This window comes from Neolamprologus multifasciatus, chromosome 7, assembly GCF_963576455.1.
Source record: "Neolamprologus multifasciatus chromosome 7, fNeoMul1.2, whole genome shotgun sequence".
Lineage (NCBI taxonomy): Eukaryota > Metazoa > Chordata > Actinopteri > Cichliformes > Cichlidae > Neolamprologus > Neolamprologus multifasciatus.
The window spans coordinates 52,139,482-52,279,453 of NC_140445.1; the positions used below are offsets into that span (position 1 = coordinate 52,139,482).

At 41.3% G+C, this 139,972-nt stretch overlaps 7 protein-coding genes and 1 pseudogene across 17 annotated transcripts; 2 read left to right on the plus strand and 6 right to left on the minus strand.

Moving 5' to 3' along the window:
* Positions 1–2,096: 2,096 nt before the first annotated feature.
* LOC146515331 (neuroplastin-like) lies at positions 2,097–22,418 on the minus strand. 5 transcript variants are annotated; one of them, XR_014874894.1, is made up of 10 exons: positions 21,793–22,418; positions 14,299–14,652; positions 12,800–12,968; positions 12,622–12,716; positions 11,759–11,880; positions 9,150–9,420; positions 7,564–7,585; positions 7,412–7,489; positions 4,261–4,337; positions 2,097–3,981 (listed from the first exon to the last, which is right to left on the minus strand). XR_014874894.1 is itself a non-coding variant. In XM_085165001.1 (9 exons), exons 1-8 carry the CDS (start codon positions 21,881–21,883, stop codon positions 4,277–4,279), a joined length of 1,173 nt encoding a protein of 390 aa, XP_085021127.1. In that variant the 5' UTR covers positions 21,884–22,413; the 3' UTR covers positions 2,097–3,981; positions 4,261–4,276. The 5 variants fall into 5 exon arrangements, 4 of the variants coding, with proteins under 4 accessions (XP_085021127.1, XP_085021124.1, XP_085021125.1 ...); XM_085165001.1 differs by lacking the exon at positions 7,412–7,489 and having other exon boundaries at positions 7,564–7,573; positions 21,793–22,413; XM_085164998.1 differs by lacking the exon at positions 7,412–7,489 and having other exon boundaries at positions 21,793–22,411.
* Positions 22,419–27,135: 4,717 nt separating this feature from the next.
* LOC146515332 (UDP-glucuronosyltransferase 2C1 pseudogene) lies at positions 27,136–35,472 on the minus strand (annotated as a pseudogene). Its single transcript, XR_014874893.1, has 2 exons — positions 31,121–35,472; positions 27,136–28,822 (listed from the first exon to the last, which is right to left on the minus strand). The product of XR_014874893.1 is annotated as a UDP-glucuronosyltransferase 2C1 pseudogene (transcript).
* Positions 35,473–35,561: 89 nt separating this feature from the next.
* On the plus strand, positions 35,562–51,046 carry LOC146515333 (ubiquitin-conjugating enzyme E2 Q2-like). 2 transcript variants are annotated; one of them, XM_085165003.1, is made up of 13 exons: positions 35,562–35,832; positions 40,634–40,738; positions 40,846–40,968; positions 41,054–41,110; positions 41,204–41,356; positions 41,722–41,806; positions 41,919–41,979; positions 42,076–42,166; positions 42,264–42,322; positions 44,026–44,074; positions 44,151–44,246; positions 44,405–44,471; positions 45,681–51,046. In XM_085165003.1, the coding sequence occupies exons 1-13, from the start codon at positions 35,674–35,676 to the stop codon at positions 45,710–45,712; spliced, it is 1,137 nt and encodes a 378-aa protein (XP_085021129.1). In that variant the 5' UTR covers positions 35,562–35,673; the 3' UTR covers positions 45,713–51,046. The 2 variants fall into 2 exon arrangements, with proteins under 2 accessions (XP_085021129.1, XP_085021130.1); XM_085165004.1 differs by having other exon boundaries at positions 35,563–35,832; positions 41,207–41,356.
* On the minus strand, positions 46,142–60,058 carry scamp5a (secretory carrier membrane protein 5a). 2 transcript variants are annotated; one of them, XM_085165011.1, is made up of 7 exons: positions 60,037–60,058; positions 58,914–58,992; positions 58,691–58,810; positions 57,398–57,554; positions 57,212–57,313; positions 55,678–55,795; positions 46,142–53,719 (listed from the first exon to the last, which is right to left on the minus strand). In XM_085165011.1, exons 2-7 carry the CDS (start codon positions 58,918–58,920, stop codon positions 53,531–53,533), a joined length of 693 nt encoding a protein of 230 aa, XP_085021137.1. In that variant the 5' UTR covers positions 58,921–58,992; positions 60,037–60,058; the 3' UTR covers positions 46,142–53,530. The 2 variants fall into 2 exon arrangements, with proteins under 2 accessions (XP_085021137.1, XP_085021136.1); XM_085165010.1 differs by lacking the exon at positions 60,037–60,058 and adding an exon at positions 59,836–60,022.
* Positions 60,059–62,223: 2,165 nt separating this feature from the next.
* On the plus strand, positions 62,224–70,672 carry parp16 (poly (ADP-ribose) polymerase family, member 16). Of its 2 annotated transcripts, none has more exons than XM_085165005.1 (7): positions 62,224–62,354; positions 63,053–63,249; positions 63,991–64,128; positions 64,212–64,418; positions 64,556–64,727; positions 66,560–66,704; positions 67,557–70,672. In XM_085165005.1, the coding sequence occupies exons 2-7, from the start codon at positions 63,061–63,063 to the stop codon at positions 67,690–67,692; spliced, it is 987 nt and encodes a 328-aa protein (XP_085021131.1). In that variant the 5' UTR covers positions 62,224–62,354; positions 63,053–63,060; the 3' UTR covers positions 67,693–70,672. The 2 variants fall into 2 exon arrangements, with proteins under 2 accessions (XP_085021131.1, XP_085021132.1); XM_085165006.1 differs by lacking the exon at positions 62,224–62,354 and adding an exon at positions 62,366–62,584.
* Positions 70,673–70,915: 243 nt separating this feature from the next.
* LOC146515336 (uncharacterized) lies at positions 70,916–74,832 on the minus strand. 2 transcript variants are annotated; one of them, XM_085165008.1, is made up of 4 exons: positions 72,756–74,832; positions 72,087–72,174; positions 71,813–72,008; positions 70,916–71,703 (listed from the first exon to the last, which is right to left on the minus strand). In XM_085165008.1, exons 1-4 carry the CDS (start codon positions 73,168–73,170, stop codon positions 71,644–71,646), a joined length of 759 nt encoding a protein of 252 aa, XP_085021134.1. In that variant the 5' UTR covers positions 73,171–74,832; the 3' UTR covers positions 70,916–71,643. The 2 variants fall into 2 exon arrangements, with proteins under 2 accessions (XP_085021134.1, XP_085021133.1); XM_085165007.1 differs by having other exon boundaries at positions 70,916–72,008.
* A 114-nt stretch (positions 74,833–74,946) lies between these two features.
* On the minus strand, positions 74,947–95,395 carry ctdspl2a (CTD (carboxy-terminal domain, RNA polymerase II, polypeptide A) small phosphatase like 2a). Of its 2 annotated transcripts, none has more exons than XM_085164994.1 (13): positions 94,854–95,395; positions 86,044–86,255; positions 82,746–82,881; positions 82,438–82,584; positions 82,008–82,247; positions 81,772–81,865; positions 81,123–81,234; positions 80,921–81,007; positions 80,753–80,815; positions 80,573–80,652; positions 78,653–78,779; positions 78,417–78,512; positions 74,947–76,198 (listed from the first exon to the last, which is right to left on the minus strand). In XM_085164994.1, the coding sequence occupies exons 2-13, from the start codon at positions 86,230–86,232 to the stop codon at positions 76,133–76,135; spliced, it is 1,437 nt and encodes a 478-aa protein (XP_085021120.1). In that variant the 5' UTR covers positions 86,233–86,255; positions 94,854–95,395; the 3' UTR covers positions 74,947–76,132. The 2 variants fall into 2 exon arrangements, with proteins under 2 accessions (XP_085021120.1, XP_085021121.1); XM_085164995.1 differs by lacking the exon at positions 94,854–95,395 and adding an exon at positions 87,607–87,700.
* A 125-nt stretch (positions 95,396–95,520) lies between these two features.
* sqor (sulfide quinone oxidoreductase) lies at positions 95,521–101,923 on the minus strand. The gene is made up of 9 exons (XM_085164996.1): positions 101,726–101,923; positions 101,384–101,554; positions 101,194–101,247; positions 100,894–101,088; positions 100,565–100,774; positions 100,188–100,371; positions 96,805–96,872; positions 96,506–96,684; positions 95,521–96,419 (listed from the first exon to the last, which is right to left on the minus strand). Exons 1-9 carry the CDS (start codon positions 101,921–101,923, stop codon positions 96,362–96,364), a joined length of 1,317 nt encoding a protein of 438 aa, XP_085021122.1. The 3' UTR covers positions 95,521–96,361.
* Positions 101,924–139,972: the final 38,049 nt, after the last annotated feature.

A 139,972-nucleotide genomic window follows, 5' to 3' on the forward strand; every position in this document is an offset into this window, starting at 1 on the left:
CTCATCCGCTGGGATTTTCCCACACAAGCATCTTCAGGGTTTACAAAGAATGGTCCAAAAGAGAGAAAATATCCACTCACTGGCAGATCTCTAAGTGAAAATGATTTGTTGATAGCAGAGGTCAGAAGAGAATTGTTAGACTACTGTGAGCTGATGGAGAAGTAACTCAAATAACCACCCAAGGTATGCAGAAAAGCATCTATGAGCATGCAGCGTGTCGTCTTGAAGCAGATGGTAAATGGACTGGTTCTTGCATAGCACTTTTCTACACTACTTGGACACTCAGGGCGCTTTATACCTCATGCCTCTTTCACTCATTCATACATTCATACGTTTTCTACACCTAAGTGCTCTCTATCTAATATTCACATACATTTATACTCTGACGAACACACCCAAGAGCAACTTGGGGTTCAGTATCTTGCCAAGGTGTAGGCATGTAAACTGAAGACTTGGGCAGCCGGAGATCAAACCACCAGCCTTCCCATTAGTAGACCTGCTCTACCTCCTGAGCACCCCATCAGATGGGCTACAGCAGCAGAAGACGGTCAGGTGCCGCTCCTGTCAGCCAAGAACAGCTCCAAACCCAAAAAGGGGTCCAACCCGTTATCAGTGAGGTATAATTAATTAAGTATCTGATGAAAAATAAAATAAATAAATAAATAAATAAAATAAATAAATAAATATATATGAAGAGATACTTTTTTATATAGATTATATACACAGTTAGCACGCAATGAGCTCAAAATTCCCAGAACAGACATGCTCTGTTGTAATTGTTGTTGCTTAAGATGTTTGTGCTGGCCATGGATTCTGGTGCTAACACATGCAGATGGAGGTGTGGCGCTGCCATTTCCGATCAAGAACAACAAATGATAGGTTTACTGGGGGGGTTTTCTGAACCTCTGAACTGGCAAGCAGAGGACGTGAGGCTCACAAACTCTAGGTTCTTTTTGCAAAAGCCAGGCAAGACGGACATAAATTGAAGAAAATGGGAGAGGGGTTTTAAAGAGACAGAAGCCAAAGTAGCTTGTATCAGTGTTGTTACATAAGTCTAGGGTGCTGAGACTAGTTTGCCATAAGAATAGAGAGATTTAAACAACCCCTGAAATACTGAAAGTTACCACCATGAGTTAACGCTTCCACATTTGAGTAACATCAAGTATCTTTTCACATTGGAAACATTTTTTGTTTAAGTAAAAAAAAACAACGATTCAGTTTGACAAAATACCATTTCATTTAGGTGTCAAACAATTAATAAAATCATGTATTACCCAAAACCTGCATTTAAATGGTACGTCACACTGTATGATGCTATTTTGCACTAATCACTGCTTTGTTTCACTTACCACAAAAAGTCTTTATTTAAGACAACTAATTATATGCCATTTGTGACACATGATGTTGACAACTGTGGCAGCAGATGTAAATAAAGTCCAATAAATAAATAAATAAAACATTAATCTCTCCATTAAGTTTGGAGAACTCTTTAGATTTGCTATTAAAACAATCCGCTGGCTTGTTTAAGAAGTAGTCCATCACACCGGTTTAAAGTTCACCTGACATCCGAGAGATTAATCCGCCCAGAGGGAACAACAACTCATTTTTGTCAGGAGTTGTGTTCCCTCCTTTTTTTTCCGGGTTCACAAAGTCACAGATGTCTCTCTGCTCTAGAAATGGACTCATTTTATTACTGTTTGAATCCTGCTGACATATTAATCCAGGGTGCAGCATTACATCACAGGAATTAGACCCAAACAATTAATAGAACAGTTAAAAAAAAGACAAAAAAAAAAAGTCAAAGAACAATAGTTTATTATTCTCCAGCTGGTAATATTTTTTTTTTAAATATTCCTGATAGTCCATCAGGGAAGAAACCGATGCTACCTTCCAGGAGGAATGACAAAATAGTGCCCGCCTTTGTTGTGCTGCAGCAGTTTCCCACATTTTGTGATGAAAGTGCTTCCCACTACAGCTCGAGGATAACACAGGAGAAAAAAAATATATGCTGTATTTATTTTAAATCTAGTGTGATATCATACTTCTTTTTTTTTTAAAGCTTTACAAGATAAATTGATCTCCCTTTTTTAAAGAAGAAGAAGAAGAAGAAGAAGGAGCAGCAGAAGACAGTGTTTAAGAGGAACAGTTTCAAGTCCAGATATGGACTGATGTGAAAGTAGAGTAATCTTTTTTGGGATTACATACATGTCTGTGACTGCTCTGTTATCTGTTATGTTTGCAGTTTCGTACTATGCAAAGTGTTGAATAAAGTTTAACAGAAAGAAAAGGCTTCAAAGACTAAGGACGTCTCATGTGACTCAGGTTAAATTTGCACATTGATTTTTTATACTAAGCAAAAGAACTGGTATCTAATGTACAACAAGAACACAGATCGGTCTCAGTAAGTGAACTGAGATGTATGTATGCATGCATATTCCAATGATGTGCACTATAATCATGAATGAAAAGCTTTTAATGGCTGACTTGACATGTAGGTTTGCCTGTTTCACTACCTGACAACTTATAAAAAGCTCCTTCCACAGTGGCAGAACTACAAAGTCAAACTATTTGACATTGCACCATAAAACAGAACTCTAAACATCGGGCCCTCTGAATATTTGAATCTGCTGTTTAAAACTCATTTCCTTTCCTTCATTTCAAGACGTGACCTCAGTGGCATCCTCCATTAATCCTAAAAAGAAAGGCAGCTTCATCCCTCGGCTGTCACTCAAAGTCCTTTCACCGTGTACTATTTTCTGTCTTTTCATATCTAATCTGATCCTTGATTTTCACAGCGTAAGACTTAAACGTACCCCCGAACACTTTCCTCGCGGTTTGCAGGTCTTTATTGCTCTGATGTTCATCACTGCATTCCCCACTTCGACCTCCTGAAATCTCACTAGATGGAGCTGTTCTCCACTTTTGAGAGTCCATGTGACTAAGAGTACAACTCTGTGTTTTGCAAAGAAACTGATATACCAGACACGTCAGATTTTTTAAGATATTTATTTTTAAAAATGACTCGGGATCTTGGAAATGCTTCACATGTGTCAGCTCGGACGCGGGCTTTCCTTTCTGCCCCACGTAAGCTGTCGAGAATTCATGCAGCTGTGTTGTGTGCCATCGACGCTCTACGGTGATCCTACTAGATTAAAGCTTTGTCACAGAGAAATCAAAAGCTGCAATGATTTGCAATATACTGATATGGATGATAATTGCATAGGATAATAGCCATGCTGTACAATACACATAATTATAAAATAATACGTTAGAATGATTAGTACAGATTTCCTAAAGTAGGCTTTTATACAGGTTTTTTTTCATACTTTTCAACATTTAAGTGCATCATATAATATGGATAGTCTTTATATTAACGGTGATCTGATACATAGTTATTATGATTTAATACATACAGTACATACATACAGTAGATCTTAATCAAATTTAGAGGGACATTGCAAAGCCCTTAAATGTAATAGATACTGTTGGATAAAATGAACCAATGGTATGCAGCAGGATGATAAAACTGTACACATCTGTCATACCAGATTACGGTGGTATTTTCTTTTGCTGAGTGTCGTTTTTCCTCTAAAACACACAGTACAGATTATTAAAATGAAGCCACTCTCAGAGAAAAAACAAAACAAAACCAAAAAAAAAGCCATTTCTGTAGCAAACAGAAGGTCAACGTCTTGCATGCATTATTTTTAGAAGTAGCAAAAATGTTAAATTAGTGGTTAAGAGCGTGGGGAAAAATAATAAACGTCAACAACCGCATGCAGTCACAATGGTTATAATGTTAACAATTCTATAATGGTTTGGGTACCTCTTGACCTCACACCCTCACACAATAAAATCATAAGGCATGCCTCATTTAATTCCTCCACAACCATACTTTTAATGGCAGATGCGTCCTATAAACAACGGGTATGGAGTCCATTCTTGTTTACCTTCATATGGTCAATACATGTGTAATGAGACCTGCAGAAAAGAAGATTCAGCTTGTTAGCCCAGTGTATATGCGATCTATTAGTATATATGAGTTATCCTGCGTGACAAAAGCATTCAGTTATTGTTTCGTATAGTCAATTTGTATTCTTGGAGGGTCTTTACCTTTTAATATAAAGCACCTTGAGGCAACTGTTGTTCTCATTTGGTTCTATGTAATTACACTTAATTAAATGAAATTAAATCAGTCATCTTGGGTTTGTGGCCACGGGTCTTTATTATCAGGGCTTCTCTTAATAATTTAATACTTACTCAGCAGACAGGCTGCTCAGTTTGTATTCCTCTGACGGAGATTCTTGTCTTTGTGGTTGTTGGTCGAGTTAGTTTTCCTTTACAAAGAAGTAAAACACACAATCAGCTCTCATCTCAAACGAAGCGTAGATGAGGTGTTATCAAGCAGTTCTGTGATCAAATCCCTAAAAAAACCTCCAAAAAACGCCTTGTGGTGTAAATGGCAAATCTCAAATTCAAGGTTATCTTCTCATGCACCTTTATAGTTTATTCAGCGAGGCTGCTGCTTTTTGTCTTAAAACACCTGATTGGACACTTCAAATATCAAACATCAACCGGTCTGGGTGGTGACCCATCATTTTTCATGAAGCTACCTACGCTCACAATGACACAAGATGGCACTCTGGCACAATTCCTTCGTAGGGGGAAAAATATAAATCAGCTCGCTTGATATTTGGTCTCTTGGCAAAAATTGTTTGGACATGATCAAGAAGCTGATCTTGAACAGAGATGAGCCTAATTTAAATAAAGCTTTTGAACACATGTCATACACAGAAACTAGTGATCTCAGTCCTAACAACTGTAAAATGATTGTTGTCGTGTGTGAAATAAAAACAGCTAATGCTCGGCTTTCTGTTTCATGACATAAAATAAACGCTGCAGGCTGCTAATTAACCAATTTTAACATCTGCAAGCTTGTGGTAGAAATTTACCATCATTTTATTTATAGATGAAACTGACTGATGTTGACAGTTGACTGATGCCTTGATGATGGCCTCAGGGTTATTAATGCAACCACTGACGAAAACATCTACTACTACTGTTTGCAGCCATAAACTGTATATCAAAGATGGACATAGCCAGAGGATTGTCATTTAGTCCTTTTGTCATGTCTAGTCTCTAAACTTTTAAGCCTATAGAGATTGAAAATGTGATGTCATTCAGGGGTAAAACCGCAAATAATTCTGGGAACTCGTGGCAAGAGGTACTAGCGCAAGCAGGCTTTCAATTGAAATCAGTTATACAGCGATAAAAAGAAACACAAAAAATGGCAAGAAGCTGTTGTATTATTAACTGCAATAGCCGGTCGGATGACAGCCACGGAAAGCCGACGGGTAAAGAGATCGGTTGTTATCGGATTACGTCGTTGAAGAGAAATTGTTCGAGCCATGTTTCCGAAGTAACAAACAGGCGACGGATGGCCTGGATTGCAGCCATTCAAAGACAAAATATAACGTCCCAGAACACTCCAGCTCACACGTTAGTCTGCTCCAAGCATTTCCACAAAGGTCAGTCTTCTGTTGTAGTTAATACATCATTTTTCATAACATAATTGGTGATATAGGTTACAAGCAAGTCTGGCGCTGAACAGAAATTGTCACACTATGCTCCTTTGTTTATTGTGCATAAATAGTGAATTGTCCTGACACAATATTGTGTTTCACTTCTGTTATTACCATGGTACATTGACAAAAACATATACTTTTATTCACAGGGTAAAACAGATTTTTTGTATCACTAATTGTCCAGTATGATTACAGCATACAATATTATTGTCACTGCTACATTTCTGTAATGCGAACCAGAAATTATTTCCACTACTAATTAATTACCGTTGAGCTCAAAGGTCCTATTAATAAACGGTTAACGAATGTGTATTTATGAAGACGATTTGTGAGACTGGTAAACTTATGATACATACGATGGTCTTTCGTTCTACACGGTGCATTTCAAGGTCCTGTACCCATCCGTCGGTAAACTGTACCTGGGCTTGTTGCAGTGACCTGAAGTTACTAAACTTCATGAGTGTATGCACTCACTCCAAGAACCGTATAATTATAAATATGAGCGTGGTGAAAGTTGGGCAGCACACTAACGTATTTTGTCCACTCTGTGTGCTCGTAAGGGTCTAACCCTTTCACTCCTTTGATTTTTTTCCTCGTATCTTTTCTTTGACTTTTCATCAAGTCTGTCTTTGTACGGACCGGCATTGTTCTCCTTCGTTTTGTACATAACTTTTTTTGGGGGGCAAAGAAAAAGCAAGAATTTATTGGAACCGAAGAATGAACGTTTTGCGGTGCTGCAAATGCTTGCATTTGATGCGGTACTTGGATTGTTTTGCCACGAGTTCCCGGCATGCAATGCGCGAAAGTCACGTGGTCTGTCAATCTCTATATAATGCTGGGATGTCAAACTAATTTTACACCGAGGGCCAAGTTTGGCCCAGTTATGTGGGCCAAATGAGTGAAACTCCAATTTCTGTCAGTCTAAAGACATTTAACTACACATTTAATCCCCAAGATATCTTAATATAATATAAAGAAGTACAATTTCAACAGCACATGTCAGTTTTTTACATTAGAAATGTAAAATTACAGAAAAGTCTTGTAGATCACTGCTTAGCCTTTCCTATATATATTTTGCTGGGTCACTTCTGGCCCCCTAGCATATGTTTGACACCCATGCTATAATGTATTTTATACTAAATGGGACAATAAGTTATAAAATTAACATCACATTTTCTTTAACACGACTTAAAACTAGTGACTGAGCCCATAAACACATGAGGAAAATGTTTACTGAGGTATTAAGTCATGTAAGAAGCATATTAGTTTTTTCTTCTATAGACATTTTGTTGCCCCCTGCTGGCCATTAAAGAGAATGCAGGTATATAGCACTCTCGCATTAGAGTTTTTAGATCTGAGGCTACCTCCATCTTTTACATTCAGTCTTTGACTGCAGCAAGGACAAAACCAGACCCAGGACCAGTTATGTAAATATTTTTTAAACATAATTTTTACCTGCTGAGAGTTTTTTCTGTTCTTGTTTTGTGTGCATTTCAGTGAGCTAAGTTTTTTTCCTCTCAAAAAAGATACTAGGTAACTAAAATTTAGGTTACCAGGACACCTGTCAATAGATTACTGAAGCCAGGAGGGGAAACAGGAAGAACAAAACTATGCCTTAAATCACACATCTGCCTAAAACTATGTTGTAGCGTGTTAAAGAAAGACATTTAATAAAACAATGCATACTGCTTCTCACTGCCAAACATGGGCGGCTTAAGCAGGACTTTCCTAATCCTGACAACTTGTCAGTCACAGCAACAGTGGCCAAACTTGACCTTAAAATACCATCCGGTGATTTATCTGAAATACTAGGACATGATGCTCACCGTTATTTGTGACCCAGTTTTAGGAACTACTTCACAGTGAGCTCTACAGACTGTCTGGAGTAGATACATCATGATAATCTACAACAAAACACACATTACTTTACCAAGCTAAACAGAGATAAGGTGGGAAGAGGTGAAATGTTTATACTTACATTGGTCCAGCTAGATCATCATCTGTGGCAGCAAGAGGAAAATATGGAGAAATGAACACCAAAAAAAAATAAAATAATTGCAAAGAAGCTGCACACGCTGATGAGGTGCTTTGCTTAAAGCTGACATTTAGTGCCCTAAAAATCTCTATGTCTGTGGTTTCAGAGTTCAGACTGTTACCAAATAAAAACAGAAAAAAAAAGCAGAATGAAAATGCAGAATGAAAAGTAGCTCATGAGAACACTCACAAAACACAGAGTGTAATTAAACATCACAATAAAATGCACGAGCAACTGAGAACAACAGGCAGAATTCAAACTGGGGAAAAAAAATACTGTAGTCATGCACAGACAAGCAGCGCTCACAAAGAACATCTGTTCACTCAAGGAGATTAGCGAGAAGCAGGTCCATGAATATCAGCCCTGCGGTGATAACTCAGCGCAGCATTTTCAAACAGTGACGAAACACTTCAAATTCCTTACAGTGCTACATGCCATTTCTCTGCTGCGGTGATTATGTTTATGAGTGTGATGCAAAGACATGGCATAATCATTTTATCAAAACAAATAAAAACCTAAAGTTTGGAACTGAAACGTTTAAAAGTGCTGATTATAATGTGCCGCAGACGGGAGGATGACGAGGCTGAATGCTTATTGAAATTCACGAGGCATGCAAAGTCTCTCACTTACCACAAACACAGTTTACGTTAGGCAATTTGGGAAAAGGGAAGGATGGGAGATATTAAAACAATCTTTTAAAATATATGCAACAAGCGGAGAGAAGAGAAACCAGGTCCGAGAGTTTCAAGTAAAACAATTCACAAAAGCAAGCAATCTGCATCTGTCGTGATTTGCTGCTTAAAGGCTGTACGGATTCTCGTGGTGACTATATCGCTCCCATATTCTGCAATCTATTCTGTTAAAATAATAAACCGTACTGAGAAAACATTCAAGTGCAATGACTGTAGGCGTTAGTGAATACCACCGACAGCTCTTAGGTGTCAGTCATTCCCTCGGTGCTACAGCTAATCAGCAGGTGACAACATCAAAATTCTGTTTGAGAGGAAAAGGTTGCCCAAATACCATTAATGCATAATATATGACGTAGCTAGACTCTCAAATGAAGTGCTCAGCGCTATCAGAAAATCGCAGGATGGCATACCCACATTTCACAGCTAAATTACGAGTATCCTTGTTAAGTTTGCATTAGGGACATTGCATTGAGGACACTACAAGGTCCCTGGAAAGGTATTAATAATTGAAAGCGCCCACCTCCTCAACACTGCAGTATCATATTTCTCATGAATATTAAATCCATGATATTGTCCTGACAAGGTGCAACAGTGTCTGCGTTCTGGGTCAGCCTCGCTGCCTGAATTATTGAATGCGGGCACAGCGATGGGCACAGTGTCAGGCAACTCTGCCGGTGCACCTGGGGAAGAAATGCCTTCAAGCTCACACCAGAGCCTTTTCACACGACAGACCCATTAGGTATTTCATTTGTATGCTGAACGCAGCTAATCTATCCCCAGTTATATTTAAACAATGGACTAATAAAACATTCCTAAGCATCATCAGCGGTGACTCACCGTCTTGTAAATCTTCTGGCTTCTTGCGCTTCTCATAAACAACGATGATGATGACCAGGATGATGATCTCAGCCAAAACCCCCAGGAGAGGCCATAAGGGGGCCAAGTGGCTGCGAACCCTCAGCACAGATTTCTCAGTAGTGTGGCCAATCATGTTGGTGGCGTTGCAGACGTACACCCCTGGATCTTCATTAATGTCCAGATTCAGAATGTGGAGCTCTGTGTAGTTGTCTTTGCTGACGATGTAGATGCGTGTTGAGTTTTCAAAGTCCTACGAAGAGGGAATGAAGAGAATCATCCTGGTGATTTGGCAGTGAGAGTTTTTCTTACATGGACAATTTTTTGTGCCTTAGTTTAGATCATGGGGTATTATAAATTCACCAGACATGTTATTAGGTACACTTGTTCAGCTGCTTATTAACACAAATGTCTAATAAGCCAATCACATTGCAGCAACTCAGTGCATTTAGGCTTGTAGACATGGTCAAAACGACCTGAAGTTCAAATTGAGTATCAGAACAGAAAAGAAAGGTGATTTAAGCCACTTGCATTTCAGAAACTGCTGATTTACTGGGTTTTCCCACACAACCATCTCTGAATCATCTGAAAAGGATGAGCTGCAGTTGTCTGGGTGACAATGCAGTGTTGATGTCAGAGGTCAGAGAAGAATGCCCAGACTGCTTAGAGTTGATAAAAAGTAACTCAGATAACCACTTATTACAATCAAGGTATGCAAAAGAGCATCTCTGAACGCACAGCACGTCCAACCTTGAAGCAGATGGACGACAGCAGCAGAAGATCAGGTGCTGCTTTTTGTCATCTAAGAACAGGAAACGGAGGCTCCAGTTCGCATGGGCTCACCAAAATTGGATGATAGAGGGTTGAAAAAATGTTGCTTGGTCTGATGAGACTAAATGTCTACCTGAATATTTGGATGGTAGGATTTGGCATAAACAACATTAAGGCTTGGGTCCATGCTGCCCTTTATCAACATTTCAGGCTGTTGTGGTGGTCTATGGTGTGGGGGATATTTTCTTGGCCCAGAGCATCACTGACTCACCACCCACCTATGTGAGTATTGTTGCCGATCCACACAGTGTATGCGTCTTCTGATGGCTCCTTACAGCAGGATAATATACCATGTTATAAAGCTAAGATATTTTCAAACTGGTTTCTTGAACATGTCAATGAGTACACTGTTTCTAAAATGACCTACACATTCACCAGATCTCAATCCAATGGAGCACCTTTGAGATGAGGATTGTTTCAAGCACCTTGTTTAATCTATGCTATCACTGATGGGGACGACAAGGAGTACAGAAAACTGACCCAAGGCTTTGTGGACAGGTGCCAGCAGAACTACCTCCAGATCAACACTAGTTAAACCAAGGAGCTGCAGAGTAAAAACATCCATTTTTCTACTTCACTTTGGAGTTCAATAGCGTCTTTTAAATAGATCTTTTACCAATAAAACTTTAACTACAGGGTGGGCCATTTATATGGATACACCGTAATAACATGGGAATGGTTGGTGATATTAAAGTCCTGTTTGTGGCACATTAGTATATGTGAGGGGGCAAGCAGTTTGCTAACTGTAGCATGGGAGATGGGTGGTCTTGTAGGGTGTCTTGCATTGAAATCTGCTGCAATGATCCGGTTACTGCGTTCACCAAATATCAACACAATTTCGATCCGCTCCTCACGTGTTAACCTCTTCGACATGTCAATGGCTGTGAACAAAGAGAAACTTATAAATAACTCATGAAAGAATAAAGTTATGTTGAAACAAAGCACACCACTGTTTTTCTTGTGACATTACCAATAAGTTTGATGTGTCACATGGCCCTCTTCCTATTGAAAAAACAAAAGTTGTATCCAAGATGGCTGACTTCTAAATGGCCACCATGGTCACCACCCATCTGGAGGAGTTTGCCCCCTCACATATACTAATGTGCCACAAACAGGACTTTAATATCACCAACCATTCCCATGTTATTACGCTGTATCCATATAAATGCCCCACCCTGTATATGAATGTAGTTATACTAAAGTAAAAATAAACTCAAAAAAAGAGTATTTTCACTTTTATTTTGAAAGGTTAGCTATTGTTTTTTAATCAACTTTCTATGACCATGGGCTTTTTTTTTTAAAAACATAAAATCAGACTGAAAAACAACAGTCATGCCTGAGTGTGATACTTTTCAGGTGAAACTGTTATATCGGTGGGTGTTGTGTTTATATTTATTCTGGATACGTTTTCATTTTTCCATTTATTGTAGATCAATTAAAGAATCGATCTACAATATTTTCCATTTGTTGTTTCTGTTAATCGTAAATGTTCTTGTTGAGCTTTAATATTTAGAGTAAGTCAAACACATAAAATCCTTACTGTGTTAGACTGCAGCTGTGGGATTTGTGGACCTCTTAACCTTAAGTGTTCTTAATGGTGACCTTCTGCTTAGGTAGCTAGTCTGAATTACTAGCAGGAGATTTACTTTACCACTGAAACCAGTTGCTGTACATATGAGACTTAGAATCTTTTTAAAATCATAAAATCTAAACATCACAAATGATATCTAAGCAGTATCATTTAAATTCATATGACATACCTTGTCGTTCCTGCGCCAGGACCACACAGGGTGAGGATAGCCCACAGACTTACAGTGGAGTATAGCGTGATCGCCCTCGTTCTTATTCTCACTACGTTTGTGGCCTACAATCTCAGGAGCAGCTAAAACACAAAACACATTTGAGAAATTAATTTTTTTAAAATAACAATAATAATATAATTTTTGTTATTTTTCCAAGGTGAAACTGATAGTAATGCTCTCACTGTTCGCTGTATTGTTTTTAACCACATTGCACATTTATGAAGTAATCTGAGTAAAAGCTAAATATAACTTGCACTAAAACAGTCACGAGGTAAATCACACACAGCAGATTGTTTTCTTTTTTAAGAATAAAGCACTGAAGCGCAAAGCAGGGGTCATTCCAATAGTCTTTTTACACTGCAGAGACAAACACTTGTGTGTATGAAAGTGAACTTCAAACATAAAGCATTACATTTAATCTAGCAAGAGTATTTGAGCCAGTGTAACCATAAACTGTGTGCATTACTCAGTATATTATAAAACGGACTGCAATAATAGAAATGCCCCATATAATATCAAGAAAACTGCCCCTGAAATCCAATTTACCTCCATTGCAATGCAACAGCAGAAAAGGCTGACCAGATTTTACATAATCCCTTTCCATCAGACAAACAAGACACCATCTGCTGCCACTGAGCCGGGCACTGGCTTGATGGAGGTGTCAAGGGCACCGGCTGCCCCTGAGCAGCCAGCAGAGCCGTTTGAGATCACAGGTCCTCACATGACAGCGATACAAGTGCTCAAGGCCATTTTTATTGGTGGCATCTCTAATGTGGCCTCAAAATTGCAAAGATGGCTTTAGCTCGCCAGTCAACACCTACATTTAACTTCGATGGTGGCGTTGGCCGAAGGAGTCGTGCTGAAGTTGTAGACACACATGTACACTCCAGCGTCATCTGCTCTTGGTCTTTTCAGCCTGCGGAGCAGAAATACATCTCACGTGAACGCACGCCAGGCTGCTAAACACCTCTTCCTCGCACACTCGTGAAAAAAGCTGACCTGTACTCAGTGTTCTTGCTTGAGTCACGCGTTTCTGGGATCTCCTCGCCGTTCTTCATCCAGAAGCTTTCCTGGACGGTGCTGAGGGGGCTGGTCAGGTTGCACTGCAGTGTGAGGCTTTCTCCTTCCACTGGAAGCGTGACGTGTTCAGAGGCAGCAATGGACGGCTCTGCAAGAGAGGCATAGCTCAGCCACAACAGAAGTAGTGGGTGAAGGCGCGCTGGAAGATGTAGAGTTCAGACACTACAGACGACTGGTCATTTTTCAATAACGCTCAGGAATAGTTTAAAGTGGGAGGAATTATTCTGGGCATCCCAGCCTGCTGAAGTAAAGGTCCATTCACTTTCTGGGTAGCTGGACATGAAATACACCCATTCGAGCGACTACATTACCAAATATAACTTTACAGAACAAAATGCAGCTTTTGGATTACAGGCTAGTCTTTTTAAGAAGCACTTGGTTTAATTATAGCAGGTGGATGTGTTTTGTGTGAGGCATGATGATAAGTATACATCTGTTACAATGCCGGTGGATAAAAGCAGGCTTCACATTACAGTGACTCCAGAACATTTTTATGAGCACACTAATGTTATTTATACCAATTGTTTGCACTTACCACAACTGATTTAGCTTTCCATGAAAATATCCCTCCACTTAATTTAGAGATTCGATTTATTATCTTAAAATGAACCCCTTACAACAATTAAAATCTGCCTCCTCATCCCGTAGAAATGTAACCTGCCGAAGCTGCTCGCTTCAGTTGGCTTTTAAACAATGAAGATCTTAATTGGAGAGTTAGTATTCTGCTTAATCCTGATTATCTATGTCTTGTTTGCACAGTTAGACACCAGTGAAGCTCTTAATCTTTAGTCATGGCCTAAAACACCGTCTGCACACAAAGCACCTGCAGGTTTGTGCTGGCAGGTACTCAGCCCCCCTCCCCACCCCCAAAAAAAAGAAAAAAAAAACTGTATGGAGATTTGGCCCTCATTTTGTCCTTTTATAAGGCAGTCTGCTGAAGAAGATACACGTCTCTAGAAAAAGCACTGTGATTCTGGTGAGCAAACAAGGAACTACTGTTAGCGCTAATATGAGTCAGAAATGAGACGTGCTATCACTCTCCAAATAAAAGATGGCTGTGATGAAGGTGATACCAAATGCCAAATAACAAGCAGGTTACAACAATGAGAGAAAAATCACAATTATAATTAATCATTCTGGGAAATTAGAAGAAAAGAGGAGGAAAGGGAGGAAAAGAAGGAAAAAACTGGGCTCTGTGAGCTCTAGTTTGAAGTAAGAGTTGAGCATTAAAAAAAATAGTACTCAGCTCTGCTTATTAAAGATAACAAGAAGATGAGAGGATGGTGTTTTTTCCTCATTTCTCAGGCCTGTGGGGGAGGGTGGCACCTACTTAGGAAGCTACTGCTCCTCTGGAGAGGTATGATGGAGGCTGAATCACACAGGAACTGGGGGAGGATTGCTCTACACTGACCACTCACTCTGCAGCACTGTTATAGTGGCCTGAGCACGGATCCAGGTGGTGGCTGGATTTTGGTGGAGGTCATTACGCCGTGGGTCATTGCTGGCTCTGCACTCGTATGTCCCAGAATCGTCTAGTGTGAGATGCGATACGCCCAACACGCTCACAGCATTGATGCCGTAGGCGGTGCTGATGGACACCCGCCGCTTCCGGGCACCATCCCACAGCTGCCTGAAAGAGTCGGCTCGGTTGATCTCAGAGTACCACCACTGGATTTCGGGGGTGGGGTTACCTACCACGTCACAGTACAGCTCAAAGGTGTCACCTGTGAGCTTAGTCTCAGAAAGAGGTGATTTCACAAAGCCCGCCGGTGCTGGTGGTGGTTGTTTACGGGGGCAGCGTGTCCAGAGGCAAAACAAAAGAGGAGAAACAGGTGCAGGTGAGAAAATAACAGGTATAAATTAAAACAGGAGCCAGACAAGGGACATGACAAAATGAAAAGAACAGCAACAAATGCAAAATAATGAACAGAACAGACAAATTATGTTAAAATTAGAAATAAATAAATGAATAAATGACAGCTGCTTAACTCCCCAATTAATCTAATCATTTCCTGGTTTATAAAATTTCTAGCCATGTTGATAAATTCAAATTAAAGTTGCAAATATCATCATTTCCCTTCATTAATTAATCTGGCACTCATTAGTTTTTCCCAATTGAAAAGGGACTTGTTATCAGAGGATCCTTGAAGCTAGTCTCACCACTTGTAGCCACCTCAAGGCACAACTTTAATTTCAGTGGTCCCAGGGATGAATAAGGACACCAGTCAAATCTGACTAAAGAAAGGTTCCTGGTTTGTAAGTAATTCTTCTACTACCAACTTTGCTGTTACACAATCACCCCACAGATTTCCGTTAAGCATTATTTTTATCCACAGTGCGCTCTGAATCTAAATCAAAGAAGAAAGAAATTGAGATTTTGGGTTCATCCTATTCTAACTAGAAAGCAACATCAGGAAGTTGGTTTGATCGAGAAGTTGAATCTGTATTACGGTCTCTTTTGTACATATTTCAACAAATCGGTGAAAAATCGAGTTTTTAGTACAAAAAATAAATGCTGAAAATTTCTCCTGCAAAATTTAGCGGTTGGTGTGAACCGCTACAAAAAACATTTTTGCACAAATTTTACACCAAATTTAAAATAATCCTTTTATATATCTCATCTTGGGTCTGTCAGCTCAAGACGTTTTAAGTCCTCTCACCTTAAGCCAACTTCACCATGTTCACAACAAGCACCCACTGTATATATACAGTATATATTACACAAAATATGAAAAAACAAATCAGATGCGACCATTCGCTCTCAAACAGAGCCCAGCGCAATGTGATGGCGTCTGATGCAAAGTAGGGGTGGGGGAAAAAATCGATACTGTGTAGTATCGTGATATTTTGTTTGCTAATAATGTATCGATACAGGGACAGCAAAAATCGATATTTTGTTACAAAAAAAGTTTTTGTGGACTGGAACATACTCTGACTTCAGAGCATGTTGATCAGCTCCTTTTTCTGAGCAAGAATCCTGACATTCCTTCACTGTCCAAATGTGTTTAACCTTTTTTTTGGCAGCAATAAACATGACAGTTTACTTATTTTTAATTTAAGACATGTTTTATTTTAATTAAGTTTAAAACTTTTTTATTTAATGTAAAATTATATTTGGTTTTAATTTACTTTCAAATTCTTCAGTTGCTGAATGGGCTGCATAGTTTTCATAAACTGCATAGTTCAGAATAGCTATAATTCTGTACCAGATGGTTGCATTCAGTTAAGTTGGACTAGACTGTAATACAAACCGTTCAAGTTTGTCAACAATAAAACTGAAATGAGAGAAAGACTGAGTGTGAGACTTTGATATTAGATAAAATGAATATTGATAAAGTTTACCTTTATGTACAGAATCTGAATATCGCAAAATATTTTTAAAAATTGCAATAATATCGTATCGTGCGTTAAGTATTGTGATAATATCGTATCGTGGGATGTATGGTGATTCCCACAAATCAGTTCATTGACAAACAGTTACACCTCTGATGAGCCATCAGTCATCACACTGACAATTTTTGCTCTGGGAAAAAGAGACAACCCCAGATCTGTCTAAACTATTATTGCTGCTATTCCTGGGAAGCTTTAATTCAGTTCTTCTGGGACGGCCCTGCAGGGCTGCTCTCACTTGGTTCTGTGCAATTAATGGCATCATATAAAACTGCGCCTGGCTCGCACAGCGCTCACATCAAGAAGTCCTCCACACGACCTTGTCATTTTCTTGGCTGTATAATAAAAATATCTCAGTGCTCAGAAAATCGTGTTTATGTAATTACTGAATAACAAGGACACTGATACAACAAGCTGTTTATAATTTGACTGGATTGAAATGTCTCCCTTTTAAATGTAAATGCTTTTAATCATGGAGGTGGAAGTTATAAGCACGGTCTATAGGCTCTGCAGAGAGACAAGAGATTTATAGAAGCCTCAGCTCTGGGTCTCTGGGGAGTGTGTGGGCACATGGTGATAGACCCCCTGCGTTTCCATAGAAGCACTCTACGGCAACAAAGTAGGAAGAAGAGACAGCCAATCAGATGAGACAGACCATCACAAGACAGATGATCACCTGGTTTCTGTGTCAAGCTGCTGACATCACAAGACTCTGCTGCACAGCCTGCAACGGGTTCCTGAAGACCAGCCCATATACAGTGTGCACATAAAGATTCCTTCGTACATGCAAACCAGCAAATAACATGACTGAAACCTAAAGCCAGCCCCTCAGCTCTTATTGCAGAAATGCTGAGAGACAGACCCTGTCAACTCCGACAGAGTAGACATGTTAAAAGTGCTGAGCCAGTAGCCACGTCCTCGCACACTACTGTACAGCACATGTCAGAATGACGCCACTCGCGTCAGGAGGATTTCGGTTTAGTTTTGTGTGCGTCTAATGTGTGGAATGTTTTTTTCCATTAGTGAATAATAAGCTAGCTTAATATCTTAAATTAAACATGATGTCCAAAGACAAAGTTCTCACATAGCACTTCAAAGTTTGAATGCAACTTAAGGTCACATTCCTGGTGCAACTCAGCGAGAACGTTCATGACTGACGCGGGCCCGGGATTTCGAGGGGTGGAAAACTATGCTACTCCAGCTGGATTTCAAAATGTGCTTCTTTTCACATGAGCTGGGCGAGGACAGCTCACCAAACTGTGGAGAATTGTAATGTTTGTCCTTTTCATTAAGGCCTAAATTATCTACACAGTCCCTATTTGAGCCACAAATCAAAGCTCCTTCTGTTAGCAATGAATCTTTTTTTACTCACAGTGAGATGTGTTTCCTGTACTGCTGTCACAAAGACTGAGGTTCACTTTTATTTTTTCACCTCCTTTATCCCCTCCAATGATTTTTTTCTTTAATTTGTTACTTTCCACAGTTGCTGCTCCGCTATTTCCATCGCTTAGGGAACGCCACTGATGAATGCCAGGGAAAATAAAATTGCTATCGTCTTCTCATTTTTTAGTGATTTTCCTGGGAGATTTTGTATCTGGTGCAAGACAGAATTACATCATAAACCTTTGATGATGGGAAGCAACCAATCTAAAAACAAATGGTGCTAAACTCAACAGCCATAACATTGTACAAAGAACATTTAGTTCATATTGACATGTTAAAGGAAATAATTTGCCTATTTCGCACTTAAACTTATAAAAACCCAATGCAACATCGTAAAATTGTTCTTGTTGTAGCAAATCACATCACATTTATTATCAAGAGATCTATTCATATATGCTATATCAGCGTGACAGTCCAACAATCTGTTATCGCCATCTAACGTTTTCATTGTCTGTGTTCCCAATTTGCTTCTAAATTCGTTCTGAATTTTAATGTGCATAAAGCATCTGTGTGTGTGTCTTTTGTTCTCTCAATGAAATAATTGTTTGGTCTTTAGATGTCGTGTTTATATTCTTTTTCTGTTAATACTGCAGATCTGTGCATTATTGGTCCTTGTATTTTTTTTTATTTTTGCACTTTTTGACTCGTGTTTTTTTTTGTTGTTGTTGCTGTTGTTGTTATTTTTAAAACCTTTAGCCTTTCAGTTCGGTTTCAGTTCAAGTTCAGGTGTTTATTTTTATTCTTTGCAGCAGTTTTAGTTTCCTCTGTTTTTCCCCATCTGTTCCTCTTTCTTGTCTTTCTACTAGCATCTGTTCCACTGTTTGTTATTGTTGTTAGCCGCTGCATTTACCCTTTGTCTTCTGAGCTGTTCCCTCTTTTGCTTTGAAGGTTACCTTTCTGCCGTGCCTCGCTCTAGTTTTACTTTCGGTTTTTCGGTTTGTAACAAACTGTGTTGATTAGGTTAAGCTGTGTCTCGTTCCTCACCTGTTTCCACCTGCCCATCAGTCCAGTATATAAATAGTCCTAACTTTCTTTTGTCCTTTATCAAAGTGTTTGTTCCTGTCCGGATCCACACTATGACACTGTGTGCCAATTTCAGGTTTATTATTCAAACTGCAAATCCAAGAGCACAAACTGACAGCAGACGACCTCGAATCGTCTGACGAATCCAATTTAAATGTGTCTAAAATGAAGAAATTATGGCCACAGTCCCAGTTTATGTTCCAACACATACTGAAGAAAACAGCAATTACATACATTCACATGCTGGACGGTGTTAACTGCACAGTGAAAATGGTTCTAATATATATGTCTTAAATGTTTTGATATAGTTTAATAAACATTTCGTAGCACTGAAATGCAACATAAGGGAGCTGATGTGTTATAGTAACAATAATTATACTTACATGCAATCAGATTAAACTGAATTTGACAACTGTGTTGTTCAAGCATGTTAATGTTTTATATGCATCGTGGGGCTTCAGAAAACGGCACTACTTCTCTTACATTTCCCTGTAGGGATTGCCTTTGATGTTAGATATAGCAGAAATGCACATTAGAGAGGAAACAATGCATCCATCAAATAATTATCAGAAAAAAAAGAATAAATGTGGGCAATTGTGGTTAGTCGTGATCAGTAATGGTTTATGTCATTTACCAGTCCAAAATACAAACCATTCACTGGTTCCAACCTTTTAATTGCAGGATTTCGCTTTTTTTTCTCTCCTGTGTGCTCCTCAGCTGCTCGGGGTTTAATTTTCATGAGAAACATGTCAGCATCGTCTTATGTTTCGGAAAACTGTGATGAGATTTTTTCCCTTCTTCGTCCATATGTTGACCAAATAATTTCTTAGCCAAGTGAGAGTAATAATCGATGGATTGCTGGGCAATGAAAACAACTGATATTTAATATCCCTGGCAATTATCGTGCTTTATATGCTTTTGTTAATTTGCTCTATTATAATACAATACATTGTTACATCTTTTAGTTTTACATGTTTAAATCGTTTCCTTAAACACAATCATTTTCAGTCTCTGGAAACATCTACAAATGTAATGCAAATTATTTGTAATTTGGCCAATTCATCAGGTACTGAAACAATAAAATCTACAACTCAAACTGAAATAGCTCACAAAATATTATTTTTTTAGCTTCTGAAAATAAAACATTACTTTGTTTTTCAGACTGTTTAAACAGTCTATTATGTTAACTTCTCTTTAGACTCATACGTCCACAGAGAGTAGGGCTGGGAATCACAAGATACGATCTTGATACATTGGAGAAAGAATCATTTATTTCATCTCTGCACTGTTGTGCTACAGATTACTATTGCATTAAATACCAATTCAATGAACTGGCAGTCTGGTTTTTCCCCCATGTGAGTCAGTTTCTTCTCCTTCTTCACTTCATTTAAAACATTAGCTCAAAGAGAAATGAAGAAGTGAGTCTGGTAAATCAAACTGGATTGATCTCTATTTAGAGCAGGGGTGTCGAACTCCAGGCCTCGGTGTCCTGCAGGGTTTAGATAACACCCTGGGTCAACACATCTGAATCAAATGATCAGTTCATTACCAGGCTTCGTAACTTCGTAACTGGAGAACTTTAGGACATGTTGAGGAGGTAATTTAGCCATTTAAATCAGCTGTGTTGGATCAAGGACACATCTAAAACCTGCAGGACACCGACCTTCGAGGCCTGGAGTTCAACACCTGTGATTTAGAGCATCTGTATGTTGTGAAAAAACATTGATATTTGGTGTCTGAGGGGGGATAACGCATCTCGACAGGAAGCAACAAGATATACTGTTATATTAATCGTTTGAGATATAGCTTCACATATAAGCAGCCAAATGGATTCTGGGACGTGACTGGCAGCAGTGTTTGTTAATATTCTGTGTGACCACAATCTGAAGAAAGGAAAAAGAAAAAGAAGAAGAGAGAAAACTACAATATTTAAAAGGCAATAAATAAGATTGATCTCTACCTCCTCCTGTCGGATGTAAAGCCAGTATTTCTAATCAGAAGTCTGAGCTTTGTCAGCTCTGATTGGAGAAGAGATGTTATGAGTGGGCGCACAGTATAGGAGGAGATGTGTAATGCAATCCTACACATGGACCGCTCCTGGGAAGGCCGGAGCTCAATCCATTCTCACTCGTCCGCACACAGAGCTCGCAAAGGGATGCAAGAAGCACTGCACGCTTACAGTATACACAAACAGATAGTGGGCTGAGCGGGGGGTTACACTGCCCTAATCAGTTTGGGGAGGGATGAGGTTTACGAGCCGAGGGTGAATTGGGCAAGTGGAGCTGCGCTGGGAAATCAATGCCATTCTGCAGTGCAGCACGTCTCAGCAAAGAGTTAACAGATTCACTGTTGCAAGAGGACATTAAAGCCATAGTTCCCAGTGCAGCATCTCTGCTCTAAAAATAGGAACATGCAGCAAAATGGACTGATGCTATTTACAGAGCTGGGCTTCTAAGGTCCTACATAATTACACAGGCCTACATGTTACAAGGCTGATGCATACAATTATTTCACTCTGTAGCAGAGGATTTTATTTTTTCAGAATTCCTGATCCCTATCCTGCCATTTCTGAGCAGACCCAAGCGTGACAGCATGTTGACTGGACGCGTGAGAGAGTGTTTGTGTGCTGGCATCACAGGTTTTAAACTTCAGTGTGGCACGAGCCTACCCGTGGACAGAACTTGTCCTTGCTGCCGGAACCGCTCATGTATCGGCTCAGTATTCAGCTCCACACTTCAAAGGACATTTTAGGGACACTGCACAGGCCTCCTTATGGCTCACTACAGCAGTACAGATTGTAGCCCATTAATGATTTATTCACCCTTCTTTTCTAACGCTGGGCCAACAAGACGCCAATCGATCCGCTCTGGTGTGTGTTTCTATCAGAGTAACGTTAAAGGATTATCTAATGAGGCTGGAGGAATCTTGCAGTGATTCATTTAAAGTAACATTTTTTTAATGCATCAAAGTCAGCCAATGCCAGTGCCTCCCTTAAAACCGCATTCTCACCATGATGTGTAACACGCTGCGTTTTTCTATAGGGAGAGCTTTCCTACCGTTCTGAGATGAGACGGACTGCAGCATCAGAGCTCCAAATATCGCCACCGAGAAGATCATGACTGCAGCTCTGCGTTTGCCAGGTATCATCTTCGGAGACGGTGGACGGAAAATGCCGGTAGGAGAGCGCTAAGGTGACCTGCGCCGGTTATGATGGAGCGGGCTGGGTTCGCCGAGGCTCGCACCTCCAGATACTCCCCAGTCGTGTCACGTACAGAGTCAAGCGTCGCTAGGTAGACGAGCGTGAGCCCACAGAGGTGCAGCTGGCTACCTGTGCCGCTCTGCTGACAACCCGGTGCAGATACCGAACCACCTTTTTTTCCTTTTTTTTTTTTCTTAACCACCCGTTACATCTTTAATCCCGCGAGATCTTGGAGGAGCGCAGAGACAAGACGGTGCGTGGCAAAGTGAAGCACAAATCGATTTTGTTGAAATAAGATAATAACCATGGTATTTATATGTATATTGCTAAACCTGTTTTGTACGAAGCCCCTTAAGAATTAGAATATAGTTGCGATTGTTTCTTTCTTGTAGTCAAATTAAGCCGTTGTCGCCTACAGTGTCTGCAAACCAATCAGAAGCGAGTGTTTCTTTGACACTTCATCCTCCAGTAGCTACTCGCTGAGCAGCCGTGTCCTGTGTCAAGCAAGTTCTCACTCGGGCTGACTAAGCCTTGAACCCAACAGCACCTGTGGCTTTACGCAAACTTTTAATCCAATTTCTCTTTGAGCAAATATAGGTTAATGGCAGGCTGACACCTACAGCACAGAAGCACAAGTCACTTGGTCTTCTACATCATGAATTTGGGGCAAAGAGTATGGTGTCTTTTGCGTGCGGAACATTATTTTTGATCCACGCTGACAGCATCACACAGTTGCTGCAGATTTATCACCTGTACATCCATGATGCCAATGTTCCGTAGCACTACACCTCAAAGGTGCGCTGTTGGATTGAGATCTTGTGACTGTGGGCGCCATGTGAGTACAGTTAACTCATTTTCATGTTCAAGAAACCAGTTCGAGGGGATCTGAGCTTCGTGACATGGTGTGTTATCCTACTGGAAGCATCCATTAGAAAATGAGTATTCTGTGGTTTTAAAGGGACGGACAAAGGGATGCAAATACGTCACTTTACCACCAGCAACCGCCTGAACAACTGATACAAGTCAAGAAGAATGAATGCGTTTATGTTGTTAACACTCAATTCTGTCACTACCAGACCAGGCATTATTGTAGTATCAGTTTCCTGTTATCACCTGACAGGAGTGGCATTTGGTGTGGTCTTCTGCTGTTGTAGTCCATCTTCCTTCTCCGTTCTGATGCTCAGTTTGAACTTCAGCAGGTTGTCCTGATCGTGCCTAAATGCACTGAGATGCTGCCATTTGATTGGCTGATCACATATTTGCATTAATGTGAGATTGAACCAGTGTATTGAACAACGTACTAACCAAGAGTTTGTACTCATATCACCATACTTGCATCGTTTGCATAATTATATGTAAGTGAAAAAAAAGCATCTACATATCAAATAAAAAGAAACAATTCAATTCAGTTTTATTTATATCGCAACCAATCACAACAACTGTTGCTAACACTCTATATTGTAAATTAAAGATTTGTTTCACCACTTCTTCAGTCAGTAATTAAATTCCTGTATTAATAAAAGAGAAAAGTAAAACCTAAGAGTTATTTCAGCAGCTTTTCTTTGTGATAATCGCCTTTGGTATTCATGAGGTATGCCTGTTTAGATCAGTACATCTCTTTTTGAATTCATATCTGTCATTTTGCCTTCATCGGCATTTCAGTGTGGGATGAGGAGACAGGAAAAACGGTGCACAGTCCCACATAAAGTGGGTCATCTGGACTCCCAGATATCACAGATGGATAACAGATTTAAAAACCTGAATATATAGGTCAAGAAATACAAGGAACGCACTAGCACAATAATCAGTTTATATCCAGGTTTTCTCAGCCTGCTGTATAAAACTGCTGAGCTGGTTCAGTTGGTTCTGACTTTTAAAAAATGGACGATTTCTCGCAGCGACTTCAAAACAGGGTTCATTGTTGGGGCATAAGTGGCAGGATCATCAGTCAGAAAGCCTGAGTATGAAAATAGTGTGACTCATTTTGGCCAGTAAGTGAAGAGATGACCCAAAAGCAGCATGCAAAGGTAGGCAAAATACAAAACCCAGATAACAGAAAGTTCACAGGAACAGCAGCAAATATACAGGAGGGAAAGTAAACAGACAAAGGTGAGGGCAAAGGCAGGTATTTATATAAACACATAGGCACGGACAACTATCCTTAGACTACACTGATTAACGCGAACACATAAAAAACAACTATAAATTCAAAACAAGAACCAAAACTTATGAAACCCTGGAACCTGTAAGACCGCAACAGTACAATTTGTCAGTCAACTGAGCTGAAAATCTATGGGAGATTTTAGGCTGATGTTATACACAGCACTCTCCACCATCACCATCAAAATACCAAAACAGAAGACATCTGTTAAAATAATAATGTTCCATTCCTCCAGTAAAGTTTCAGACGTCTGGAGAATCACTGCAGAGAGACAGTGATGCTGTTCTGGTGGTCCAACACTTTGCTTAAGCTGTTTTCAAGCATGCACTGAAACACTGAATATTGATAGACATCCCTAAACAGAGGCGCATGTGAGAATGTAATAATTGTCATAATTGTAATATATATTGGACAGGACATCTGGAGTGTTACCTTACCCCATCAGATGTTAGTATAATATACTAAACACGATACTGTTTCTCATTTTCTTTCATCCTTATAACATGATGTAATCAGTTGTTTGGACTCTTGCTATTATTTACTATGCAATAAGAACACTTCCTATCAGCCAAGACTAGCAGAAAAATCTAATGTTAATCAGTATAATGTCATTTTGAGCTGAAACTGTATTTTCAGAAATTACTGTTTTGCAAAAGAAAGTTACTACTTGCCTCGAGTGATTCTTCTCTTTTCTTTTTATTAAAAAAACCAAATTTGTGTTTGTTCATCATCATAACTACCGGTATTCCCACATTCAGTGCCCGACACGCTTATGGGTGTATTTAACCACTATCTTTGTTATGCTTTATCAAAGTCCGCTTTCATTCACGGTGATTGCGGGGGTGGCGCTGACAATGTTAGTATTTTTTGGGGAAGCCTCAGAAGATAAGAAGTATGCAGTAAAAAAGATGATCCACTGTTTCATGATACAATAATTATCACCATTCTTTTTACATTAGGGCATGTCTTGTCAATTTTCTAATATGCTTAACTGATTTAAAATTTTTATTTATATTTTTAAGAAAAAAATCACTTTTTTGTGGAGCTGGAAACTAGATAGAGAAAATGTGACAATCCCCCACACTCAGACCAGGATTTGTTGTTGTTTATCAATGGGCTGAAACCGAGCAACAGAATGGGGATAAAAGGTGATTTAAGTGACTTTGAATGTGGCGTGATTGTTGATACCAGATTAGCTGGTCTGAGTATTTCAGAAACTGCTGAACTGTAGCAGATTTTCCCAGAGTTATAGAGAACGGTCAAAAAAAGAGAAAATATCCACATCAACACATGATTGGTGTTTAGGGGTATTACACGCAAGTGCATCACAGCAAAAGAGGTAAACAAATGGGCACACATACATGACATTTAATTAAGTTTCCCTGTGGCTTTCTGTGAAGGGATGATTTGCAAAAAACAACCCAAAAGGCTGAAAAATAAAGCAACAGCTGAATTGCAAGAAAACCTTCAGTTGCATTTAGGAATGGCTCGAAGCTCATTTCCTCCCTTTTGTAACAACGCAGTATGGGGTCACTGAACTGGACCCTGTTATACAATCACTGGTCTTTGTCAGTTCCTTTTTCTTCAGTTATTTGTCAAACAATGTGACTCATGTGCAGTTAATTGTACTAACAGACCGTACAAATAGTTTGTGCTCCAGTTTTGGTGAATGAAATTTCAGCTGCAGTAATTAGCAGGCATCTGTGAATGTACAATACAAATCTGAGTGGTTGTTAACCTTCAATGAGAGGTGAGTAATAGTTAAGCAAATACATAATGTAGTTTGAGTCCTGTGTCAGACTAGCAATCTCTCCAGGGTGTACCCTGCCTCTTGCCCCAAGGTAGCGAGGATAGGCTCCAGCCTCCCTGCGACCCTGATCGGGAGAAAGCGGAAGAGAACGGATGGATAAACTGATGATGTAGTTTGCACCTCACAGTGCTAAGAGGACATCTGCTTTCATTTAAGTGTAGGCTAGGAGAAAATAAATGTCTCACCATAATTAACCCACTGCTACTGAATCTGTCCCTCATCCCGAGTCCACCTGGAAAATCACTGACTATGAGAGCCACAAACAAAAAAAGTAAGACATGACATCTGTTGTCAATGTGCAGTAGCATGCACACAGGACATGCAATTACATCTGTTTGCTGACTGTGAGCGTTTTTAAATCATTTTTGTCTTCATAAAGCCCACGGATCTGACAAACAGAGTAAATAAATAGTAAATGAACTGGTAGAGTGCTTTTCTACTCTATTTGAACACTCAAAGCAGTTTATATAAGCCTCATTCACACACATAGTCCTAAAAACTGTTTTTGTTTTTGAATGTGTAAATGCTTTTTGTCTAACCTTCACATACATTCACTGTCTGACAAAACGCATCAGGAGAAACTCTGAGTTCAGTATCTTGCCTGAGGATACTTTGACATGCAGACTGGAGCAGCCAGAGATTGAGCCACCAACCTTCTGTAGCAGATGACCTGCTCTACTTCCTGAGCCCAGGGGCTGTCATTAAAATCCTGCAGAATCCATTTTCTTCATTTTTAAAACACAAAAGGACATAAATTGAATTTCTTACAAATTGTTACAGAATGGCACGTCTACTAATGCAGGACTGGACTGAGCCATTATACATAAAAATCAGCTTAACTTAGATAGGTGCAGTGTGTCTTGTATTGCCATCTAGTGCCTGGTCAGTAAATGGCTTAAGAGCAGTACACATCACCGACATAATTCTTTAAAAATGTAAGCAGGAAACAATGAAAATACAAGAGAAATTATTAAATAGAAAATACTAGAATCATCTTTATTCACAAAGCACTTTTCAAAAAAACAATTTGGTGAAAAACAAGGTGGGGCTTGCCCAGCTTTAAAGTGATTCGCTTCTAGAGTTGATCCATGTGTGGATTGATTTTTTTTTTAATGATTCTTCACCATTCGAAGATATCATAGCTTCACAAATAAAAACCTCGACTGAAATCAGAAACATCCAGAGTTATGCTCTTGATGTTCTCAAGATAAATATGGCAAAGTAAAATGCTTTCACGCAATTAGCACATGGCTGGTGCAGAGGAAGTTTTTTAGATTGGATTGCTTTTGTTTTTCTGATCATTCACGTTTAACTTTTTTTCTAGAAAAGATCATTCTCCACACTAGCCTTAGACATGACACACAAATGAGCATCATAAGCAAAACGACGGTCAACAAAAAAGCAATGACATCAAGAGACTTGTACACAAACCACGACATTTTGTACGACTGTGTCTGCAGATGACGGGTCCCTTTATGTCTTATAACATATTCTATCCAAAACACTGCCTGATCCAGAGGTTTCATGGGCTGATCTCTGTGCAGCCTGGAGAGCATCTGCATGTTTTCCCTGTAAGTGGAATTGTAAAGAGCTGTCATCAGTGCCTCTGCAAAGCTATCTCTTTCGAGCATAGCGATATCCACAATCACAGCTCCTCCTTTTGCTTTGATCCTGGAGAGATTATCGGGCTGATCAAAGAATAAGGGCAGTCCAACTATAGGCACCCCGTGGTAAATTGCTTCCTGAACTCCATTGGTGCCTCCATGGGTCACGAACACTCTAGTTTTGGGATGTCCTAAGAGATCATTTTGTGGCAGCCAGTTGACTAGTAACGTGTTGTTTCCCAGGTTGGTTGGCCTTTGTCCTATATACCTCCATATAACCTTCTGAGGAAGTTGGGCAAAGGCTGCAGCAATTTCCTCAGTAACATGTTGAGGAAGCTTTGCAACTAAAGTCCCGAGGGTCATCACAATGACTCCGTGGTCTCCAGAGCTCTGGACAAATGTCTCCAGGTCATCAGGAAGCGCTTTTGAGGGTTTACATTGAAATCCACCCATGTAGACAATATTTGGCAATGTTGGACGTGGGAATTCAAAGACAAAATCATTTCTCATAAGCCATATATCAGCGTCCAGGAAAAACGTTGAGTAATCCACATCAGGCCCAAAGTACTTCATAACAACCGGTTTGTAGTTTGTTTCTGCCATGTAAAACAATGTGTACATGCCAATAATGTAACTCAACATATTCGTTATTCTCTCAGAGAAGGTCATCTTATCTGTTAGCTCTGTTCCAGTAAAAGGAATGTATGCCAGAGGTGAGGGAGCAATAAGGAAGTGAGCCTCGCCTTGAATGGTCCATCTTACATTGAAAACCAGAGGAAGCTGAAGTCGGCGTGCCAGCATGGCCCCGCAACCGATGCCAGGGTCAGTCAAAAGCACATCGTATTTAGCAGCATGTAAAGACTGCATCAGCTCTTTGTCTTCAAACATCTGAACGATTGTTTCTCTCATCCCTTTGTGAAACTGAGTGAACTGTTCTACAACCACATTCCGGATCTGAATTTGAGTCCAGATGCGGGACCAAGAAGACGTAGGTTTTCCCTGAAGCAGGATTTCCAGCTGTTGAAACAAATATGTTTCAAAGTTTTCCTCAAATCCACTAGAGTAGGGAAGTGTGACAGAGGTATAGAGTGGAGATTTCTCACTGATGTACCAGCTATCAGATGGCCGAATGACAGTGATCTCATGACCGTTGGCATGCAGTTCCTCTATGAGCACTTTCATGTTTATCCAATGGCTTCCATCCAGTGGGAACACCAGAATTTTGCCCCCAAATGAACCGGGTGGTTGAAATGAGAGTAGCGTAAAGAGGATCAAAGGTAAATAAAACATCTTCATGACGGCCCTCGGATACCTTAAAAATACACAAAAACAAGTCGGTAACACAGTACTGCCTGATCATTTTTGTATAATTTGATATTTCCACTTGATATCTTGACTATATATATGTCTACTCCACTGCAATAAAGAGACAAATAGTGTTTACTTCATTGCAATATTTGAAACCCAAGGTTTCTTTTTATCTATCAGAGATTATAGAAGCATGCTGTGCCCTAGAATTGGGGCTCCCTGTAGTGTTTCTGATGTTTAAGAGCTGTGTGGGGATTCCTCTACTAATCTTCTCACAGGGATTCACTAAAATAATTTATGTAGATCAGAAGAGTTCAAATTATTTAGTACTTCACAAAACTCAAACGTCCTCTAAAAGACTAAAGAAACATGGCAAATATGGCAAAAATAAACATATGCATATTGTCTTTTTTTGTTTTTGTTTTTTTTATTTATTGTTGGAGCACCCAAACCTTAGAAATCTATGGATTAAGATATTTTGTTGTATTTAAAGCGGTTTTTAAAAAGCAGCTCAGTTTAAACTCATAAAACAGGGCTTCTTATACCTCACTGCATCAGTACTAACAGTATTATAACATCAGACATTAAAATAAGTTTTATGTAGGCATTTTAACTTTGGATACTTTGAATATATTTGCTGATAGTCTTTGGGTTCTGTGAGAAGCTGGACACATATGTCCATGTTATGGACCACGCCAGGGTTTGGGAAACTCTGTGCTGTGGAGATGTGCAGCTCAGACAGGCAACTGGGCATTAACTGGTCATTCCCCACAGCTGGACCCACAGCTTCCATGTGGGGATGTGCCACACAACCAGCGCTGGACTGCTAGTCCACATTCCCACTCCCTTACAGTGAAAAATAAAAAAAACTTTTATACCAGCCTGAAAAATCAAGGAAGTGGTCATGGACTTCCGCAAAACAAGAACTGATCCCCCTCCCCTATCCATAAAAGGTGACTATGTGGAGAGGGTGTCCACCCACATATCTGAGGACCTATCCTGGTCCACAAGCACATCAGCCCTAGTAAAGAAAGCCCAGCAGCGCCTCCATTTCTTGAGGGTTCTGAGATGGAACAGGCTGCAGACTGAACTCCTAGTGTCCTTCTACCGTGCCACTATCGAGAGTGTGCTGGTGCACGCTATCCCTGTGTGGTACGCTGGTTGCACAACAGCTGACAAGAAGAGACTACAGAGGGTCACCAGAACTGCAGAGAAGGTGATCGTCTGTCCACTCCCCTCCCTGGACTTAATTGCCAGCTCAAGATGTCTCTCCAGAGCCAGGGCAATTATAAAGGACCACCTCCATCCTAACCACCACCTCTTCAACATCCTGCCCTCTGGAAAAGGCTCAGATCCATCAGGTGCAAAACCAACAGACTAAAGAACAGCTTCTTCCCATGGGCTGTCAGAACTCTTAATGCAAGCTAAGAGTGTGTAAAGACTTCCCCAACACATCCACCCTGACACTGCTGTTGATCATCTATGTGCAATATTTCAGTCTTTCCATGTTCTGTGCAATATTTTTGGCTCATGTGCAATTATTTTGGTCCCAGTCTGTTTCAATGTTTCCTACACATACACCATGTATATAGTTCCACTCACATATGTATACATATACACTGTTTTTAATTTTATTCTATTTATTTAATTATTTATTTATTTTCCGCCATCGTTGTATATTGGTTTCTCTTCTTCTTACTTTAGCACCTTTGTGGTTCAGCTACCCAATTTTGCTGTGCAAGAAACTGCACAATGACAATAAAAAGCTCTAAGTCTAAGTCTCTAAGTCTTCATAGTTCTCAGAGATTTAAAAAATAAAGAAAGGGATCCAGACAGAAAACTCAAATCAAACAGTATAATTGTAATTATCCACACCCACGCTCAATTTCACAAATAAAAATCTTGCACCAGCCTCACTCTTCATAGCCACAGGAGGGAAAAAACATTCTAGAAATTTAAACTGTAATAATTGAATTAAGTTCTAATGAAAAACCGGCTCTGCGTCATTTTGGTCCACAGCCTATATATAATACAACTCCAACTGCAGTTTGCTTGCGAAAGACCACACTGTTTAATAAAATCAAATCCAACAAAGCTAGTTCTGACAGTTAAATCTGCCTTTAAGATCACAAGAAAACAAGTAGGCGTACCACTCCATAATATCTAATTATAGACGTTTAATCATCCAAAATTAAAATAGTAAGACTCACATTGTCAGTTATATACTACTAGTGATATTTTATCATAAAGTGCGGGATGTTTCTCCAAACATATTTACATTTTAAGCTATAGTAATACTTACCCAAATGCTTCGAGCAGGGAACCCCAGGTTCAAGTTCGCTATCACGGTTATGCAATGTTTGGTGCTGTGTTAAATCCACCTTCTACACGGTGTACTTATTTGTGTTATACAAGGCGTGTACTGGGCTTTGAACTACTACTGCCAGAGTTCATGTTAGCTTGTAAACAGAACAGATGCATGTTTTCTGCCATCTAGTGTCCAATCAGTGCATTACTCTGTACTGCTCGATTGTTTACCTAGGCCAGAGCATTAAACTGCATGGGTGCATGCAAAAAAGTGTTTCCACAGCCTAAAATTACCAGAAACGCGACCCGATTATCTCTATGAGATCAGTTAGAAATGTGCTTATTAATGCAGTCATATTATCATTGAGATGGTTTATAGGTGTATAGAAGTAAAAGTTCTGAATGTTTAAACAGCAGCTGTGACTCATATAAATGGAATAACTTGGTTTATATGCACTTATAACTTAGTCCTGCTTCTGAGTTCTGTATTTTAGGTCCTGATCCTTCCTGGCTCACACACGGCATTATGACAGAATGAAAATAGCCAAATGCTCCAAACTGGACAGTGCTTCGTATTGATAATGGGTGATGACCCAAAGCAAACTGCAAGTGTTTCCCAAAGGCAAAGAAATGGGATATTCTCCAGTGACCACATCAGTCACCTGATCAAAGCTCTTGAGCTTAAATCGGGTGTTTTTCCACTATTAAATACAAGACTGAATGCAGAAACACCCATAAACAAGCAGCAACTGTAAGTGGCTGCAGAGCATCTAATTGGAAATGCTAAAATGTCACTATAGCAACTCAGAATGATAATCAGTAGTTTGTATAGCTTCTGACTATGAATGTCTGACATCATTGGTGCACACTCCTAATGAGAACACATGATGTCCTGGGTGATCTCTTTCCATATCTAGACCAGGGAACCACTTAGATCCTGCACAGGCTGACGTGCAACTCGGTGGACCAAAATGTAATGTCCCAGAGGTGCTCTATAGGGTTTAGCGTAGGGTCCAGTCTATGGTTCAGTTTCTTATTCCTCCAGGAAATGCCTGCAGACTCTCACCACATGGGGCCAAGCATTGTTGCGCATCAGGAGGAACCCAGCACCCACTCCACCAGCATAGGGTAGTAGTTAATGGCAGCCACAGTGCAGTTGGCTAGCCTGTAGAGGTCTGTCCCTCCCTACGTTATTATATGCCTTCAATGTAACAATGTTAAAGGCAGCAAAACATTCTTTTTCACGTGCGTCTGTCACATATGCACAGGGTGAACTTGCTCTCATCTGTGAAAAGTGCAGGGTGCCAATGCTGGACCTGTAATTCTATGACAAATTCCAATCTGGTTCCACGGTGCTGAGCCGTGAGCACGGTGCCCACTTGAGGATGCCAGGCCCTTGTGAAGTCACTGTCTGATTGCTTGGTCAGAGACACTCACACCAGTGTCCTGCTGCTGGAAGTCATTTTGTAGGGCTCTGCCAGTGCTTATCCTGTCCTTGGTGGCTGATGGGCCCAGCTCTCCAAGTGTAACTGCTTGTCTCCCGGAATCTCCTCCATGCTCTTGAGACTTTACTGGAAGACAGAACAAACTCCAGTGGCACATATGCCATACTGGAGGAGTGGGACTACCTGTGAAACCTCTGTAGGGTCCAGGTATTGCCTTGGGCTACCAGTAGTGACACTGACCCTATAGTTAAATGCAAAAGTAGTGAAAAAACAGTCTAAAAATATGAGGAGGAAAAAATGTCACCGGCCTCCACCTGTAAAACCATTCATGTCTTGTCATTTGTCTCATTGATGCCCCTCTAGTGCACCATTGTTATTTTCATTAACACCAAACATTGTTATCATCCAGCATTGGCTATTTTAACTGATATCAGCTTATCAGCCAATGAGATAACATTTACAATAAGTAGTGGTTTATCAACGGTGTCACATAAGTTACACTAGCTACATGTTTAAAGACAGTGTGATGATATTCAAGACCTAGAAGACTTTACTAAAATATATTTACTTTCACTGAAGATTTATATGTTTTTTAGGAAATAAAGAAGCGAATAAATAATGACAAAAACAAAAGTAATAAAAATATATGGGCCAAACTGTTGACACAGTGACTATAGGCTCAAAATTTGCTAATCAGTTCTTTTAATCTGTTTGACACAGGACAGATACAGAAAATCTTTACCACTTCATTCGACAATACGTTTTATGTATTGGCTTTTGTGCATTTCTATACTTTGTTTTGTCATATTGTTGTTCTTTTATTTAACTATTCTACATTAAACTATGTAGTCGTGTTTTCTCTTATATTATCTTATCTTGTAGAAGCCAGGCAACACTCATAAGACCACAGGCTTGAGTATGTAAATTAGTTTGTGGTTTTTTAATGATTCACAGGTTTGCTTTGCGTGACAGTTAATATGTGCTGTTGTGCCACAAATATTCACAATTCCCAAACAGCTGATGTAGCTACATGTCTGACTGGTATTATACACTGACTAATTATACATCTGATTGATAAATAGTATCAATACATGTATATGCATATCAGGACAAAATTATTACCCCCCATGAAATTTAAAGTTTTTGTCAAAATTGACCTGTGCTTTTTTAATAGCGCAAGAGACTGTCAACATAGCACTTCCTGAACATACTATTTTTCATTAGACTGCACAAATTATTTCTGTTTGAACACAATAACAGTATTAATTCAGAAAAACAAAATTGACCAGGGTCAATATTATTATTCTCTTGAGAAACAGACTGTTTTATTTAGCCATGGTACAAACCACTGCTGTACGATGATGTTTTAACTTTGTGATGCTCAAAACTTGAAAGATTTAGATAAATTTAGATAAAACTGCAGTTTATCTTTCAATTTACACACAATATAAAAACTTCAGAAATATCACCAGACATTCAAAGAGTATAGCACAAAACAAGATTGGCAGAGGTAGAAAGTAAAACTGGGGAAACATGTGTCTAAAGGCCCCAAACCAACTGCTAAGATTCTAGTAAATACCTTAGCTGAGCCTGCAATTGTAATTCAGTTCAATTCAATTTTATTTATACAGCACCAAATCAGAACATCAGTCACCTCAAGGTGCTTTATATTGTAAGGTAGACCCTACAATAATACATACACAGAAAAACCCAACTGTCAAACGATCCCCTGTGAGCAAGCACTTTGGCAATGGTGGGAAGGAAAAACTCCGTTTTAACAGGAAGAAACCTCCAGCAGAACCAGGCTCAGGGAGGGGCAGCCATCTGCTGCCACTAGTTGGGATATGAGAAGGAAGACAATTGTAGTCTTAAAGAAGAAAATAACTAAATCACTGCTCAGGAATGGACCCCAAGGTTTCAGACCAAGAAAAACTCTGCTTTTGCAAAACAGACACCTTCATGCTAGACTGGAGTATTCCCAGGACAACCTGGAGAAAGATTATACTGGCAGTGTGCCTAAAACTAGAGCTCTTTGGCCACAGAGATGTTGCTTATGTTTACAGAATAAAGTGAGAGGCCTACAACCCAAAGAACATCATCCCCAGGGTAAACACGGTGGTAGGAGTATTATGCTATGGGGAGACTTCAGTGCGTCAAGAACTGGAAATCTTATCAAAGCAGAAGCAATAATTAAGAAAGAATGGTGTGTGAAGATTTTTATTTAAAAAAAAACCTCAAACAGGAAAATGTCCGCGTCATAACTTTACCTTCCAACACAACAACGACCTTGAGCATAGGTCGCTGATGGTGGAAAAACTACAGAAGACCAAAGTGAACGTTGCTGACTGGCCCACACAAAGCCCTGAATTGTATCCCACTGAAAATCTGTGGGGTGAACTGAAGACCAGAGTCCCTGCCAGACAGCAGACCATCACATCTGAAGGAGCTTGAGAGATTTGCCAAAAAAGAATTGATTGCTCAAGTTTTGCTTGTGAGACCTGGTGAAAACTACAACAAATGACTCCAGGGTGTTATCCAGCAAAAAGAATACACAACTGCCTGTTGGCAATAGGGAAGCTAATAATTTTGACCATGGTAGTTTCGTTTTTTCCTAAATAATTTTATTTCTATGTGTGAAGTAGTAACCATCCAAAATAAAACTAGGTTGTCTGTGTTTAAGATTCTTTGCTTTGTTTAACAGCATATAGGAAATACTCTTTAAAAAACAACAACAACAACAACAAAACAAACAAAAAAAACATGGGGATGGGGGGCACTAATTATCTTGTATAACACTAAACCTTTTCATGCTGTTAAATGGTTCGTTTAAGCAAAAGTCACAACTATGACTCCATCTGTACTGGTGCGAAAATAAATATAAAATAATGTAAAAATATTTATGTACGTATGTGGTGTCACAGCTGTCAAAACGCTGCTAAGAGTCTTTGTGCGCTACACAGGTTTATATAAAGCTAACTCTCCAGCCCTTTGTTGTTGTTCTCACGCTAATATGCGAGATCCGTACAGCCGATTCGACTGCGCGGTCGCATTCCGCCCCGACTTCCCCTCTGCCAGCGGCCTGGTGGTTTGAGATGAGTAGAAGATGTCGGTTTCGGGGCTGAAGGCCGAACTGAAGTTTTTGGAGTCAATCTTTGACCCAAACCACGAACGATTCAGAATAATAGACTGGAAACCCGATGAACTCAGTTGCCAATTCAACGTAACAGGGGAGAAGCTGCTGATCATCCACTGCAACATCACGGTGAGTCCAGGCCAGCTCTGCGCACAAGCTAACCCAGCGTCTGACTATCGACTGAAACCAAATCGGTCCGCGGAAGGCACCGTGTTTACAAATTAACTACGAATAAAGTGTTCGCTTTCATTTATAAACGGTGTCAGGCCATTAAAATCCGAGTAACCCCGTGGATTAAAGTGGACGACACACGAACAGTGTTATGTTCACTTTGAAAAATTATACAATAAAACGTCGATTAGTAACGACGCTGCTTTTGCTAGCTTGTTAACTGAAACTAACATTAATGCTAGCTTGTTTTTGTTTGCCAAATTAACTGCGTTACTGTTGAAAGTAGTACAACGGCTAACTTTATCACTTATGGCCTATATCTAGTTCAATTTAAACTTAATTTAGTTCGGTCATACGAGGGCTTTCACTACACCCCAGCTGCTTTCAAGCAGTATTTTACTGTGTACGTGTGTTTTTAAACAGACATAGCGTCGAGGTCCCGTACATGGCTTTAATTGACGTGAAATAGAAGCGGTTTAATGGAATGCTGTTCGGTCGTCCTTTCTGCCTTTTTCAGTAAGTAGACTGATCCCTCTGACGAACTTACTGGCATACATTAAAGCGGTTACGTTAGTGGCTTCTTTATCTCGACACTAAAACCTGACGAAAGCGACGCAATGCACATATAAAATGTACGTGACAATATTGCTTTTTTGACCAGCTGTTCACGTCAGCGGAACTGTATATTTTTTAGTAACGCAGCCCCCCCCCCCCCCCCCCCCCACCCAAAAAAAAAAAAAAAAGAAAAAGAAACGAAACAGGGGCCTAGTATTTATACGCGTTTCACAGCCCGCTCCAATACATTAGCGATTAAAATCAAATTCAAACTTGCGCAAAGCAGACATTCCCAGCCATCACAAAATGTAGATGAATGTAGGTGTAATCTATTAACAACTGAGGCTCTTTCTTTTCGATTGGCACTTGTTTTGCTTGGTTCAGGTAAGCAGATGATGAATCTTCCTGACAACCTGACCACATCCTCCTCCTCTCAGCAGAAGCATGCACACACACAGTTACACTTATGCGCATTTTGAGGACGCGCGAGTGCTTGTTGAAACGTTCCGAATACCTTGCCATATTGAGATTAAACCTCACTGTCTGTGTCCTTTTGAGTCAGCCCATGCTAAAGGAAAACTAGATTACACTCAGGTATATTGCATTCTTCCTGTTCAGAGGGGTAGCTGTGAGTTAAATGTGGCCCCATGCTGTGAACATGGTCATGTTTGATATCATTGGGTATGATTTGAAGCAGATTGCCACGAAGAGATCAGAGCTATGGAGTGATTTTTTTTTTTAAACATTATTATTATTTTTTATTTTTACATACCTAGGATTATGCCAAAGCCCATTAGGTTTACTGCATTGATCATGTTGTGCACAAACAGTAATGTCACTTCAAACTGGTCAGCATTTATACCAGTGCTCCATTCTTCTCCTGAACTGCATTCTCCTCTGCTCAGACAGAAACCTCCACATTAGTGCTGGTTTAGGAGTATAAGAAATCAGAACTGGAGGCATCTCCCTCTGTATAATTTGTGAATCTCTGAGCTCCTATACTGCTATATCATTGAAAAGGTGGTACAAGTTGTCACAGCCATACATTCATGTCTACCAGCTTTGCTACCAATGTAGATGTACAAGCAGCCTAAATGACAAAGCATGGCTTGAGGCACCACTGTTTGCAACGGTGACAATACCAATTATAAGACTGCAGTCTAGGGCCCAGTTTTCACCACTTAAGTTTGCTTCAGAAAGATGAAACTTTGAAGGAAAATAACATAACAAAACTGCTTCCTTTGCATCCTCCTTCTATGCAAGCATTGATGCAGAGGTTTTGTCTGAGTGGTGACCTCCATCATTCAGGAGAAGATTTCTAGTCTGATGTACTGCAATGACATCACAGTAGGTGCGCACGGTTACCAATGTGGTGAGCACAAATAAAGCTTAAGGCTACGTAAGCAGCACATTCACAGTGTTATGCTAGCATCTAAGTTGGCAGACAGCCACAAAATATCTGATTAAAATAGTTGGAAAAACTGGCACGGCTGATACTTAAGAGATATTTAAGCCAAGTCTTCCAAGGATTAGAAAAGCAAAGAGACATTTAATTCAAATCACGACAACAGTCGCCTCAAGGGGCTGTATATTTTAAGGTAGACCCTACAATAATACATACACCGAGAAACCCAACAATCGTATGACTTCCTATGAGAAAGTGTTTTGGCGACAGTGGGAAGGGAAAAGTTTGTCTTAACAGGAAGAAACTTCCAGCTGAACCAGGTTCAGGGAGGGGTGGCCATCTTCCACGACTGGTTGGTATGAAGGGAGGAAGACGGGCCGAAGCATAAACCAAATGTTCTGTCTTGTGAAACATAGGAGAGCACCCACTGATGCTGCTATTCTCGCTGGTATTATTTAAAGACAAGTGCACATTATTTACCATGTACACGTAGAGTCATCATGTGAACGTAACAGATTTAGGCAAATAGACTTCACTTTTCAGACCCAAATCACATGCCTGGACATCTTTTGTACTGTCTATAGTTCCAGCCCTCTCCTGTTGTCATGAGTTTTGGGTTGCGACTGGGAGAACAAGGTCACAAATAAAAGGGGTTGATCGGTTTCCATCATATGGTGGCTGAGCTCAGTGTTATAGACTGGGTAAGAACGTCAGATATCCAGTGGGAGCACAGAGTAGAGTCCCTCTTGATTCACTTTTAAAGGAGCCAACTGAGATGGTTCTGGTATCTGGCCAGAATACCTCCTTAACACCTACCTTTGGAGGTTTCCTGGGCACTAGCAACTAGGAGGAGACCCTGGGTCAAAACCAGAACACTCAGGTTATTTATCCCTGGGTACTGGGATGGAGTGGGTGTCCTCAAGGAGTAACTGGAGTAAAAAGATGTTTGAAATATAATGTTAAGGGTTACAGCTTCTGTGACTTGACCTTAGATAAGCTTGAAATTAGATGGATGAAATTATAGATGGCTTTATCCTAGACAGTCACACATACTGGTACACTTGACTGTTGGAGTTGTAGGCAATGATTTATAGGAAGTAGGAAGTGTCTTACAAACACAAAGGTGTTTTTTCTAGACTTCTCTGCAAAAAGTCTTTTATATTCCACTTGTTTCAGCAGTCTTTCTCCAAAAATTCCTTGCCATTGTACTCTGTCCTTGATAAATTGTTTAAATACCTGCAGAGACTGACCCTCTAGCTTGCCCATTATGTACCACACACTCCAGCTTTCAAAAAGGGGGCCACTGTGTGCAAGTATAAAATAAACTTTACAGCATTTTTCTAGAATGAGAGTCAGAGTTCACGGTTAGACAGAAGAATAAATGTAAAAATGTGTAACAACAGCCCAAATCTCATGACACTTAGTTATCGAAGGCGTAAAATAGGAGCAGGAACTCGGAAATTGATGACATTTTGTGTAAAAGATCAGTTTATCAGATGAACTGTAGTATGGAGATTACTAAGAAGTTGAAAGGCACGTATTATTGAGTTACACTAACACAACACTGTGCTGATAATAAAGGCATCGTAATTACCAGTTCACCAGTTTCTGACTTGTAAAGAGCATTCACGTCAGCATCCAAGTCATGGTTACAATTAGATGCCCAGTTTATGCAGTGTAGTTTACAGTTTGTGGCACCGTGTGTTTAACTCCTCCCCACAGTGAATGAGAGATCTTATGCCAGGTTTGATTGGAGGTTGTAAATACTATAATATTTTTCATCTGTGGCGCATGCATGTATCAGGCACTCAGTCAGATCCTATTTTAAACACGAGTTTGGCTTTTTGGCCATCACCATCTCTGTTGTTTGAAAGCAGGCATTTTGATTGAGGGATGTTTCTGACTCAGTTAATCAGCATGATTACTCACAGACTCTGGAAAACCAGCAGATTTATTAACCTTTAAAACGAGAAGAAAAATTGGTCTTTAACTTTAATTATCGTGTATTTGATTATATTGCCTTATTAATCATTGAAATAATAAAATAAACATAACCTTTTTCTTTTTTTTTATAATCTGACATAATCTGACACGGAACTAAAACTACCAATCGAGACAATTTTTTTTTTAAATTGGGATCTTGAATCAGTTGAAAAGTAGGGAAGTTTTCTCAGACTTCAGTGCAGTCATTTTAACATGAATACTGCACAGTCATTGCTGTATACAATATACAGTATGTTTTCTCTCAACATCTTTCTTAACTTTCTAAAAAACCCAATCAAAAATAAAACATCTCTTATTAATATATACGTGGTTCTCTCTTCTTCTGTGTGCAGTATTTTTTTCTCTTGGTCTTTTTACATTACCAAATCTTTACATAGTACTACCATATGTGTCTAAATGCTTGTTTGAATACGTTTGCTGCTAAGCACAGCAGTTGAAAACTAGATTTTTACTCATGACTTTAAAAGCTGTATTAAGACCTAATTGAAATGTCCAAGGAGCACTTAACCACTTTTCTCTCGTGCTTGAGTTGCTTTCGCTCTTCAGCTTGTAGGAGGCTAATTTTGTGCAGTGGGTGGCTGTGTGGGCTAAGGCTTTTGGTTTGAAGTCACTAACTCTGAAACAAACTTTATTACCCTTTATGTTAATCAGATTTCTAACCCAGGGTGACATTTTTGTTTCTTAAAAGCAGTGGTTTTCTCTGTACAATTCAAGTGCATTCTGTTGACTGTAAAGCCATCAGCACTTGAGTGTGATCAGCTAAATTTGTATGTGTTCTTATTGCTGCTGTTGCAGGAATCCTATCCCTCAACGCCACCAATATGGTTTGTCGACTCGGATGATCCCAGTTTGGCTGAAGTGTTGGAGCGCCTAGAAGATGTGAGGAAAGGCAGCACATTGGTAAGATGGTTAATATGGCTCTTGCTCCACATAGGATGCTTTGCTACATTAGGAAAATGTCATTTAATATTATTATTGACAGTTTATCTTCTCGATGTTTCTTACAGCTTCTACAGCAGTTGAAGCGCCTTATTTGTGATCTCTGTCGTCTTTACAACCTGCCACAACATCCAGATGTGGAAATGCTGGACCAGCCTCTGCCAGCTGGCCCGATCACCCAAGACAGAAAAGTAAGCTCAGGAAATAAGAGTAAAGCTCAAGAGTCTTTCGTTGACCTTAGCTACTCACTGTTTTTCAATTTCCAACCTTTCACAGCACGGGTTATCAGGTGACGTGACATCTGAAGAGGAAGAAGAAGACGAAATGGGAGAGGTATCCAAATATGATCCATTGATTGATCGTCAATTTGTTTAATATCTTTGGGTTTTTTTTCTCTTTTATGAACAAATGTATGTGTTCTGCCAGCAGGATATTGATCTGGACCAAGACCTGGACCATTACGAAATGAAAGAAGAGGAGCCGGTGGATGGAAAAAAGTCAGAAGATGAAGGGATAGAAAAAGAAAATCTGGCCATCTTGGAGAAAATCCGTAAAAATCAGAGACAAGATCACTTGAATGTAAGATTTCCATCTGTCACATTTTTAATCAAACCTTAATCTCAGTTAATATTTTTGGCTTTTGGAGATTATGAATGCACAATCACGATGAGATAATTAGTCTTTTGTATGAATTTCTACTAGAAAATAATTTTAATTATGATTTGTTTATTTTTTGGGCGCGGCATAATTGACAGACTCAATATGAGTCTGTCAATTATAAAGGGAAGAAGTTGTACATTCTCATGCAACCTACCAGTTTAACAGCAACCTCCAACACTCAGTGCAAAAATGCAGCAGTCCAAGAAAATTGTGCAAAATCTGAAAACCTCTGGTATGCTTCCTGTTTGCCCAGTTGTTTAACCGTCAGTTGTTTTATGTTGCAGGGTGCAGTCTCGGGCTCAGTGCAAGCCTCAGACCGCCTAATGAAGGAACTCAGGGAGATCTACAGGTCACAGAGTTACAAGACAGGTGAATACAAGGAACCATTACTCAATGCTTGTGGCTTGCATTGTATTTAATGGTTTTTTTTTTTCAGAAGCTTTAAGTGAAGCTCTTTGTGCGTTTGTGACTCATTTCACAGGTATTTATTCAGTCGAACTAGTCAATGACAGCCTTTATGAATGGCATGTGAAGTTAAGGACGTAAGTTCTTATTCTGAGTGTATTTTTATTCTATTTATATTTCCAACTTTGAAAATTATGCTTTTATTTGACCTTTTTTGTTGCTGTTTGTTACAGGGTAGACCCAGATAGTCCATTACATAGTGACTTGCAGGTCTTAAAAGAAAAGGAAGGAGTGGATTACATTCTGCTCAATTTCTCTTATAAAGTGAGTCCTATGGAAGTAATTGTCAACAGCTTTATTTATATTTTTTTTTGTAGTATAGGGCTGTCTTAAGGCAGTTTTTTCTTCTTCTCTACAACAGGATAATTTTCCCTTTGACCCACCTTTTGTACGGGTTGTCTCGCCTGTGCTGTCTGGAGGGTGAGTGTGCAGTAGTGTTCCCAGCCCAAATTACATACAACATCACATGCATCTTAGGAATGTTACTGCCCAGAATATGCTTTATGATTTGCTTGACAACTTCAAATGGTTTCTTCTGTTATTAAAAATTAACACCCCACTGTTTAGACTAAACAAATATGTAAATTCCTGCTGTACTGCAGCCTTAAGATTGTTTAAGCCATTTTATAGGTGGTGTTTAAAGAAATAACTTTTTAAAAAAACTAATAATAATACATTTTATTTATCGTGCCTTTAAAGACGCTCAAGGTCACTTTACATTAGTACAAAAAAACAAAACATAAAACATAAGGTAAATGAAAAATAAAGTATAAAAGCTAAACAAGGTACAAATGGACTATGACGGAATCATGATGAAGGATATGAAATTTTGAATAGATGGGTTTTAAGACGCGATTTAAAAGTGGAGAGAGACTTTGGAATGCACTTCCACCACATCTCTGAACTGTGAAGTCTCTGGGCAAAACAACTAAAGGGTCTGAGTCCCATGAAAGTCAGACGAGCAGGTGGAACAGACAGAAGGGAAACTGAAGAAGAGCAAGGTGTACTAGGGGGTGAGTACGTATGGAAAGGATCAAATAAATATGGGGGAGCAAGGTTAAGAAGCGCTTGGAAAGTAAGAAGCAGGATCTTGAAATGGACACGGAGGTGAACTGGAAACCAACGGAGCGGTTTAAGAACAGGTGTTCTATGTTCAGTAGATCTAATTCGGAATATAATATGAGCGGCTTTATTTTGAACCAACTGTAATTTATGGAGAGATTTGAGGTAGACCATAGAGAAGAGAATTACAAAAATCTAAACGAGATGTGACAAGAGCATTGACAAGTATGGTGGTACTGCTTGGAGTGAGTGACAGGTGAAGGCAGTTAATATTACGAAGATGAAAACGGGAAGATCGAGTGATATTATTTATATGTTCTGTGAAGGAAAGAGTGCTGAGGATGACACCAAGGCTCTTAACCTGAGGGGAAGGTGTGACAACAGTTATCAATGGATAATGAAAGACTTCTGGTATGAAAATAATTTGGTAAAAACCTGAACAAAAGAACAGAACTTAAACAGGATAAAACAAAGGAAGTCGGAAGTAAAAATTGAAAACAAAAGTTGAATTACAGGTGCTTAATAAGGAGTTTGATAATATAATATATATAATACTCTAAAGGTTAGAGTTAAGTAAAAATAAAAATAAAAAGTGTGTGTGTCAAGTCAAGTGGTTCAATAAAGCAAATGTTACATGAAATTAAGTGGTTTAGGATTTTGTTTTTGTTTTTTAAGATGCAGTGGCTTAGGTTGCATTGTGTTAGGTACAGGGTAGAAATAACCTATTATCATAGAGAGAGATTCTCTGCTAGAGGGAAGTCCTGTTGTAAATAAGTATGGTATGACTTGTGAAGATTCACTGTATCTATGCTTAAGGTAGTGGAGATGAAGCAGCTAAAATTTAATTTAAAAGGAATTATAAAGCACACGCCATTGCCATACATCACTGTATCACTGTACTATACTTACTTTCAAGGCTTCTGATAATTTTAGCAAATTAAAAAAGAAAATTCTGGAGAGCAAGAAAAATACTTTTTTTTTTTCTTTTCTTTTTTTTTTTTTGAAAAGATTAATACGTTCTCGCTCAATGACACATTTGTGAATCTTTTTTTTTTTTTCAGTTATGTTTTAGGGGGAGGAGCATTGTGCATGGAACTTCTCACAAAACAGGTATGCAAATGGGATAAATAAAATAATAATTATGACTAACAACAGGAACTGATTCATTTCCATTTGCGTTTGTTAGGGCTGGAGCAGTGCCTATTCCATAGAATCTGTCATCATGCAGATAAATGCAACTCTGGTTAAAGGAAAAGCCAGGGTGCAGTTTGGAGCCAATAAGGTAACACATTTCATGAATTGGTGTGATGTTTGTTTGTTTGTTTGGTTTTGTTTTGTTTTGTTTTGTTTTTAAATGAACTTTGTTTCAGTAATGAAAACAAGTAAAATAAATGGATCATCCTGCTTCTGCATATTAACATGTTGCCTTTTGTCTTTCAGAACCAGTACAATCTTGCCAGAGCACAACAGTCATACAAATCCCTGGTTCAGATTCATGAAAAGAACGGTAAGGAAAGAGTTATGAATTACTGACGCTCAATAAACACACAATGGGAACATCATGATCCATAGCTAACGGTCCCCATACACTGATGCATGTATACAGTCTACTTTCATATAAATGTAAACATGAGCAAGCTTTTCTTACTGGGAAATCAAAATTTATAGGCAAAAGCGTTAAAAAAAATTAACCTTTTTACAAACAAAATTCATACTAGTCCCACTGTTTTTCACACAAATTACAATTTGAGTATTATGTTTTTACTAATGTCATTTCCATTAGCTTTAAGCATACTTCCACATATGTAAAATACCACTGCATTTTTGTACTGTACTTCCTTAAAGGTTATAAGTGCACGTTTCATTTGCATGTAGCACATATACACCCTGTTTCTCTTGGTTGAAAATCGCCTTTTTTGTGTGTGTGTGTGTGGGGGGGGGGGGGTACTGCAGTCATTTGTGGGTCATCAATGTGACGTAGTATTTAGTATTCATGCATGAACGCATTTATGTATGAATATTTTATAAATTTGTGTCACGTATCTGAATCATATTTTGTGCCTAAATAATTTCTCTATAAAACAATTTATTCAGTTCATGACAAAAGTTGAGTCTCTAAAATATTTAAAGTAAAACAATTAAATAATAAAAGCTATTAGGTAAGAGAGATCTGAGATTGCACCACAACTATTACCAGTTTAAATAGGGTTTTACTTGGACACCAATGTTGACCTTTGTTCTTGGTAGCAATAGCATAAACATCACTTTTTTATGACATACACTGGTCATACCACCTGCCATGAAAAGTGTACCAGCCAAGCTGTATTTTATTTTAAATATTTTACCATTTAAAGAGATGGTCTTCTGTTCATTTAAACCAACAGTTGGACCATGTGACATTTACAGGTTTTAGATAACTTTTAAAAATTTATATTTGAAGGCACTACAAATGTATTCAAACTAAAAGTTTTATAAAAAAAAAACTAATTCATTTAAAAGAAATGATGCGCTCATGCACAGAAATAGGTCACATCAATGACCCACATGCAGGATGAACTGTGCACTCTTCTTTCACCACATCTGTGTTACAGTTCTAGTTGTTTGAAACTGCATTTATATCAGGCTTTTGTGTGTTCGTGTACAATATGCACTGTTAATGAATTCCACTTTAACATGGCTTCTTTAAATAACTGCGTTTGTCTTTCTGTTCCTTCAGGTTGGTACACACCACCTAAAGAGGATGGATAAGGAGCTACTACCACTATGCACCGGGAACATGTCTTTGAGTCGTCTTGCTTTCTTTGGAATATTTTCCCTCTCTGACTTACTGGGAATATATCATCGTTCTCACGGAAACCATCTCGTGGCTCATTTGACAAGTATTCCCGTCACCTCGCTCCAGGAAAGACTTTATTCCGGTCTCACTTTGCTTCTCCCCCTCAGTGTTTTAGTGAGGAGGATTATGTGAGGTTATCACTAGTTCTGTTTTCTAAATATGCTCATTTGTCTTTTGAAAACAAACAAAAAAAACAAAAAAAAAACTTTTCTCCCTAGAAATTTGGGGGAATGCTTTTTCTTCAGCTGCTTTGACAAAGCGGGCTTCACAGTCCATTACCCCTCATTTAGTGGGAATTTTAAAGGAAGATTGATACAGAAGCAGAACCTCCTCAAAACTGCTTTTGTTTCTTTTCTTTTTTTCTTTTTTTTTTTTGGAAATTAACTGGTACATAAATGCAAACATTGTTTTAGAAATATTATTTGGCATTTTTTTTAAATTATTATTTGGGTATCCTAGACAACAAATGATACGATTCCATATTTTGTAAGCTTATCTTAAATTTGAGATTACCTACTACTCACGTTTTTTTTTGTTTGTTTGTTTTTTTGCACTTGCTTTTTATAATGTGTGAAGAACATCGGGTCAAGCAGAAACAAAATGCTGCAGTGTTGTGAACAAGTCAACTTGCAGTTAATTAGAAAATAAGGCCAATAGGTATGAAATACATCAGAATTTCCATATTGTATATCTTATAGTGAGAGGATACATAAGATTGGAAGTTCTAACCCCTCTTGGGTCCTCTTGCCTTATTTATGTTAAAGGCTGCAAGTGCTTTTTTTTTTTTTTTTTTTAATAGCTGTAGAGGTTGATGGCTAGTTGGATGCTGACAATGAAGCCCTCTGTGTGTAAAGTTAACAGCACGTTGTACAGAAGCCCCCTATTCAGCCGCTGATCTAAAAAGCTGGGTTTGATTTGATTGCAGTCATTTCATCCAGCAGATCTGCTGGAGTGGACTTTATTAAGGAAATAAATTAAGGTTTTCTGGATGTTTCTTTGTTCTTCTTTTTTGTTTTTTTAATTTAATTTTAAAGCAAACTTGTCATATCATCCTCGCATAAATTTGTTGTAGTGTTTTTTTTGTTTGTTTTTGTTTTGTTTTTTGTTCCCCTCCCTGCCCATTTAAAATTTGCCGCCCTGTCACTCGACATGACTTGGAGCTAAATGTCCATTATCTGTAGGGCTTCCTCTGCCATTACAATATAGCACAGGTGTGTTTCAGTGTTGCTTGTGGAAAAGGATGATTTAGTAGTGTGATTATAAAACTGTACATTCGAACTTTGACCTTGCAATATCCTGTAGTACACACAGAGTGCTGCTGTTCCCCAAATTACAGGACACACGTTGTATCTATCAATCTGTTGGCTCTTTTGCAGTTTATTTGCTAACACTGTCTGCAAAAGTACATTTGAATGGCAACTCAGGTAACAAACAATACTTAGGAGGGGGATCTGTACATGTCCATGTTGAGCTGCAGGTGACTTTCTGGGTTTAATTAGTGCTCAGTTTCAGTAATGTTTTGACATACTTGCCCACTGATGAACTGAACTTTAAAACACAGGTCGCATGACTTTGTAATAAAGCAATTTATATAGCGAGTGCTGGATTGCAAGGAGCATGTTGACCAGTCTGTGTAATTGCTCTCACTGATTTTTTTTTTTTTTTTTTTTTTTCCCCACCCCCCTTCTCCCCAGAGAGGTGTCATATCGTGAATAATTTCTGATCAGAATTTCTTTTTTGTTCTCAGCACACTGCTTACATCAGACCTGTGACAACAGGATGTATCTGAGGGTGGAGGTTATTAATATCTTTTATCAAGACACTTTCACCAATGATGGGGACCCATGTGGTCAGGTGTAGAGAGGAGGTGCACATTAAACCCTCTGTTACAGACCCTTTATCCACATGTGTGACTGCCTCCCTTCAAAATGCAAAAGCTCGGGTCACAGCAGATACTGAGATTCAAGTTTGACGGTCATGCAATGGTAATAGCGCGCTTCTCTAACTGGACTGTGTGTCATTTATCTCAATTCATTTTCTGGCACCAACAAGTCTGACACTCTTGGCTCATTTTGGGTTTCTTGTTTTTTGTTTTTGTTTTTTTTCCATTTGAAGAAATTTTGACCATGTACAGTAATTTGTAAACTTGCATCAAGTTTATGAATAAAGAATTTTAAGATTATCACTGGTATTCGTGTGTAGCATTGGAGTTGTAAAGTTTTTTTTAATTGTTTTAATTTACATTTTATTCAGTAGCAATTTTTTTTTAGTTTTTGTTTCTCTTGAATATCAAATATATTTCTCCATAATTTAAAGTTGATGATTAGGTGGCAGTTGTAATGTGTATTATTAAGTAATTTACATAATTTTATTATGTAGTTACATATTTGCAATGTAGTGTAATAATTTATGTACTTAAAAGAAAAATATTTAAAATGAGGTAAAATCTACCTGCACATTCAGAGTAAGGTAACTCTTTTATCTGGTTTTATCCCAAGTGCAATAATTAGTAGTGATGTCAAAGTTTAGTTTCAGAGTTCCCTGCGTGGAAGCGTGGAAAATGTATTCAAATACTTAAATATAACTAAAATTGTACAAATTGAATATTTGACTCAAAATTTGGCAAAGGTGTAAATAACTGCATAAATACAAAACCTTTGGGAATTTGTTTCTGTTGCTTATTTGGTAAATATTTGTACTCAAGTGAGTTTAAAAACATTACTACAAAGGATTGATATTCTTTAAGGCTGTAGTTCATTGGAATAATTGGGCAAATACTTAATCTCTTAGAGCCGTGTGTAGGAATCCATAAATTATTTTTACACCTCCAGAAAATTAAGGAAACACTTAAAATATACATTGGCTCTTAATGAATGAAATATTCAAGATGAAAATCTTTACTGGTAAGCATGGATGCAGTATAAATTGTTGAGAATGAAATGATATAACGGTCAGTGTAAACCCTTTCAGCAGCTTGTTGAGGGCTGGATTCAAAACCACAACAAAAAGCAGAGTTAAAAATTCAAATTACAGGCTGATGCAGCTCATTTAGTACTTATTACTGTTTACAGCCCCCACTTGCATGTGCACTCCCAACATCTGGGAACACTTGTGAAGTGATGGTGGATGGTGTGCTGGGAATCTTCCCCCAGACTTGGATAAAGTCATGGATGGGCCTGGGGAACGTGATGGGTGAGGCCACCATCAGATCCGAGGGTTTTAGCCTGGTACTGCTGGCTGGAACATGGAGGTTTATGGTATGATTCAAGAATATGCCTTGAAGGATCATGCTGGATGATGTTGCTGGTAGCGTAATTTTGACCACGCTGTGTCCAGACCCTTTCACATCTGTCACATGTGCTCAGGGCTCACATGGCGCTTCACTGGCAGATCTCATTGTTTCTGACAAAACATTTACACGAGTAGCCTGCTGCAGGTCACTTTGGAGAGCTCCTCCTGTTCCTCCTCGCACAAAGGAGCAGTTGCTGGTCCTGCTGCCTGGTTGATGCCCTTCTCCATTTCTGTGCTGGACTGTGCAGAAAGACCCAGTAAATTTTGTGACAGCATGTATGGATATGCAACCTGAATAGGCTGCAAGTACCATCTCATGCTACCAGCAGGGACGATGGCACTAGCAAAGAGCAAAGCTACAGAAATATGAGTCAGGAGGGATATGGAGAAAGCAATGGGCTTCCTCTTGTGTTTTTCTTTTATTGCCACCCTCATTACCCTGCTCTATTCCCTCTCTGATTTAATCTTAGTTGCTGATTGGCTGCTGATGGCAGGTTGAACAAATATAACAAATATAAACTGGGAGATTGTCTAGCATAGTGATCAGCATCTGGAATATTTATAATTAGAGCTATTTGTATCTATTAGAACCATTTTGTTATATTTTATAACTCTGTAATTTATTATAGGTTACTTAGTTACTACTCCACTACCACATCATTTCCAGTTGTAATAATTGGATACAATGTGCTGAGGTATGAAATGAATGATATATACAAATGCCCCTGATTCATTTGGAGTATTCAAATCATCAACCTTCCTTAAAAGTAAAGCATCCATAAAAGTGTTTATGAATTGTAATGTATGATGTAAAAAGAAACCACATCACTGTTCATCACCATGTTTAGGCTAAATTGGATTTTTTTTTAGCGAGTTTTAACCTAGAAAAGAATCAAAATTCACTTGTGTCGGAGGGGAGATGAATATTAGAATATTTAAGGTTTGTATTTGGACAGAAGAAATTGAAGGTCAGCTACTCAAGACAGCTATTTACACCTAAAAGTCAATAGTTCATTAAAAAAAAAGTTACATTTTCCATATCTACAACTGTATAGTACCCGTATGCAAACTCATCACATAACAAAACAGGATGCAACAAGAACTATTTAATATCTATTAGGGTAAGACCAAATAATACAAAAGTAATACACAAAATGTTTTCCTTGTTCACTCGTGGAGACGCAGCCCCCTCAAACGACTTATTCGACTATTTAGGGCCTACTGAATTTGTTGATCCATGGCAAATATTTACTGCACCTCAAGTAATTATATATTCATATATACTTATGATATAGTACATGTTAATACATTTTACACAACATACAGCACATGTGGGAATAAGATGGGAAATGGCTTTCAGAAGCTTTGATACAGTGGCATTAAGTGTATAAGCGGCTCCTGCTACACAATAACTACACAGCTGCAATTTCCATAAACACATGAATTGTGCCGTATGTACATATGGCGGAAAGTTTGGACTGATCCAAAGTTCACCAACTTACTACATACACAGGGAAAGTAGCTTATTTGTTCAACTTTGTGCAAAAAAATTCACATTTACGTTATAGAAATGGCCAGCTGTGCATTTACTAACAGATGAGCGGACGTATGGTACTTTTTACAGGGTTACACCTCCTTACTTCTGTGTGTGCATGTGCTGGTGAAAATGCTATGATACTGTAAAATCATACAAGTGGTGTCCAACTCAAAAACAGGCTAGCTATTCATTTTATGACACTTTAGGTTGGGGTTGGTAACATTTTTCTTCCTGTATTTAAAGGCTGCACAACAGGACCCCAGCTGATTGTAATAACTCTACTGTTAGTATTGCTCCACTCTGAATGAAGTTTTCACTGATGCCAAGAGGAAAACCAGCGCAAATATTACTTACTTTTTTTTTCAAAAACAAAAAGTATAGTAAAAAAAACAAAAACAAAACAGAAAGACACAACAAATCATGTGCTTCACAAGCATCCACACGTCATTCAAATACACAGGAAAAAAAAAAAGAGAGATAAACAAAACAACTAAAAGGTAGCACAAAAAACAGCCTACTGGATACCACGTCATCACAATCAGACAAGACGACTCACAGATTTTAAAGTAACGAGGATTCAGATAACTTCACTGTTTTAAATCTAATAGTGTTCGACTGTACGAACCACCTACTGTATGCTGAAGCTTTCAAAGACTCGAAGAAACCAGAACGACACCGTCTCTGACGGAACACATCAGGCCTCACCGGGGCTACGCACGAATGTCCTTTTGTGATATTTCACTCCATAAAGAAATAACTGGATTGAATTTAATATTCTTTTTTTTCTTTTATGTAGATTTCTTATTACACCAACTCATGGAATAACACCAACATCCACGAAATAACACACTAAGGCCTGAAATCCCGAATTTCAGAAACAAGGAGTCACTGAAGCATTTACACGTAGGAGTAAGCGGGAGAATTTGCCAAAGGGAGAGTAAACATCCATCACTCCATACAATGTTATGACCACCTTACAACAATTACTACTATTACTTACCATAACCTGCAAGTGTTTTGGTTTTCTTTCACTTTGACCTTTATACTAACATCGATTTGGAATGTCTGACCAATAAACTCCAATCTTTAAATACTGCGTGTGCTTCACTTTAACATGAAAAAAAAGAAGAAATATTTGAACTAAACTCAACATAAAACTAGTATGTAACGACAAAACCAAACATGGTCAATAAAACTAGTATGTAACGACAAAACCAAACATGGTCAATAGGGGCGATATAAGGAGACAAAAGCCCAACATGTTGAAGCTCTACAGGCTTTACAGGTAGAATTTAAAAACAGCTATTAGACTTTTCCTGAGAATGTAAATAAATCGACTTATACTGTCAAAAAGATCACCAAAACAAAAACTCCATATTTCTGTTTTTAAAATATTAATTTTAGTCGGTTTAACTTTCTTTTTCAATCAAAAAAAAGGAAAGAAAAAAAGCAGAGAAAGATGATGAGCTTCTTTACTGGTATTTAAGCATAATTTAAAAAAAAAAAAACCCAAAAGGTTACTTAAAATGTACCATAACCTTTAGGAAATAGGTAGTTTGATCTAATTAATTTCTTGCTGTAAGTTAAAAAGCAACCCCTGTCACATCTGTATGTAAATATGAAATAGCTTTGGTCGCTAACAGATTGCTGCGGTTGCCAGTAGTTTGCAAGGAAGATGCTAACTTGTCTACAAAAACTGTCTAACTGCTATCTGAGCTGTGGTGAAACGGAAAACGTTAGCCTTTAAAATAAAAGTTGTGCCTCAGCGGTGCAGCCAACATGTTTCAAAAGGCAGAACATTCCTGGTTAAGTTGCACTTTTTCAAGTTTTACTGCTGCTAGGTCAATAGTTAGCCAGCATTTGCATACAAGTCAGCATCTTCAATGCAAACTAAATTTGACCTGCTAGCAACCAAAGCAACCACAAGGGAGGTTTTTGGTGTTGCACCCTTTTTTTTTTTTGAGTGATTTCACCTGGTGACTACTGGCAATATCCAGGAACCACTTGCTAGCCCGTTGGAGAGTACATATTTTCCCCTTGCGATCTGTGGATCTTTCAGATCTGTGAGAAACAGCTAACATGACTTTGTCAAAATGAAATAAAATCTGCCTCTAAGAGCTCTTAAGTGACATATAACGAGCTAGTCAGATCATTAGAGCTATACTGCTAGCTATAATTGCTAAGAAGATTTTAATATCCTTGGATAAAGCCAAGCTATCTGTTTCAGCTTCAGTATCTGGTCTTTTTGCTAATTCAAGCTAACTGGCTGCTAGCAAAGATTAATTTTATAATACCCTATATATAACCCTGAAGCAAGAGAGTGAATTAAGGTGTTTCCCAAGATGGTCAAACTATTCCTTTAATGGGAAATAAAAAATTCTTGACATTTGTATATAAGAATTTAGCTGTTAGCCAAACAGCTAGTCCATTACATCAGCTGAGAAATAACTGTTTCAGCATTGGTGATCTTCAAGGCTAATAAAAGTAAAGACCCTTAACAATATAGCTGTTTCAGTCCCTTAAATATCACATTAAAGATCATTAGAAAATTTACAGAGTGACATTGGAGACCACCTACTCGAATAAACTGAAGATGCTCAGGGGACTGGGTCTACCTATTGTAGGCTATGTGTCTCTGTTGGAAAGCAACACCGACCAGCTACAACTGAGCAGCATAAAACAACAGCAACATTTTTTGTTTTTTAAAATAACTGTTGATTTAAATGTGAACCGAGTAAAATAATGAAATCCCAGTACATTTGCACCAAAAACATGACTTTTACATTGTTCTGTTTGAGTTCAGCATTACAGTGTTATAATGACGGGCACCTAATTCTGAATTGTGTTCTTAATTGATCCCTTTTTAGTTCTCCCACTCAGCCGCCTGGCCTACTCCTCTGTCCTACATGGGTTCGTCGTAGTTGTAGGTGGGAGCTGCTGAGTACTGATTCTGCTGCATGGCGCCTTGAGCAGCCCCCATGGCGGCCTGCTGGGCTGCCTGCTGGACATGGGGGTTCTTCCAGGCACCCGTAGCCCACTCCTCCTGGGCTTTACCCAGACTGCCACCACTGCCGCGGTAGAAGTTATGCACCTAAAAAAAGACAGAAAGGAGAAATGGGATTCAACATGAATTTTACTCTCTATCAAGTATGACTTTTATTTTTTTCAATTTGTAAAATTGACCAAATTACCATAAAGAAAAGGTGAATTTTATTATTTGTCTGTAGTAGATCGGAACACAAGGAAAACTGATGTATTTCTCTGAAAAATGTATTAAAAACATAAACAACACAGGCTGTTGGCTATTCATTGCTAATCCTACCCAGTCTTAAGCAAAGTGTTAAGGCCAATCTGTGACCCACCTGCCTGGGACACAAACTTTAATACAGGAGCGGTAAATTCAGGTCAGAGTAATGAGCACTATCACAACATAACCAACTGTTATTACCATTTTTACTTCACTTTTTATATGAATAATACATTTATATAAATATGTAATGGTACATACTTGCAAGTAATTTCAAACTGAATTTCTGTTGTTCCTGAGGCCCCTCTTGTAATATCTTTGCTGCCCACCAGGGGGGCCAGGCCCACACTTTGTGAATCACTGTATTAGCATATTTACACCTACTTTGAAACAGGGTTTCTATAAAGCTCTGCAGTTACTTTGAGTTCTTCTGGAATTTGTGTGAATGAATCAAATTAAAAGGAGGTTACCTGGATAATACATGAAAAGAATAGCAGCCTAATGGCTTTAAATATAGCAAAACAAAACAAAAAATAGATAACTTTCAATTTTATTTTGACAAAAATCTGCCAACAATTTATGCTTACTGGTAAAATATCAGTGCTGGAAGTGAAATAAAAGATTTGTCCATGCACAGTTAAATTTTTTTTTCCCCATTACTTTTCCAAAAAATATAGACTCCATAGATATGCAAGGTACTCAATACTAGCCATTTATCTGTGCTTTACTAAAATCAAAAAGATAGTTTTCACAGTCATCTAGTTTTTTGTCACAGTTTATTGGACAAAAGAGCTGAGTGCAGATCCAGAGCTGTGTGTTTATGCCACCTAGTCATGACTACCGATTGATTTATGTAATGTCCATGTGGGCAGGCACAGCCAAAGGGGCATCGGACCCTCAATGACAATAAGTGACATCAAGACAAAATAACTCCTGGTGTTGCTATTTTGGGACCCGTTAACTTGGGATCCGCAAAGTGAAGCAACTACCAATGAGAGCAAAGAATACCGCTGATTGATATATGAGGGTGTGGTGATAGATGGACAGCATTCCCATGGTTAGAATTTGCCACAATGACTTAGCAGGTATAGTTAAAAAACTAGAATTATAGCCTTAAAGAAACAACAGATTCTAAAAGGTGGATGCTTCACACACATCTTTAATCATGCAGCACAAAACAGTCACACCTTGACCAAAGCTTTAACGTAAGAACTCGGGATTAGCATCATCAACTTAGATGCCACCAATCATGAAATATGGTCACAATCCCCTCTTCTTTTCAAGAGTTGTGGCTTCAAATGTTTTTGCAGAACACTCTGATGTCACAGTGAAGTCAACCTTTGACATTTTGTATAGTAAACGTCATAATGCTATCCTATTAAACCTCACTGTAATATGTTGTCAAACACAGCATATGAACTATAGAGTTAACCCCCCCCCCCCAAAAAAAAAACAAACAAAACAAAACAAAACAAAACAAAACAAAAAAACAGCCACAATAACCTCTGATCACCAAGTTCTAATAAGTACTTGGGCCCCTCATGGATTCCTTGCATTCACCAAAAAGGGATTTAAAAACAGCCGGAAATAAATAAATATCATCTCCAAAAATTTCTGTTGCTAGTGCAAATGAATCAAATGTCATGTTATCACTGCTTCCCTTTAAGTGGGAAACAGCGCTGGCATTATAATACAAGCTAATTATTCAATGCTACTTGGACTGGATTGCTATCTTTCACTTGATAATACCAGCACTAATTGATCTAATCATTTCTGTGACCAGGTAGAAATCAGTCACTCACCTTTGAGAGGGCGATGAAGGATAAAACAGCCACTGCAGTGAACATGATGGTGGGAATCAGCATGACCACAGCTGAGCCAATGTTGGTGCTGAAGAAGGTGATGGTGGCCAGCCAACCGCTGAAGAAGAAGCACAGAAGAATCATCATATGCTCATAATACGGTATATTTAAATAATACATTAAGCTTGATAATTCTAGATAATTCTGATATTGGATTTTTAAGATTGATACCAAAATATTTAGAGACTATTGTTACAAGCTGTGAATTACTAATCTATGCTGTGCCTAAAGCCTGATGTAGACTTCTGCAGAAAATCTACATCCTAACTTTACAACCTGAAACCCCTCTTAACCCTACATCGCAACCTTCCATGCCATTGAGCCAGCATATAGATACATTTCTTAAAAGCTGAATGTCAGGTTACAGTGTAGAGTTAAAAAGAGTTTTTAGTTACATCGAAAGCTACAGCATAGATTTCCTGCCGAAGAATAATTCAGGCATGATTCTGTTCGGATCAGCTGGTTGTTGTGTTCAAAACAGCCTGATCAAAATGGAATTGCAGAGAGCCTTGTGCCGGACAAACTCTGTGTTTGCCTAAAGGGTGTGTCTCCTGGGGTTGCTGTAGCTCAGGAGGTATAGCAGGCCGTCTGCTAATGGTGGTTCGAACCCTGGCTACTCCAGTCTGGATGCCAAATGTCCTTGGGCATCCAATGCATCCATTGTAGTATGAATGTTAAATAGAAAGAACCTTTACACAGAAAAAGCTTAGAAAAAAAGTGCTTGTATGAATGGGTGAATGAGGGAAGTTGTTTAAAGCCCTTTGAGTATTCAGATAGAGTAGAAAAGGGCTATGGAAGAATCAGTCCATTTACCATCTGTCTCTTCTTAGAAATATATATACAAATATATTGGTCATTTGCTCATGCCAGCGTATGGGCTGTATTCTTGTTTTCACACTGCACATATTTAATAATCATTTTGTTGTTAATATTATTATTAGTGTGAAACAAAAAGGACTTTCAAGGGGTAAAAAACTGCTTGTATACCTGCTTTTTAATATTTCCCATTTCTCTTCAGTACATTAATGTTAAAGAGAGGTTGAGTATATTACAGTATACTTATGTGGTGGTGGAAAACCCGAACACTAACTCTAAACCTAGGCGATGGGAATATAGTTATTTCATTTATTAAATTATTTTCCCATATCTTGGCAATCAGGGAACAAAGGAAACAACCATGCATCAAAGTTAATCATATTTTATCACCAAAAAAATGATTTAAGAATTAGGAGTTAAAGTTGGCTTAGACCTCAGAAGGATAATGAACCTCTTTAAAGCCTCATTGGTTTAGAAATAAATTATTTTTTGAATCAAAGTGTATGCTTTAGGTTAGATTACAAAGTATACCCCTTGATTCAGGTGCTTCTAGAATCATCTTTAGCAACAATGAGACAAGAAAAAAACTCTATAAATGCCAGTTAATTTCCATTTCATCTGTACACATTACTTTTAATAAACCAGTACAAACTCTTACCACACTCCCCAGCCTGGAATGCCAACAGTCTGGATAATACTGATCACCACCTGGGCCATGAAGACGAAGAAGAAAGCCATGAAGTTGAATGAGCTGTCTGTCCTGCGTGGAGAGACTAATCGTCAGAAATGATCTGATTCAGCGGAACAGCAGGAAGAAGTGTAACTCAGAGGGAAACACGCTTACTTCAAGGCCTTGTAGATGGGCCTGAACCAGCACACGTAGGAACAAGGGGTGAAGAGGATGAGCCACAGGATAGCCATGCCAAAGTTGGTAGCTCCACCCCCTCCACACATCCATGCCAGGCAACCAATCAGATTAACAGCTAGCGTGGCACTATGCACTATCAGCGTCACAGAGAGGAAGAATGACAAAAACATAAAAGAGTGAGGAAACAAACAAAAAAAAACGCTACAGCAAACACACCGCAGGCTCCATCATTACTCATAACTCAGCAGGATTTAATCACTATGAAGACCAACAACTACGCACTGCCATATTTCCAGTTCTACATTCAAGACTTAAACTACAATAATAAAATATGATATAAAGGTACATTTTATTCAGCACACCATTTCCACCAAACATAAACATATACTCTAAACTATCTTTTCACCAGACTTCCATTTTTGCTTTAAATAGCAGCACCTATGTGATAATGAAAAACATACCATAATACTCATGTGACTGTAATAACTTGACACTACTACCTACTTTTACAATTTATGTACAAATTATGTTCTTCATTAATGAGTTAAGAGTTAGTGGATCTCAGATAATAGTGGGGAATAAATAAAGAGCATAAATTTTTTTTGGAAATTATTCCTATCGTTCACTATAAAACTGTACAATAACTCCTCTTTCTGTGACAGGCGAGCACACCTGTCAAGCCTAAGATTGCACACACATACTTCTGTATTATATTCTAAGAGTTATAGCATACATTAGAGGTGAATGGAACAATCCAAGTATCAATAGTATCAAATATTGGTATTGGATTGATACAAGCATGATAACTTTGTTTCACAATGTACCATTTTTCATTTTGTACCCCACTGATTTGTGTAAATACATTATTTTCTTGGGAAATTAAAAAATATAGCTGAAGTCCTCATTTTTTGCCCGTGGGACCTCAATTGGGCTTCAGATTTGTGAACAGTTTGTCAGTCAAATCACAAACCACTAAGTAAATGTGTGAGCTAAATCATTTTCAAACTTTACCCCTCAAAATAAAATCAGTAAAATGAAAACGGTAGTTATCTGGCTCTGTGACATATTGTGAGACCGGCCAATCTAGTTTCCCAGCTGCACGGAGTGTTTGCACTCTTTAGTTCTCATAATATTTTGGGTAAAACAAAGTAGCCCAGCATGAGGAGGAAGAGACGTAGACAGGTTAACAGGTTACAGCTAGATGCATGCAAATACCGACTGCTTCCAAATGCAAAGCAAATAAAAAGCACTTCCTGCAGGTACACTCACAGATCCAGAGGTAGTAGAGCCTCTTGCACATAGTGCGGTGTTGGTCTGGGATCTCGTTGAAGTCTTGGTAAAAACATGGCTTAAGGGGGATGAAGCGAGGAAGGGGAGGGAAGTTGTTTTCTAGGACACAGAGACGTGATTCAGTGCTTCACATCAAGAAGAAATCAAGTCAAGAGAGGTGCACGAGCTTTTATTCAACCTTTATAAATGGGGGGAAGCTCACCTGCCATGATTCACTGCTTTCTGCCACTTGTAAACCAGGCACACAGACTTCTTCAATCTCAGCTGCCTTGAAAAGCAAACTGCAGAAAAGGAGAGCAGTGCATGATTAAGTGCAACATCACTTACTATCCCGGCCCTGCTTGTAAGCAACAGGCCACAATCACTGCAATGGGAGTCTTTGACATCCTGACACGATTTGGAGAGAGGAGGTACCCATGGTGGTACCCAGCCTCCAGAGGAGCATCAGATAGACTGAGATGAACCTGTTTTCTTGGTCACATATTTTAGCGGTGTAATGCGCGCTCCAGGACACAGTGTGGCCTTGTCGTGATCTCGAATGCATATCCTTTGGGATTCAAAATAGGCGTTTGAAAGGCCTATTGAGCTTAAAGGCGGGATTATATAGACGTTACTCTGTTTATCGCGTTCTCCTTGCTAAACAGGCAATAATCAACTACCTTCCATATTTAACTGTGCTAGAAAATCATATTTGTAGCGCACGTCATGGTGGACGCATGGTGGATTGAAGGGCATCTTTCTGGCACAGATAAACCAATCTATGCCACGAAAATGCAGTCTGGCTGAAGTTGCTTTTATTCATTGTGAATCGCCGGCTGTCTTAGACGTGTATTTCGTTCGACTGATGGCAGTGATGCTGCAGTGGGGTAGTGCATTGAGATTACAGGCGATGGAGAAGCGTCCTTCAGCCTGCGCGACAGGCTGCTGCATCGGGGCTCTTGTTCATCATCCGGACGTCGAGCAAGTCGAGCACAAACTCCTCGCAGTAAACAGCCCGGCCTACAAATTTCGAGGTTTTACCGAAGCTAGAATCTGCTAAAAAATAATATATATATATATAAAAAATCCAATATTTTCCCTCCCTCTCTAGCTGGAGACCAATGAATGAAAATGCGGTGTCCTACCTCCGGTTCAGTCCGTGAATGTCGCTAGAATACCTCCGTCCGTTTAAATTGCATCCTACGATTTCATCTGTATTAAAACACAGTGGCCGAAACAGCTAGATCTGGCGCTAATCACACGAAAATGTCGCGTATTTCCTCAAATGATGGGGTTGGGAGTAAGAGGCGGGCACGTGACGTATGGTCTTTTCATTACGTACATACCGGCCCCCTCCTCGACGCTGGGTTGTGCCCGGCCGGGTAGGACCAGGGCCCTGGAAAAACAATGGATTTGTTGCTGACCTGACCTGACCAATCACAAAGTAGAAATATTTTAGCTCTTAACCAATAGGTTGACAGTGTTAAAAATCAGAGGAGGCATTACACAACCTGACCTGATTGGCTGCCTGTTATCAGCTACTTCCATAATAAAGATACCGCTTTACTAGTAGTATAAATACATTTCAATGTACAACTCTTTTCCCAGTAGTGGTGGTGGTAGTAGTAGTAGTAGTAGTAGTTTTTAATATATATACAAGTGCAATAAAATAAAACAAAATAAAATAAAATAAAACACACTTGATAAGTAGAATTACTTTTTTTTTTTGGTAATTTTGCATCTGTACACCAAGATAATGGATTTCAATTCAATTGATTCAGGAACTTTTTATATGTACCCCCTATGTTCAGAGGGTCGAAACATGTACAATTATACAACAAGTTATTTGATGATTAGATGAGGTCTGTTCCCTCGTTATTCCGCGCATTTAGTAGCAGTGCACTGACATGCTCAATACGAGGTCTAAAGAGATGTCGCTGCAAGCAAAGGAGACACTCATTAAATACCTGGCAAATCATCTCAAGGGAGGAAGTGCAGCATTTGGTTATACATTCTAGACTTCAGGCACCAACTGCAAAATATTTTCATCCAAAAACAATAGTATTATAGTACCTTTACCTGAGGTACAACAAGTTAATATGGACTGGATCAATTCTCTTGTGCTTTTCTCCTATGCTTGACTACAAATTTGCTTCACAGTAAGTTAAGTTTATTCCAAAGAAACCACATAATCAGCATGGCTGAAATTGCTGTGTGCAATTAAAATACTTATCAAGCTGAAAAGATACTAAGGAGTAGTAATTTATTTATAAATGCCTTATTGATCACTTTTATACCAGGCTGCGAAACAATTCCCTCATGTGACTTGATTAGTATTATTAGAAACTGAGAAACCATAAGCAACTGAGGGATGTTTTTATTCAAAGGACATATTCTGCTAACTTGAACAGGGGTTTCAAACTTAAATGAGCTGTGTGCCACTGCTGGCACTGTCATCTCATGTGAGGACCATTTTAGTGTTCAAGTAGTACAAAAAACAAACAAACAAGAAAACACCCACAAATATTTGTGTTTGATGTATAAAAATCTACGGAAAGACCAAAAGACAGTAGTCTATTCTACAGGAAATGTTTGGTTTTCTTGAAGGAATTGGTCTGGTAGATTATTTAATTCTGTTTAAGAGTAATTGATGGATATAACATGTCTTTGAAAACAGATTTGAAGGAGGGGAAACAGAAAGAAAAGGCTGAGGTATGCCCATCTACACAAGAACTGGACTGTAGAACAGTGGCAACAGGTCAGGAGAGAGAGGTATAGCAGAGTGTCTACAGCCACCTGGAAAACACAGTGGTGTTTGGGATCTTCGCAAATTGATGGAATAATGAACACAAAAAATACCATCAGATTTTGATCCACCACATATTACCATCTGGAAAACATGTGATTCAAATCAAACAATGGATCACTATTAGTCATAGACTGGCCTTCCCAGCGCCTGGACCTCATCATTACTGAAGCAGTGTGGGAACATCTTGAGAAAGAGTGGAACAAAAGGCAGCGAACATTCAAAAAAGACCTCTGAATGTCCTTCAAGAAACCTGGAGAACTATTTCTGAAGACTGCTTAAAGAAATGATAAGAAAGCTTATCAAAGAGCTTTCAGGGTGTGTTGAAAAACTGATGTGTTTATATCAAATACTGACTTTCAAGCGTATTAGAATGGTCCAAAATCTTTTTTTTCTGTACTTCAATGTACTGTATGTTTGCATATATCTCACTAAATCGGTGTGCCTAATAAAATACAAAGAAATGAATGGCCTAAGACTGTCTATCGTGCCACCCCAGCAGCTGAAGCACTCTGTTTAGTTGTTACTGTCAAACATTAGATGGCTCTCTGAAACATCGATACAGTTGGTCTCATGAATGCTGCCTTCGCGTGTCCTGTGAAATGCTAGACTCCAGGTAGAATAAACGTTTTAAAACAGCAGACTGAATACACATTGGCGTTTATGCGGAAATTAATTGTGTGCTCCGTCTTTGTCTCAGACTGCCTCGATAGCACGGCTCACACGCTTTCTCAGCTGCACATCTGTCTGATGTGTTTCGTATACGGTTTCCAAAAGGCAGAACTGTGCTTGAACGCAGCAGTGCCTGAAGCTAACGCTAGCTTTCCCTTCAGTGCTATGAGTTAAGCAAGACTGAAGGTAAGGGCAAAAATTATATTTCTAAACAAGGTCTGTCAAATTTAACTAATACGAGTGCCACAGTGATGTATTCCCAATACATACGGGGACCTGCAGTAGTCCGACAAGGCTTTATTTAGTGAAGAGCGGCAGTTATGCTCTCTTGTAGTGGCTCAGCTAATGTTAGCTACTCAGACGTCGCTTTTTTTTTCTTTTTTTTTTGCATAACATTAGTAACTAAATACAGAAAGGTAAGACTAACATTACAAATCAGCATTAGTAACTATAATTGAACTGTCACTTTTGTCCTAATATTGACTTTATAAAGGTTGTATTAAACCAAAACAGTCTAACTTAGCAAAAGCTAAAGTATGTAATTGTTCCAGTAGATGAGCTGAATTTAGCTAGTGTCCTAGTTTAGCAACCTAAGGGTGAGGTGTAATGTCAGCGTTTGCATCCCAAGCAGAACATCTTTCAAAGTAAAAGAAAAAAGGCAGCGAGATGCCACACTGCCACAATACTCACCAAAAAGCTAAATGTTAAATTATAGCATCCTCTTTGATGTGAGGATTTGAGTAAAATAAACTACAAGAGCCTTGATGAAATCTTTCGATGTGTATAATTATGAGGATTAAAAACTTAGTCATTGTTGACTGCAGACTTACATAAAGCGGAAACCTAGACCTTGGCCATGTGCTATCTTATCTCTTTGTACACAGTGCTGGGAATGCAGCCACCGCTGCCACCTGAAGCAGTCAGAGAGCTGGTGTGCTCTTGCCTGCAAAGAGACCCCGTAGCAGCAGACCTGCGATGCAGCCTCTTCGTTGCTGCCACTCAGAACTACAAGAGAGACTCTTTGCTTAGACCATTCCCACCTCGTTACTTAAGTGGTGACAATAAGGAGTTTGAAGAGTTGGTGAGTGCTAAAGTGATTGTCAAAACCTCTTGAAGATCCTAGATTATAGTCAGTGGTAGCCTATGCTTGCCTAAGTGCTCCTCAGTTTAATCATACAAGCTTTAACCAGCCTCAGGGGTAGGGTCAAGATCACCAAACCAACAGCAGCAGCGCCTCTGTTGTTCAGCCATATATTCATTCACTCAGGTGACTGATCAGAATGATCACCAAGCCTATGGACAGAGGTATCATAGCACAAGGACACTCATTAACATGAAAAGTAATACAGAGCTTTACATGGCAACTAGAAAAAATAACATGCATGCACACATCTACACAAAATGGGAAGACAGAGGGATGGCAGACTCAACAGTAGAACATAAAATGTAGCTACTTCAGAAAAACTATACCCAGCAAGTAATCGGTATCAACTCGCAAATCCACTACTATTCATATAGCCTGACCTATGATCCTGTGTTGAATGAGTGGGAAGAAACAAGAATTGTTTATTTTTAGTTGAGATATGGTCTGCTAAGATAATTGAGAGAACTGATCAAATGTAACATGATATATATCCACTCGGTGGCAGTGATGTGCTGTTAATGGTAGCTTCATGCCAATTATTACTCATTGATGAATTTGTGATCATTTCATGTCTTTGGTGTCTTCTCACTTTGAGAGACGTGTGTTCCAAGGAGTAAAAGAGACATTTGAATCTGTTTGTGGTAATATGATAAAAGAAAGGAGTTTTTTCTTCTCCAGCTGGCAGATGTGAACTCGTTGCCTGGTGTGAGAGAGCTGGTGAGACTACGACCTGGAGAAGCAGATCATCATTTGGCCCTCGCACACTGGATTCTGTCTTCAAAGAGCTTTGCTGTAAAGACACTACAGAAGGAAGAGGTATGTTAAAGGCATAGAGAGATAAACCACGAACTTGCACCGCTTTCTTCTTTGCTCAAGCGTTTTTCTCCAATCTTCACTAGTACGCCAAACTCTGCAGCCTGACGGAAAATGAAGGGATGTCTGCACCCGTGCCACACTTCCTCTTTGAGCTGGAGTACTCTGATCAGATGAACGCGAGGTTTGAGAGGACGAGGGAAGGACGAGATGTTTTCTATGCTTTCCACGGGAGCCGCTTGGAGAACTTTCATTCGATTATTCACAACGGCCTGCACTGTCACCTCAACAAGGTCAGTGTACCCAAACCTTATTTAAAAAATTGTTTTTTACAGATCATGAGGAGCAAGGCAAGTTTAAGAGGATGCTGAAGGGCTGAAGTGTAAATCAGAGTGTTACATTGTGCTTACATGGACATTTTTCATTGCAGAACTCAGTGTTTGGAGAGGGGACCTACCTCACTAGTGACCTCAGTATGGCTGTCCTCTACAGTCCCCACAGCAGCGGCTGGAGAGAAAGCATTCTAGGTCCACTGCTGAGCTGTGTCGCCTTGTGTGAAGTCATTGATCATCCAGATGTTAAATGCCAGGTGAAGAAAAAAGGTATGTTTAACAGTCAGGTAAAAGCAGTATATCTTCAACATGGATTCCAAAGCTGTGAGGAGGCAACAAAAAAGTGACAGTTTATGAAATCACCTGAGCTATCAACAATTAGCAATAAGACATATGGAGTAAAGAGGTCAAAAATGTGTGCATTTGTACATATATGACGCATCACAGTTTTTAAATAAGAATGAATCAGAGAGACTGGGAAGAGAAAAGGAACAGAGCAAATAATGGGAGACATAATTCGGTGGAGTGAGCAGAACCAGAGCAGAAATGGGCGAGGGTCTTGATGGGTGAGTGATGTTAGATAGGGATAACTTCGAATGACACGTCATGTAACAAGACTGTAACAAACTTAGTATTTGTTGTTTGATACTTGAGTCATGATACTTCACATAGCAGAAAATAATACCTAACGATCAGCCGGCATAAGATGGAGAAAGAGAAAGGTGGTGGGGATCTGGGTGGTGCTGATGGGACCAAAACAGCTGTGGGTACCCAGCCTGCACTAATGATCATGTAGACAATGCACAGTGATGGTTTTTAAGTCTCTTTGCATGCACAAGATCCACCAAGGCTCCTGTGCTAACTTGGTTAAAACAAGGTACTTTTATTGCTTAAATACCTATATACACTTCCATCCATCCATTTTCTCCCTCTTATCCGGGGTTGGGTCGTGGAGGTGGCAGCCCAAGCTGAGAAGCCCAGACCTCCCTCTCCCCAGCCACCTCCTCCAGCTTGTCCAGAGGAACACCAAGGCGTTCCCAGGCCAGCCGAGGGATATAATCTCTCCAGTGTGTCCTGGGTCTGCCCCGGGGCCTCCTCCCGGTGGAACATGCCCAGGACACCTCGCCCAGGAGGCATCCTTGTCAGATGCCCGAACCACCTCAACTGGCTCCTTTCAATGTGGAGGAGCAGCGGCTCGACTCTAAGCCCTTCCCGAATGGCCGAACTTATCAACCTATGTCTAAGGGAGAGGCCAGCCACCCTTCGGAGGAAGCCCATATCCGCCTCTTGTATTCACGATCTCGTTCTTTCGGTCACTACCCACAGCTCGTGACCATAGGTGAGGGTAGGGACGTAGATCAACCGGTAAATTGAGAGCTTCGCTTTTACACTCAGCTCTCTCTTCACCACAACAGACCAGTACAGCATCCGCATTACTGCAGTTGCTGCACCGATCCGTCTGTCGATCTCGTACTCCCGTCACTCATGAACAAGACCCCGAGATACTTAAACTCCTCCAACTTGGGGCAGTAACCTGTCCCTGACCCGGAGTACACTTTTTCCATTTACTCTAACTTAGCCCTCAAAACACTTACAAGTCACTTTCATTCATTCACACACACACACACACACACACACACACATACATTAATGCACTGCTTTATTCTCTTGTCTTTTAAGCACTTTTTACCTCTTACAAACACTCACGTGGATGCACTTCGTCCAGTATCTTGGACAGGGACACTTGGACCAGCACACTGGAGTATGCATGCAATCTGCTTTCCTGATTCACAGCTGACCTCCACTTATCAGGAAGAGTGAGGACTTAATGTCAAGACAGGCTGGAGTTAGGGAAACAGAAAAATTCACTGTTGCCAAAAAAATGAATTGGCAAAGAAACCCCCCCCCCCCCCCACCAAAAATACCAATTCAGGGAGTCACAAAGTACTGCAGGGTGCCTACACTTTGTCTTGAATTTATTTCAGACCTTTATGCCTCTCAAAACACTCAGTAACTGCACAAATCTTTCCAGGAATGTTCTACCTGCTTATTGCTCTTTAAATCAGAACCTATTAAAGCTTTCCGCTCATTTTTCATTTCAGATTCTGAAGTTGTAGACCGCCAGCGCTCGAGGGCAAAGAACAGTGAAGGAGGGGATGTACCACATAAATACTTTGTAGTCACCAATAATCAGCTTTTACGAGTCAAGTACCTGCTTGTTTACTCTCAGCAGAGGCACCTGTCCAGGTAAGACTTTTCTGGGACAAATGATGCAGTTTGCTTTTGTGTACTGGTGAATAGGCAACATTAGACCTAAAAATGCTTTCATACAGAACAGGATTGGCTAACAAATCAGAAATTCAATGTGAAAGTTGTGGAAAGGTCACATTTATTTGAATGTCCTCCAGCACACAGTCTCAGTAATCTGATTACAGCCCACTAAGAGCAAAGAAGAGAAGCAGAATACAATTTTTTAAACTTGTTTTTATCAATTTTACTCATTCATTTACTAATTCAGATTAAATAAAATAAAAGAGAGTATAGTGTTGAGCAGAGACAACTTTCCTTTGAAGAGTATCTGGGCTTTGGCCTTAGAGTGAACTTCAGTGTAGAGTTGCTACTCCTCCAGTTGATGTGGTGGATGCTTCCTGGGTGCCTCCTATGTGAGGTGTTTCAGGCATGTCTACCCAGGAGGCGATCCCAGGATGGACCCAGGACATTCTGGCAGTATTTTTTCTATTGGCTGTCTTGGGAATGTCTCAGTGTCCCCCTGGAAGAGCCAGAGGAGGTGGCTGGACCAGGAGTGGTGTAGGCATCTCTTCTTAAACCCAGAGCTGGATGGACGCGAGTAGCCACTTGAAATGAAATAAAATCAAATAAAACAGGGTCCAGATCCAAGGTGTACTTTACCTCTTGCCCAATGTCAGATTGGCTCCAGCTCCGCTGTGAGCCTCATTTAATGAGTGGTTAAGAGAACTGACAGATAAATAATCAATAGCATGAAAGAAAATGAAAATGTTTGCTTGTTTTCATCCCGAGGTTTGTTAGCTGGCTCTTCTGTGCTGATGGTCACCGTGCTTTTCTGTTTTTCTTCCTCAGACATTCCCGCAGCCGCTCGTGGCTCCTCAGACACCATTTTGCCATCATGATGAGTCTCTACCTTCTGCTGCTCGTATTCATCGGTGCCTTAAACTCCAACACCTTTGTATCCTTTTGGAATAGACTATTCAGGTGAAACGACAACAGGACACATGGCATGGATGTTTCTAATCCACAGTGCCTTCCTGCCAAGATGTTGGCTGAAGGCATGAGAAAAAGAGTTTTATGCACCTTTCTACTGTTTTCTCTTATAGTTCTTTGCTTTGTTTGCAATATGTAATGTAATATAGTCATCATTACTGTAAATGCAAGATAACATATCGTTTCAGATGGGAATCTTGTTATGTATTGATTTTAATGAAATCTGTATGAAGATCTTTGTTGATTTTAAGACAATTGCAGTGTTGCTCCTTGAGTTTGAATGATTCAGTAAATAATCAGTTTTATAGTTAATCTCTGTTACTGTGTTGTTTCAGTCCTCCGAGGACACAACGATGGAAATCATCCTGTTTAAATAATCAGTGTGTTTTGGTTTTCTCTTTCTGGTTTGATGTGCAGCGAACTCCTCGTTAACTGAGCCATTATTATCACTAATCAGTTTTTCTGGCCTTAATGATAAACTGAAATTCCACTTTTAAATTCTTAAGATTGTCATTGTCTGCATTTTGGAAATTAATAAATTGGGATGTTTTTAAATCTTTTGTTTTTAAGTGTAGATCAAATATAGTGGTTTTTATTTTAATGTATACATTCGGTTTTGGGGACTGCGGCGTTGTAGTGTGGATCAGTAGATATTCAAGGTTGTCATCTAAAACCACTGATCTCTGAATCATTAAAACATAAAAAAGGTACCTAACTCGTGGAATGACAGTTTCATGTCTACAGTAGCTAAAAACTTGGAATCTTTCGATATATGTTCTTAAATATTTGAGGAAACTGGAGATGTGGATGACAAAAGAAGAAGTGGCAGACCTAAAAAAAAAAAAAAACTAAAAAAAAACCCTCTAATGCAGATGAACAGTATCTGAGAGTCATGTCCTTAAGAAATATGAAACAATTCCAGCAAAAACCAGACACAGGATCTGAGAGATGCAACTGGCCCTTCAGCTGATCCATCTACTCTTCATTCAAGCCTGATCAGAAATACTTTCAGTGGAAGGTTGGCTGTCATGAGGCCATTCTGAAGGAAGGAAAATGGGGACGTTAAATTACACAAGAGGTGGACTGAAAATCAGCGGCTTGGTTCAAATCATTATCAGTATGTATGGAGGTCAGTAGAAAGGTATAACCGTGAGTTTCAGCTATCTGTAAAACACGACAGAGGCTCTGTCACGGCTGCATTTCAGCCAGTGTTGTTGGAGGTCTTGTCAAAATTCTTAAATTGAAACCAGATTTGATCCACCATCTGGAGTGTGTCTCATTTCTTCAGCATGACATCGATCACAAACGCAGTGCCACTGCAGTAACAGTGCACCTGGATAGAAAAACGCACAATAAAGCACTATCAGTCATGGACTGAGCTAACTATAAAGGTGGCCCAGGAAATAATGATTTTTATCCCCTGTGTCTTGGTGCTGTATGTCTATGTATTTTTGCACATTTTGATAAATGATTGCACCTATGTCCCATATTGATAACAAAATATAAAAAAGTGAGGGGTGGCTTAAAATCTTGCACAGTGCACATGCTTTTATTTCCGTACAGCATAAAAAAGCGTTAAAGCATCAGGTTAAAATTAATTTGAAATACTAACATCTCTGATGTAAACAGTGTTTACAGAGCGAGGCACCTCTTTCGAACAGTGCATCGTTTCTATTGTTCTCAGCTTTTCGTGCTGCATTCAAACATGGGTTACCTCTGACAAATTTATTACTGCTGGCACACAGACAGTCCTCCTTTAACTGTGGTACTTTATCAGTAAGAAAAGAGTGAGAGTGATATATGGGTTTGATAACACAGGCGGCCTGCTTTGGTGACCGATCCTGTTTTCCTAATAGATACCCGATGTGCTGATGTGTGTATTAACAGCCCGAGAAACGCGCAAAAGAGAATTTGTTTGTTTGGTTTTGTGGAGCAACAATGTAAAGCAAGACTTTAGCTTAAATCGGGGTGCTCATTAAGAAATGAAGACAACCAGGAGAACACTTTGTGTCAATGAATAATTTCATTTACTCATAAATAACCGATGGCACAGTGCTTTCAGTCTTAGTTTTCTTTTCCTCAGGTGTACTTGTTATGCTGCACAAATCTCTGTACTTTAATTAAACATCAGATATTATTTCGATGTCTCGTTACATCACGGATGCAGCTTACTAACAAGTTTGAAAGAAGATGAAAGACATTGCAGGCCATTGTTTTGGTTTAAAAACCATTCCCGTCTTGCGAAATCCTTCAGATAAACTGCTTCTGTTCATCAGAAATGGCTCACATTTGAAGGCCACAGAACAAACTGCCCATTGTTGGTCCACACTTTATTCCCTTTATGTACAGGCTTCATTATTGCTGCCTCATAAACTGTCTGTTATTCAATAACCATCAACTGTGAGGGGGGGCGGCAGCCGTAGAGGGAGCTCAACTTGTTTATCAGGAAAACCTCCCAAAATGAGAAGCAATCAGAAGAGAGGGAATCTGTATTATTCCACTAAATGTTTGTGCCTCACACTTTGTTTTCTTCATTAAAAAAAAGTCATGCATTCACAATTTAATATTTCCCTGTAAAAGACGTGTATTGTGCAGGACTGAACTTGAGGCAGGTCTGCAGTCAGGTATGATGTTTGTTATCTTTGCCAACATTTGCTCCAAAACTCCAAAACCCCACTTACAGATTGAGGCCAGAGCAGACCTGTCAGAGAGTACAATCAATCGATCAATATTTTATTTCTATAGCACATTTAAAAAGGACTGTGTCCATCAAAGTGTTTCCTACAAGGTAGCAAAGCAGATTACAACAAAAGGCAACAAAAACAGTTAAAAACAATTATAGTTACAGTGACAGTTACAGTTACATAGCACAAATGCAGACCAGGTGGAAGTCCAAACTAATTTGCTTCAAAAGCTAGATGGAACAGGCGAGTTTTTAAGCGTGATTTACATGTTCAACACAGTCCACTGGATGGTTTTGCAAAGCAGGAAAATAATGATGTCTTAAAAAGAGAATTTCTCTTTTAATATAAAATGTTTTGCTATACACGATGCCTTGCTGCAAGCATTGCTACACACAAGTGAAAAAGTGTGGAAAGCAGTCAAACACCTCCGAAACTTGTTTCTCGTTAACACCAATATCTAATCAGCCAATCACATGACACCAACCACATGGAGCAGGTTGTCTTGACCAGGCAGGGTCAAGATTGATTGACTGATTGCAGCATCTTGTCGAATCTGTGCTATAAAGAATTAAATTGGTATTAACTAAAAGTGTTAGTATAGTGTACCTAATAAAGTGGCTGGTCAGTATATTTTATGGCAGTAGACTGACTGATACAGATCTATCAGATGTTTGTGGGCTCTTTTTATGCAGTGGATTTACTGGTCTGGCCAAGTATTGTGTTAGTTTGTGTTTTATAAATAATGTGTTTACTGCATTTGTGATTATAGCTGAAACTGTAAGAATATGGATTAGAATATTCATTCACTGGTAATGATATCCAGTAATTTGAGATCTAATTAAATAATTGACACACAGGTGACAGAGAGAATCTGACATATGTTTACTTAGCAGGTAGGTTTTCATGTTGTGGTACATGAATTAAACATTTATGGTGACACACAAGTTCATATAAGATACAAGAAAACACATAAAAACAAACAGTGATTATGCCAACTGTCTAATGTCATATAAAGCAATGCACATCACTTGACAGCATTAATTAACAGCCAGAATAGTGCAGATCCGGCCTGATAATCCCCATAAATAAATAGAGCAAAGTCAATACATGATGGTATAGAATTTTAAAAAGTAGAAGGTTTTAATCTTGATTTAAATTGCAGGGGGCGAAATTGTTGATTAAGTAGTTTTAAGATATTCACAGGGTTTAAACATAGCTGCCTTTCTTCACATTTTGCTACAAGTGTTCCTCTTGGTTTCTTCTTAGCTGGATGAGCTCGGACAGTCCGGGATCAAGCACACAAAATGCCCCTCGCAGTTACTCTGCAAAGAGAAAAAAAAAGACCGTGTTGTATTCAGAGCGCAATGAAGAAAAAAAAAGAGAAGAAAAAACAGGGAGAAATTTGGTTTTTATTATTATTATTTTTCTTACCTGGAGGTTGTTGTGGCATATGGGACTGTGAGGTGCAGTCAGGTGATTGTGCACACACTTCCCAAAGTGTTGCAGACAGGTGGAATCGGACGGGGCGCAGGTCTGAGAGCACGATGGACGCTTCAGCAGCAGACAGCTGGAGCAGGACGTGTGCTGGCAGGAGCCCTGGCACTCTTTATTCTGCAGAGATGTAGTCCTACAGACGAGGAAATTCTGATTATTGCTAAAAACAACGACAACAACGTGGCATTAAGAGGATGGAGAGGGGGCTCACCTGGCAGAGCAGATTGCAGAGGGGTTGGCCTGGCAGTACTCCTTGGTGCACTCTGGTTGGCAGCTCTCTGCATCCAGCTGTTCAATCACTGCACAGATTTAAAGAAATTACGAATGAGAGTCCCGCATTGTGGAGTCAGACTTTCTATCCTGAGCAGCAAGAAAAAAAAAGACAGGAAAACTGTAAAAGGTCTGATATCGTATTGATAACGGTGACACTTCTTTTCATCGGGGACAGATAAGATGAGTAATTATGGCTGAGGAACCTTTGATTCAAAGGAAGCCTTGACCACACTATCAGTCTTCACAGCTCATAAACCAGATTTTACCGCACCGGCACCATTCTCACTACACAGACTTACAGTAAAAGAATCTCACCAAGTGCATTTTTACGCGTTTAGAGAAGATTTTAGCGCCTTTGTAGTTCCCGCCAACTTTATTTCCAGAAGGAAGAGTTAAATATTGCATTTTTTGCTTGCAGAGCCTTCTTTTAATTAGCATGATGGTTTCTGTACATGTGAATAAATCAGAACTCGATAACTTTTTTTGTGCTGCTGTAAAACTTTTCATTTCCCCAGTATTGCATTTCACGAGTGATTAAAGCATCACCCGTGGATCTGATGCGCAGTGGCTGCTTGTCATCGTTTTAGAGTAACGGTTACAATCTCACCTGCTTTGCAGATCCCTTTGCGCTCTGCTTCTGGTTTGGCAGCTTCTGAGTCCTGAAAAACGCACACCAGCCCCTCGTCGCACTTCCCCAGGTAGTCCCACGTCCCCCCGCAGGTCTCCCCCTCCGTCTTGGCGCACACGGGGCAGCATCCACAGACACCCGTCGTCACGCCCCCTTTACACTGGAGCTTCAGCGCCCGCCGGGAAGAGCAGTGTATCCGCTCGCAGGGCGGGCACTGAAGGGCCCGAAGCTGCTGGGTGTCCACGGGGGACGCTTTCTCCAACCCAAACACCCCCAACAGCGCACTGAGAAATAGCAGCATCCGCATCGTTGATAGGCCTGATGTTATCCTGAGGGGAGAGCGCCTGTCAGCACCTTTTATATCCCCGGGCACCCCGGCATTGTCACACCACATGCTTCGTAGTTTATGAGCCACAACCTCCTCCCACCACCAGCAGCCAATAGATGGATGGATTTAGTCTAAAATATACCGTTAATTATCCCCACGTCTTATCTCCACGCTATCAACAGTGCGATTTTGTTTTGAAACAAGTCTTCCGTCCGAACATTGTTAGATAAACTCGGATGAAGGTGAATTCAGAGACACATGACCTCTGAAAGGGGCAATTCGGTGTACACCTGTGATCAGATAATGTCCCATTTCCCAAAAGAACAAAAGGTTTAAGACATCAGCAGGTTATCTCATCCGGACGCCTCACAAGGTTCTTAGCTGAATGAAAAATCTCGCAGGTTGTGTGCATGCCAGTAAAATATGGCCGCGCTCACTGGGTGTCTGTTAGCTGACATTGCAGCTGCTGTATGTCATTTCTTTCCTTTTGAAGAGGGAAACATCTGCTTAGAAGTAGGCCAAACTACTGCAGAAACATACTTAGTCCTCGGCGAGTCACAAAAAGGTAAGTTATTTTGTGTTATTGTAGTTTATGCTGCAGTTAACATATTAAAATTAGCCGCTTTGGATATTAAACCCCTTTTGCATTACTTTTTATTCAATTTTTGAATTAAAAAAAAAGGCCCACAATAACTCCAGCCACAAGAGATATTTAATGACTTTACTTTGAGGAAATGTTCTGTGTAAAATCCTGGAGGACAGAAAAGGATTTCTTTAGCTTTGGCTCTTTCATTTGGATCCATACGAACTGTTAGTATGATGGTCCACAGACGAGAAACATGGCCAACTGGAAACACGTCCACGTTTACTGAGTGCAGAGAAACAATTTAACAAAGGAAGATAAAACTACAATAAAAAAAAATATGAAGAGGCTAGACATAATGCACACAAGGTGCATTACATAGGAAGGTAAAGACCCTACAGTAATGCAGATAAAACCCCAGCAATCAGATGACCCCCCTATGAGCAAGCATTTGGAGACAGTGGGAAGGAAAATAATAATAATGGATTGGATTTATATAGCGCTTTTCAAGGCACCCAAAGCGCTTTACAATGCCACTATTCATTCACTCTCGCATTCACACACTGATGGAGGCAAGCTACGGTTGTAGCCACAGCTGCAACCGTAGCTTGCGAACCGGCGACCTTCCAGATACGTTTCCCAACCCCCTGAGCCACGGTCGCCCTTCTAACAGGAAGAAACCTCTGGCAGAACCAGGATCGGGGAGGGGTGGCCATCTGTGAGACCAGTTGGGGACGAGGGGAGGAAGACAGGACAAAACTGAAAGAGAGCCACAGGTTTATTATTTTTTAATAATACTAATAATTTTATGATTAAATGATTAATCTCTCACTTAATTTTAATTATTCAATTAAATCTTTTTACACATTAGTCCTCATGTCCTACTGCTTAGTCGTTGACATAGCCAAAGGAGAGAAGCCCATATAGGATAAATATGCCCGTCTAGTCCCCATAACCTTCAATGTTTTTGAAGGTTATGTCATCTGATGAGGTCTAGGAAACAAAATAAAGTTTAAAAAAAGAAAAAGAAAAAAAAAAAGACAGTTTTAAGAATCAAAATGATGTTTTGATCAGAAAAAGCAAACCAAAGAACTCCTGCTCATCTTTCCTGTTGCACTGATCCCAGACGAGCATCTCCACATTCACTCGTCCACCTCTGTATCAATTTGCATAATCCTGCAAGCTGTCTTCACTTTAAAAATAAAGCTTAAAAAAAGTGTCGCTGAACAAACTAAAATCTCAGTTACTGCTAGGAAGCCTTGTGTCGTATAAAAATGTATTTATTTTCAAGGAAACCATTGAGTAACACTGAATACACCAGGAGTGATCATTCAATAAGTCAATAAAACTCGTGACTCCTACATCAAAGATCCCACATACAAGACGTCTTGGAAAAGAAGATTCAAAGCAAACATGTTGGCAATTTGCTGGTGCTACAATTTCATTTTTCCCCCACATAACAAATTTAGGCGATACACACCTGTGTAGAAAAGTGACAAGAGTTTACATCAACTTACAAAGGGCTGGATGTCAAAGTGCAAGATGCCTGAACCCCACCCACCCACCCCTCCTGTCAAAGAGGACGATCAAAATGTCGCAACCAGAAGCGGACTCTTAAATAAAAAATCTCCAAAATTAAGATTCTGCCATTATGGGTTGGTATTCATTTGAGACCCTAGTCTATCTTACATTTCATAGCTTTAAAATATTATTTCAGAAACAGTTTCCTCCCAAAGATACTCATTTCTTTTCTTCTTCTTCTTTTTTAAACTGCACCTTATAAGAGACGACTGCATGTAATGGAGTAAAGCATCACAGGAATTATGCAGGCATACAACAGAAAAGCAGCTGCTTATCAACAAGTTCAAACAAAACAACATTTTATCAGTTAAAAAAGAAAAAAGCAACCGAGTCAGAGTACATACTAAAATCTGAAGTGAAACTAAAATGACTTAAAAACCTCAGAGAAAAAACAAAAACAAAAAAAACAAAACAATTATGTACATATATTTACAGGCAAATAGAGTGAATATTTTACAGGTTTGACTGGCCACTGGAGGTCAGGAGGAAACCAACAATGTCCTTATAATCCAACACTGTGTGACATTCAGTTTTGTCAAATGACAAAATACCTTCCAGGAGGCCGTCTGCAAGGTCGCACTGAAAACAAGTGAGCTAAGAAACCTCTGCTCTGAGTCTGCCTTCACTGTGTGTGTGTGTGTGTGTGTGTGTGTGTGTAGAAAAACATCCAGGACTTTTTTTTTTGTGGACTTGAACATAATTTTCATTTTTTCTTTTTTTGTATGACTTAAAAAAATTATAATAATGGCAATGTTGTGTATGCAACATTGTCAATTCAGAGCTGAATCCACTGAATACATCCTTCTATGAGTCAGTTTGTTTTTTCCTTCTTCCACTGCGTTCTTGTAAATGAACATTAGCACCTCAGTCTGGAGGGAGGAGGTCGTGCAAACGAAACCGCTCTCGGATGTGCGGTCTGACGTCTTCATTCTGGGACGAGACAGACAAGGTGAGACTGATTTAAAAACTGTAAATTATTAAAATTTCATTTTGATCACACATTCAGGATGTCTTCTTCTCTGCACGAGAAACAAGTAAAGACAAACTTTCACTAAATGCACTGTGTAGAGCTGGGCTGCTATGGGAGGGGGGAAAAAAAATCTAAGAAAAATCTACAATATTTTCTTTTCAAATCAGTCGATACTGATATCACGTTAAAATTAAAATCCCTATTTCCGTAAAGCTCAAAGGTTCCCTTTTACACCTAAATGAGATGTTAAAATTTACGGTTGAGCCGTTGAACATGATAAATGCGCTGCAACATTGTGCAACTGTATTTTAAATATGTAACATGGGTTTTCTGACAAGGAAAAACCTTCAAGTGTTACAGAAGAACAAAAACAAACTGCAACACTAAATTCTTTGGTCAGGTCCAAAAAAAAAAATAAAGCAGCTATTACAACAAAAAAAATTTATAAATACAGTATAGCGGTAAAGCTTTTTAACTCCACAAACAGAAAATATTAAACATATCAGTACAAATTTTTAAAAACTTTCAAATATACATAAAAGGAGAACATAAGCAAAACTAACACTCAATTGTGTTCTACTTTTGTATCAATGGGAGTCTCAGTCATGGATGTCTGTGAAGGTTCTCAGTCATCCAGGTCATCGTAGTCTAAGGAGCTTGGAAAGAAAAAAGCGTCTGGAGTTCTTTAAGTTGCTTGAAGACATTTCACCTCTCATCCGAGAAGCTTCTTCAGTTCTAGGGTCAAATGGTGGAGAGTCCCAGATTTAAGCCCTGTGGGAGTGTCCCCCCCGAAGAGGGACAATGGACCCCCTGATGAGACGCCAGATGCCTTAATGCCCACTCACAGCCTGGGCCATCTGACCTCAGTAAATCACAGGATAAGGTGGGGCTAGGTGAGACGTCTTCAAGCACCTTGAAGTCCAGACACTTTTTTTTTTCCAAGCTCCTTAGACCTCAGTCATGGATCGGATGTGTGACTCGTTCCACCACTAATCTGCTGTGGTAGTAAAAAGCTGTTCAGCTCTCCCTCTTCTCTCCACATGTAGCAGGATCAAGTCGTCTGAGAGAAACGTTTATGGCCACGAAGTTGGTAACAGGCTCAGTTTCTCTAATCAGCTTCTTAAATCTGACATTTTCAACTCTGCTTACTGGCATCATGCCTTGTCACCTGCCTTTGTGGAAACCTGCTTTTAACACAGTTTGCTGTGCATGCTGCTCTTCTCTGAGTTTTCATTTTCTGTTGCCATGTCGTCTTTTACCTTGCCCGAGCTTTTAGCGCAATGCGCGTAGCAGCCCAAACATAAGCTCATGTGCTGCTGCCGGCTGTCTCTCCTACCCAGTGTACGTCAACCCAACCTGTGTGGCTTTGATGTTATTCTACCCACATGACTGTCTTGGCACTACTTATTGTCAATGGCCTTTTGTGTTGTCCGTCAAAACATGGATGGAGTGAGCTCTATCGATTTTATACCGGCCGTGTTTAAACCATGAGTAAACCTTTTGCATGATAATGTTATCGTTTTATTGCCCAGCGCTAATCATGATACTACTGAGCATGTCAATCCAGGAGAGTTAATGTTACACAGTGCTGTGTTAATAACATGTTCGCCTCTCACGTCCGTCTTCCTCTGCTTTACTCAAATTACCTAAAACGTCTCTGCACCATTTTACTTTCTGCTCTTTTTTGGTTGCACTTCCTCTCAGACCACCTTCTCTTTGCTGATTGGGTTTCTACACTTACAAAGCTATGGAAAAAAAAAAAAAAATCTAATATTAAAATGTGAGCATTGTTGACTGAGTTGACACTTCCCTTTTTTGTGGTTAAATGCATTGGTTACAAACTAAACCTGGCACCAAATTAAGCCAGCGACAGCTGACTGACAGCTGTTATCTAACCAAGAGTTAGACTACAGCTTTCTAGCCAATCAAAATGTGCGATTAAATTAAATGAATCAGTAGCAAAGTAAGAAACTTAACTGGTTTGTTTAAATAATTTACACATATTTGTTTATATGTTCTCTATTAGCAACACTAAATATAAAGCTGGTAAGTTTATTACACAGCTAACTCTGTGTGTGGTGAAGAGTGGGTGGAACAGTGACAGCAGACTGCCAGCTGTGGTTGTTTTCCACTGGTGTGAATGCACAGATGCAAATATTTACAAGTCCAAGTACATACCAGCTCCACAAGTTTCTCGAGGAAAGGAATAAGCTTTAGAAGCTCGTTGTCATTTCTATCCACAAACCAGCTCTCAATGGGGATTCCATTGGAAAGCTGAAAGAAACAAAAATGCGTGTTTAGATCAATGTGACACAAAATTATGGATAAAAGTGCAGTTTAAAATGAATTCATTCATTTAAAAAAAACAAAATAAACAACTAATAATAAAATAATTTCTGGTGTAAGAACTTTACCTGATAAGCAAAGGCTTGGGGTGAGTTGTCGATTATTACAGTTTTGGAAAGATCCCGCCCGAGAATGTTTAGGTCTTTAATGTAATTTCCTTGAACGCACACACAGTGCTCACGAAATAGTCTATGTCTAAAAGAAAGAAAGCAAAAAAGAAAAATGCAGCATGACAGATTTATTCTGAGAAAATAACACCAAAGGAAGAAGAGCTCTGGTGAAGTGAATGACGCTTACAGAAAAATTCAAAGAGTCAAAGCAAAAAATACACAAATGATTTACACTGTGCATTTGTCCCAAGGTTGGCGGTAAGGTGACAGAAGGAAAAGAAATTAATAAATGTTTCATGAAAAAATTAAAAAAAACAAATGCAAGTGTCCCGACAGGTATTTCAGAGCTGTTTGTTTGAAACAATGAAAAGGGAGTGAATGGTGCTTTCAGAATAATATATTCATGAAACTCTGGACACGCTGAGAGGACCAAATCAGTAATGCTGGTTGTGCTTGAATGAGTGAGAAAAATTATATAAGCTGCATGTTTATGTGCAAGTGATGACCTTCAAATATTAATCATAAATAAATAAATGAATGACACCCACCATCAGTTTGCCAAAATACCAATGCAAGGTGGGTATGACTGGGAAACTGCATGCTTACTGGCTAACAACTCGTGATTGACAAGACACTATTTTGATACATAATATTTGCAAAAAAGAGACTTAGTCCAAGCAAGTCCAGCAATAGCAAAATGGTGAAAAGTGCAACACTAACTAGAATTGGAGAAAGTCCTTAAAATATGATTTGTGGCTCAGTGCTACAGGCAACATTGCCTTCAAACTTTTATTTTGAAGGCAAATGATCTCAATTGCTGGTTTGTGTTACACTTTTCACAGCTTCACTAAAGCCAGCAGAGCTGCTGAACAGAGAGGTCCATGACTTCCATGCAAACTACAACTGCAGCTGCCAAAGCAATCACAAAGAGGGTTTTGCCAATCAGTTGGGGAATGCACATTTATGCTAGCAACAGGTTGTTGCCAGGGGCTTACTAACCACTCTGCAAACCTGTGTGACTGGACCTGAAGCAACTGTTTTTCCAGCGACTACCAGCAACCCCAATAATCACTTGCAACTCAATTGCGGCCAGAACACTAGTCTTGGTCTGTTGGGCGCTAGCTTCTTCCATCTTCTCGGTTTTGAGTTTGTTGCTAACATCATCATCTGATACATCCTTTATGGCTTTTTTAGGTTTAGGTCTATGTTTAATCAGCATCCTGACTGGCTGGGTCGGAGCAAGTGCTAATCAAAGGGTGGCTTTAGCTGCGGTGTAGGTGCAATTAGAGGATGTAAAGATCGGAGCTCAAAGTTTTGCTGCCGTTCAGATACACGAAACAGCCGGAAGCCTTACTAGTTGGGGAATACTGATTTTTTTCCCCTCATGACTCTCCAGAGCTGTGCATAGGCTCTGCTAAGGAGCGACACACAACCAAGCTGGTCGCCTGATAAACTGAACCTCTTCTAACAGAGAGCCTAAACAACAACAATGGAGCTTGCTGAGAAGTCCAAACACGAATCTTCAAAGGACTTGTTTACAAAATCAACACAATCAGGAAGGGGGAGGAGCTTTATGGCATTTCCAGTAAAGAAAACTTGCTGTTAGTTTTACTGGAAAAGGAAACACGAAGAACTTGAATACTGGATAGTACACCTGGTATAAAAAGCAAGGAAGTTCCTTTTTTTTTTCTGTGTCAAGAGCAATATTTTAAATGTTCATCTTGGGTCTTCTCCTAAGGATGACTACAGAATAAAGCTGGTGAACTCTGATGGAATGAATACAGGTTTGTATCCTGTTCATTTCCTTTCTTACTCTACAGCTAACAGACATCTTACAAAGCAGGCAGAGTTCATCTTTGGATGCACGTTCCCACTGACCTTACTAACTGTTTTTTCGGATCCAGGATGTTGAGCAACTTGTCAGCATAGACCTTCTTTGAAGCAGTGAAGAGAATAATCTGAAATTTTAATGGACAGCAATAAATGACTAATATTGAATCTGAGAGGAGGCCAGACTAAACAAACGTCGTATGCACTCTAACAAAAGACGCCTCTTACCTCGTACAACTGAGACATGCGCTCAAGAAACTCTCTGAAAAAGGGCCTCAACCGAACATACACCTGCAGGTTTAAAAAAAATGAAAAAAATAGATCAAGAGACAGAAGGTGTAGGAACAGCCATAAAAAGTGAGTCTCTTAAACTGGGGAATGATGCTGAACCTGTACCTGGTATATTACATCTTGAAAAAGCACGGGGAATGTCAGAGCTGCATCTTCGAGCTCATTCAAACTACAATGAACCAGAGTTTCATCCTGGAAGCAAGAGAAGAAAAAAACAACAATAAAATAAAAATAATTTGTCTTTAATTTGAATCTTTTTTTAAATTTTATTTTGAGATGAAAGCATAAGGGACATTTCGCTGCTTACCAGATCAAGGACAAGAGAAAACTCTGGTGTGCTGCGTGTTTTTAAAGGTAGCGCCGGTTTGCGTGTTAACTGCTCTTCTGTCAGCGCAGGCACATGCTTGATGAAGAAGTACCTCGAATTTAGAGAAACCAAAAGGAAATATATCAACAGTCAAAAATCACAAGTATTTAATTGTCCCAGTTGAACCTTTGATAGTAATATAACTCATTCACTGTTTCTTTTATAGATGTTGGATAAAAAAAAAATAAAGTAAAACAAAGAGAATATTTAATCTTCACTGGGGGAATCGGGGATGAACAAACAGTATCCTCCAGTGAAGTAAACGCAGAGTGATGCACAGACTTAAAAGTGTGGTTTTGCTGCCACCTGGTGGCTGAAAGTTTCACAACAAGCTCAACACCAGCATACAAAGTCACCTTGAATGTGATTTCAAGTGGAATCACACCACAAAACTCAACAAAGACAGGGTTTGCTGCCCAAAGTGCAAGCTCAAATTTAACAACAATGCAGCACTTATTCATTTAAGTCTATTGATGTTTACTTAATTAATACTGAAAGGAATTATATCAAATTTTGAGTTTGTTTAAAAAAAAAAAAAAAAAAAAAACAACAGGAAAAAAAAAAGGGGGGGCAAATTAGATTAACTTACGGGTCAAAAACTTCCCAGTCCTCATCGTATGAGGGTTCTGCTGGAACTGCAGGTAATGAGTGTGGATAGCTGCCATCTGGCATACACCCAGGAGCTGACAGAGACACATAAGATTTAAGAGAAATTCAAATGCAATGATTCTGAGAAATAACAAGCCTCTACTGTGAAGTTGTCCTTGTTTATGTGAATTAAGTTTTAAATTCAAGGAGGATTAGGCCTAACGTGAGTGGTCGTACCTGTTAACGGGGGCATGTCAGTTTCAGTGACGATCTCTCCTTCTTCTATGGTTGTATCGGAGGTAATGTGGAGCCTCTGTGGTAAAATCGGAGCAGTGTGACACGGAGCGATGCCCTCGGTGGATGTGAGGGTGGATGTGAGAGTGCTGCTCGGCATCTCTTCAGCCTGCTCGATGTCCAGCTGTTTCATGATTTCCTCTGCCTCCATGGCTTGGCCGGGAGAATCAGAGCCAGGAGTGGCTTAACAGAGGGAATACAAATAAGAGATGTGGCTTTCAGTCATATATCGCAGGTTCTTCAGAAAAAAACCCTAAAACCATTCAGTTTATGATATTTCAGCATGATTGCTTTGTTATCATTTATTTATTATTTTTTAATTCAGCCTAAATTACCTGTGGATCGGCTACAGAATACTTGTGGACTTTCTTACCCGTTTTAGTTGCTGGTGAGAAAAAGTTGAAGACTGGGGAGAAGATGGTTCCAAGGAGGGTGGTGCGTGGTGGGCTGCTCGTTGAGTCGATGGGGGCCTCCAGTTTACCATTTGGTTTAATTGGTTTACTATGGCAGGTCATGGTGTCTTTTGAAGAAAAAGGAGGGGAAAAAAAGACATGGTTTTAGTTTGTTGACACTATTGTAAAATATTTAGGGTTCTTAAGACTGGGTGCTATAAAACTGCAGTATATACATAAAAGATATGTGAATTGTTATGGTCAGCTTCTACAGACTGGTCTGTCATACCTTTATTTGGACTTTTCCGGCAAACTCTGGATACGGATTTATTAGAGAGACCTCTAGTCTGTGGTGTTGAAGTAATGAGATCACCGTCGGGATTACAATCAATACGACTCCGCTTGGCAGGAATATCCTGCTCCACCTAAAAAGAAACGACACACACAGTTACAAATGTACATAATTTCAATTTTTCCACAGCTTTAACTTCTTCAGTGTGGAAATCGCTAACATGTGGCAATGCAAAATATATTTAGCAGCACTGAAAGCAGTTGCCATGACATCACCACAGAAAGCGCATGTTTAATTTCTCAATGTGGATGTTTTACAAGCATGTGATGACATTTGATTAAAAATGTGACTTCTGTTCTGGGGCGGAACGGTGCTCAGTGGTTAGCACTGCCACCTCGTAACAAGAAGGTTCTAAGTTTGAATCCACTGGCCGCCCGGGGCCTTTTCTGTGTCTGCGTGGGCTCTCTCAGGGTACTCTAGCCTCCTCCCACAATCCAAACACATTCATGTTAGGTTAAATGGTGATTCTAAATTGGCTGCAGGTTTGACTGTGACTGTCAATGGTTGTGTGGGTCAACCCTGCGATAGACAGGCAACCTGTCGAGAGTACACTCCATCTCTACCCCATGACCTCTAGGATAGCCTCAAGTCTGTCTCACCACCATGAATCAAATAAGTGGAAGAAAACTGAAGGATGATCTGTTAAAAGTCAGTGCACTGACATACCTCACTAACCCACTAAACTTGCTTTGTAGTACCCCTCTAAGGACATAACAATGATAACAATACTGGCAGCTGCCAGTGCTACCCCTCAGCTTCCTAGTAGATGCACTTATGAATCAAACTCCCAGTGACCTCTGACCTTGAGGTCGAGGTCACTGAAATTCTAACATAGTAGATGCACCTATGGTATGAATGGCAAATTATCAAGTTATCACTTTCACAAACCTGTGTGTGCGCATGCCACACACACAGGTTTGTCTGCAAGGTAGGGAGTAGGGCTGCCACGATTGAAGCTTTGTAAGATCCCAAAAGATGCAGGAATAAGTAGTAGCATTTAAGAGTGTAATAACGGACTGAAACAGAAGATGGCAGCACTGCATGTACAAGGTGCCAGCTGCCATTAAACCTCGAAGAAGAAGAAGCAGGTCCCAGAATTTATAGCATGTCCCAGAACAGTTGTCAACAATGGTGGCAGCTAGTTAGTTTTAATGTTACTCTTATTATTCTTTTTGGGTCATAAAATAAAGTTTAACATATTTTCAGGCGAAAATGTAGCTGTGTAAACCTCAAATATCTGCTCAGTTTATCAAGACACCACATATTTTCAAAAGCGCTCCGACGTTTTCGGAGACGTCTGTTACCCACTAGCTCGATAGCTAGAGCCGGTGAGAACACCGGACTCCTGGCAAATCGTTTTCAAACCCACCGCTACTCAGGTTAAACATGATATACAAGTCATTTAGATAACTTAAAAATGTTATTGTTTGGCTTTTTTCAGTATTTTATTTGTTCCTGAGTAAATCGGTTTGGCTGAGATTAAAGTTATAGTTTTTACACAGCTGAATAAACGTCAAGCAGACAACTGATTATCAGAAGTGTGAGATGCTCGAGAATATACTCCGGTGTCCTGTTTTATTTTAGATAGCAAGAAGCAGACGTCTGAGTTTATTAAACTCCACCGAAACAATCTGCAAATGTCATTAACATTTAATAAACTATCATCTTGTCTTTATTTTTAGTTAGCACCTTAAACACTTAAAGCTGTAAGTTAATGATAGTTATATAAGAGCAGGTGCATGCTGGTGCAATAATCTGTACGTTTTACGTCCAATGGATGCATGATCTGATTAGTCGACTAATCGCAAAAATAATCGGTGACTATACGACTATCAAAATAATCGTTTGTGGCAGCCCTAGTACGGAGACAACAAAACCTCACGGACCTTTTCTGGCTGAGGGGTAAAAACAGAGTGTGCAAAGTGCTTTGACTGACAGGCAAAAGGAGAACACTCAACTCAATGCAACTTGTTAAGTCAAACTGTCCCAACACCACTAAATGAAGCCCTCTTTTGAAATGAATGTGTGACATTGTCACTGCATTTGCATGCAGCTGGTGATGCAGAAAATGTCTACATGTTTTTTTTTTACATTCTGTTCTACCTGTTTTACACTGCTGGAACTTCAGTTACTAGAACACAGACCAGAAAACTGATTATGGTTACATTATTAGGCCGTTTATCAAACAGGATATCTATTCAATCAATAAAATTGATTTCACTTTAATCTGGTGGCAAACTAAATTGATTTCCATGTCTAATTTATTAGGTTGTGAGTCAGAGTCAAACACACAGAGTAACCTCTAATGCTTTAATAGATGCATTTTAAAGGTTTCAAGCTCTAATGTGTCGCTGCTTGGTCGGAAATAAAAAACAGCAAAGATATTAACATGTTTACTTTACTCCTCAGTATGCTAATAATGATCATAAACTCAGTAGATCTGGGGATTTTCTGCAGCATTGCATTTTCTTGTATTCCTGTAAGCAGCAGTGTTGCATTTTACTGTGATATTTTCATGTTTTTTTACAGAGTAAAATGTCTCTGATTGGAACGAGTGGTGCTAAAACGAACCATTTTTGTGCAGAAGAGTCAAACGATGTGGACAAACGCCGCCCCTTTTACGTGAGCGTGCAAGCAGAAAGCTTAAGTTTATCTCTGACTGGGGTTTAAGGTATTGTTAAGCCAGCAGACACAAAGAAAACCTGGCTGTGTAGAACTAATACACACCTTAGGATGCATATGTGTATGTGTTTATTAAGGCTGACATGCCTGCATAGCATGAACGCAGTGCTTGTATTATAATCCCTATTCTGAACTTTTTAGATCTTGCCCCTGACATCCATCACCTGTGTTATATTAACAAAAATTTACAATGAAAACTAAAAAAACAAAAACAAATAAAAACCAAGCAAACTAGCACTATGTGGAAACTATGTAAAACTAAACAACATAGAAAAAATAAACGAACCCACTGAAGCCTATAGGAGGTTTCGGCAGTCTAAGACAAAAATATCTAACTTTTGTGTGGCCATCAGTAATTTGAGTCAGACTTAAAATAATTGTAAACCTGCTGTTTCGATCTCTAAAAACACTGCTAACAGTTACATGCGAGACACAGCTTCCCTTTATCAGCTTTTTGGTTTGTTTCTTTAAGTAGCTGTGTGTGTTCTTGTGGTGTACTATTAGAATGAAGCACATAAAACAAACAAACAAACAAAAAAAAAGCTGTGCTTACCTTGACTGCATTTCCACGAATGAATTTCTTGATAGTGGAGAACAGGCCTGTCTCATTCTTCTGCATTTTGCCTCGACCTCTCACCGGCGATGGCTCCACTTCACAGTGTTTCCTTTTGGCCTGGGACGGGTGGGTTTGATGGCCTACGCTCGGCTGCTGAGGAGCTTTACGCACTCTCAGCTTCATCATGTACCAACGTCACATAGAAAAATCTGACAAGGAAAACATGGAGTTAAGTCGACTGAGCGTTTTTGACACTGCACTTCAAACACAAAGGGTAGGCACTCAATCCTTTGTGTTATATTATCAGATTTTCTCTGAACATGTTGCATTTTTTAAATGTAAATAAAATGTTCACAGAAACAGTTTTTCCACTGTTGAGTGTAAGGGAGTGGATAATAAAAAAATCAGAATAATAAAAAATTCAAAAAAAAAAGTGTGCATTTCAATACCTCCTGCAAGAGGTCTACTACTACAAGACATCAAGTTCCACAGATAACAGTAAACAATCCATCCATAAATGGTAAAAAAAAAAAAAAGTGTGCTTTACCGCTCTGACAGGAATCGTGCATTTCTCCATTACTTATGACCAAAAATGCAAGTTACACTCAAGTACATGAACCCCCCCACCCCCCAAGAAAACCCCCTCAAAAAACCTAGACTGTGATAAAAACATAAAAATTATCACTATTTTAATTGTTTTTTTAAATTTGTACTTTGTTTTTTTTTTTTTTTTTTAAGTGTTTTAATTTACTTGAGTATCAAAAGGGCTTTTGTTTACCAAAAGGTCAGAAACAGCAGGAAATTGCACAAGTTCCTCTCCAACCATGTGCCTAAAAATCCTGATAGGTTTTCAGATCTGCTGGGCAGCCAATATCATACAAGACAAGACTTTTTACATAAACACAAAGCAAACATTTCTTATCCTGACAAGGACTTGTGCTGAGCAGGATATAGCAACTCCTCTCTTCGGCAGACAAACTGTGTCAGGGTTTTTCCTGGCTTTAAAAAAAAGGCCTTTGGGCGTTACTGTGCAAGTACAGCAAGGGCTAAGACTGAGTTACTTCATCTATGTTCTTTCTTGCTTATTTTATAAACAAAATAATACTAACAAAAAATAAAAAACACCATAAAGCTAACCATCTTTTTTAAGCTCTACCCAAAAACCTCTTTAATGTGTTTCAGTTTGTTTTTGTTTTTTTAAAATGCACGAAAAACACTGATGCAGCTTCTAAATTCCCCTCAGTTTCTAACGCAAATTCTTGTTTTATGAAATACGTGTAAATACAGGTCACATACGTTGACATGACAGTGTGTGGTTCTAGTTTACTATAGCAAAGATGCAAGTTCCTAAAGTTGTATTTATTTATGTTTACAGTTTTCACATCCTCATTCTGTCTCCCTCCGCAGATACAGTCAAGTGCGTTTTTATTGGCGTGCTAAAGCTGTGCAACGAAAACCCACGATTTATGGACACTTCACCACTAATCTAGTCAAAATGTGTGCAGACAATTGAGCAACTGTTAAGGAAGCTCATCAAATTAGTTCATATGAAACGCATACCTTTGCCTTTTTTTTTTTAGCTGTCACGGCCACTCGACTCCGGTGTAAATGAAAGAAAAGTTATGAAAACAAAAATTTGTGTAAGCCGGACCGGTGTTCTGGGAATTTCTCCTACCCCGCAAACCGTCCTACCCGTTGTTCCAGAGCATGTGCGCGCATGCGCACAACACAAAAAGGCAAGCTAAGCGTATCCGGCTGTGATTTTACGCTACCCCGTTGTCATATTTGCAGGAGAATAGGTAAGTAGTAAGCATTAGTACTTTTTATTGACGTTGATACTTGATTTTTTTTAAGCCTTTGTGATTGTTTGTCAATATTAAAGTGAAGTCGCTATCTGCTTTCTGCACAACTGTCGAATTTGCAGCTTCGGTGAAGTCTGCTGTCAAGTTACTGGACACGTGGTATTTGCACAACACTTTTGAGTCCGCAGCTTCGGTGTTTTAAGGCTGTTTCGGTAATGTCGTTATTTAATAAGTTAAATTATTTGCATTGTTAACTGCACATATTGAAGCTCATAAGAAAATGTTTGCTTACATTCGTAGATATGGAGAAGAAGTGGGAAGAGATTTACGCGTTCATTTCTGCGGGCTCCTACCCTTCAGGATATGACAAGGCTCAGAGGCAAAACCTCAGAAGATATGCCTCAAAATTCAAACAAAAGGGTCAGTAATTTATTGTTAATACTAACAACTCATATATGTGGTTAAATTAATTTCTAAATATATATTGTTTTACTGCAGATGGAGAACTCTTTGTTGGAACAAGAAGAGTAGTAAAAACCATGGATGATGCCAGGAAGATATTTCATGAGTTTCATTCATCTCCAATTGGAGGACACACTGGCACACACAAAACGCTAAATGCAGTGTGTTCCAGATTTTACTGGTTTGGTATGACAGTTGACATTAAAACATGGGTATGTATTAACTGTTTGTACTGTTGTTAAATAGTGTTTAAAATAAGCTAAGATAATTTTTTTGATATCAGTTAAAAGAGAAACTGTACACTTGTAAAATATAAATAAATATGGTTAATTAGTGATATTACAGTAATAACCTGTAGGCCTGGCAGAGATTTGAAGATGCACACAAAGTATTGTTGCTAAATTGTTTGTTCGTTAGAGAATATGTCATTAAGTGTTTTGTTTGTTTTTTTTTCACAAATGAGAATGTTGAACATTTACGTGAACTCCATAAATATTTTTACCTTAAAGATTCTGGAATGTGACCAATGTCAAAAAGTTGGGAAACCACTGACTGCTGTGCAACCGTTGCAGTGTATTCAGGTAAATATTATGCCACGTTTACCCATCAAACTATGCTTGTAGCTCATATTCATAAAGGCAGGAGGGTTAACTAATTTTAACCATCAATGTTAATGTGTACATTATACAAATTGTTATTCAAATTATTAATTTGTCCTTGATAGGTGTCTGAAGTGTGGGAACTTATTGGTATAGATCTTACTGGACCTCTTCCTAAAACTTCAAGCGGCTTCCAGTATATACTTACTGCAACTGACTACTTTTCAAAATGGGTCGAAGCTTTCCCATTAAAAACAAAATCTGCATCTGAGGTAGCCCAGCACTTGTGCTCCATTATATATAGACATGGCTGCCCCAAAAGGATTTTGTCAGACCAAGGCAGAGAGTTTGTGAATGAAGTAAGTGTTAAATAATTTTCAGTTACGTTTTTTAACTTTACTTCACTGGGGTCAAAGATTTTTTCTTGTGTGCTTGTATAAGAAGTATAAGAACCTTGTCCTTATCTGTTGAAGCTCAACTCTGATCTTTGCAAGTTATTGCAAATTGAAAGAAGTGTCACAGCAGCATACCATCCACAGACCAATGGTCTAGATGAAAAGACCAATGACAACATAAAAAGGTATGCCTAATTTTTATCTATCAGTTTTTAATAACATTACTTATGTTATTCAAACTTAATTGTTACTTAATAATTTATTAATTTCTTTACTTCTAATTAAACTTTCATTACTGTCTTTACATATTTCTATGCCTGCATTTAGAGCCCTCCGAAAAATGGTGAATGACCAGCAGAATAACTGGGATCTGTATCTAGATCCCACCCTGTTTTCACTGCGGTCAAAAGTACACACCACAACAAAATACTCACCTTTTTTTCTGATGTATGGAAGAGAGGCAGTATTTCCATCAGAAGTGCCTGCTCAAGTGCCGGTGAGTGTTTGTCAAATTCTATGTTAGAACTAAGAATTGAAACCATTTAAGAAAAAAACCCAGTAATGTCTTTATGAATATGATATCATCTTGTTTTAATTGCTAATATCTACAAAATTTTAGATTTCCAACATCATTCTGCCAGACGACAAAAGGTACAGTGACTATGTACAGTCTGAAAGTGAAGCACAACATGCAGTTAATGAAACTGCACAAGAAAACATTGCGAAGTCACAAGACAAGCAAAAGGTTGCATACGCCAAGCGGGCCCTGAAAAAGTACAAAAATGTTGTGTACAATGTAGGGGATCAAATTCTGCTTCTAAATATGAGGAAACGTGGGCGAAAAGGAGGAAGACTTGAACCGGATTTTACAGGTCCCTACACAATTGATGAATTCAGTGGAAAATGTGTTAGACTGAAAATGCTGAGGGAAATACTTTAAAAAGTCTATACAGTATTGACCACATTAAACCCTATAGAAGAAGCCACCCTGTCCAAGTCTCAACTCCAACTGAACCTGTTGAGAGTAGCCCATCTTCTGAGATGTGGCCTTGCAGTCCTCAGCATCATTATGAAGCGCTGCAAAATAACAGATCCTCTGTCATTCAGTTTGCGCCAAAAATAGCTCAGGTAAAATCAGTCCAAGCACCAGAAGAGCTTGTACCAGTGACCCCCCAGAAACCCAGCACGCAAGAAAAAGGTGGCATAGCTAAAAATCTCATTCTGACCGGTTGGTCAATTGTTGCCAGTTTGGCTAGTCGAATGGATAGAATGTTTTATTTTTTTCTCCCCTCTTGCTAATTTTGACCTGTTGGTCCAATTTTGGCTAATTTCTGATTTACATAAAGCCACTCCCCTCTGGCATGTTTATTTTGTTGGCCCGTTGGCCCTTGTCTGCTTGTGGCCCGTTGGCCCTTGTCTGCTTGTGGCCCGTTGGCCCTTGTCTGCTTGTGGCCCGTTGGCCCTTGTCTGCTTGTGGCCCGTTGGCCCTTGTCTGCTTGTGGCCCGTTGGCCATTGACCGTGATTTTCAAATGGCAACTGTTATTACTAAAGAAACTTATCATATTTTGTTTTTTAGTGAAGTGGCTTTGGGCTGCAAAAGACACCGGGCGTGTGGAGGCAGTTGTTGGGCCATACAAATTGTATGACTCTTCTTTTCGCACACTGGAGGACAGTGGGTGGCTTTCTGATGAGGTAAGTGAAGTAATCATTTTTGGTCCTAGTGGTGGTCTGTAAAAATAATCTTTTAATCCAAACAGGTCATTGATGCATACCTGCACTGCCTCATTAGGAAACAAAAGGCAAGTAAGAACATATGCCGGTTATTTCACAAAAGTATTTTATACAATTTTGTAATCTTTTAAAAAATAAAAATCTTGCATTTTTCAGAAACCCGTGTATCAGTTGTCTTGCGTTGTTGCAACCTCTCTGTTTTCTGGGAAGTTTAAATGTGTCAGCAAGGTAATGTAGATGTTATATTGGTTATATAGTGTATGTTATGTAAATAAATCTAAACCTTTATAAACTTAAAAATATTCCACAGATGTTGTTTCCGGCTGAGGACATTTGGTTGTGCCCACTGAACTCTGGTGCACACTGGATCCTTGTGGTACATGTTCACACCTCATGTGTTTTTTCTCTTTTTGCTTTACTGTTCTTTTTAGCAGCATATTCTTATTTTGAAAATGCTTACAATTGATTATGTTTACTTAAGTGAGTGTAATACACATATTCTACTAAATACAATTTTTATTTTAGGTTGTCAAAATCTCCTCACAATCTGTACTGCTGTTAGACCCTCTTGGAAATGAAGGTTGTTATGAAAGGAAAGTTATGCGTAACTGGAGGTATTCATCATTCATTAATTATCTGTTTTGGGTTGTTTTGTTTGTGAGGGTTTTTTTTTCTTTTTATTTAGAGCTAAATGCTGGCTACATTTTAAAAACTTGTTTTATTTTTATTAGGAATTTTCTGAAGATGAAAGGAAAGGAAGAGTCCCGAGTGGATTGGAAAATGGAGACTCTGCCACACAACAAGCAGATGGACTCCAGCAGTTGTGGAGTTTTAGTGTTGAAGGTATTTAATAAGCAATTGTATTTAATTGTATTTATTGTATTTAACTAGAATTAAGTTAATCAATTGCAATTACTGTAACATGTTTTACAGTTTGCCGAACACTACCTTCTGAGTGGAGAGGTTACTAGGGTGCTGTCCACTCCAGAAGCCATTGGGCTGCACCGCACTGAAATTGCTTGCGAACTGCTAGAACATCAAAGTAAGTAGAGTCATGTGCTTTTGTATTGCAATAGCACTTTCAGTTTTGTTTAAAAACTGTTAGGTTGAACGCCAGTGTGTTTCTAGGTAATGCTGATGACTACTGTGTGGTTTGTTCCATGCTGGAAGCCGATCCTGAGTCCAGTATGATTGAAATGGTAAAACAAATAAACCACAAATGCAATATACAGTAGCTTGCAATAGTATTCGGCCCCCTTGAACTTTTCCACATTCTGTCACATTACAGCCACAAACACAAATCAATTTTAATTGGAATTCCACATGAAAGACCAATACAAAGTGGTGTACACGTGAGAAGTGGAACAACAATCATACATGATTCCAAACAATTTTTACAAATAAATAACTGAAAAGTGGGGTGTGCGTAATTATTCAGCCCCCTGAGTCAATACTTTATAGAACCACCTTTATCTGCAATTACAGCTGTCAGTCTTTTAGGGTATGTCTCTACCAGCTAGAGACTGGTAGAGACATTGGTCTTTCACGTGGAATTCCAATAAAATTGATTCACGTTTGTGAATGCAATCTGACAAAATGTGGAAAAGTTCAAGGGGGCCGAATACTTTTGGAAGCCACTGTAGTAATTATTTTCTCATCAAATTCATAATGTTGGTTAACACACTTACACCCCCCCGTTCTCCCTCTTCAGGTGCAGTGCGAGTTTTGTTCCAGATGGGCACATTTTGGATGTGCTCATTATGACAGCAGCCTGGTGAACTACCTGTGCGACAAATGTGCATAATTTGTACACTGTTTCTTTTTCAGTTCTTTCTCCCTGTGTTCTGTTGGATCTATAAATGTCAAATATATGTATCTGTAAATATATTCAGTAAATATATACTGTAACTATAATGGAGTGAGTTCATTGTCAAAGTTTATATAGTCAGGTGTTCCAATCACTTCAATGGTGACAGCTGTATAACTTAAGCACCTTGGCATGCTGACTGCTTCTACAAACAAGTGCCAAACCATGCTACCTTTGTTATTATAAACTAGAAGCATAGTCTGACAGGAGGAATTACGTGCCAAAACATGCTACCTTTGTTAATAAGCGCAAGAAGCATAATTCTGACGGGAAAAATTACGTGCCAAAACATGCTACCTTTGTTATTATAAACTAGAAGCATAGTCTGACAGGAGGAATTACGTGCCAAAACATGCTACCTTTGTTAATAAGAGCAAGAAGCATAATTCTGACGGGAAAAATTACGTGCCAAAACATGCTACCTTTGTTATTATAAACTAGAAGCATAGTCTGACAGGAGGAATTACGTGCCAAAACATGCTACCTTTGTTAATAAGAGCAAGAAGCATAATTCTGACGGGAAAAATTACGTGCCAAAACATGCTACCTTTGTTAATAAGCGCAAGAAGCATAATTCTGACGGGAAAAATTACGTGCCAAAACATGCTACCTTTGTTAATAAGAGCAAGAAGCATAATTCTGACGGGAAAAATTACGTGCCAAAACATGCTACCTTTGTTAATAAGCGCAAGAAGCATAATTCTGACGGGAAAAATTACGTGCCAAAACATGCTACCTTTGTTATTAAAAACTACAAGCATAGTCTGACGGGAAGAATTACGTGCCAAAACATGCTACCTTTGTTAATAAGAGCAAGAAGCATAATTCTGACGGGAAAAATCACGTGCCAAAACATGCTACCTTTGTGAATGTGACCTACAAGCACACTTTAATGGGTAAAAAGAAGTGTCAAACCGTACTGGCTTTATGAATATCAGCTACAAACATACTCTGATGGGCAAAGTTAAGTGGCAAACCATCATACCTACTTAAATTAGTGCTGGAATTATTGTTTGGCAGCAGAAATGTGCATAAATTATGTACAGTAGGACATTTTGCCAAAGTAGGGCAGTTTGTCATATGGCAGCGTAAAATTATCCTACGGGTAGGACGTTTTGCCAAAGTAGGATGGTTTGTCAGAGGACACCGTAAAATTATCCTACGGGTAGGACGTTTTGCCAAAGTAGGATGGTTTGTCAGAACACCGGTCAGCGGACTGGGTGGTAAACACCAGAAGTTAGAAAAAATATGAAGCTTTCGGGTTATCCGAGGTTAGCTGCTGCTTAGAGGATAGGCTTTGTGTTTATATATGTTTGCTCAGTTGTTGCTGAATGAGATCTGACAGCAAACAGCACCGCTGTCTGTCGTTATGTAACATCAGACGGGCTGCCTTAACGCCAACGACGTCAGCTACCGCTAACGTTAGCCAACCGCTGACATTTAGCATCAATACTACACAGACAACACCGCTCTGACGCTGATGCCCCGCATTATTTGGCCCACCGCCGACTTTGCGTAGTCAGAACTGACACCCGTAGGCTTAACAGAACTGTTGTTAATGCTAGCATGAAACAGGCGCTATCTGTCAGTGGGTTCTGTGGCTAACGTTAACCAAACTATAGTTAGCTTGCAAGCTAACAAAACGCCAAAGGCAGCAAAAGCCATTTCGTGACATTACTCCCTCCGCTTCAAAAAACTCCTCTGGTGTGTCTTCCGACAGCATATCTATAGGTAATATGGAAATTACTCTTTAATCCTTCAGTGAAATAAAGGTAATTAAAGCAAACTTCGCTGTGGCTAACGCGTCATTTTGTTCGCTCCCGTAACCATCTTTAGCAATTGAGACTACGCCCCCTTCGGTAGCCAACATTAGCTGCTAGCTAGCAGGAGTCAGGCTTTCACGGGGGGACAAGCCTTTTTGTTTACATGTTGACGTTGTTCGATGCTTACCGATGATCTAGGAAGCTCTTCAAAACGTCCCGCAGCGTTGTCAGCTCTCGGCCACGACCGTGGCGGCCACGGACAAAGATCGGGCCGTGGTTGTTGCCGCCAGCTGTGTCCGTCGCTCGGTAGCTAGTCACAGATCGACCATGTCTGCGGACGCCATTTCCCGCCTCATCACAAACATAACGTTGCGGTGCGCAGAAGAATGTGACACACACGTAGGTGAACCAACGTGGCGAGCGCAGTCAACAGGAAAATGGCTTTAGTATGTACGCAGCTGGACCCGGGCTCTCCGTCACACTTTATCCCTGCTGGTGCTGTTGTGTGACTGCAAGAATCCTGTATTAATTAAGCCGAATCTGAACGTTTGGACTGCAAATTGGCATTTTTTGCAGGACAGTGGCCAGGATGGTTCAGACGTTTTAATACTTTCAAAAATCTTGCAAGCAAAAAACAAAATCCCAAAACAAAACAAAAACAGCTTCTCTACATTTTACTGTATAATTTGACTAAAAGCAGGCTCAGCTTTTAGTCAAATTTAGATCATCTCTTGTTGGGGGAAAAAAAAAACAAAACCCAAATAAGTCGGAAAGGAGCAAAAATGAAAGTGAATTAAACTTGGCATTTAACCAAACTCTGGACATTCATGAAATCCGAGACAGTCATTTAAATATCCCTGCAAGTTTCCGACATTTATTGATGTTTTTAACGTTGACATTAAACTGCTACTGGAAAGGTGATCACGAAATGAAGACATATTCTGCCAGTTTGCAATAAGAAGTGTAGTCCTGCTGATGACCTTTAACATGCAGAGAGAAGAATAAAGAGTAGTCTGTTTGAATCCAGTGACCCAGGTCTCTGGATTTTGCAAATTAAATCCAACTTTTATACAAGTACACATCAAAGTCTATTGATAGTGATCAGGTAAAACAGATTATTCAGATTATGCAAAAGTGCTATCAAAAGTGTCTTCATCTGAGAGCCTATCATATTCTTATTTCAGAGGACATACGGGCAATTTTACACACGTGTGCAATTAAATTTTGGCCTCCTGTGTCTGAAAACCGCTTTTCAGATTTAACCATTTCAAATCAAAGCTGCTCATTAAAGTCCAATATTGTAATTTTATGAAGTAATAATTAATGCAATAACAAAACAATTCATTTGTTGTTTCATATTATCCTGCAATAACAGTCTGACATGAGGTTTCATAAGCTTCAGTCATTTTAATGTTTATAGGATATTTTTTTTGTTTTAATACAATGAAGCTAGCAAAAAAAAAAAAAAAAAAAAAAACTCCAGCTGATCTATGAGCAGTTTAGACCCACTCCATCACTCCAGTCGTTTAATTCCACAGTAATATCAAAAACGCTACTTAAATGAGCTTTTCTGTGAGACCGATTAATCATGATGTTCAAAACATTCACATTACTCCTTTATCCATATGCGTGTCCACCCTTGGGTAGATGATTACACAATGAATTTCCTTTCAGATTCAAACTGAAGATGAGGTTTCATTTCATCCCAAGATGCATGATTTTCCTGTAAGGTCCCGGTCCGCCCCACAGCCCCCTGTCGTGAGACAAATAAAGACAAAGCTGTTGTTGTAGCGGCTTAACTGCTGCTAATTAACTGCTGTTAATTAACTGTAAACATACCTAAGAAGGCCATGCCAATAGAGGTGAGGCATCACATCTGCTTTCATGAAGTACATTAATCGCCTCTCCTTGGCTTGGTTGAAGGGGAATGTTTCCAGCGGTTGTCCGTTGTAGTCGAACTCTGCCAGGATTACTGTGTTGTAGCTTGTGACCAAGGGACATGAAGTATACCCATCATACTAAATAAACAAGAAAGGGACAGATTATCAGTTTGTGTGTTTTTCAGTAGACGTATTTCCTAAGAAGCAGCTTTACCATATTTACCAATTAAACATATGAATCATGGCTGTCACACTTACCTTCTTATCTGGTTTTTCTTTTTTCAATATTTTGCTGATAGTTCGGCTCAAGACGGCAGACTGTGCCGCTAAAAACAAACAAACAAAAAGAGTTTAAATTCTGCTTATATCCAACAGGTCCTTATTCGATAAACTGAATTACACCAGCATGTTTATCTTGGTCAAGTTTTCTGGAAGCTGTCGTAGGTCCTAAAATGTACACCATCATTGAGGTGACCTGCACATACTGACAATTACAAAGCTCAACCAAAAACAAAAGTCACGTTTTGTTGGACTATCTTAAGCTCTGATAAGCTTGTGCAACACCACAACATTTATTTCCATCCAGAGTTACATTCCTTTTTTTGTAAAGAGCTTCTATTGATGATGGGATTAAAGTGTTCTCCAGCACATCCTGAAAGTCTGGACTCTGTTGTGGCCAATCCAGGGCAAACAATGTCCCATGCTCCCTCAACCACTGTTCTACAATTTGAGCCAAATAAATTGTTTCCATTTTTAAGTATGTAGAAGAAAATATGCCATTGATGGAAAAGCCTGGTCATTCAGTCTTTACTTTTGGACACACAATGTTGCTGAAACTGACCAACTGAAGCAACCCCAGATCACCACACTGCCCCCACGGACTTTTACAGCAGGCACCAATCACTTCACCCACCTATCTTCTTACCCTGTCATACCTGTTTGGTTCAATCCAGTTCGGACCACATGGGCCTTGCCCATTGCTCCAGAGTCCAACCTCTCTTCTCATTTGCAAACTGAAGGTCCCCCAGTCATACGTGGTTTTCTTAAAGCTACACAGCCATTTAGTCAGAATCGCTTGATTTTGCGTTACACTTTGTGTGTGGAAATGCTTTTACCCTGACTCTTAAACATAGCTGTGAGTTTTACTCTTGGTTTTTACCTTCACCATTGAGGTTATTTTTCTCGGTAGAGCTTTTGTGTATTATCAGTCTGTCTGTAAACACATTAGCTCAAAAAGGTTTTGAATGTATTCTGATAAAACTTTGTAGGGGTGTAGAGTGGGGACATGTTAACAAACCATTAAAATTTTGCTTCCATCAACTAAGGTCAACTCAATAAATTATTGGTTGAAAATTGACAAAATGCCTTAAAATCTAGAATCTATGATTCTTACAATTTGGTGTGCATTGTTGATATATAGAACCCTACCACATAAAGACTTAAAATATGTCACTTTTGACCTCTCCTTCAATGTTAATAGTTTGATCTGAAGGCCAAAGTGATAATACTACAAAGAACCATTTAAAACTATGTTTCTTACTGCCATAGAAGCTTATAGGGAACGATATACGGGGACTATTCAGCTATTAAGCAACTTGAGGGTGTGTCCATTTCTTAAATGGGAATTAAAGCCGGAAGTGGAGTACACACAGGAAGTGATTACATCAGAGAGTCAAGAACATTTAGTTGACATCAAGGCATAATGACCTGTGGCAATGCAAAGTGGGCAGGCCACGAGTCAAAGTCTCAACTCTGAGGCGCTCGGAGGTCTTTGTTACAAAATAAGAAATGTGGCAGAAGAATAAAAGACTTCAAACATAGCAAGCAGCATGTAAGGCTACTGTGCTCTCTGACTTCATTAGCCTCAACTAAATTTAACAAGTTCAGGTAGCTTGTTAAAACATCTGAACCAATCAGAAGCCAGAGATGCTTACAGCAGTTACTGTTCCAAATTAAGCACACAGCGATGAAACTTTAGAGCTCTTATCCTAAAGAAGACTACAGCGAAATCTGAAGCATTTATAGTTAGTGATCTGTTGTTCAAGTGCGTCCATTGTGAATGCCTTCGACCTGTACACCCAGAAGACAGCATAGAGTAGATCCATATTCACTAGATCACCTTCCCAGAAACGCAGTGGCTCTGAACCTAAGATTTAACTATAAATATGAAACTTGTTCACCTTGTGTAGCATTTTACCGACACACTTCCCTCCAGATCAAACTTCACCCAAGGACAGACAGATGGACTGACCGGCAGATAATGTCAACACTACAACTGTTAGAGGGGCTAAAACAGCCACATCCTCTAGACTGAAAAAAGAAAAGCAGTGAGCGATACATTTACAAAGGTATACAGTCGCTTCAGACTGCATACCCCACCATGACTAAGCAAAAACATGTTTTATATACACACGTGTATGTATGCAAGATCCACCAATTCAAACTGCAATTCAGGACAAAAACAGAGGAACTCTTTGTAGAACTGAAAAGTAATTATGAAAGACAGAGGACTCTATTGGTAAAGTTGGCTGAGCAACAAAGCAGGACACTCCTTGGTTATGGATTCAAACATCACTTTAACAGAAATGCTCTTCACAGGAAAACCTTCCAGAAGGACAACAGTATAGTACCCCAGCTACACAGAAGTGACTCTCAGTAAAAAGCCATTAGACAGCTTTGTAAAGTATGACAAAGAGCTTTTAAAGAACTCCAAACTGAACTATCCAGTCAGAAGTGAACAGACCATGTATTTAACACTCGGCCGCTGCTCATCACTGACTCATATCAGCCTTAATGCCAGCACGTCTCAGCCTGGTTGGAGCTGAAGGAAGGAAAGAAAGCACCCAAAACCAGTTCCAGAGCACAGAAACCGAACACTAAGATGAAGAGTCAAGTTTCTGCACGACAATGGCCTGAATTATACAAACAAGACAAATCTGGAGTGGCTTCAGGACATGTCTGACTCTGCCTGATTAGTCCAGTCCAAACCTGGACTTAAAACACCTGAGAACATCTGTTCACGTAACCCTTTCATCGCGTGTGACCGTGGCAGGGTGATCCAGGAAGGATAGCTAACCTGGCAATCTGTCTCCACACTGAAAAATGAAACTACTGCACAATAAAGTGTGGGTTTTTTCCTTAAGTGATGAGACACAATATGTTAAATCTAAAGTCTGCGCTGAATTGCTTGAAATGTAGTTTATTATTAACAGAGATTGCACTGGCTGTAATGACACAGGAAATCCAAAATTAGCCAAGTGTGCAGGATTAAAGCTTTGTACTATCTGTTCATGCCAAATACAACCAAAAAAAACAAAACAAAAAAAAAACAAAAAAGAAGAAAAAGAAAACCTTCTTTGTAAAATGTAAGGATCCAATCAAACTCACAAAACGATACCCGACACACTGACCAACCTACTACAACAAGCAATGTCCCCACAGAAACAAATTCACTGGGTGTGGTGGTGTTTTTATAGTCTTGTTCCAACAAATCATTGTGTAATACAGCAGATAGTAGCTTTAAAAAAAAATAAAAATACCAAAACCCAACCATAAGTCCAAGCAGGTCACACAAGAGGAAGCTGTGGAATTTCCAGACTTTACTCGGCGCAACGCTCAACCTAAGTCCACAACACACTTACCGACAGCTGCTCCGGTTTTGGATGTGGGAAGGTTGGTGCAGTCTCCGATCCCAAACACATTTGGATACTTGGTATGTTGGAGAGTTTCTTTGTTCAGATCCAACCAGCCGATCTCGTCGGCCAACGGACTGCCTTTAATCACCGAGCTGGGTCCCATTGGCGGTGTAACATGAAGCATTTCATACTTTAAAAAAAATAAAAAATAAAAAATTCTGGTTATTCTGGGGTTTCTTTTTCAAATATTTTATATATTAAGATGCAAAAAGATAAAATGTGTAGGTTGCAACCCCCCCCCCCCCAAACAAACACCCTTTTTATCAGTACTTAAAAAGGACATTTATACATGAAACAAAAGTGAAAGTTGCTGTTACAGTTACCTCGATAACTTTGGTTTCCCCTGGTTTGTCAAGATTTTCAAACACAGCTTCTTGCTTATCTGCGCGCACTTCAATCAGGTTGTACCTCAGGTTAATCTGTAGGTCACGCTTTTTCACAATCTCCCACAGTGAGTCAGCGTATTTCTTTACCCCAAAGATCACAGGCAATGATGTGTTATAGATCACATTGGCTTTTGCTCTTTTGCCCGTCTTCAGTTGAAGCAGAAAAAAACAAAACAAAAACCACTCATCAAATTTGGGAAAAAAAAAAAAAATCACATTTGATTTTTCAAGATTGTCTCTTGAATGGATCTCAAAGATTCAAGTACCTTCCTGAGGTAGGCGTCTGACAGGTACATGATCTTTTGTGGCGCTCCAGCACATTTCACAGGAGTATTTGGGAAAGTGAACACAGCATTGCCCTCTTTGAAATCCTGCAATGCTTTCCACGTTTTCTCCACAGTTTGGACAGAGTAGTTAGAGCCAATTTTTGGGTGCTCAAACCCCTCTGGGAGTCCTTTAATCTACAAGTAAAAACAACAGCAAAAAAAGAATGAGTATAAATCTCTTAAGATGTAAATTGGCAGAGGTTGATTAAAGAAAAAAACAAAACAAAACTGTGATTTCACCTTCTCATAATGGAGCTCTAAACCAAGCGCCACAATCAAATATTCATACGAGATCTGTAGGGAGAAAACAAGTTTATGTCAGGTCTTTAAAATAATATTCAGCTTCTCTCTCACACACACACGCACACAGAGACAGATCACGTGTTTTTAAGCCATTTTATAACTTTACAGTTTCCTGTTGTAAACTTACTTCAGTCCCGTCATCTGTGCGTACAGTATTTGTCTGTGGGTTAATTTCCTGAACCTTAGATTTCACCCATTTCACTCCAGATGGCATAAGACTCGCAGTGGGACGGCTTGAGGACGCTACAGTCTTTGCACCAGCACCAACCAGGGTCCATATTGGCTGATAGTAGTGGATCTGAAAAACACTTTTTTTAATAAAAAAAACTTTGTTGACACAAGCTTGTGTGCAAGTTTCCTTTCAAGGTTTGAAGCACAGAAATGTAAACATGAAGTCACGGATGAAATGAATGAAAGCCTAAATCTGCAGTGGGTGCTGGGTTACTGTGATCCTCTAGTGTGTCCTTACCTCGCTGGGCTCCACCACAGCTACATTCTCTGCTCCCACCAGCCTCTTCATCCGGGAGCTCATTGTGATACCGCCAGTTCCTCCTCCCAGCACAAGCATTTTGTAATGCTGTTTGGCAGAGGCATGACTGCTTGTGTGAAACTGAGAGATAGCAATTCCCCTCGAGTGGCACTGCTTGAGATGACGCAGTGCAGCCATCCTGTGTCTGAACCATAAGCACAGGTCGTTTTAGATCAGCCTCAGCTACACTGTCTGGGGTTAGTGCAAAAACATGACAATCTCTACTTTCTGCTTTGCTGTCTCCCATTAGCTAGAAAGTAAAGAGCTTAGCCAGATACAGGAATGGCTGGTGGAAATAAAACAAGCAGGATTTCAAACTCTCATCACATGTCTGAGCATTATTTGTTATTTGCAGATCAGTCCAAATATCTAGTGTGCTGACATGCACTAATAATGGAGGGGGGGCAGCGAGGTCATGATTTTGATTTTGTGGTTTTTATCTGTGGTTCTACCCACAGGTATTGTTACACAGGCGCCCACCAGGCCACACAAACAAACGTAAACAAACAAACAAAACAAAACAAAAAAACCCACACAGTGTGCGATACCATAACATTTAACAGTGCTTTAAAGTAACAGGTCCAAATAAGTTGTACACCGCACCACCACCTCAGAGCTGTTACGCCAAAACAAACGTGAACACAGGTCTCATCTATCCGGGTCCAAGCACAGTCTGAACCCAAGGCAGTGCTGCTGCTGTTGCATGCTGCGTAACAAGCTGGCACCCGCACAACCATTCCAGCACAGACAGAGAGCTGATAACGTGGTGCTCGGGTACACAAGTACGTCAATAAGCACAGGCCTACCTCAGCAGGAGCGCTGTCAACCTCCCGTGTTAATGTCCGTTTAGGCGGAATGCTCTTAGGCTGGGAACAAGTCCGTCTGACCTAATTTCTAATTTCCTCTCAGTGAAGAAGGTACCAGTGCCGCTTTCAAGCCCTACCCGCTGCCCAATTGCAGTTGGCACCTCCGGTCCCGCCCATTTCAGGCGAGTCACCAATCAGAATCGACTTTTTTAACCGTCAGTTTAAAACTCTAGTGTTAGCTTCTACAGCTACTGTAGCCTAATTAAACTAAAGTCATCAGAATAGATTATTGTGGGTATTTTGGCAAACGGGGTAATGTATATCCCAAAAGTTTAGACTTTTTTTTAAGTGTTACATTGTTTTCCTGTGCTGTCGAAATCTGACACTCTACTTAACTAACTTTGGCCTGAAAGCACCTCAGAGTGGGCGGGCCGACACGCCTGCACGTAGTCGGCCTGGAAAGCACTGTTTACGGTACAAACTGTGACTTGTACGTGCTACCCATTGAGCCGGTGGTGGACCAGCAATGTATTTGTTACGTGATGTGCGAGAATGCTTTTATTATTAATAAAGTCATCTGTGACATCTCTGTTACTGTAGGCTTCTAGTAGTACTATACGAGTTTGCCCTTTAAACCATCAGCATGCTGTAGGTTTGTTGTTTATGGCTGGTCATTTTCCTGTGTACACGCCCGCTGATTCTTATCACGTAAACTGCTCAGCAGATAAAACGTATAAGCTGGAGGGTTATGTTTATATAAAGGTTACATTTGGTGCAAAAAGCCTACAACGAAAAGTTTTCATCATTATCATCATGACTGTGCTTGTTTTGTATTCCTCAAACTGGTTTTACTGCTTCAGATGTCACCCCTATGTACCATCTGCTTTTAGATCATGTGTCTATAAACCAGTCCAAAGTTTAAATGATGAAAGTTCACTTGTAATTTTCAGCGTTCGCTTCACTCTTTTAAGGACTGTTGTATGGAGTGCATATGCTACAGGTGGGATTTAGGCGTGTCAGTACAGATATTACAATAAAAACAAACCTTTTGAAAGCAGTTGACACATAGTCTTAGCAGACATCCAGAGTCTCAGAAAATACATCCATCAAAGCCTCTTCAGGCAAGAATAATAGATTTTTACACATTTAACAAATCCTATAACTAAGGTTTTTCATCCATCCATCCATTCTCCAATTCAGGGTGGGGTATGGGGCTGGAGCCAATCTCAGCTGTCATGGGGCGAGAGACAGAGTACACCCTGGACAGGTGCCCAGTCTGGTACAGGGCCAGCACAAACAGAGAGACGCGCTGGCATTCACACCTATAGTCAGTTTTTGGAATCAACAATGAGTGTAACCTAGGGAGTACCATATAAAGATTTAAATGATCATGTCACATTTTACCTCTGACCTTTCCTTCAAGGTCAGTCGACTGGTCTGAAGGTCAAAGTGATAATAATGCTATAGGGCAACGTCAATTTAATTTTCTTACTGCCATTGTTTGTATTGACAACAGACATATAAGAAATGATATATGGAGATTCTAAATATCACGTAACATTTGACTCTGACCTCACTTTTATGTTTCACACCTGCCTTTCTTTAAAGTTGACCCCAAATTTGTTATATCTTTAAAGAAAATGTTATCAAGAGGAAGAGATTGAGCTGCTTAGTTTGAAACATACTGTATATTACATAATATAATATATTTTTTCCAAACGTTAGTTTTCATTTGTATTCTACTTGACTAAAATGCTTTAGTTGTCTGAAAATGTTTAGCTTTAGTTGAGTTTTTATCACCACGCAGTCACCTCGCAGGCTGGAGCCTATCCCGACTGTTATAGTGTGAGAGACAGAGTACACCCTGGACAGGTCGCTTGTCTGGTGCAGTGCCAACACATAGACAGACAACCATTCGCGCTGGCGTTCATACCTACAGTCAGTTTTTAGAATCCCCAATTAACCTAACTCCCATGCACTCCCTTTGAACTGTGGTAGGAAGCCAGAGAACTTGAACCCACGCAGACACGGGGAGAACATGCAAACTAAACACAGAAAGGCCCCAGCCTGGATTCTAACCCAGGAACATCTTGCTGTGAGTGCTAAACACCACACCGCTGTGTCACCCTTCACTCAAACAAATATTTATGACCCAAATGCTGACTTTAAGTAATTTTATTACAAGTAATTTTGTTAGATAAGTACAATATAAAAGAAATATACATTTAATAGAATCTGGATAAAGGAAATTTACGTGACTGACATACATTCAACCTACACTAAGCAAAGTTTGCCACTGTAATAACCTTGGTTATGTCTCTCCGAGCTCCTTGATCCCTTTCTAATGAGAGCGTCAGGTGCTTTTAGTCCCTGTAGGCTCGACCTCGCCTTCCGCACACCTGTTTTGTGTTATGCAGTACAGGAACACTGTGTTTTAAGCAGTGCACATATGGTGTGATATCGTTTTAAAAACTGAAGATGTTCAGCGGTGAAAACAATGACTGTTAAAACAGTTTCACATTACTTACGTAGAGTATTATTTAACCGGAGCTTGTGCTTTCTAGCATTTAGTCTGTTTTGCTTTATTTGAAAGGTTGATGCAACAGAGGGTGCACCTCTGTGTTGCAAACTCACGGCTTGCTTTAGTGTAGAAAGTCTAATGTTGTGATAAGGGTGTGACTCTTAAACTGCCCAACCCTGTTCTCTAAATGACAAAAAAAAAACCATTATTTCCTAATCAGTAGGGATGATTTTCTTTGGTCATTTTAGCCTTTTTGGCCAGGGTGAAGGGAGTATCTGCTATCAAACAAGAAGACAGCCATGTGACTACGCCCCTAGCCCTGCTACACTGGTAGGGCTAGGGGCCAGGACTCTCCTCTTTAGGTTTTTGGGGGATATTGCTAACTCCGGGTCCGATAACAGGCACCAGACCCGCAGTAGATGTGCACGGTGTGAGGTCTCGCAGCAAGCTATCAAATACGGCACATTTCTCGGCTTTTAACAAAATGCTATACGTCGACAGGTGTTTCATCAGATTTGACGAGTTACCTCCTTTGCACAGTATCACCTTAAAGCACTCTTTTGCTGTGAAGTACAGCCAGACTTTGACTGCTTCGCCTTGGGCATTTTTAATCTGTAGCTCTGCTCTAAAAGAACGTACCTACCTGGGCCCGCCGACTACGCTTGCAAAGGTAAAATGATTAGCTAGAATCCAAAGTGTATGACATTTCAGGAAAAAAAAGCACCGAAATAAAGCACCGAAATGTGCGCTGCTTTTCGGTCTGGTTACTACCGCTTATGTCAGAACCGATACCAGTACCCATCCCTAGTCATTACGCAGGTTGTAGAAGTGAGGGGTGTGTCTGTGCGCAGGTTTTAGAAGTGAGGGGTGTGTCATTACGCAGGTTTTAGAAGTGAGGGGTGTGTCATTACGCAGGTTTTAGAAGTGAGGGGTGTGTCTGTGCGCAGGTTTTAGAAGTGAGGGGTGTGTCATTACGCAGATTTTTGAAGTGAGGGGTGTGTCTGTGCGCAGGTTTTAGAAGTGAGGGGTGTGTCTGTACCCAGGTTTTAGAAGTGAGGGGTGTGTCTGTACCCAGGTTTTAGAAGTGAGGGGTGTGTCTGTACCCAGGTTTTAGAAGTGAGGGGTGTGTCTGTACCCAGGTTTTAGAAGCGAGGGGTGTGTCTGTTCGCAGGTTGTAGAAGTGAGGGGTGTGTCTGTGCGCAGGTTTTAGAAGTGAGGGGTGTGTCTGTGCGCAGGTTTTAGAAGTGAGGGGTGTGTCATTACGCAGGTTTTAGACGTGAGGGGTGTGTCATTACACAGGTTTTAGAAGTGATGGGTGAGTCTGTGCGCAGGTTTTAGAAGTGAGGGGTGTATCTGTACCCAGGTTGTAGACGTGAGGGGTGTGGCATTACGCAGGTTTTAGAAGTGAGGGGTGTGTCATTACGCAGGTTGTAGGAGTGAGGGGTGTGTCTGTTCGCAGGTTTTAGAAGTGAGGGGTGTGTCATTACGCAGGTTGTAGGAGTGAGGGGTGTGTCTGTTCGCAGGTTTTAGAAGCGAGGGGTGTGTCTGTACCCAGGTTTTAGAAGTGAGGGGTGTGTCTGTTTGCAGGTTTTAGAAGCGAGGGGTGTGTCATTACGCAGGTTCTAGAAGTAAGGGGTGTGTCTGTACGCAGGTGTTGGACGTGAGGGGTGTGTCTGTGCGCAGGTTTTAGAAGTGAGGGGTGTGTCATTACGCAGGTTTTAGATGTGAGGGGTGTGTCATTACGCAGGTTTTAGACGTGGGGGTGTGTCTGTGCGCAGGTTTTAGAAGTGAGGGGTGTGTCTGTGCGCAGGTTTTAGAAGTGAGGGGTGTGTCATTACGCAGGTTGTAGAAGTGAGGGGTGTGTCATTGCGCAGGTTTTAGAAGAGAGGGGTGTGTCTGTACCCAGGTTTTAGAAGAGAGGGGTGTGTCTGTACCCAGGTTTTAGAAGTGAGGGGTGTGTCTGTACCCAGGTTTTAGAAGAGAGGGGTGTGTCTGTACCCAGGTTTTAGAAGAGAGGGGTGTGTCTGTACCCAGGTTTTAGAAGAGAGGGGTGTGTCTGTTCGCAGGTTTTAGAAGCGAGGGGTGTGTCTGTACCCAGGTTTTAGAAGTGAGGGGTGTGTCTGTTTGCAGGTTTTAGAAGTGAGGGGTGTGTCATTACGCAGGTTCTAGAAGTGAGGGGTGTGTCTGGTCGCAGGTTTTTGAAGTGAGGGGTGTGTCATTACGCAGGTTCTAGAAGTGAGGGGTGTGTCTGGTCGCAGGTTTTTGAAGTGAGGGGTGTGTCATTACGCAGGTTTTAGAAGTGAGGGGTGTGTCATTACGTAGGTTTTAGACGTGGGGGTGTGTCTGTGCGCAGGTTTTAGAAGTGAGGGGTGTGTCATTGCGCAGGTTTTAGAAGTGAGGGGTGTGTCATTACACAGGTTGTAGAAGTGAGGGGTGTGTCATTGCGCAGGTTTTAGAAGTGAGGGGTGTGTCATTACGCAGGTTTTAGACTTGAGGGGTGTGTCTGTGCACAGGTTTTAGAAGTGAGGGGTGTGTCATTACGCAGGTTGTAGAAGTGAGGGGTGTGTCATTGCGCAGGTTTTAGAAGTGAGGGGTGTGTCATTACGCAGGTTTTAGACGTGAGGGGTGTGTCTGTGCACAGGTTTTAGAAGTGAGGGGTGTGTCATTACGCAGGTTGTAGAAGTGAGGGGTGTGTCATTATGCAGGTTCTACATTGTAAAAACGATAACTAGTAATTGTTGATTTGATTAAAGTTTTCAAATTAAACTGACTTAGAAATAAAACTTACCATTTACAACCTAAAAAAGCTTGTCTGCCCAACAAATTTCTTCCATTATTGTCCTAACTAAGATTTTCTAGAGAGCATAACAAAGATTATCAACTTTTGAGTAGATTTTTTGAGTCAAGTTGGGAACCAGTGGGAAACCCCATAGATGACTGGCCAAATGGACTGCAACTTCAGAAAACACTTGCAAAAAGAATAATGATTGCAAAAAGAAAAATGCTGCAAAAAGGGTGTGTCATTACGCAGGTTTTAGACGTGGGGGTGTGTCATTACGCAGGTTTTAGATGTGAGGGGTGTGTCATTACGCAGGTTTTAGACGTGGGGGTGTGTCTGTGCGCAGGTTTTAGAAGTGAGGGGTGTGTCTGTGCGCAGGTTTTAGAAGCGAGGGGTGTGTCTGTGCGCAGGTTTTAGAAGTGAGGGGTGTGTCTGTGCGCAGGTTTTAGAAGTGAGGGGTGTGTCATTACGCAGGTTCTAGAAGTGAGGGGTGTGTCATTACGCAGGTTTTAGACGTGGGGGTGTGTCATTACGCAGGTTTTAGATGTGAGGGGTGTGTCATTACGCAGGTTTTAGACGTGGGGGTGTGTCTGTGCGCAGGTTTTAGAAGTGAGGGGTGTGTCTGTGCGCAGGTTTTAGAAGCGAGGGGTGTGTCATTACACAGGTTGTAGACGTGGGGGTGTGTCTGTGCGCAGGTTTTAGAAGTGAGGGGTGTGTCTGTGCGCAGGTTTTAGAAGTGAGGGGTGTGTCTGTGCGCAGGTTTTAGAAGTGAGGGGTGTGTCATTGCGCAGGTTGTAGAAGTGAGGGGTGTGTCATTATGCAGGTTCTACACTGTAAAAACGATAACTAGTAACTGTTGATTTGATTAAAGTTTTCAAATTAAACTGACTTAGAAATAAAACTTTCCATTTACAACCTAAAAAAGCTTGTCTGCCCAACAAATTTCTTCCATTGTTGTCCTAACTAAGATTTTCTAGAGATCATAACAAAGATGATCAACTTTTGAGTAGATTTTTTGAGTCAAGTTGGGAACCAGTGGGAAACCCCGTAGATGACTGGCCAAACGGACTGCAACTTCAGAAAACACTTGCAAAAAGAAAAATGCTTGCAAAAAGAAAAACACTTGTAAAAAGAAAAATGCTGCACAAAGAAAAACACTTGCAAAAAGAAAAATGCTGCAAAAAGAAAAACACTTGCAAAAAGAAAAATGCTGCAAAAAGAAAAGCGCTGCAAAAAGAAAAATGCTGCAAAAAGAAAAACACTTGCAAAAAGAAAAATGCTGCAAAAAGAAAAATGCTGCAAAAAGAAAAACACTTGCAAAAAGAAAAATGCTGCAAAAAGAAAAACGCTGCAAAAAGAAAAATGCTGTAAAAAGAAAAACACTTGCAAAAAGAAAAATGCTGCACAAAGAAAAACACTTGCAAAAAGAAAAACACTTGCAAAAAGAAAAATGCTGCAAAAAGAAAAGCGCTGCAAAAAGAAAAATGCTGTAAAAAGAAAAACACTTGCAAAAAGAAAAATGCTGCACAAAGAAAAATGCTGCAAAAAGAAAAATGCTGCAAAAGGAAAAACGCTGCAAAAAGAAAAATGCTGCAAAAAGAAAAACGCTGCTAAAAGAAAAATGCTGAAAAAAGAAAAACGCTGCAAAAGCACACACAACACAACGGAAAAAGGAAAAAAGAGAACAGAAATGTGTCATTACGCAGGTTTTAGAAGTGAGGGGTGTGTCTGCGCGCAGGTTTTAGAAGCGAGGGGTGTGTCTGTACCCAGGTTTTAGAAGTGAGGGGTGTGTCTGTGCGCAGGTTTTAGAAGTGAGGGGTGTGTCATTACGCAGGTTGTAGAAGTGAGGGGTGTGTCTGTATGCAGGTTTTAGAAGTGAGGGGTGTGTCTGTGCGCAGGTTTTAGAAGTGAGGGGTGTGTCATTACGCAGGTTGTAGAAGTGAGGGGTGTGTCTGTGCACAGGTTTTAGAAGTGAGGGGTGTGTCATTACGCAGGTTGTAGAAGTGAGGGGTGTGTCATTACGCAGGTTTTAGAAGTGAGGGGTGTGTCATTGCGCAGGTTGTAGAAGTGAGGGGTGTGTCATTACGCAGGTTTTAGAAGTGAGGGGTGTGTCATTACGCAGGTTGTAGAAGTGAGGGGTGTGCTTGTGCGCAGGTTTTAGAAGCGAGGGGTGTGTCATTACGCAGGTTCTAGAAGTGAGGGGTGTGTCTGTACGCAGGTTGTAGAAGTGAGGGGTGTGTCTGTATGCAGGTTTTAGAAGTCAGGGGTGTGTCTGTACCCAGGTTTTAGAGGTGAGGGGTGTGTCATTACGCAGGTTTTAGAAGTGAGGGGTGTGTCATTGCGCAGGTTGTAGAAGTGAGGGGTGTGTCATTACGCAGGTTTTAGAAGTGAGGGGTGTATCTGTACCCAGGTTGTAGACGTGAGGGGTGTGGCATTACGCAGGTTTTAGAAGTGAGGGGTGTGTCATTACGCAGGTTGTAGGAGTGAGGGGTGTGTCTGTTCGCAGGTTTTAGAAGTGAGGGGTGTGTCATTACGCAGGTTGTAGGAGTGAGGGGTGTGTCTGTTCGCAGGTTTTAGAAGCGAGGGGTGTGTCTGTACCCAGGTTTTAGAAGTGAGGGGTGTGTCTGTTTGCAGGTTTTAGAAGCGAGGGGTGTGTCATTACGCAGGTTCTAGAAGTAAGGGGTGTGTCTGTACGCAGGTGTTGGACGTGAGGGGTGTGTCTGTGCGCAGGTTTTAGAAGTGAGGGGTGTGTCATTACGCAGGTTTTAGATGTGAGGGGTGTGTCATTACGCAGGTTTTAGACGTGGGGGTGTGTCTGTGCGCAGGTTTTAGAAGTGAGGGGTGTGTCTGTGCGCAGGTTTTAGAAGTGAGGGGTGTGTCATTACGCAGGTTGTAGAAGTGAGGGGTGTGTCATTGCGCAGGTTTTAGAAGAGAGGGGTGTGTCTGTACCCAGGTTTTAGAAGAGAGGGGTGTGTCTGTACCCAGGTTTTAGAAGTGAGGGGTGTGTCTGTGCACAGGTTTTAGAAGTGAGGGGTGTGTCATTACGCAGGTTGTAGAAGTGAGGGGTGTGTCATTGCGCAGGTTTTAGAAGAGAGGGGTGTGTCTGTGCGCAGGTTTTAGAAGTGAGGGGTGTGTCATTACGCAGGTTTTAGATGTGAGGGGTGTGTCATTACGCAGGTTTTAGACGTGGGGGTGTGTCTGTGCGCAGGTTTTAGAAGTGAGGGGTGTGTCTGTGCGCAGGTTTTAGAAGTGAGGGGTGTGTCATTACGCAGGTTGTAGAAGTGAGGGGTGTGTCATTGCGCAGGTTTTAGAAGAGAGGGGTGTGTCTGTACCCAGGTTTTAGAAGAGAGGGGTGTGTCTGTACCCAGGTTTTAGAAGTGAGGGGTGTGTCTGTGCACAGGTTTTAGAAGTGAGGGGTGTGTCATTACGCAGGTTGTAGAAGTGAGGGGTGTGTCATTGCGCAGGTTTTAGAAGTGAGGGGTGTGTCTGTACCCAGGTTTTAGAAGAGAGGGGTGTGTCTGTACCCAGGTTTTAGAAGAGAGGGGTGTGTCTGTACCCAGGTTTTAGAAGAGAGGGGTGTGTCTGTACCCAGGTTTTAGAAGAGAGGGGTGTGTCTGTTCGCAGGTTTTAGAAGCGAGGGGTGTGTCTGTACCCAGGTTTTAGAAGTGAGGGGTGTGTCTGTTTGCAGGTTTTAGAAGTGAGGGGTGTGTCATTACGCAGGTTCTAGAAGTGAGGGGTGTGTCTGGTCGCAGGTTTTTGAAGTGAGGGGTGTGTCATTACGCAGGTTCTAGAAGTGAGGGGTGTGTCTGGTCGCAGGTTTTTGAAGTGAGGGGTGTGTCATTACGCAGGTTTTAGAAGTGAGGGGTGTGTCATTACGTAGGTTTTAGAAGTGAGGGGTGTGTCTGTGCACAGGTTTTAGAAGTGAGGGGTGTGTCATTACGCAGGTTGTAGAAGTGAGGGGTGTGTCATTACGCAGGTTTTAGAAGTGAGGGGTGTGTCATTACGCAGGTTCTAGAAGTGAGGGGTGTGTCTGTTCGCAGGTTTTTGAAGTGAGGGGTGTGTCATTACGCAGGTTCTAGAAGTGAGGGGTGTGTCTGGTCGCAGGTTTTTGAAGTGAGGGGTGTGTCATTACGCAGGTTTTAGAAGTGAGGGGTGTGTCATTACGTAGGTTTTAGACGTGGGGGTGTGTCTGTGCGCAGGTTTTAGAAGTGAGGGGTGTGTCATTGCGCAGGTTTTAGAAGTGAGGGGTGTGTCATTGCGCAGGTTTTAGAAGTGAGGGGTGTGTCATTACGCAGGTTTTAGACGTGAGGGGTGTGTCTGTGCACAGGTTTTAGAAGTGAGGGGTGTGTCATTACGCAGGTTGTAGAAGTGAGGGGTGTGTCATTATGCAGGTTCTACATTGTAAAAACGATAACTAGTAATTGTTGATTTGATTAAAGTTTTCAAATTAAACTGACTTAGAAATAAAACTTACCATTTACAACCTAAAAAAGCTTGTCTGCCCAACAAATTTCTTCCATTATTGTCCTAACTAAGATTTTCTAGAGAGCATAACAAAGATTATCAACTTTTGAGTAGATTTTTTGAGTCAAGTTGGGAACCAGTGGGAAACCCCGTAGATGACTGGCCAAATGGACTGCAACTTCAGAAAACACTTGCAAAAAGAATAATGATTGCAAAAAGAAAAATGCTGCAAAAAGGGTGTGTCATTACGCAGGTTTTAGACGTGGGGGTGTGTCATTACGCAGGTTTTAGATGTGAGGGGTGTGTCATTACGCAGGTTTTAGACGTGGGGGTGTGTCTGTGCGCAGGTTTTAGAAGTGAGGGGTGTGTCTGTGCGCAGGTTTTAGAAGTGAGGGGTGTGTCTGTGCGCAGGTTTTAGAAGTGAGGGGTGTGTCTGTGCGCAGGTTTTAGAAGTGAGGGGTGTGTCATTACGCAGGTTCTAGAAGTGAGGGGTGTGTCATTACGCAGGTTTTAGACGTGGGGGTGTGTCATTACGCAGGTTTTAGATGTGAGGGGTGTGTCATTACGCAGGTTTTAGACGTGGGGGTGTGTCTGTGCGCAGGTTTTAGAAGTGAGGGGTGTGTCTGTGCGCAGGTTTTAGAAGCGAGGGGTGTGTCTGTGCGCAGGTTTTAGAAGTGAGGGGTGTGTCTGTGCGCAGGTTTTAGAAGTGAGGGGTGTGTCATTGCGCAGGTTGTAGAAGTGAGGGGTGTGTCATTATGCAGGTTCTACACTGTAAAAACGATAACTAGTAACTGTTGATTTGATTAAAGTTTTCAAATTAAACTGACTTAGAAATAAAACTTTCCATTTACAACCTAAAAAAGCTTGTCTGCCCAACAAATTTCTTCCATTGTTGTCCTAACTAAGATTTTCTAGAGATCATAACAAAGATGATCAACTTTTGAGTAGATTTTTTGAGTCAAGTTGGGAACCAGTGGGAAACCCCGTAGATGACTGGCCAAACGGACTGCAACTTCAGAAAACACTTGCAAAAAGAAAAATGCTTGCAAAAAGAAAAACACTTGTAAAAAGAAAAATGCTGCACAAAGAAAAACACTTGCAAAAAGAAAAATGCTGCAAAAAGAAAAACACTTGCAAAAAGAAAAATGCTGCAAAAAGAAAAGCGCTGCAAAAAGAAAAATGCTGCAAAAAGAAAAACACTTGCAAAAAGAAAAATGCTGCAAAAAGAAAAATGCTGCAAAAAGAAAAACACTTGCAAAAAGAAAAATGCTGCAAAAAGAAAAACGCTGCAAAAAGAAAAATGCTGTAAAAAGAAAAACACTTGCAAAAAGAAAAATGCTGCACAAAGAAAAACACTTGCAAAAAGAAAAACACTTGCAAAAAGAAAAATGCTGCAAAAAGAAAAGCGCTGCAAAAAGAAAAATGCTGTAAAAAGAAAAACACTTGCAAAAAGAAAAATGCTGCACAAAGAAAAATGCTGCAAAAAGAAAAATGCTGCAAAAGGAAAAACGCTGCAAAAAGAAAAATGCTGCAAAAAGAAAAACGCTGCTAAAAGAAAAATGCTGAAAAAAGAAAAAACGCTGCAAAAGCACACACAACACAACGGAAAAAGGAAAAAAGAGAACAGAAATGTGTCATTACGCAGGTTTTAGAAGTGAGGGGTGTGTCTGCGCGCAGGTTTTAGAAGCGAGGGGTGTGTCTGTACCCAGGTTTTAGAAGTGAGGGGTGTGTCTGTGCGCAGGTTTTAGAAGTGAGGGGTGTGTCATTACGCAGGTTGTAGAAGTGAGGGGTGTGTCTGTATGCAGGTTTTAGAAGTGAGGGGTGTGTCTGTGCGCAGGTTTTAGAAGTGAGGGGTGTGTCATTACGCAGGTTGTAGAAGTGAGGGGTGTGTCTGTGCACAGGTTTTAGAAGTGAGGGGTGTGTCATTACGCAGGTTGTAGAAGTGAGGGGTGTGTCATTACGCAGGTTCTAGAAGTGAGGGGTGTGTCATTACGCAGGTTCTAGAAGTGAGGGGTGTGTCTGTGCGCAGGTTTTAGACGTGAGGGGTGTGTCTGTGCACAGGTTTTAGAAGTGAGGGGTGTGTCATTACACAGGTTGTAGAAGTGAGGGGTGTGTCATTACGCAGGTTCTAGAAGTGAGGGGTGTGTCTGTGCGCAGGTTTTAGACGTGAGGGGTGTGTCTGTGCGCAGGTTTTAGAAGCGAGGGGTGTGTCTGTGCGCAGGTTTTAGACGTGAGGGGTGTGTCTGTGCACAGGTTTTAGAAGTGAGGGGTGTGTCATTACACAGGTTCTAGAAGTGAGGTGTGTGTCATTACGCAGGTTGTAGAAGTGAGGGGTGTGTCTGTGCACAGGTTTTAGAAGTGAGGGGTGTGTCATTACACAGGTTGTAGAAGTGAGGGGTGTGTCATTACGCAGGTTCTAGAAGTGAGGGGTGTGTCATTGCGCAGGTTGTAGAAGTGAGGGGTGTGCTTGTGCGCAGGTTTTAGAAGCGAGGGGTGTGTCATTACGCAGGTACTAGAAGTGAGGTGTGTGTCATTACGCAGGTTGTAGAAGCGAGGGGTGTGTCTGTATGCAGGTTTTAGAAGTCAGGGGTGTGTCTGTGCGCAGGTTTTAGAAGTGAGGGGTGTGTCATTACGCAGGTTGTAGAAGCGAGGGGTGTGTCTGTACGCAGGTTTTAGAAGTCAGGGGTGTGTCTGTGCGCAGGTTTTAGAAGCGAGGGGTGTGTCATTACGCAGGTTGTAGAAGTGAGGTGTGTGTCATTACGCAGGTTGTAGAAGTGAGGTGTGTGTCATTACGCAGGTTGTAGAAGTGAGGGGTGTGTCTGTGCACAGGTTTTAGAAGTGAGGGGTGTGTCATTACGCAGGTTTTAGAAGTGAGGGGTGTGTCATTGCGCAGGTTGTAGAAGTGAGGGGTGTGCTTGTGCGCAGGTTTTAGAAGCGAGGGGTGTGTCATTACGCAGGTTGTAGAAGTGAGGGGTGTGTCTGTATGCAGGTTTTAGAAGTCAGGGGTGTGTCTGTGCGCAGGTTTTAGAAGTGAGGGGTGTGTCTCTGCGCAGGTTTTAGAAGTGAGGGGTGTGTTTGTGCGCAGGTTTTAGACGTGAGGGGTGTGTCTGTACGCAGGTTTTAGAAGTGAGGGGTGTGTCTGTATGCAGGTTTTAGAAGTGAGGGGTGTGTCTGTGCGCAGGTTTTAGAAGTGAGGGGTGTGTCTGTGCGCAATTTTTAGAAGTGAGGGGTGTGTTTGTGCGCAGGTTGTAGAAGCGAGGGGTGTGTCTGTATGCAGGTTTTAGAAGTCAGGGGTGTGTCTGTGCGCAGGTTTTAGAAGTGAGGGGTGTGTCTGTACGCAGGTTTTAGAAGTGAGGGGTGTGTCATTGTGCAGGTTTTAGAAGTGAGGGGTGTGTCATTACGCAGGTTCTAGAAGCGAGGGGTGTGTCTGTGCGCAGGTTTTAGAAGTGAGGGGTGTGTCTGTGCGCAGGTTTTAGAAGTGAGGGGTGTGTCATTACGCAGGTTTTAGAAGTGAGGGGTGTGTCTGTGCGCAGGTTTTAGACGTGAGGGGTGTGTCATTACACAGGTTTTAGAAGTGAGGGGTGTGTCATTACGCAGGTTCTAGAAGCGAGGGGTGTGTCTGTGCGCAGGTTTTAGAAGTGAGGGGTGTGTCATTACGCAGGTTGTAGAAGTGAGGGGTGTGTCTGTGCGCAGGTTTTAGAAGTGAGGGGTGTGTTTGTGCGTAGGTTTTAGAAGTGAGGGGTGTGTCTGTGCGCAGGTTTTAGACGTGAGGGGTGTGTCATTACACAGGTTTTAGAAGTGAGGGGTGTGTCTGTGCGCAGGTTTTAGAAGTGAGGGGTGTGTCATTACGCAGGTTGTAGAAGTGAGGGGTGTGTCATTACGCAGGTTCTAGAAGCGAGGGGTGTGTCTTTGCGCAGGTTTTAGAAGTGAGGGGTGTGTCTGTGCACAGGTTTTAGACGTGAGGGTTGTGCTTGTGCACAGGTTTTAGAAGTGAGGGGTGTGTCTGTGCGCAGGTTTTAGAAGTGAGGGGTGTGTCTGTGCGCAGGTTTTAGAAGTGAGGGGTGTGTCTGTGCGCAGGTTTTAGAAGTGAGGGGTGTGTCTGTGCGCAGGTTTTAGAAGTGAGGGGTTTGTCATTACGCAGGTTGTAGAAGTGAGGGGTGTGTCTGTGCGCAGGTTTTAGAAGTGAGGGGTGTGTTTGTGCGTAGGTTTTAGAAGTGAGGGGTGTGTCTGTGCGCAGGTTTTAGACGTGAGGGGTGTGTCATTACACAGGTTTTAGAAGTGAGGGGTGTGTCATTACGCAGGTTCTAGAAGCGAGGGGTGTGTCTGTGCGCAGGTTTTAGAAGTGAGGGGTGTGTCATTACGCAGGTTGTAGAAGTGAGGGGTGTGTCATTACGCAGGTTCTAGAAGCGAGGGGTGTGTCTTTGCGCAGGTTTTAGAAGTGAGGGGTGTGTCTGTGCACAGGTTTTAGACGTGAGGGGTGTGTCATTACGCAGGTTGTAGAAGTGAGGGGTGTGTCTGTGCGCAGGTTTTAGAAGTGAGGGGTGTGTCTGTGCGCAGGTTTTAGAAGTGAGGGGTGTGTCTGTGCGCAGGTTTTAGAAGTGAGGGGTGTGTCATTACGCAGGTTGTAGAAGTGAGGGGTGTGTCATTACGCAGGTTCTAGAAGCGAGGGGTGTGTCTGTGCGCAGGTTTTAGACGTGAGGGGTGTGTCATTACGCAGGTTGTAGAAGTGAGGGGTGTGTCTGTGCGCAGGTTTTAGACGTGAGGGGTGTGTCATTACGCAGGTTGTAGAAGTGAGGGGTGTGTCTGTGCGCAGGTTTTAGAAGTGAGGGGTGTGTCTGTGCGCAGGTTTTAGAAGTGAGGGGTGTGTCTGTGCGCAGGTTTTAGAAGTGAGGGGTGTGTCATTACGCAGGTTGTAGAAGTGAGGGGTGTGTCTGTGCGCAGGTTTTAGAAGTGAGGGGTGTGTTTGTGCGTAGGTTTTAGAAGTGAGGGGTGTGTCTGTGCGCAGGTTTTAGACGTGAGGGGTGTGTCATTACACAGGTTTTAGAAGTGAGGGGTGTGTCATTACGCAGGTTCTAGAAGCGAGGGGTGTGTCTGTGCGCAGGTTTTAGAAGTGAGGGGTGTGTCATTACGCAGGTTGTAGAAGTGAGGGGTGTGTCATTACGCAGGTTCTAGAAGCGAGGGGTGTGTCTTTGCGCAGGTTTTAGAAGTGAGGGGTGTGTCTGTGCACAGGTTTTAGACGTGAGGGTTGTGCTTGTGCACAGGTTTTAGAAGTGAGGGGTGTGTCATTACACAGGTTTTAGAAGTGAGGGGTGTGTCATTACGCAGGTTCTAGAAGCGAGGGGTGTGTCTGTGCGCAGGTTTTAGAAGTGAGGGGTGTGTTTGTGCGTAGGTTTTAGAAGTGAGGGGTGTGTCTGTGCGCAGGTTTTAGAAGTGAGGGGTGTGTCATTAGGCAGGTTTTAGAAGTGAGGGGTGTGTTTGTGCGCAGATTTTAGACGTGAGGGGTGTGTCTGTACGCAGGTTTTAGAAGTGAGGGGTGTGTCATTGTGCAGGTTTTAGAAGTGAGGGGTGTGTCATTACGCAGGTTTTAGAAGTGAGGGGTGTGTCATTGTGCAGGTTTTAGAAGTGAGGGGTGTGTCTGTGCGCAGGTTTTAGAAGTGAGGGGTGTGTCTGTGCGCAGGTTTTAGAAGTGAGGGGTGTGTCATTACGCAGGTTGTAGAAGTGAGGGATGTGTCTGTGCACAGGTTTTAGAAGTGAGGGGTGTGTCTGTATGCAGGTTTTAGAAGTGAGGGGTGTGTCTGTGCGCAGGTTTTAGAAGTGAGGGGTGTGTTTGTGCGTAGGTTTTAGAAGTGAGGGGTGTGTCTGTGCACAGGTTTTAGACGTGAGGGGTGTGTCATTACGCAGGTTGTAGAAGTGAGGGGTGTGTCTGTGCGCAGGTTTTAGAAGTGAGGGGTGTGTCTGTGCGCAGGTTTTAGAAGTGAGGGGTGTGTCTGTGCGCAGGTTTTAGAAGTGAGGGGTGTGTCATTACGCAGGTTGTAGAAGTGAGGGATGTGTCTGTGCACAGGTTTTAGACGTGAGGGGTGTGTCTGTGCGCAGGTTGAAGAAGTGAGGGGTGTGTCATTACACAGGTTGTAGAAGTGAGGGGTGTGTCTGTGCGCAGGTTTTAGAAGTGAGGGGTGTGTCTGTGCGCAGGTTTTAGAAGTGAGGGGTGTGTCTGTGCGCAGGTTTTAGAAGTGAGGGGTGTGTCATTACGCAGGTTTTAGATGTGAGGGGTGTGTCATTACGCAGGTTTTAGACGTGAGGGGTGTGTCATTACGCAGGTTGTAGAAGTGAGGGGTGTGTCATTACGCAGGTTGTAGAAGTGAGGGGTGTGTCATTATGCAGGTTCTACACTGTAAAAACGATAAGTAGTAAGTGTTGATTTGATTAAAGTTTTCAAATTAAACTGACTTAGAAATAAAACTTCCATTTACAACCTAAAAAAGCTTGTCTGCCCAACAAATTTCTTCCATTGTTGTCCTAACTAAAATTTTCTAGAGAGCATAACAAAGATTATCAACTTTTGAGTAGATTTTTTGAGTCAAGTTGGGAACCAGTGGGAAACCCCGTAGATGACTGGCCAAACGGACTGCAACTTCAGAAAACACTTGCAAAAAGAAAAATGCTTGCAAAAAGAAAAATGCTGCAAAAAGAAAAACACTTGCAAAAAGAAAAATGCTGCAAAAAGAAAAACACTTGCAAAAAGAAAAATGCTGCAAAAAGAAAAACACTTGCAAAAAGAAAAATGCTGCAAAAAGAAAAACGCTGCAAAAAGAAAAATGCTGCAAAAAGAAAAACACTTGCAAAAAGAAAAATGCTGCAAAAGGAAAAACGCTGCAAAAAGAAAAATGCTGCAAAAAGAAAAACGCTGCAAAAAGAAAAATGCTGCAAAAAGAAAAACGCTGCAAAAGCACACACAACACAACGGAAATAGGAAAAAAGACAACAGAAATGTGTCATTACGCAGGTTTTAGAAGTGAGGGGTGTGTCATTACACAGGTTGTAGAAGTGAGGGGTGTGTCATTACGAAGGTTTTAGACGTGAGGGGTGTGTCTGTGCGCAGGTTTTAGAAGTGAGGGGTGTGTCTGTGCGCAGGTTTTAGAAGTGAGGGGTGTGTCATTACACAGGTTGTAGAAGTGAGGGGTGTGTCTGTGCGCAGGTTTTAGAAGTGAGGGGTGTGTTTGTACGCAGGTTTTAGAAGTGAGGGGTGTGTCTGTACGCAGGTTCTAGAAGCGAGGGGTGTGTCTGTGCGCAGGTTTTAGACGTGAGGGGTGTGTCTGTGCGCAGGTTGTAGAAGTGAGGGGTGTGTCATTACACAGGTTGTAGAAGTGAGGGGTGTGTCATTACGCAGGTTGTAGAAGTGAGGGGTGTGTCATTACGCAGGTTGTAGAAGTGAGGGTTGTGCTTGTGCGCAGGTTGTAGAAGTGAGGGGTGTGTCATTACACAGGTTGTAGAAGTGAGGGGTGTGTCATTACGCAGGTTGTAGAAGTGAGGGGTGTGTCTGTATGCAGGTTTTAGAAGTGAGGGGTGTGTCTGTGCGCAGGTTTTAGAAGTGAGGGGTGTGTTTGTGCGTAGGTTTTAGAAGTGAGGGGTGTGTCTGTGCGCAGGTTTTAGACGTGAGGGGTGTGTCATTACGCAGGTTGTAGAAGTGAGGGGTGTGTCTGTGCGCAGGTTGTAGAAGTGAGGGGTGTGTCTGTGCGCAGGTTGTAGAAGTGAGGGGTGTGTCATTACGCAGGTTGTAGAAGTGAGGGTTGTGCTTGTGCGCAGGTTTTAGAAGTGAGGGGTGTGTCATTACGCAGGTTGTAGAAGTGAGGGGTGTGTCTGTATGCAGGTTTTAGAAGTGAGGGGTGTGTCTGTGCGCAGGTTTTAGAAGTGAGGTGTGTATTTGTGCGTAGGTTTTAGAAGTGAGGGGTGTGTCTGTGCGCAGGTTTTAGACGTGAGGGGTGTGTCATTACGCAGGTTGTAGAAGTGAGGGGTGTGTCTGTGCGCAGGTTGTAGAAGTGAGGGGTGTGTCTGTGCGCAGGTTGTAGAAGTGAGGGGTGTGTCATTACGCAGGTTGTAGAAGTGAGGGTTGTGCTTGTGCGCAGGTTTTAGAAGTGAGGGGTGTGTCATTACGCAGGTTGTAGAAGTGAGGGGTGTGTCTGTATGCAGGTTTTAGAAATGAGGGGTGTGTCTGTGCGCAGGTTTTAGAAGTGAGGGGTGTGTCTGTGCGCAGGTTTTAGAAGAGAGGGGTGTGTTTGTGCGTAGGTTTTAGAAGTGAGGGGTGTGTCTGTTTGCAGGTTTTAGAAGCGAGGGGTGTGTCATTACGCAGGTTCTAGAAGTAAGGGGTGTGTCTGTTTGCAGGTTTTAGAATCGAGGGGTGTGTCATTACGCAGGTTGTAAAAGTGAGGGGTGTGTCATTACGAAGGTTTTAGACGTGAGGGGTGTGTCTGTGCGCAGGTTTTAGAAGTGAGGGGTGTGTCTGTGCGCAGGTTTTAGAAGTGAGGGGTGTGTCATTACACAGGTTGTAGAAGTGAGGGGTGTGTCTGTGCGCAGGTTTTAGAAGTGAGGGGTGTGTTTGTACGCAGGTTTTAGAAGTGAGGGGTGTGTCTGTACGCAGGTTCTAGAAGCGAGGGGTGTGTCTGTGCGCAGGTTTTAGACGTGAGGGGTGTGTCTGTGCGCAGGTTGTAGAAGTGAGGGGTGTGTCATTACACAGGTTGTAGAAGTGAGGGGTGTGTCATTACGCAGGTTGTAGAAGTGAGGGGTGTGTCATTACGCAGGTTGTAGAAGTGAGGGTTGTGCTTGTGCGCAGGTTGTAGAAGTGAGGGGTGTGTCATTACACAGGTTGTAGAAGTGAGGGGTGTGTCATTACGCAGGTTGTAGAAGTGAGGGGTGTGTCTGTATGCAGGTTTTAGAAGTGAGGGGTGTGTCATTACGCAGGTTTTAGAAGTGAGGGGTGTGTCATTATGCAGGTTCTACACTGTAAAAACGATAAGTAGTAAGTGTTGATTTGATTAAAGTTTTCAAATTAAACTGACTTAGAAATAAAACTTTCCATTTACAACCTAAAAAAGCTTGTCTGCCCAACAAATTTCTTCCATTGTTGTCCTAACTAAAATTTTCTAGAGAGCATAACAAAGATTATCAACTTTTGAGTAGATTTTTTGAGTCAAGTTGGGAACCAGTGGGAAACCCCGTAGATGACTGGCCAAACGGACTGCAACTTCAGAAAACACTTGCAAAAAGAAAAATGCTTGCAAAAAGAAAAATGCTGCAAAAAGAAAAACACTTGCAAAAAGAAAAATGCTGCAAAAAGAAAAACACTTGCAAAAAGAAAAATGCTGCAAAAAGAAAAACACTTGCAAAAAGAAAAATGCTGCAAAAAGAAAAACGCTGCAAAAAGAAAAATGCTGCAAAAAGAAAAACACTTGCAAAAAGAAAAATGCTGCAAAAGGAAAAACGCTGCAAAAAGAAAAATGCTGCAAAAAGAAAAACGCTGCAAAAAGAAAAATGCTGCAAAAAGAAAAACGCTGCAAAAGCACACACAACACAACGGAAATAGGAAAAAAGACAACAGAAATGTGTCATTACGCAGGTTTTAGAAGTGAGGGGTGTGTCTGTGCGCAGGTTTTAGAAGTGAGGGGTGTGTTTGTACGCAGGTTTTAGAAGTGAGGGGTGTGTCTGTACGCAGGTTCTAGAAGCGAGGGGTGTGTCTGTGCGCAGGTTTTAGACGTGAGGGGTGTGTCTGTGCGCAGGTTGTAGAAGTGAGGGGTGTGTCATTACACAGGTTGTAGAAGTGAGGGGTGTGTCATTACGCAGGTTGTAGAAGTGAGGGGTGTGTCATTACGCAGGTTGTAGAAGTGAGGGTTGTGCTTGTGCGCAGGTTGTAGAAGTGAGGGGTGTGTCATTACACAGGTTGTAGAAGTGAGGGGTGTGTCATTACGCAGGTTGTAGAAGTGAGGGGTGTGTCTGTATGCAGGTTTTAGAAGTGAGGGGTGTGTCTGTGCGCAGGTTTTAGAAGTGAGGGGTGTGTTTGTGCGTAGGTTTTAGAAGTGAGGGGTGTGTCTGTGCGCAGGTTTTAGACGTGAGGGGTGTGTCATTACGCAGGTTGTAGAAGTGAGGGGTGTGTCTGTGCGCAGGTTGTAGAAGTGAGGGGTGTGTCTGTGCGCAGGTTGTAGAAGTGAGGGGTGTGTCATTACGCAGGTTGTAGAAGTGAGGGTTGTGCTTGTGCGCAGGTTTTAGAAGTGAGGGGTGTGTCATTACGCAGGTTGTAGAAGTGAGGGGTGTGTCTGTATGCAGGTTTTAGAAGTGAGGGGTGTGTCTGTGCGCAGGTTTTAGAAGTGAGGGGTGTGTTTGTGCGTAGGTTTTAGAAGTGAGGGGTGTGTCTGTGCGCAGGTTTTAGACGTGAGGGGTGTGTCATTACGCAGGTTGTAGAAGTGAGGGGTGTGTCTGTGCGCAGGTTGTAGAAGTGAGGGGTGTGTCTGTGCGCAGGTTGTAGAAGTGAGGGGTGTGTCATTACGCAGGTTGTAGAAGTGAGGGTTGTGCTTGTGCGCAGGTTTTAGAAGTGAGGGGTGTGTCATTACGCAGGTTGTAGAAGTGAGGGGTGTGTCTGTATGCAGGTTTTAGAAATGAGGGGTGTGTCTGTGCGCAGGTTTTAGAAGTGAGGGGTGTGTCTGTGCGCAGGTTTTAGAAGAGAGGGGTGTGTTTGTGCGTAGGTTTTAGAAGTGAGGGGTGTGTCTGTTTGCAGGTTTTAGAAGCGAGGGGTGTGTCATTACGCAGGTTCTAGAAGTAAGGGGTGTGTCTGTTTGCAGGTTTTAGAATCGAGGGGTGTGTCATTACGCAGGTTGTAAAAGTGAGGGGTGTGTCATTACGCAGGTTTTAGACGTGAGGGATGTGTCTGTGCTCAGGTTTTAGACGTGAGGGGTGTGTCTGTGCGCAGGTTGTAGAAGTGAGGGGTGTGTCTGTGCGCAGGTTTTAGAAGTGAGGGGTGTGTCATTACACAGGTTGTAGAAGTGAGGGGTGTGTCTGTGCGCAGGTTTTAGAAGTGAGGGGTGTGTCTGTGCGCAGGTTGTAGAAGTGAGGGGTGTGTCTGTGCACAGGTTTTAGACGCGAGGGGTGTGTCTGTGCGCAGGTTTTAGACGTGAGGGGTGAGTCTGTGCGCAGGTTTTAGAAGCGAGGGGTGTGTCATTACGCAGGTTCTAGAAGTGAGGTGTGTGTTTGTGCGTAGGTTTTAGAAGTGAGGGGTGTGTCTGTTTGCAGGTTTTAGAAGCGAGGGGTGTGTCATTACGCAGGTTCTAGAAGTAAGGGGTGTGTCTGTGCGCAGGTTTTAGAAGTGAGGGTTGTGTCATTACGCAGGTTGTAGAAGTGAGGGGTGTGTCTGTATGCAGGTTTTAGAAGTGAGGGGTGTGTCTGTGCGCAGGTTTTAGAAGTGAGGGGTGTGTCTGTGCGCAGGTTTTAGAAGTGAGGGGTGTGTCTGTGCGCAGGTTTTAGACGTGAGGGGTGTGTCTGTGCGCAGGTTTTAGAAGCGAAGGGTGTGTCATTACGCAGGTTCTAGAAGTGAGGTGTGTGTCATTACGCAGGTTGTAGAAGTGAGGGGTGTGTCAGTACGCAGGTTTTAGAAGTGAGGGGTGTGTCATTGCGCAGGTTGTAGAAGTGAGGGGTGTGTCATTACGCAGGTTTTAGAAGTGAGGGGTGTGTCATTACGCAGGTTGTAGAAGTGAGGGGTGTGTCATTACGCAGGTTCTAGAAGTGAGGTGTGTGTCATTACGCAGGTTGTAGAAGTGAGGGGTGTGTCATTACGCAGGTTTTAGAAGTGAGGGGTGTGTCATTACGCAGGTTGTAGAAGTGAGGGTTGTGTCATTACGCAGGTTGTAGAAGTGAGGGGTGTGTCTGTGCACAGGTTTTAGAAGTGAGGGGTGTGTCTGTGCGCAGGTTTTAGACGTGAGGGGTGTGTCTGTGCGCAGGTTGTAGAAGTGAGGGGTGTGTCATTACACAGGTTTTAGAAGTGAGGGGTGTGTCATTACGCAGGTTCTAGAAGCGAGGGGTGTGTCTGTGCGCAGGTTTTAGAAGTGAGGGGTGTGTCATTAGGCAGGTTTTAGAAGTGAGGGGTGTGTTTGTGCGCAGATTTTAGACGTGAGGGGTGTGTCATTGTGCAGGTTTTAGAAGTGAGGGGTGTGTCATTACGCAGGTTTTAGAAGTGAGGGGTGTGTCATTGTGCAGGTTTTAGAAGTGAGGGGTGTGTCATTACGCAGGTTGTAGAAGTGAGGGGTGTGTCTGTGCGCAGGTTTTAGAAGTGAGGGGTGTGTCATTACACAGGTTGTAGAAGTGAGGGGTGTGTCATTACGCAGGTTGTAGAAGTGAGGGGTGTGTCTGTGCACAGGTTTTAGAAGTGAGGGGTGTGTCTGTGCGCAGGTTTTAGACGTGAGGGGTGTGTCTGTGCGCAGGTTGTAGAAGTGAGGGGTGTGTCATTACACAGGTTTTAGAAGTGAGGGGTGTGTCATTACGCAGGTTCTAGAAGCGAGGGGTGTGTCTGTGCGCAGGTTTTAGAAGTGAGGGGTGTGTCATTAGGCAGGTTGTAGAAGTGAGGGGTGTGTCAGTACGCAGGTTTTAGAAGTGAGGGGTGTGTCATTGCGCAGGTTGTAGAAGTGAGGGGTGTGTCATTACGCAGGTTTTAGAAGTGAGGGGTGTGTCATTACGCAGGTTGTAGAAGTGAGGGGTGTGTCATTACGCAGGTTCTAGAAGCGAGGGGTGTGTCTGTGCGCAGGTTTTAGAAGTGAGGGGTGTGTCATTAGGCAGGTTGTAGAAGTGAGGGGTGTGTCATTACGCAGGTTTTAGAAGTGAGGGGTGTGTCATTGTGCAGGTTTTAGAAGTGAGGGGTGTGTCATTACGCAGGTTGTAGAAGTGAGGGGTGTGTCTGTGCGCAGGTTTTAGAAGTGAGGGGTGTGTCATTACACAGGTTGTAGAAGTGAGGGGTGTGTCATTACGCAGGTTGTAGAAGTGAGGGGTGTGTCTGTGCACAGGTTTTAGAAGTGAGGGGTGTGTCTGTGCGCAGGTTTTAGACGTGAGGGGTGTGTCTGTGCGCAGGTTGTAGAAGTGAGGGGTGTGTCATTACACAGGTTTTAGAAGTGAGGGGTGTGTCATTACGCAGGTTCTAGAAGCGAGGGGTGTGTCTGTGCGCAGGTTTTAGAAGTGAGGGGTGTGTCATTAGGCAGGTTGTAGAAGTGAGGGGTGTGTCAGTACGCAGGTTTTAGAAGTGAGGGGTGTGTCATTGCGCAGGTTGTAGAAGTGAGGGGTGTGTCATTACGCAGGTTTTAGAAGTGAGGGGTGTGTCATTACGCAGGTTGTAGAAGTGAGGGGTGTGTCATTACGCAGGTTCTAGAAGCGAGGGGTGTGTCTGTGCGCAGGTTTTAGAAGTGAGGGGTGTGTCATTAGGCAGGTTGTAGAAGTGAGGGGTGTGTCAGTACGCAGGTTTTAGAAGTGAGGGGTGTGTCATTGTGCAGGTTTTAGAAGTGAGGGGTGTGTCATTACGCAGGTTTTAGAAGTGAGGGGTGTGTCATTGTGCAGGTTTTAGAAGTGAGGGGTGTGTCATTACGCAGGTTGTAGAAGTGAGGGGTGTGTCTGTGCGCAGGTTTTAGAAGTGAGGGGTGTGTCATTAGGCAGGTTGTAGAAGTGAGGGGTGTGTCAGTACGCAGGTTTTAGAAGTGAGGGGTGTGTCATTAGGCAGGTTGTAGAAGTGAGGGGTGTGTCTGTGCGCAGGTTTTAGAAGTGAGGGGTGTGTCATTAGGCAGGTTGTAGAAGTGAGGGGTGTGTCATTACGCAGGTTTTAGAAGTGAGGGGTGTGTCATTGTGCAGGTTTTAGAAGTGAGGGGTGTGTCATTGTGCAGGTTTTAGAAGTGAGGGGTGTGTCATTACGCAGGTTGTAGAAGTGAGGGGTGTGTCTGTGCGCAGGTTTTAGAAGTGAGGGGTGTGTCATTACACAGGTTGTAGAAGTGAGGGGTGTGTCATTACGCAGGTTGTAGAAGTGAGGGGTGTGTCTGTGCACAGGTTTTAGAAGTGAGGGGTGTGTCTGTGCGCAGGTTTTAGACGTGAGGGGTGTGTCTGTGCGCAGGTTGTAGAAGTGAGGGGTGTGTCATTACACAGGTTTTAGAAGTGAGGGGTGTGTCATTACGCAGGTTCTAGAAGCGAGGGGTGTGTCTGTGCGCAGGTTTTAGAAGTGAGGGGTGTGTCATTAGGCAGGTTGTAGAAGTGAGGGGTGTGTCAGTACGCAGGTTTTAGAAGTGAGGGGTGTGTCATTGCGCAGGTTGTAGAAGTGAGGGGTGTGTCATTACGCAGGTTGTAGAAGTGAGGGGTGTGTCATTACGCAGGTTCTAGAAGCGAGGGGTGTGTCTGTGCGCAGGTTTTAGAAGTGAGGGGTGTGTCATTAGGCAGGTTGTAGAAGTGAGGGGTGTGTCAGTACGCAGGTTTTAGAAGTGAGGGTGTGTCATTGTGCAGGTTTTAGAAGTGAGGGGTGTGTCATTACGCAGGTTTTAGAAGTGAGGGGTGTGTCATTGTGCAGGTTTTAGAAGTGAGGGGTGTGTCATTACGCAGGTTGTAGAAGTGAGGGGTGTGTCTGTGCGCAGGTTTTAGAAGTGAGGGGTGTGTCATTAGGCAGGTTGTAGAAGTGAGGGGTGTGTCAGTACGCAGGTTTTAGAAGTGAGGGGTGTGTCATTAGGCAGGTTGTAGAAGTGAGGGGTGTGTCTGTGCGCAGGTTTTAGAAGTGAGGGTTGTGTCATTACACAGGTTTTAGAAGTGAGGGGTGTGTCTGTGCACAGGTTTTAGAAGTGAGGGGTGTGTCTGTGCGCAGGTTTTAGACGTGAGGGGTGTGTCTGTGCGCAGGTTGTAGAAGTGAGGGGTGTGTCATTACACAGGTTTTAGAAGTGAGGGGTGTGTCATTACGCAGGTTCTAGAAGCGAGGGGTGTGTCTGTGCGCAGGTTTTAGAAGTGAGGGGTGTGTCATTAGGCAGGTTTTAGAAGTGAGGGGTGTGTTTGTGCGCAGATTTTAGACGTGAGGGGTGTGTCATTGTGCAGGTTTTAGAAGTGAGGGGTGTGTCATTACGCAGGTTTTAGAAGTGAGGGGTGTGTCATTGTGCAGGTTTTAGAAGTGAGGGTGTGTCTGTGCGCAGGTTGTAGAAGTGAGGGGTGTGTCATTACACAGGTTGTAGAAGTGAGGGGTGTGTCATTACGCAGGTTGTAGAAGTGAGGGGTGTGTCTGTGCACAGGTTTTAGAAGTGAGGGGTGTGTCTGTGCGCAGGTTTTAGACGTGAGGGGTGTGTCTGTGCGCAGGTTGTAGAAGTGAGGGGTGTGTCATTACACAGGTTTTAGAAGTGAGGGGTCTGTCATTACGCAGGTTCTAGAAGCGAGGGGTGTGTCTGTGCGCAGGTTTTAGAAGTGAGGGGTGTGTCATTAGGCAGGTTGTAGAAGTGAGGGGTGTGTCAGTACGCAGGTTTTAGAAGTGAGGGGTGTGTCATTGCGCAGGTTGTAGAAGTGAGGGGTGTGTCATTACGCAGGTTGTAGAAGTGAGGGGTGTGTCTGTGCGCAGGTTGTAGAAGTGAGGGGTGTGTCATTACGCAGGTTGTAGAAGTGAGGGTTGTGCTTGTGCGCAGGTTTTAGAAGTGAGGGGTGTGTCATTACGCAGGTTGTAGAAGTGAGGGGTGTGTCTGTATGCAGGTTTTAGAAGTGAGGGGTGTGTCTGTGCGCAGGTTTTAGAAGTGAGGGGTGTGTCTGTGCGCAGGTTTTAGAAGTGAGGGGTGTGTCTGTGCGCAGGTTTTAGAAGTGAGGGGTGTGTCATTACGCAGGTTGTAGAAGTGAGGGGTGTGTCTGTGCGCAGGTTTTAGAAGTGAGGGGTGTGTCTGTGCGCAGGTTGTAGAAGTGAGGGGTGTGTCTGTGCACAGGTTTTAGACGTGAGGGGTGTGTCTGTGCGCAGGTTTTAGACGTGAGGGGTGTGTCTGTTTGCAGGTTTTAGAAGTGAGGGGTGTGTCATTACGCAGGTTCTAGAAGCGAGGGGTGTGTCTGTGCGCAGGTTTTAGAAGTGAGGGGTGTGTCATTAGGCAGGTTTTAGAAGTGAGGGGTGTGTTTGTGCGCAGATTTTAGACGTGAGGGGTGTGTCATTGTGCAGGTTTTAGAAGTGAGGGGTGTGTCATTACGCAGGTTTTAGAAGTGAGGGGTGTGTCATTGTGCAGGTTTTAGAAGTGAGGGGTGTGTCATTACGCAGGTTGTAGAAGTGAGGGGTGTGTCTGTGCGCAGGTTTTAGAAGTGACGGGTGTGTCATTACGCAGGTTGTAGAAGTGAGGGTTGTGCTTGTGCGCAGGTTGTAGAAGTGAGGGGTGTGTCATTACACAGGTTTTAGAAGTGAGGGGTGTGTCATTACGCAGGTTGTAGAAGTGAGGGTTGTGTCATTACGCAGGTTGTAGAAGTGAGGGGTGTGTCTGTGCGCAGGTTTTAGAAGTGAGGGGTGTGTCTGTGCGCAGGTTTTAGAAGTGAGGGGTGTGTTTGTGCGCAGGTTTTAGACGTGAGGGGTGTGTCTGTGCGCAGGTTTTAGACGTGAGGGGTGTGTCTGTGCGCAGGTTGTAGAAGTGAGGGGTGTGTCATTACACAGGTTGTAGAAGTGAGGGGTGTGTCATTACGCAGGTTGTAGAAGTGAGGGGTGTGTCTGTGCACAGGTTTTAGAAGTGAGGGGTGTGTCTGTGCGCAGGTTTTAGACGTGAGGGGTGTGTCTGTGCGCAGGTTGTAGAAGTGAGGGGTGTGTCATTACACAGGTTTTAGAAGTGAGGGGTGTGTCATTACGCAGGTTCTAGAAGCGAGGGGTGTGTCTGTGCGCAGGTTTTAGAAGTGAGGGGTGTGTCATTAGGCAGGTTTTAGAAGTGAGGGGTGTGTCTGTGCGCAGATTTTAGACGTGAGGGGTGTGTCATTGTGCAGGTTTTAGAAGTGAGGGGTGTGTCATTACGCAGGTTTTAGAAGTGAGGGGTGTGTCATTGTGCAGGTTTTAGAAGTGAGGGGTGTGTCATTACGCAGGTTGTAGAAGTGAGGGGTGTGTCATTACGCAGGTTGTAGAAGTGAGGGGTGTGTCATTGCGCAGGTTCTAGAAGTGAGGGGTGTGTCTGTACGCAGGTTGTAGAAGTGAGGGGTGTGTCATTGTGCAGGTTTTAGAAGTGAGGGGTGTGTCATGTACGCAGGTTTTAGAAGTGAGGGGTGTGTCATTGTGCAGGTTTTAGAAGTGAGGGGTGTGTCATTACACAGGTTTTAGAAGTGAGGGGTGTGTCATTGCGCAGGTTTTAGAAGTGAGGGGTGTGTCTGTACCCAGGTTTTAGAAGTGAGGGGTGTGTCTGTTCGCAGGTTGTAGAAGCGAGGGGTGTGTCATTACGCAGGTTTTAGAAGTAAGGGGTGTGTCTGTTTGCAGGTTTTAGAAGCGAGGGGTGTGTCATTACGCAGGTTTTAGACGTGGGGGTGTGTCTGTGCGCAGGTTTTAGAAGTGAGGGGTGTGTCTGTGCGCAGGTTTTAGAAGTGAGGGGTGTGTCATTACACAGGTTGTAGAAGTGAGGGGTGTGTCTGTGCGCAGGTTTTAGAAGTGAGGGGTGTGTCATTACACAGGTTGTAGAAGTGGGGGTGTGTCATTACGCAGGTTGTAGAAGTGAGGGGTGTGTCTGTATGCAGGTTTTAGAAGTGAGGGGTGTGTCATTGCGCAGGTTTTAGAAGTGAGGGGTGTGTCATTACGCAGGTTGTAGAAGTGAGGGGTGTGTCATTAGGCAGGTTTTAGAAGTGAGGGGTGTGTCATTGCGCAGGTTTTAGAAGTGAGGGGTGTGTCTGTGCGAAGGTTTTAGAAGTGAGGGGTGTGTCTGTGCGCAGGTTTTAGAAGTGAGGGGTGTGTCATTGCGCAGGTTTTAGAAGTGAGGGGTGTGTCTGTGCACAGGTTTTAGAAGTGAGGGGTGTGTCATTACGCAGGTTGTAGAAGTGAGGGGTGTGTCATTACGCAGGTTTTAGAAGTGAGGGGTGTGTCTGTACGCAGGTTTTAGAAGTGAGGGGTGTGTCTGTGCGCAGGTTTTAGAAGTGAGGGGTGTGTCATTGCGCAGGTTTTAGAAGTGAGGGGTGTGTCATTGCGCAGGTTTTAGAAGTGAGGGGTGTGTCTGTGCACAGGTTTTAGAAGTGAGGGGTGTGTCATTACGCAGGTTGTAGAAGTGAGGGGTGTGTCATTACGCAGGTTGTAGAAGTGAGGGGTGTGTCTGTACGCAGGTTTTAGAAGTGAGGGGTGTGTCTGTTCGCAGGTTGTAGAAGTGAGGGGTGTGTCATTACGCAGGTTTTAGAAGTAAGGGGTGTGTCTGTTTGCAGGTTTTAGAAGTGAGGGGTGTGTCATTACGCAGGTTTTAGATGTGAGGGGTGTGTCATTACATAGGTTTTAGACGTGGGGGTGTGTCTGTGCGCAGGTTTTAGAAGTGAGGGGTGTGTCATTACGCAGGTTTTAGATGTGAGGGGTGTGTCATTACGCAGGTTTTAGACGTGGGGGTGTGTCTGTGCGCAGGTTTTAGAAGTGAGGGGTGTGTCTGTGCGAAGGTTTTAGAAGTGAGGGGTGTGTCTGTGCGCAGGTTTTAGAAGTGAGGGGTGTGTCATTACACAGGTTTTAGAAGTGAGGGGTGTGTCTGTGCGCAGGTTTTAGAAGTGAGGGGTGTGTCATTACGCAGGTTTTAGAAGTGAGGGGTGTGTCATTACGCAGGTTTTAGAAGTGAGGGGTGTGTCATTAGCAGGTTATAGAAGTGAGGGGTGTGTCATTAGCAGGTTATAGAAGTGAGGGGTGTGTCATTACGCAGGTTTTAGAAGTGAGGGGTGTGTCATTACGCAGGTTTTAGAAGTGAGGGGTGTGTCATTAGCAGGTTATAGAAGTGAGGGGTGTGTCATTACGCAGGTTGTAGAAGTGAGGGGTGTGTCATTACTCAGGTTGTAGAAGTGAGGGGTGTGTCATTACGCAGGTTGTAGAAGTGAGGGGTGTGTCATTACGCAGGTTTTAGAAGTGAGGGGTGTGTCATTACGCAGGTTTTAGAAGTGAGGGGTGTGTCTGTACGCAGGTTGTAGAAGTGAGGGGTGTGTCATTATGCAGGTTCTACACTGTAAAAACGATAAGTAGTACGTGTTGATTTGATTAAAGTTTTCAAATTAAACTGACTTAGAAATAAAACTTTCCATTTACAACCTAAAAAAGCTTGTCTGCCCAACAAATTTCTTCCATTGTTGTCCTAACTAAGATTTTCTAGAGAGCATAACAAAGATTATCAACTTTTGAGTAGATTTTTTGAGTCAAGTTGGGAACCAGTGGGAAACCCCGTAGATGACTGGCCAAACGGACTGCAACTTCAGAAAACACTTGCAAAAAGAAAAATGCTTGCAAAAAGAAAAATGCTGCAAAAAGAAAAACACTTGCAAAAAGAAAAATGCTGCAAAAAGAAAAGCACTTGCAAAAAGAAAAATGCTGCAAAAAGAAAAACACTTGCAAAAAGAAAAATGCTGCAAAAAGAAAAATGCTGCAAAAAGAAAAACACTTGCAAAAAGAAAAATGCTGCAAAAAGAAAAACGCTGCAAAAAGAAAAATGCTGCAAAAAGAAAAACACTTGCAAAAAGAAAAATGCTGCAAAAGGAAAAACGCTGCAAAAAGAAAAATGCTGCAAAAAGAAAAACGCTGCAAAAAGAAAAATGCTGCAAAAAGAAAAACGCTGCAAAAGCACACACAACACAACGGAAATAGGAAAAAAGACAACAGAAATGTGTCATTACGCAGGTTTTAGAAGTGAGGGGTGTGTCATTACACAGGTTGTAGAAGTGAGGGGTGTGTCATTATGCAGGTTCTACACTGTAAAAACGATAAGTAGTAAGTGTTGATTTGATTAAAGTTTTCAAATTAAACTGACTTAGAAATAAAACTTTCCATTTACAACCTAAAAAAGCTTGTCTGCCCAACAAATTTCTTCCATTGTTGTCCTAACTAAGATTTTCTAGAGAGCATAACAAAGATTATCAACTTTTGAGTAGATTTTTTGAGTCAAGTTGGGAACCAGTGGGAAACCCCGTAGATGACTGGCCAAACGGACTGCAACTTCAGAAAACACTTGCAAAAAGAAAAATGCTGCAAAAAGAAAAATGCTGCAAAAAGAAAAACACTTGCAAAAAGAAAAATGCTGCAAAAAGAAAAACACTTGCAAAAAGAAAAATGCTGCAAAAAGAAAAACACTTGCAAAAAGAAAAATGCTGCAAAAAGAAAAACACTTGCAAAAAGAAAAATGCTTGCAAAAAGAAAAATGCTGCAAAAAGAAAAACACTTGCAAAAAGAAAAATGCTGCAAAAAGAAAAACGCTGCAAAAAGAAAAATGCTGCAAAAAGAAAAACACTTGCAAAAAGAAAAATGCTGCAAAAGGAAAAACGCTGCAAAAAGAAAAATGCTGCAAAAAGAAAAACGCTGCAAAAAGAAAAATGCTGCAAAAAGAAAAACGCTGCAAAAGCACACACAACACAACGGAAATAGGAAAAAAGACAACAGAAATGTGTCATTACGCAGGTTTTAGAAGTGAGGGGTGTGTCATTACGCAGGTTGTAGAAGTGAGGGGTCTGTCATTACGCAGGTTGTAGAAGTGAGGGGTGTGTCATTACGCAGTTTGTAGAAGTGAGGGGTGTGTCTGTGCACAGGTTGTAGAAGTGAGGGGTGTGTCTGTGCGCAGGTTGTAGAAGTGAGGGGTGTGTCTGTGCGCAGGTTTTAGACATGAGGGGTGTGTCTGTGCACAGGTTTTAGAAGTGAGGGGTGTGTCATTACGCAGTTTGTAGAAGTGAGGGGTGTGTCATTGCGCAGGTTGTAGAAGTGAGGGGTGTGTCTGTGCGCAGGTTTTAGACGTGAGGGGTGTGTCTGTGCACAGGTTTTAGAAGTGAGGGGTGTGTCATTACGCAGGTTGTAGAAATGAGGGGTGTGTCATTACGCAGGTTTTAGAAGTGAGGGGTGTGTCATTACGCAGGTTGTAGAAGTGAGGGGTGTTTCATTACGCAGGTTGTAGAAGTGAGGGGTGTGTCATTACCAGTGTTGGGACTAACGCGTTATTAAGTAACGCGTTACCGTAACTACGTTATTATTGTGGTAACGAGCACGGTAACTAGTTACTATGCCAAAATCAGGAACGCGTTAGTCGTTACTGGGATTTAGATAGGCTCGTTACTCGTTACTTCGTGTGGTGGCATCGCGGAGCTTCCACAGATTCTGTAACATTAGCAAGTGGTGGAGGCAGCAGGTGGATGAGGGAAAGGGGAGGCAGGAGGAAAAGAGACCCGAGGCAGCCGCCGGTCCAAGTGTGAACTGAACTTCAGGTAAGAAGCTATGACCTGCAGTCTATCTGGGTCAGATATAAACCAAGTTTAGGTGGAGTTTATTTTCGTTATTCTGACTTTTTCCGTACTGCGTACTAGCTAGCATGACGGAGTTTCTATACAGCTGGGTGGGTGCTATGAAGTTAATGATGTTGAACTTTATTTTGTTCATCAGTTATTAGAGTTGCCAACCGTCCCGTCTGGTATTCAGAGAAAATATTACGCGTTTCTTATTGAGGTGAAAAGGAACAGTTTGTCCCGTAATTCAGCTACAATGAAAAAGACACAAAGCTGGAGTTATTCTGTGTCTTTGCTGCACAGCTGCCTCTTCTTCTTTCATTCTCCCCCCTCCCTCTCCCGTTTCTACTTCAATCATGAAAACTGATCAATGATCAGCTGATCGGCTCTCTTGCTTGTTTATCGCCCACTTTGCGCCAGAAAGAGGAAACCAGCCGATGTTGCGTTAAACAACAGCAGCACGTTTAAGCTTGATCAGCTGTTGTTAGAATTTATTTAATATTACTTTCTAGTATCAGCTGATGTTTGCTGGAGCCACAGCTGCAAAAAAGCTGCTGGTCATGATATCGGTTTGGTTATCTGGTGAGAGGGAAACATGAAGATGAAATCAGGAGATGTCCTTACTGAATCATCAGAGCTGAGCAGGTGATGGAGAAACAGGTTTACCTTTTAGGTGACATAAATGAGTTGAAGGGAAGTTATGAACTGTTTCTGAGAGACAAATAACCCCAGGATCCTTTTTTAGGTAGCTGACAGCTGGTAACTGTGCAGGTGCGGGTCTAGCAAAGTTTTGCCAGGGGGGCCAGGTGGGGCATTAACAAGGAGAGGTGGGCACAAAGAAATACTTTTCTTTCTTATTCTCATTTAAAATGTCTAGCTTTTAAAAAATAATTATCTGAATCTTACAACAAAGGATTGATAGATTGATGCATATATACCATCAGAACAGTGAACATCACTGTCACAACAGTGTTTGTTTTCATTCAAAGGCTTTATGATTTTTCCTATAATGGTCAAAATGCCCAGGCCGATTTTTGTCCCAGTCCAGCCCTGTATGCAGCTCATCTGCAGTCTGGTGTTACCTACATCTTCCTATTTAGAAGGCAGAATTTCCGAGTTCTGAGTACAATCAAAGCACCACGACTGCAGTTTTTGTGTTGGATGTAAAAGGCGCACATGACGCTGTGACGTAGGCTAGAATCATGGCAGCAGTCAATGACGGTCCGGGCGTGAGATTTCTCTCGTGGAAATATGCACATTATCTTTTCCTTTCTATTGGTAGGTGGCACAGTGCACTTGTGGCAAGTAAGCAAGCTAGAAGACTGGCAAAGTTGTGGAAGCAACACATTAACAAGAGAATTCTGAGTAAAACCAAAGTTACTTTCCCTAGTAACTAGTTACTTTGAAAGTAACGAGTAACTTGAAGTAACTGAGTTACTTTTGATAGAAGTAACTAGTAATGTAACTAAGTTACTATTTTAAAGTAACTTACCCAACACTGGTCATTACGCAGGTTGTAGAAGTGAGGGGTGTGCTTGTGCGCAGGTTTTAGAAGCGAGGGGTGTGTCTGCACCCAGGTTTTAGAAGTGAGGGGTGTGTCTGTGCACAGGTTTTAGAAGTGAGGGGTGTGTCTGTATGCAGGTTTTAGAAGTGAGGGGTGTGTCATTGCGCAGGTTTTAGAAGTAAGGGGTGTGTCTGTTTGCAGGTTTTAGAAGCGAGGGGTGTGTCATTACGCAGGTTTTAGACGTGGGGGTGTGTCTGTGCGCAGGTTTTAGAAGTGAGGGGTGTGTCTGTGCGCAGGTTTTAGAAGTGAGGGGTGTGTTATTACGCAGGTTGTAGAAGTGAGGGGTGTGTCATTACGAAGGTTTTAGACGTGAGGGGTGTGTCTGTGCGCAGGTTTTAGAAGTGAGGGGTGTGTCTGTGCGCAGGTTTTAGAAGTGAGGGGTGTGTCATTACGCAGGTTGTAGAAGTGAGGGGTGTGTCTGTGCGCAGGTTTTAGAAGTGAGGGGTGTGTCATTACGCAGGTTGTAGAAGTGAGGGGTGTGTCTGTATGCAGGTTTTAGAAGTGAGGGGTGTGTCATTGCGCAGGTTTTAGAAGTGAGGGGTGTGTCTGTAAGCAGGTTGTAGAAGTGAGGGGTGTGTCATTGCGCAGGTTTTAGAAGTGAGGGGTGTGTCATTGCGCAGGTTTTAGAAGTGAGGGGTGTGTCTGTACCCAGGTTTTAGAAGTGAGGGGTGTGTCATTACGCAGGTTTTAGATGTGAGGGGTGTGTCATTACGTAGGTTTTAGAAGTGAGGGGTGTGTCTGTATGCAGGTTTTAGAAGTGAGGGGTGTGTCATTGCGCAGGTTTAAGAAGTGAGGGGTGTGTCTGTGCACAGGTTTTAGAAGTGAGGGGTGTGTCATTGCGCAGGTTTTAGAAGTGAGGGGTGTGTCATTGCGCAGGTTTTAGAAGTGAGGGGTGTGTCTGTACGCAGGTTTTAGAAGTGAGGGGTGTGTCTGTTTGCAGGTTTTAGAAGTGAGGGGTGTGTCATTACCCAGGTTTTAGATGTGAGGGGTGTGTCATTACGTAGGTTTTAGACGTGGGGGTGTGTCTGTGCGCAGGTTTTAGAAGTGAGGGGTGTGTCATTATGCAGGTTTTAGATGTGAGGGGTGTGTCATTACGCAGGTTTTAGACGTGGGGGTGTGTCTGTGCGCAGGTTTTAGAAGTGAGGGGTGTGTCTGTGCGAAGGTTTTAGAAGTGAGGGGTGTGTCTGTGCGCAGGTTTTAGAAGTGAGGGGTGTGTCATTACACAGGTTGTAGAAGTGAGGGGTGTGTCATTACGCAGGTTTTAGACGTGAGGGGTGTGTCTGTACCCAGGTTTTAGAAGTGAGGGGTGTGTCTGTTTGCAGGTTTTAGAAGTGAGGGGTGTGTCATTACCCAGGTTTTAGATGTGAGGGGTGTGTCATTACGTAGGTTTTAGACGTGGGGGTGTGTCTGTGCGCAGGTTTTAGAAGTGAGGGGTGTGTCATTATGCAGGTTTTAGATGTGAGGGGTGTGTCATTACGCAGGTTTTAGACGTGGGGGTGTGTCTGTGCGCAGGTTTTAGAAGTGAGGGGTGTGTCTGTGCGAAGGTTTTAGAAGTGAGGGGTGTGTCTGTGCGCAGGTTTTAGAAGTGAGGGGTGTGTCATTACACAGGTTGTAGAAGTGAGGGGTGTGTCATTACGCAGGTTTTAGACGTGAGGGGTGTGTAATTACGCAGGTTTTAGAAGTGATGGGTGTGTCTGTACGCAGGTTGTAGAAGTGAGGGGTGTGTCATTATGCAGGTTGTAGAAGTGAGGGGTGTGTCATTACGCAGGTTTTAGAAGTGAGGGGTGTGTCTGTACGCAGGTTGTAGAAGTTGGTTGTAAAAGGTTGTAAAAAAGCTTGTCTGCTCAACAAATTTCTTCCATTGTTGTCCCAACTAAGATTTTCTAGAGAGCATAACAAAGATTATCAACTTTTGAGTAGATTTTTTGAGTCAAGTTGGGAACCCGTGGGAAACCCCGTAGATGACTGGCCAAACGGACTGCAACTTCAGAAAACACTTGCAAAAAGAAAAATGCTTGCAAAAAGAAAAATGCTGCAAAAAGAAAAACACTTGCAAAAAGAAAAACACTTGCAAAAAGAAAAATGCTGCACAAAGAAAAACGCTGCAAAAAGAAAAACGCTGCAAAAAGAAAAATGCTGCAAAAAGAAAAACGCTGCAAAACCACACAACACAACGGAAATAGGAAAAAAGACAACAGAAATGTGTCATTACGCAGGTTGTAGAAGTGAGGGGTGTGCTTGTGCGCAGGTTTTAGAAGCGAGGAGTGTGTCATTACGCAGGTTCTAGAAGTGAGGGGTGTGTCATTACGGAGGTTGTAGAAGTGAGGGGTGTGTCATTACGCAGGTTGTAGAAGTGAGGGGTGTGTCATTAGGCAGGTTTTAGAAGTGAGGGGTGTGTCTGTACGCAGGTTGTAGAAGTGAGGGGTGTGTCATTACGCAGGTTGTAGAAGTGAGGGGTGTGTCATTAGGCAGGTTTTAGAAGTGAGGGGTGTGTCTGTACGCAGGTTGTAGAAGTGAGGGGTGTGTCATTGTGCAGGTTTTAGAAGTGAGGGGTGTGTCTGTACGCAGGTTTTAGAAGTGAGGGGTGTGTCATTGTGCAGGTTGTAGAAGTGAGGGGTGTGTCTGTACGCAGGTTGTAGAAGTGAGGGGTGTGTCATTACGCAGGTTGTAGAAGTGAGGGGTGTGTCATTAGGCAGGTTTTAGAAGTGAGGGGTGTGTCTGTACGCAGGTTGTAGAAGTGAGGGGTGTGTCATTACGCAGGTTGTAGAAGTGAGGGGTGTGTCATTAGGCAGGTTTTAGAAGTGAGGGGTGTGTCTGTACGCAGGTTGTAGAAGTGAGGGGTGTGTCATTAGGCAGGATTTAGAAGCGAGGGGTGTGTCATTACGCAGGTTTTCTTGAAGTGACGGGTGTGTCATTGTGCAGGTTTTAGAAGTGAGGGTTGTGTCTGTGCGCAGGTCTTAGAAGCGAGGGGTGTGTCATTACGCAGGTTTTCTGGAAGTGACGGGTGTGTCATTACGCAGGTTTTCTTGAAGTGACGGGTGTGTCTGTGCGCAGGTCTTAGAAGTGAGGGGTGTGTCTGTGCGTAGGTTTTAGAAATGAGGGGTGTGTCATTACGCAGGTTCTAGCAGTGAGGGGTGTGTCTGTGCGCAGGTTTTAGAATCGAGGGGTGTGTCATTACGCAGGTTCTATAAGTGAGGGGTGTGTCATTACGCAGGTTTTAGAAGTGAGGGGTGTGTCTGTACCTAGGTTTTAGAAGTCAGGGGTGTGTCATTACGCAGGTTCTAGAAGTGAGGGGTGTGTCTGTGTGCAGGTTTTAGAAGCAAGGGGTGTGTCTGTACCTAGGTTTTAGAAGTGACGGGTGTGTCATTACGCAGGTTGTAGAAGTGAGGGGCGTGTCATTACGCAGGTTTTAGAAGCGAGGGGTGTGTCTGTACCTAGGTTTTAGAAGTGAGGGGTGTGTCTGTTCGCAGGTTTTAGAAGTGAGGGGTGTGTCTGTGCGCAGGTCTTAGAAATGAGGGGTGTGTCTGTACGCAGGTTTTAGACGTGAGGGGTGTGTCATTAGGCAGGATTTAGAAGCGAGGGGTGTGTCATTACGCAGGTTTTCTTGAAGTGACGGGTGTGTCATTGTGCAGGTTTTAGAAGTGAGGGTTGTGTCTGTGCGCAGGTCTTAGAAGCGAGGGGTGTGTCATTACGCAGGTTTTCTGGAAGTGACGGGTGTGTCATTACGCAGGTTTTCTTGAATTGACGGGTGTGTCTGTGCGCAGGTCTTAGAAGTGAGGGGTGTGTCTGTGCGTAGGTTTTAGAAATGAGGGGTGTGTCTGTACGCAGGTTTTAGACGTGAGGGGTGTGTCATTACGCAGGTTCTATAAGTGAGGGGTGTGTCATTACGCAGGTTTTAGAAGTGAGGGGTGTGTCTGTACCTAGGTTTTAGAAGTCAGGGGTGTGTCATTACGCAGGTTCTAGAAGTGAGGGGTGTGTCTGTGTGCAGGTTTTAGAAGCAAGGGGTGTGTCTGTACCTAGGTTTTAGAAGTGAGGGGTGTGTCATTACGCAGGTTGTAGAAGTGAGGGGCGTGTCATTACGCAGGTTTTAGAAGCGAGGGGTGTGTCTGTACCTAGGTTTTAGAAGTGAGGGGTGTGTCTGTTCGCAGGTTTTAGAAGTGAGGGGTGTGTCTGGGCGCAGGTCTTAGAAATGAGGGGTGTGTCTGTACGCAGGTTTTAGACGTGAGGGGTGTGTCATTACCCAGGTTGTAGAAGTGAGGGGTGTGTCATTAGGCAGGATTTAGAAGCGAGGGGTGTGTCATTACGCAGGTTTTCTGGAAGTGACGGGTGTGTCATTACGCAGGTTTTCTTGAAGTGACGGGTGTGTCTGTGCGCAGGTCTTAGAAGTGAGGGGTGTGTCTGTGCGTAGGTTTTAGAAATGAGGGGTGTGTCTGTACGCAGGTTTTAGACGTGAGGGGTGTGTCATTACGCAGGTTTTAGAATCGAGGGGTGTGTCATTACGCAGGTTCTAGAAGTGAGGGGTGTGTCATTAGGCAGGTTTTAGAAGCGAGGGGTGTGTCTATGCGCAGGTTGTAGAAGTGAGGGGTGTGTCTGTGCGCAGGTTGTAGAAGTGAGGGGTGTGTCTGTACCTAGGTTTTAGAAGTGAGGGGTGTGT

Bases quoted from the DNA above. Each gene is read 5' to 3' on its own strand.
- LOC146515331 (XM_085164998.1), bottom strand. From the start codon at position 21,883: ATGATACCTGGCAAACGCAGAGCTGCAGTCATGATCTTCTCGGTGGCG. The intron at 12,969-14,298 runs GTGAGTGGTCAG...CCTCTCTTGCAG, and splicing joins CACTATAACAGTGCTGCAGA to AGCCGTCCATTGCTGCCTCT. The intron at 11,881-12,621 runs GTAGGTGTTGAC...TTTGTGTTTTAG, and splicing joins CGCCACCATCGAAGTTAAAT to CTGCTCCTGAGATTGTAGGC.
- LOC146515333 (XM_085165003.1), top strand. From the start codon at position 35,674: ATGTCGGTTTCGGGGCTGAAGGCCGAACTGAAGTTTTTGGAGTCAATC. The intron at 41,111-41,203 runs GTATCCAAATAT...GTGTTCTGCCAG, and splicing joins AAGAAGACGAAATGGGAGAG to CAGGATATTGATCTGGACCA. The intron at 42,167-42,263 runs GTGAGTCCTATG...TCTCTACAACAG, and splicing joins TGCTCAATTTCTCTTATAAA to GATAATTTTCCCTTTGACCC.
- scamp5a (XM_085165011.1), bottom strand. The intron at 57,314-57,397 runs GTAAGCGTGTTT...CTCTCCACGCAG, and splicing joins CCCATCTACAAGGCCTTGAA to GACAGACAGCTCATTCAACT. The intron at 53,720-55,677 runs GTGAGTGACTGA...GTCTTTTTTTAG, and splicing joins CCTTCATCGCCCTCTCAAAG to GTGCATAACTTCTACCGCGG.
- parp16 (XM_085165005.1), top strand. From the start codon at position 63,061: ATGCAGCCACCGCTGCCACCTGAAGCAGTCAGAGAGCTGGTGTGCTCT. The intron at 63,250-63,990 runs GTGAGTGCTAAA...TTTCTTCTCCAG, and splicing joins ATAAGGAGTTTGAAGAGTTG to CTGGCAGATGTGAACTCGTT. The intron at 64,728-66,559 runs GTATGTTTAACA...TTTTCATTTCAG, and splicing joins ATGCCAGGTGAAGAAAAAAG to ATTCTGAAGTTGTAGACCGC.
- LOC146515336 (XM_085165007.1), bottom strand. From the start codon at position 73,170: ATGTGGTGTGACAATGCCGGGGTGCCCGGGGATATAAAAGGTGCTGAC. The intron at 72,175-72,755 runs GTGAGATTGTAA...AAATCTGTGCAG, and splicing joins CAAAGGGATCTGCAAAGCAG to TGATTGAACAGCTGGATGCA. The intron at 72,009-72,086 runs GTGAGCCCCCTC...CCTCGTCTGTAG, and splicing joins TCTGCAATCTGCTCTGCCAG to GACTACATCTCTGCAGAATA.
- ctdspl2a (XM_085164994.1), bottom strand. From the start codon at position 86,232: ATGATGAAGCTGAGAGTGCGTAAAGCTCCTCAGCAGCCGAGCGTAGGC. The intron at 82,585-82,745 runs GTATGACAGACC...TTTCTTCAAAAG, and splicing joins CCGGAAAAGTCCAAATAAAG to ACACCATGACCTGCCATAGT. The intron at 81,235-81,771 runs GTAAGTTAATCT...TCTAAATTCGAG, and splicing joins GACTGGGAAGTTTTTGACCC to GTACTTCTTCATCAAGCATG.
- sqor (XM_085164996.1), bottom strand. From the start codon at position 101,923: ATGGCTGCACTGCGTCATCTCAAGCAGTGCCACTCGAGGGGAATTGCT. The intron at 96,685-96,804 runs GTAAGTGTGACA...TTGTTTATTTAG, and splicing joins AAGAAAAACCAGATAAGAAG to TATGATGGGTATACTTCATG. The intron at 96,420-96,505 runs GTATGTTTACAG...GTCTCACGACAG, and splicing joins TATTGGCATGGCCTTCTTAG to GGGGCTGTGGGGCGGACCGG.